At 47.3% G+C, this 144,179-nt stretch overlaps 1 protein-coding gene across 1 annotated transcript; it reads right to left on the bottom strand.

Moving 5' to 3' along the window:
* Positions 1-35,428: 35,428 nt before the first annotated feature.
* Positions 35,429-138,368, bottom strand: RAB18 (RAB18, member RAS oncogene family). Its single transcript, XM_063922012.1, has 7 exons — positions 138,152-138,368; positions 81,884-81,939; positions 77,859-77,920; positions 70,429-70,501; positions 62,023-62,141; positions 46,377-46,443; positions 35,429-36,955 (listed from the first exon to the last, which is right to left on the bottom strand). Exons 1-7 carry the CDS (start codon positions 138,217-138,219, stop codon positions 36,783-36,785), a joined length of 618 nt encoding a protein of 205 aa, XP_063778082.1. The 5' UTR covers positions 138,220-138,368; the 3' UTR covers positions 35,429-36,782.
* Positions 138,369-144,179: the final 5,811 nt, after the last annotated feature.

Raw genomic sequence — 144,179 nt, 5'->3', positions numbered from 1 at the left:
CTTCAGTGAGGTGACAGTGGTGACAGGTAGAGTAGACGACACCACTAGACGGGTGACATGGGAATCCACTAGTGGTGAATTTTCCCACTTGTTACACAACTCTGTAGGGAGAGGATAGAGAGCTACCATCATTTTAGAATGAGAGAATATAGTACCTGGAAAAGACCAGGGTTCTTGTCGAATGTCCACTATGTGATCAGAAGTAATAACGTTTTAGTTACCTTCTGACGTTTAAACCTAGCAGGTTTCTTAGACACTGTAGTGGAATCCTCGTCATCATCAGTGATTTGTAGGATCTGCTTAATAGCAACCACTAAGTTAGGGACATCAACCCGAGTAGTGGATTCCTCGTCAGAAGCAGCTGTGTCAGTGTCTGGCGGGACAGTATACCCCCCATCCTCATCAGAAGAAACTTCTGAGAGATTAGTGGATTGTGAGGAGGAAGTAGCGCACTTAGATGACCCCGTGACGCAAGAGTGACTTGTGGCAGTTTTGTCTAATCAAGGAGTGACTCCATTGCTGCAACTGGGTAGACAAATTATCCGCCCGAGGCGGATTTACCATAGGGACACTATGTGGCTGTAATTGCACAGGAGGTCCCATAGGTGTGTCACAAGCGTATTGAGTATAGTTGAGAACGCCGCCCAAGGTGACTCCTGATTGGTTACAGGAGCTGCGGACTAACTGGGAGATGTATGGCACATAGTACACAGACCGTCATACAAAACATCCCCCTCAGGCAAATCCTTGGCGCACGCACTGCAGGAGCCTCCTCAGATTTCCCACCCTTGTGTGTTACACATTATTCGTGAATGCAACCGCAGAGCGTATTAGTACGTTACAGCCAGAGTACAATACCTGCGAATAAATTCCCTAGTATGTGACTGCGTACACAGTACACAAACACCAGCGAATAAGTCCGGTATTATGCGACTGAGCCCGCAGTACACAACACCAGCGAATAAATCCGGTATTAGGTGACTGAGTACACAGTAGAGTACACTTTAAATCAGCAAATACTGTGAAGCACTATATATGGACCCTGACGCACCTAGTACTTTAGGGTACAGAATACAGTGATAGATATAGCTGGGATACACTGAAAGTGAAATCCACACAGCAGATACAGGTACACACACAGTCACAATGCAGATAATTATTTTAGTAAGACAATAAAACTGCATTGGACTAGTATATGTATACTATATATAACAATGCACGGTCTGAGACCGGATGTATAAATCAGAATACTCGTACAATATATTCTGGCACAAGTACACTTGTTCTTAACGAATGCCGTCTTAATATCTTAGAATACTTAAGTGTCTGTAAAACCACGGTGCTGATGTACAGGTGGGTTTACAAAGGAGATCTTGCCCTGCAGTCCCGGAGACCAGTCGCATCAGAAAATGGCGCCCAGCGTCTAAGTCAGGGAGTGAGGGAGAGTGTGAGGCACCTCCTGTGCGGGGACACCAGCAGTAGATGGCACCTTGGGCCAGGGGAGAGGCTACAGGTCAAGTGCCAGATCCCTCTATGCTGGACTTCACCACCTGGTACTATGGAGTCTTTTTAAAATGGATATCAGTATAGCCGACCTGTACTCCAATGCTCTGGTGGATATAGTGGGGTCCTTGCTCGGTTACAGTGTCCACGCCAGCGTCGCAGTCCGTCTCCCTAGACGCGACATGAACGCGATATAAAGGCAGGTCCCACCTGGGGGACCCTCTTACCTCCTCCCCGTAGCAGCCACACGAACCAGGAGAGTGTCTGCAACCATGTGCCTAGAGCCGAAGCGTCTCCACCGCAAGTACCCAGGAACAGGTCGCGGGAGTATGGAATGCCACTTGGGAGGTGATGGAGCTGCAGCCCTGAAGTGTCACCATGACATACAGCGCTGACAGCCCAGTTTTGAAGACATTCTCTGTCAGAAAAAGCTTTTTCAGGGCTGCCGAGTCCAGCCCTTCTGTTAGTGACTGCTTCTACAGGCACCAACTCAAAACTGAGCTCACAGTGCCTGGAGGCGGGGTTATAGAGGAGGCCCCACAAGGCATCCTGGGACAGCCTAAAGCTTTAGCCTGTTGGTGCCTCTCTGGATCAAGATCCACTCTACACCCGATGTTTCCCTGTGGAAACCAATGTACCCTGCTGCAGAAAATGGATTTAAACCAGGCAACCCTGAAAACCCATTTGTAGTTTGCCTGTAAGCATAGATATCGTACAACAAATGCATGAGCCCTATTAGTCTGTAGGAAAGTAATAGTGGAAAAGCGTATTCTTAACAGCCATAAAGAACATTCTAGTAGATCCTTAGAAGAGTCACACTTGGAGCCTATGGGGGCAATTCAGAGATGGACGCATTCAAGTAACAGCAGAAGACTTGTGTAAATGGTATACTGCCTGTATGCAATTGTTATTGGCTACCACGTCCAAAGATGCAGCATCAGATCACTTGCATGAACATTGGCCATGAGATACAAAACAAAGGAAAAGAAAGAAGACTCTTGGTTGGTGAACTCTTAGGAAAACAGACATATGTCAATACATGTGTGTGAGACTAGATAAAATGTAACTTTTATTAGTACAATTAGAATATAGTCCCTCAATAAAAAAACATGATTAATAAAATAGGATTTTAATACCTACCGGTAAATCCTTTTCTCCTAGTCCGTAGAGGATGCTGGGGACTCCAATAGGACCATGGGGTATAGACGGGATCTGCAGGAGACATGGGCACACTAAAAAGACTTTTACTGGGTGTGAACTGGCTCCTCCCTCTATGCCCCTCCCCCAGACCTCAGTTATAGGAACTGTGCCCAGGAGAGACGGACATTTCGAGGAAAGGATTTTTGTTAAACTAAGGGCGAGAAACATACCAGCCCACACCACAAACATACCGTACAACTGGAGCAGCAGGAAACCAGATAACAGTATGAACTAACAGCAGCAACAAGCGGAATACAACTGATACAAAAACCTTGTGTAACCGAAAATAACCAGTATCAATACAACTGCAAGGAACTAGGACTAGGAGATAAGGATTTACCGGTAGGTATTAAAATCCTATTTTCTCTTACATCGTAGAGGATGCTGGGGACTCCAAAAGGACCATGGGGTCTATACCAAAGCTTCAGACCAGGCGGGAGAGTGCGGACGACTCTGCAACACTGATTGAGCAAACATAAGGTCCTCATCAGCCAGGGTATCAAACTTGTAGAATCTAGCAAAAGTGTTTGAACCCGACCATGTAGCTGCTCGGCAAAGTTGAAGTACCGAGACCCCTCGGGCAGCCGCCCAAGATGAGCCCACCTTCCTGGTAGAATTGGCCTTTACGGACTTCGGCAACAGTAGCCCAGCCGAAGAATGAGCGTGCTGAATCGTATTACAAATCCAGCGTGCAATAATCTGCTTAGAAGCAGGATTTCCAATCTTGTTGGAAGCATACAGGAAAAACAGAGCCTCTGTTTTTCTAGTAAGAGCCGTTCTGGCGACATAAATTTTCAACGCTCTTACAACAACAAGAGATTTTGGGACTGCCACAGCATCCGTAGCCACAGGTACCACAATAGGTTGATTTATGTGAAACGAAGAAACCACCTTCGGCAAAAATTGTTGACGAGTCCTCAATTCCGCTCTATCCACATGAAAAATCAAATATGGGCTATTGTGAGACAAAGCTGCCAATTCGGACACTCATCTGGCAGACGCCAAAGCCAAAAGCATGACCACCTTCCAAGTGAGAAACTTTAACTCAACCTTACGCAAAGGTTCAAACCAGTGAGACATAAGAAATTGCAACACCCACTTCAAGATCCCACGGTGCCACGGGTGGCACAAATGGAGGATGGATATGCAGCACTCCCTTCACGAAAGTCTGAACCTCAGGAAGGACGGACAATTCTTTTTGAAAGAAGATAAAGCCGAAATCACTTTGATGGAACCCAATTTCAGGCTTGCATCCACGCCTGCCTGTATAAAATGGAGGAAACGACCCAAGTTAAACTCCTCCGCAGGAGCTGCTTTGGTTTCACACCACGACACATACCTTCTCCAAATACGGTGATGTTTCGCTGTGACCTCCTTCCTAGCCTTAAGGAGAGTGGGTATGACCTCCCCGGGAATACCCTTCTGGGCTAGGATCTGGCGTTCAACTTCCACACCGTCAAACGCAGCCGCGTTAAGTCCAGGAACACGCAGGGCCGCTGCAGTAACAGGTCCTCTCTTAGAGGAAGCGGCCAGGGATCTTCCACTAGTAATTCCTGAAGATTCGGATACCAGGCCCTCCGAGGCCAATCTGGAGCGACGAGTATAGCCTGAACCCTTGTTCGCCTTATGATCCTCAACACCTTTAGAATGACAGGAAGCGGAGGGAACACATACACCGACTGAAACACCAATGGAGTTACCAGGGCGTCCACTGCACAGGCTTGGGGGTCCCTCGACCTGGAACAATACTTCGGAAGCTTCTTGTTGAGGCGAGACGCCATTATGTCTGTCTATCAGAGGAATTCCCCAACGTCTTGTCACTTCTGCAAATGCCTCTTGATGAAGAGCCCACTCTCCTGGATGGAGATCGTGTCTGCTGAGGAAGCCTGCTTCCCAGTTGTCCACGCCCGGGAGAAAGACAGCTGACAGAGCGCTCACGTGCTGTTCCGCCCAGCGGAGAATTCTTGTGGCTTCCGCCATTGCCGCCCTGCTCTTTGTTCCGCCTTGGCGGTTTACGTACGCCACCGCTGTTATGTTGTCTGACTGGATCAGGACAGGGAAACCCTGAAGAAGGTTCTTCGCTTGCAGGAGGCCGTTGTAAATGGCTCTTAACTCAAGAACATTTATGTGGAGACAAGATTCCTGGCTTGACCATTTTCCCTGGAAACTTCTTCCTTACATGACTGCGCCCCAGCCTCGGAGACTTGCATCTGTGGTCAGCAGGACCCAGTCCTGGATTCCGAATCGGCGTCCCTCTAGAGGGTGAGAGCCTTGCAGCCACCACAGGAGAGAAATCCTGGCCATGGAAGATAGACTTATTTTCCAGTGCATGTGCAGGTGAGACCCGGACCATTTGTTCAGCAAATCCCACTGAAACACCAGAGCATGAAACCTGCCAAACGGAATGGCTTCGTAAGCCGCAACCATCTTCCCTAGCACTCGAGTGCATTGATGAATCAAAACTCTTGCTGGTCTCAGAAGCTCCTTGACCATGGTCTGTATTTCCAGAGCGTTGTCCTCCGGAAGGAACACTCTCTGTAGCTCCGTGTTTAGGATCATGCCCAGGAAGGGCAGCCGAGTTGTCGGGATCAACTGAGACTTTGGCAAATTTAGAATCCAACCGTGATTTCGCAGCACCGACAGGGAGAGTTCCACATTTCTTAGCAACTGTTCTCTTGATCTTGCCTTTATCAGGAGATCGTCCAAGTACGGGATAATTGTGACCCCTTGCTTGCGAAGGAGTTCCATCATTTCCGCCATAACCTTGGTGAAAACCCTCTGGGCTATGGAAAGCACAAACGGCAACGTCTGAAATTGGTAATGACAATCCTGTACCGCAAATCTCAGGAAGGCCTGATGAGGAGGATATATCAGTACGTGTAAGTAGGCATCCTTTATGTCGACTGACACCATAAAATCCCCCCCTTCTAAGCTGGAGATCACAGCTCGAAGAGATTCCATCTTGAACTTGAAAGTTTTCAAGTATGGATTGAGGGATTTTAGGTTCAGAATCGGTCTGACCGAGCCGTCAGGCTTCAGCACAACAAAGAGGCTCAAATAGAACCCTTCCCCCCTTTGGGACGGGGGAACCGGCACAACAAACCTCTGCTGACACAGCTTTTGTATCGCAGCATTTACTACTACTCTTTTTGGAAGAGAAACTGGAAGGGCCGACTTGAAAAAGCGGCGGGGGGGGGGGGGCATATCCTGAAACTCCAGTTTGTACCCTTGGGACACTATGTCTAAAACCCAAGGATTCAGGGCTGATTGAAACCAGACCTGACTGAAGAATTGGAGACGGCCCCCCACCGGCACGGACTCCCGCAGGGGTGCCCCAGCGTCATGCGGTGGACTTGGTAGAGGCGGGGGAGGACTTTTGGTCCTGGGCGCCTGACACTGCAGGCTACCTCTTTCCCTTCCTATACCCTTTGAAGCGAGGAAGGACGAACCCCTTCCTCTTTTGTATTTATTAGGCCGAAAGGACTGCATCTGCTGATGGGGCACCTTTTTCTGTTGTGTGGGAACATAAGGAAGAAAAGATGACTTACCCGCAGTAGCGGTAGACACCAGGTCAGCAAGGCCGTCGCCAAACAAGACACTACCTTTAAAGGGGAGAGCTTCCATATTTTTCTTGGAGTCGGCATCGGCATTCCATTGATGAGTCCACAGCGCCCTCCTGGCCGAGACCGCCATGGCATTGGCTCTTGATCCCAAGAGACCAACATCCCTCGCAGCATCCTTTAGGTAATCTGCAGCGTCCTTGATATAACCAAGAGTCAAAAGAATGTTATCCTTATCAAGGATATCCATATCACAAGCCAAATTATCAACCCACTTAGCAATAGCACTACTCACCCATACCGACGCCACAGCAGGTCTGAGCAATGCACCAGTATTAACAAAATGGCCTTCAATGTAGTCTCCAGCTTGCGATCCGCCGGATCCTTAAGAGCAACCGTGTCAGGGGACGGAAGCGCCACCTTCTTGGACAATTGGGATAGAGCCTTGTCGACATTGGGAGATGACTCCCATTTCTCCCTGTCATCAGAGGGGAAAGGATATGCCATAAAAATTCTCTTGGGAATCTGCCACCTCTTGTCCGGCGACTCCCAAGCTTTTTCACAAAGAGCGTTCATTTCATGAGAGGGGGGAAACTTCACCTCAGGCTTTTTCCCTTTAAATAAGCAAACCCTTGTGTCTGGAACAGCATGTTCCTCAGAGATATGTAAAAATAAGATTTTACTTACCGGTAAATCTATTTCTCGAAGTCCGTAGAGGATGCTGGGGACTCCGTAAGGACCATGGGGAGAGACGGGCTCCGCAGGAGACATGGGCACTTTAAGAAAGAATTTAGTTCCTGGTGTGCACTGGCTCCTCCCTCTCTGCCCCTCCTCCAGACCTCAGTTAGAGAACTGTGCCCAGAGGAGATGGACAGTACGAGGAAAGGATTTTTGTTAATCCAAGGGCAAGATTCATACCAGCCACACCGTATAACTTGTGATAACAATCCAGTAAACAGTATGACAATAACATAGCATCAGTTCACGCCCGATGCAACAATAACGTAACCCTTATTGAAGCAATAACTATATACAAGTATTGCAGAAGAAGTCCGCACTTGGGACGGGCGCCCAGCATCCTCTACGGACTACGAGAAATAGATTTACCGGTAAGTAAAATCTAATTTTCTCTAACGTCCTAGAGGATGCTGGGGACTCCGTAAGGACCATGGGGATTATACCAAAGCTCTCAAATGGGCGGGAGAGTGCGGATGACTCTGCAGCACCGATTGAGCAAACATGAGGTCCTCCTCAGCCAGGGTATCAAACTTATAGAATTTTGCAAAGGTGTTTGTACCCAACCAAGTAGCAGCTCGACACAGCTGTAGTGCCGAGACCCCTCGGGCAGCCGCCCAAGAAGAGCCCACTTTCCTAGTGGAATGGGCCTTGATCGATTTAGGTAACGGCAATCCTGCCGTAGAATGCGCCTGCTGAATCGTGTTACAGATCCAGCGAGCAAGAGTCTGCTTTGAAGCAGGGCCGCCAAGCTTGTTGGCTGCATACAGAACAAACAGTGCTTCTGTTTTTCGGACTCTAGCCATCCTGGCTACATAAATTTTCAAAGCCCTGACCACATCAAGGGACTCGGAATCCTCTAAGTCCCGTGTAGCCACAGGCACCACAATAGGTTGGTTCATATGAAAGGATGAAACCACTTTTGGCAGGAACTGAGGACGTGTCCGCAATTCCGCTCTATCCATATGGAAAACCAGATAGGGGCTTTTATGTGATAAATCCGCTAATTCCGACACTCGCCTAGCCGAAGCAAGGGTTAATAACATGACCACCTTCCAAGTGAGATATTTTAACTCCACCGTTTTCAGTGGTTCAAACCAGTGTGACTTTAGGAAGCCCAAGACCACATTAAGGTCCCAAGGCGCCACCGGAGGCACAAACGTAGGCTGAATATGCAGTACTCCCTTAACAACAGTCTGAACTTCTGGGAGAGAAGCCAATTCTTTTTGAAAGAAAATGTATGGGGCCAAAATCTGGACCTTAATGGAGCCTAATCTAAGGCCCAAATCCACTCCAGTTTGTAGGAAGTGAAGGAAACGGCCCAGATGGAATTCTTCCGTAGGAGCATTCCTGGCCTCACACCAAGAAACATATCTTCACCATATATGGTGATAATGTTTTGCTGTTACTTCCTTCCTAGCCTTTATCAGCGTAGGGATAACCTCCACCGGAATACCTTTTTCCACTAGGATCCGGCGTTCAACCGCCATGCCGTCAAACGCAGCCGCGGTAAGTCTTGGAACAGACAGGGACCCTGTTGCAACAGGTCCTGCCTTAGAGGAAGAGGCCACGGATCTTCCGTGAGCATTTCCTGCAGATCTGGATACCAGGTCCGTCGTGCCCAATCTGGAACAACGAGGATTGTTCCCACTCCTTTTCTTCTTACTATTCTCAACACCTTTGGTATGAGAGGAAGAGGAGGAAATACATAGACGGACCGCAACACCCACGGTGTCACGAGGGCGTCTACCGCTACGGGTCTCTTGACCTGGAGCAATACCTCTGCAGCTTTTTGTTGAGGCGGGACGCCATCATGTCTATCTGTGGCAGTTCCCACCGACTCACAATCTGTGCGAAGACTTCTGGATGAAGTCCCAACTCTCCCGGGTGTAGGGTGTGTCTGCTGAGGAAGTCTGCTTCCGAGTTGTCCACTCCCGGAATAACACTGCTGACAGTGCACTTACATGATTCTCCGCCCAGCGAAGAATCCTGGTGGCTTCCGCCATTGCCGCTCTGCTCCTTGTGCCGCCTTGGCGGTTTACATGAGCCACTGCGGTGATGTTGTCTGACTGGATCAGAACTGGTTGGTCGCGAAGTAAGGTCTCCGCTTGACGTAGGGCGTTGTATATGACCCTTAGTTCCAGGATGTTGATGTGCAGACAAGTCTCTTGACTTGACCAAAGACCCTGGAAATTTCATTCCTGTGTGACTGCTGCCCAACCGCGGAGGCTTGCATCCGTGGTCACCAGGATCCAATCCTGAATGCCGAATCTGCGGCCCTCGAGAAGGTGAGCACTCTGCAGCCACCACAGGAGTGACACCCTGGCCCTGGGGGACAGGGTGATCAACCGATGCATCTGTAGATGTGATCCGGCCCACTTGTCCAACAGATCCCATTGGAAAGTCCTCGCATGGAACCTGCCAAAAGGGAATGGCCTCGTATGAGGCTACCATCTTTCCCAGGACTCGAGTGCAATGATGCACGGACACCTGTCTTGTTTTCAAAAGGTTCCTGACCAGAGTCATAAGTTCCTGGGCTTTTTCTATCGGAAGATAAACCCTTTTCTGGGTCGTGTCCAGAATCATGCCCAAGAAGGGCAGATGAGTCGTAGGAACCAACTGCGACTTTGGGATATTGAGAATCCAGCCGTGTTGTTGTAACACTTTCAGTGAAAGAGATACGCTGTTCAGCAACTGCTCTCTTGATCTCGCTTTTATGAGGTGATCGTCCAAGTACGGGATAATTGTGACACCCTGCTTGCGCAGGAGCACCATCATTTCCGCCATTACCTTGGTGAAAATCCTCGGAGCCGTTGAGAGACCAAACGGCAACGTCTGAAATTGGTAATGACAGTCCTGTACCGCAAATCTTAGGTACGCCTGATGAGGTGGATAAATGGGGACATGAAGGTACGCATCCTTTATGTCCAGTGACACCATAAAATCCCCCCCTTCCAGGCTGGCGATGACCGCTCTTAGCGATTCCATCTTGAACTTGAACCTCTTCAAGTATAGGTTCAGAGATTTTAAATTCAATATGGGTCTTACCGAACCGTCCGGTTTCGGAACCACAAACATGGTCGAATATCACTCCCTTCCCTGTTGAAGGAGGGGAACCTCGACCACCACCTGCTGAAGATACAATTTTTGTATTGCATTTAACACTATCTCCCTCTCTAGGGGGGAAGACGGTAGGGCCGAGTTGAAAAACCGGCGAGGAGGCACCTCTTCGAATTCCAGCTTGTAACCCTGAGACACAATTTCTATTGCCAGGGATCCACCTGGGAGTGAACCCACATGTGGCTGAAATTCCGAAGACGCGCCCCCACTGGCCCCGACTCCGCCAGTGGAGCCCCAGCGTCATGCGGTGGATTTTGCAGAGGCCGGGGAGGACTTCTGTTCCTGGAAACTAGCTGTATTGTGCAGCTTTTTTCCTCTGCCCCTCCCTCTGGCAAGAAAGGACGCACCTCGGACTTTGTTTCTTTGTGAACGAAAGGACTGCATTTGATAATGCGGTGCTCTCTTAGGCTGTGAGGGAACATAAGGCAAAAAATTTGACTTTCCAGCCGTAGCTGTGGAGACCAGGTCCGATAGACCTTCACCGAACAATTCCTCACCCCTGTAAGGTAAAACCTCCATATGCCGTTTTGAGTCGGCATCACCTGTCCATTGCCGAGTCCACAGGACCCTTCTGGCAGAAATCGACATAGCGTTTATTCTAGAACCCAGCAGACTAATGTCTCTTTGAGCATCTCTCATATAAAGGACAGCGTCTTTAATATGCCCCAGGGTCAATAAAACAGTATCCCTATCTAGGGTATCAAACTCCTCTGATAAGGCATCAGTCCATGCCGCTACTGCACTACAGACCCAGGCCGACGCGATTGCCGGTCTGAGCAAGGTACCTGAATGTGTATAAATGGACTTCAGGGTACCCTCCTGTTTGCGATCAGCAGCATCCTTGAGGGTAGCCGTATCCTGGGACGGCAGGGCTACCTTTTTGGATAAGCGAGTTAAAGCTTTGTCCACCCTAGGGGAGGATTCCCATCATAACCTGTCCGTTGGCGGGATAGGATACGCCATAAGAATCAGTTTGGAAATCTGCAGTTTATCTGGAGATTCCCAAGCTTTTTCACATAACTCATTCAGTTCGTGTGAGGGGGGAAAAGTTACCTCAGGTTTCTTTCCCTTATACATATAAACCCTTGTGTCAGGGACAGGGGTTTCCTCTGTGATGTGCAAAACCTCCTTAATTGCTATAATCATATATTGGAGTGATTTAGCCAACTTTGGCTGTAACTTTGCATCATCGTAATCGACACTGGAGTCAGAATCCATGTCGGTATCTGTGTCAACAATTTGGGATAGTGGGCGCTTATGAGACCCCGACGGTCCCTGCGACATAGGATCAGACACGGGTTGAGACCCTGACTGTCCCAATGCATCAGCCTTGTCTAATCTTTTATGCAAAGAATTAACATTATCATTTAAAACCTTCCACATATCCATCCAATCAGGTGTCGGCGCCGTCTGCAGAGACACCACATTTATTTGCTCCCGCTCCTCTCCCACATAGCCTTCCACATCAGACATGTCGACACAAGCGTACCGACACACCACACACACAGGGAATGTCCTTTCTGAAGACAGTTCCCCCACGAGGCCCTTTGGAGAGACAGAGAGAGAGTATGCCAGCACACACCCCAGCGCTATATAACCCAGGAATAACACAGTAATTTAATGTTAACCCAGTAGCTGCTGTTAATATACTTTTTTGCGCCTAATTATGTGTCCCCCCTCTCTTTTCAACCCTCTTCTACCGTGTATCAGCAGGGGAGAGCCTGGGGAAGTTCCTCTCAGCGTGCTGTGGAGTAAAAATGGCGCTGGTGAGTGCTGAGGGAGAAGTCCCGCCCCCTCGGCGTCGGGCTTCTGTCCCGCTTAAATTTTATTTGGTGGAGGCTCCTACATATATACAGTGCCCAGCTGTATATATGTGTTTATTTGCCAGAATGAGGTCCCAAATGCTGCCCAGGGCGCCCCCCCCCCCTGCGCCCTGCACCCTAACAGTGACCGGAGTATGTGTAGGTGTGTGGAGCAATGGCGCACAGCTGCAGTGCTGTGCGTTACCTCCAGTGAAGATCACGAAGTCTTCTGCCGCCTGTGAAGTCTTCTTGCTTCTCATACTCACCCGGCTTCAGTCTTCCGGCTCTGCGAGGGGGATGGCAGCGCGGCTCTGGGACGGACGGCGAGGGTGAGATCCTGCGTACCGATCCCTCTGGAGCTAATGGTGTCCAGTAGCCTAAGAAGCAGGACCTAGCTTCAGAGAGTAGGGCTGCTTCTCTCCCCTCAGTCCCACGATGCAGGGAGTCTGTTGCCAGCAGAGCTCCCTGAAAATAAAAAACCTAACAAAAAACTTTCTATCAGCAAACTCAGAAGAGCTCACTGAAAAGCACCCAGCTCCCCTGGGCACAAAATCAAACTGAGGTCTGGAGGAGGGGCAGAGAGGGAGGAGCCATTGCACACCAGGAACTAAATTCTTTCTTAAAGTGCCCATGTCTCCTGCGGAGCCCGTCTCTCCCCATGGTCCTTACGGAGTCCCCAGCATCCTCTAGGACGTTCGAGAAACATCTTTAATAGCCACAATCATGTACTGAATACTCCTAACTACCCTTGGGTGTAAAGTAGCCTCATTGAAATCGACATCGGAATCAGAGTCTGTGTCGGTATCTGTATCTACCATCTGGGTAAATGAACGTTTCTGTGACCCTGAGGGGGTCTGTACCTGAGACAAAGAGTCCTCCATGGATTTCCTCCATGTTTGTGTCTGAGAATCAGCTTTATCCAGCCTCTTAGACAATAAAGCCACATTTGCATTCAGTGTACTCAACATATTCACCCAATCAGCAGTCGGCTGTGCCTACAGACTCATTCCCAAATCCTTTTCTGCGCCCCCAGTAACTTCCTCCGGGGAGGAAACCTCAGCCATGTCGACACGTAGTACCGACACACCCACACTCATACCGGCCAAAACAAAGGGACAGACCCACAGGGAAGCCTGCAGAGAGAAACACAGAGGGAGTATGCCAGCTCAAACCCCAGCGCCCATATACTACAAAGCAATAATATATGAGATTAGCGCTGCCATATAACAATAAAAAAGCACCAAATTAAATGTGCCCCCCCGTTTTGCTCCCTTGTTACTTGGAAGGAGCTTGGAGGTCCGGGCCAGCGTCTCTGCAGCGGCTGTGGAGAGAAAATGGCGCTGGTGAGCTGTGCGGCTAAGCCCCGCCCCTTCCCGGCGCGCTGTAGTCCCGCTAAAATTTGAAATTTTTATACTGGCGGGGGTATTGTGTACGGTGCCCGGGGCACCGAATATGCCTTCTGCCAGGTAATAAGACCCTCAGTAACTGCTGCCCAGGGCGCTCCCCCCCTAGCACCCTGCGAGTGCCGTTGGTGATGTGTGTGGGAGCACGGAGCGCAGCGCTACCGCTGCGCTGTACAATTACTCATGTCTTCTAGCGTCTGATGTCTTCTGTTCTTCTAATACTCACCCGGCTTCTTTCTTCTGGCTTCTGTGAGGGGGGTGACAGCGCGTTTCCGCAAACAAGCAGCTAGGCGAACCAAGTGATCGAACCCTCTGGAGCTAATGGTGTCCAGTAGCCTAAGAAGCAGAGCCCTTAACTAAGAAGAAGTAGGTCTGACTTCTCTCCCCTCAGTCCCACGATGCAAGGAGCCTGTAGCCAGCAGGTCTCCCTGAAAATAAGCCTAACATAAGTCTTTTCCAGAGAAACTCAGGAGAGCTCCCCTAGTGTGTGTCCAGTCACTCTTGGGCACAGAGTCTAACTGAGGTCTGGGAGAGGGCCATAGAGGGAGGAGCCAGTTCACACCCAGTAAAAAAGTCTTTTTAGTGTGCCCATGTCTCCTGCGGATCCAGTCTATACCCCATAGTCCTTTTGGAGTCCCCAGCATCCTCTAGGACATAAGAGAAACAATTATACTGATGATATTCATCAGTATAATTATTTGTGGTTTTGTATCTCTAAGATGCTACTGACTTTTGGTGCACCACCAGCAATCTGAATGTATTAGCAATCCAGCATATAATTTGTGAACGCTGGTTAAGTTTATCACTTGTACTCAAACCCAGACTGGTGCGGAGTCATCCCCCTTTTCCTTATGAACATTGGCCGTGCAAGGGAACCGATGCTGCAACTTCAGACATGTAAACCATCGGGTTTACATACATTTCTGAATCAGGCCCTATGGTAACACCTTGATGACTTTTACTGCATAGTTCTCTATTGGATGCATTGATTCCATGCAGCATCTCGATGTTAGTATTAGAAAGCAATTGCAATCTACTGTAAACAGACTGCAATCTGCTTCAATATTCATTTGGTGCAGTTTGGCAATGTTCTATTAAATAAACACATATGCGAGGGCGTGGCCACGGCAGCTAAGGAGTAAGCAGCAAGTCTCTGGAGCTCCCCGGCTACATTACTCCTGTAAATCATCCTGACCCCCTCTGGTGTGCTTACCCGGCCTGATTCCTTCCCCATACTGCTGGGCACCGGCGGGCACCCTCCTCCACTATCTCCGCGGTCCGTGGAGCTGCGGCGGCTGACTTCCGGCCCTGCGGCCTGTGCCTCCTCCGGATCCCCGGCCTCAATTTCGGCGCCCTCGGTCGTTGTGCTGCACTAATATCTCACAGTGTACTACACACCAATATCCTACCTTTGCCTCCTGGAATTTGCTGCAGGATACTCTCTCCTCAATATTACCTTTATTATTTTTACTTTTACACAAAGCCTGTGCTTCCTATCCATTGATATATTGACCTAAAGATCGGGCACGGTTGCTTCCCGCCACTGAATACATACAACCTTGCTGCTGCCGCCTTCTATTTGCACTTCTATATTGCAACTCTACCCGGGGGTGTGTGTGACTGCTCCTTGTTCAATATGGTTAGGAACGGCCAGAGTGCGGTCGCGGCCAAACTAGAGAGATTTGTTAGGCAACCCAACCACAGGGTGTCATCGGCTCCTCCTCAGGGAGCCTCTCCAACTCACTCAAGCTCCCCCTCTGCGTCTACTGCCAACTCCCCAGCGGCAGCAGAGGCGCCGTCTATTCAGCAGGTGCTGGAGGCTATAGCTGGCAGTGAACAGCGTCTCTCCGATAAGATTGAAAAGGTGCAGTGCGACCTCTCCTTACTCCGACAAGATGTTCAGCGTATCCGCGAGAGAGTGGGTGAGGCGGAGACACGGGTCTCCAACTTGGAAGATATGTGTGGCCCCCTCAAGCAATCCGTGTCCACGTTGACCCAGCAGGTTTCCTCCCTCCAAACCAAGCTTCTAGACATGGAGGGTCGGCTGCGCAGAAACAATGTAAGATTTGTGGGCCTGCCTGAGAGAGAAGAGGGCTCGCAGCCGGAGGACTTCCTCAAATCTTGGCTTAAAGAGATGTATGGCGCTGAGTCCTTTACGGCCCAATTCACGGTGGAGCGTGCACATAGGATACCATCTCGGCCGCTACCTCCTGGTGCCCCTCCTCGCACCTTCATCGCCAAATTCCTGCATTATAAGGATCGTGACTCGGTTCTCCGCCTCGGTCGTACGAAGGGCCCGTTGGTCCGTAATGGAGTCAGGGTGTCGGCCTTCCCGGACTTTGCCGCAGACGTCCAGAAGGACCGAGCCCAGTTTATGCCTATTAAAAGACGTCTGCGGGACCTCAACCTCTCATACTCCATGCTGTTTCCCTCTCGGCTCCGGGTTGTGGCAGATGGGGAGACCAAGTTCTTTAATTCTCCTAGAGAGGCGGCCCAATGGCTGGACAGATTTGCGCCGGGTGCTCGTCAGCTGGCTCCGGACTGACTCCCTGCGTTGAAGATGCTGAGATCTTGACTACCGGAGGGGACGACCATAGTTCGGGGAGCCCCCCCCTTGCATTGGTGGCTCAAGACTTTTCACGTTCAAGTGGTACTGGTTAAAGAGGTTTAGCTGAGAATCTAGGCCTTCTTAGCATTTGGTAGTTGGGGTTGGTTGTTTGGGATATAAGTATGCCGGTGTTCGGGGTGGTGTACGGGGAGGGGAAGAATGGTTGGGGAGCTGCCAGTTGCGGCTCCTCTTGCTGTTTTCGGTTTTCTTTCTTTAGTTTGTTATTTTTCATATCTATGTATTTTCTGAAACAAGGATGTTTAATATACCGGGTGTTATGGCTTACAACGCAGGGCTTGTATAGGATATATGTTGCTGTTGCTAATAGTGTTGATTCTCAGATATATTTTGGGAGATGTCTATCCGTGTGGCACATAGAGTTTACCTGGGGTCATGATTAACCTGAAATTTCTGGCATGGAATGTCCGAGGTTTGAATAACAAAATCAAACGCTCTTTGGTTCTAAATATGATTAGGAAATATGACCCGGATATTGCATGCCTCAGCGAGACCCACTTAGAGGGAAATAGGTTGTTATCTCTACGACGGGCTTGGGTGGGATGGGCTTACCATGCCTCTCATTCCTCCTTCTCCAGGGGTGTGTCGGTTCTGATTAAATATCGGTGCAATTTGAGTTAATATCGATCAAAACTGACCCGTATGGAAGATTTGTATTCCTGGAATGCAAACTGAGTTCCCAGCCCTATTACATTTTAGCGGTGTATGTCCCCCCTCCTTTTTCATATGCTGTGTTGCAGCAAGCTGCCTCTTTTATAGCTTCCTCTCCTACCACCCCGGTGATATGTCTGGGCGATTTTAATAATATATTAGATTTGTCTTTGGATAGATGGCATTCCCCGAATGCTGCGGTGGTGGGTAGTGGTTCTACCAAGTTTGCTGATTTCTTGGATAGCTTGCAGTGGGTAGATGTGTGGAGGCTTCGTCACCCTGAGGCCCGTCAGTTCTCCTGTTTCTCCAGCACATATGGCTCCTGTTCCAGAATCGACCTGATACTGGTGTCCCCCGCCCTCGTCCCTGTGATCACTGACGTCCACTACGAGGCCCGAGGGGTCTCTGACCACTCCCCTTTGTTGATGACTCTTGCTGTGGAAAGTCAGAGGGGGCACTCTTATTGGAAGATGCACCCTTCTTGGCTGACTCAGCTGGGTGACTCCAGTGACCTGGAGACTCAGTGGGGGGGTTACTTTAACGACAATACAGGGTCTGCCCCGGGGACGATGGTTTGGGATTCATTCAAGGCGTTTTTGAGGGGTTCATATATTGGACACATAGCAGCTCATAAAATATCCTCTAGGGAGAGGGAACAGGCCCTTGAAAGTGACGCCAGAGATCTAGAATCCCAATATTTGCTGGATGGTACCCCCACGACGAAAGCACGCTGGCTGGTGGCTCAGTCGGCTTGGTTGGCCCACCTGTCTGATAAAAACTCACGGTCCCTCCTCTTTAGGGCTAATATTTATATGCAGGCTGATAGGACGGGTGGCCTCCTGGCCCGTCTGATACATCATGATCGTCCTGGGTCTACGATCACCCAAATGTCCGACAGTGATGGCTCCTTTGTTGACACCACGCCGGACATTGCGCAGTTATTCCGATCTTATTACTCTAAGGTTTATAGCTCACAGTTGACATGCTCTACTCTGGATCTCTCATATTATCTGGGGGGTATTCCGCTGCCCGCACTCTCCTCTGAGGCCCGTGAGGTACTGGAGGCGCCTCTGACGCTCGCAGAGGTGACTGCGGCTATTGGTGTGTCCCCTAATGGCAAGGCTCCGGGGTGTGACGGAATTCCCTCCGAAGTATACAAAACTCATATTGATTTTTTCGGGCCCAGGCTCCATGCCTTATACTTGGATATATTTGCCAATAACGAACTTCCCCCCTCTATGTCAGAGGCAGTTATAATAAGAATTTACTTACCGATAATTCTATTTCTCGGAGTCCGTAGTGGATGCTGGGGTTCCTGAAAGGACCATGGGGAATAGCGGCTCCGCAGGAGACAGGGCACAAAAAAGTAAAGCTTTACTAGGTCAGGTGGTGTGCACTGGCTCCTCCCCCTATGACCCTCCTCCAGACTCCAGTTAGGTACTGTGCCCGGACGAGCATACACAATAAGGGAGGCATTTTGAATCCCGGGTAAGACTCATACCAGCCACACCAATCACACCGTACAACTTGTGATCTAAACCCAGTTAACAGTATGACAACAGAAAGGGCCTCTTAAAGATGGCTCCTTAACAATAACCCGAATTAGTTAACAATAACTATGTACAAGTATTGCAGATAATCCGCACTTGGGATGGGCGCCCAGCATCCACTACGGACTCCGAGAAATAGAATTATCGGTAAGTAAATTCTTATTTTCTCTATCGTCCTAAGTGGATGCTGGGGTTCCTGAAAGGACCATGGGGATTATACCAAAGCTCCCAAACGGGCGGGAGAGTGCGGATGACTCTGCAGCACCGAATGAGAGAACTCCAGGTCCTCCTTTGCCAGGGTATCAAATTTGTAAAATTTTACAAACGTGTTCTCCCCCGACCACGTAGCTGCTCGGCAGAGTTGTAATGCCGAGACCCCTCGGGCAGCCGCCCAAGATGAGCCCACCTTCCTTGTGGAGTGGGCTTTTACAGTTTTAGGCTGTGGCAGGCCTGCCACAGAATGTGCAAGTTGAATTGTGTTACAAATCCAACGAGCAATCGACTGCTTAGAAGCAGGTGCGCCCAACTTGTTGGGTGCATACAATATAAACAGCGAGTCAGATTTTCTGACTCCAGCCGTCCTTGCAATGTATATTTTTAAGGCTCTGACAACGTCCAACAACTTGGAGTCCTCCAAGTCGCTAGTGGCCGCAGGCACCACAATAGGTTGGTTCAGATGAAATGCTGATACCACTTTAGGGAGAAAATGCGGACGAGTCCGCAGTTCTGCCCTATCCGAATGGAAGATTAGATAAGGACTTTTATAAGATAAAGCCGCCAATTCAGATATTCTCCTGGCAGAGGCCAGGGCTAGTAACATAGTCACTTTCAATGTGAGATATTTCAAATCCACCTTTTTCAATGGTTCAAACCAATGGGATTTGAGGAAATCTAAAACTACATTTAGATCCCACGGTGCCACCGGAGGCACCACAGGAGGCTGTATATGCAGTACTCCCTTGACAAAAGTCTGGACCTCAGGGACAGAGGCCAATTCTTTTTGGAAGAATATTGACAGGGCCGAAATTTGAACCTTAATGGATCCCAATTTGAGACCCATAGATAATCCTGATTGCAGGAAATGTAGGAAACGACCCAGTTGGAATTCCTCCGTCGGAACCTTCCGATCCTCGCACCACGCTACATATTTTCGCCAAATGCGGTGATAATGTTTCACGGTGACTTCCTTCCGTGCCTTAATCAAGGTAGGAATGACTTCTTCTGGAATGCCTTTCCCTTTTAGGATCTGGCGTTCAACCGCCATGCCGTCAAACGCAGCCGCGGTAAGTCTTGAAAAAGACAGGGACCCTGCTGTAGCAGGTCCCTTCTCAGAGGTAGAGGCCACGGTTCGTCCGTGAGCATCTCTTGAAGTTCCGGATACCAAGTCCTTCTCGGCCAATCCGGAACCACTAGTATTGTTCTTACTCTTCTTTGCCGTATGATCTTCAATACCTTTGGTATGAGCGGCAGAGGAGGAAACACATACACTGACTGGTACACCCAAGAAGTTACCAGTGCGTCCACAGCTATTGCCTGTGGATCTCTTGACCTGGCGCAATATTTGTCCAGTTTCTTGTTGAGGCGAGACGCCATCATGTCTACAATTGGTCTTTCCCAACGGTCTATTAACATGTTGAAGACTTCTGGATGTAGACCCCACTCTCCCGGATGAAGATCGTGTCTGCTGAGGAAGTCTGCTTCCCAGTTGTCCACGCCCGGGATGAACACTGCTGACAGTGCTATCACGTGATTCTCCGCCCAGCGAAGAATCTTGGCAGCTTCTGCCATTGCACTCCTGCTTCTTGTGCCGCCCTGCCTGTTTACATGGGCGACCGCCGTGATGTTGTCCGACTGAATCAACACCGGCTTTCCTTGCAGGAGAAGTTCCGCCTGGCTTAGAGCATTGTAGATTGCTCTTAGTTCCAGAATGTTTATGTGAAGAGACTTTTCCAGACTCGTCCATACTCCCTGGAAGTTTCTTCCTTGTGTGACTGCTCCCCAGCCTCTCAGGCTGGCGTCCGTGGTCACCAGGATCCAATCCTGAATGCCGAATCTGCGGCCTTCTAATAGGTGAGCCTTCTGCAACCACCACAGAAGTGACACCCTTGTCTTTGGTGACAGGGTTATTCGCAGGTGCATCTGCAGATGCGACCCTGACCATTTGTCCAACAGATCCCTTTGGAATATTCTTGCATGGAATCTGCCGAATGGAATTGCTTCGTAAGAAGCCACCATTTTTCCCAGGACTCTTGTGCATTGATGTACTGACACTTTTCCTGGTTTTAGGAGGTTCCTGACCAGATCGGATAACTCCTTGGCTTTTTCCTCTGGAAGGAAAACCTTTTTCTGAACCGTGTCCAGAATCATTCCTAGGAACAGCAGACGAGTTGTCGGGATTAAATGGGATTTTGGAATATTCAGAATCCACCCGTGTTGTCTTAGCACCTCTTGAGATAGTGCTAAAGCTGTCTCCAGCTGTTCTCTGGACCTTGCCCTTATTAGGAGATCGTCCAAGTATGGGATAACTAATACGCCTTTTCTTCGAAGAAGAATCATCATCTCGGCCATTACCTTGGTAAAGACCCGAGGCGCCGTGGACAATCCGAACGGCAGCGTCTGAAACTGATAGTGACAGTTTTGAACAATGAACCTGAGGTACCCCTGGTGTGCGGGGTAAATCGGAACGTGTAGATACGCATCCTTGATGTCCAAGGATACCATAAAGTCCCCTTCTTCCAGGTTCGCTATCACTGCTCTGAGTGACTTCATCTTGAACTTGAACTTTTTTATGTAGAGGTTCAAGGACTTCAGATTTAGAATAGGCCTTACCGAGCCATCCGGCTTCGGTACCACAAATAGAGTGGAATAATACCCCTTTCCTTGTTGTAATAGGGGTACTTTGACTATCACCTGCTGAGCGTACAGCTTGTGAATGGCTTCCAACACCCTCTCCCTTTCGGAAGAGACGGTTGGTAAGGCAGACTTCAGGAAACGATGAGGAGGATCCGTCTCTAATTCCAACCTGTACCCCTGAGATATTATCTGCAGGATCCAGGGGTCTACCTGCGAGTGAGCCCACTGCGCGCTGTAATTTTTGAGACGGCCCCCCACTGTCCCCGAGTCCGCTTGAGAGGCCCCAGCGTCATGCTGAGGTTTTTGCAGGAGCCGGGGAGGGCTTCTGTTCCTGGGAAGGAGCTGCCTGTTGGTGTCTCTTCCCTCTTCCTCTGCCTCGTGGCAGGTACGACAAGCCCTTTGCTCTCTTATTTTTGTAGGAGCGAAAAGGCTGCGGTTGAAAGGTCGGTGCCTTTCTCTGTTGGGGAGTGACTTGAGGTAAAAAAGTGGATTTCCCGGCAGTAGCCGTGGCCACCAAGTCTGATAGACCAACTCCAAATAACTCCTCCCCTTTATACGGCAAAACCTCCATGTGACGTTTTGAATCCGCATCGCCTGTCCACTGTCGTGTCCATAAGGCTCTTCTGGCTGAAAAGGACATAGCACTCACCCGAGATGCCAGTGTGCAAATATCCCTCTGTGCATCACGCATATAGATAAATGCATCCTTTATTTGTTCTAACGACAGTAAAACATTGTCCCTATCTAGGGTATCAATATTTTCAATCAGGGATTCTGACCAAACTACTCCAGCACTGCACATCCAGGCAGTTGCTATAGCTGGTCGTAGTATAACACCTGCATGTGTGTATATATTCTTTTGAATAACTTCCATCTTTCTATCTGATGGATCCTTAAGTGCGGCCGTCTCAGGAGAGGGTAACGCCACTTGTTTGGATAAGCGTGTGAGCGCCTTGTCCACCTTAGGGGGTGTTTCCCAGCGCGCCCTAACCTCTGGCGGGAAAGGGTATAATGCCAATAACTTTTTTGAAATTATCAACTTTTTATCAGGAGCAACCCACGCTTCATCACACACGTCATTTAATTCTTCTGATTCAGGAAAAACTGTTTGTAGTTTTTTCACACCATACATAATACCCTGTTTTACGGTATCTGTAGTATCAGCTAAATGTAACGTCTCCTTCATTGCCAAAATCATATAACGTGTGGCCCTACTGGAAAATACGTTTGAATTTCTACCGTCGTCACTGGAATCAGTGCCCGTGTCTGGGTCTGTGTCGACCGACTGAGGCAAAGGGCGTTTTACAGCCCCTGACGGTGTTTGAGGCGCCTGGACAGGCATTAATTGATTGTCCGGCCGCCTCATGTCCTCAACTGACTGTTTAAGGGAAGATAAACCATCACGTAATTCCACAAATAAAGGCATCCATTCTGGTGTCGACCCCCTGGGGGGTGACATCTGCATATTTGGCAATTGCTCCGCCTCCACACCAATATCGTCCTCATACATGTCGACACCACGTACCGACACACACCGCAAACTCACAGGGAATGCTCTAATGAAGACAGGACCCACTAGCCCTTTTGGGGAGACAGAGGGAGAGTCTGCCAGCACACACCACAAAGCGCTATATATACAAGGGATATCCTTATATTAAGTGCTCCCTTATAGCTGCTTTAATATATATATATATAGCCATTAATGTGCCCCCCCTCTCTGTTTTACCCTGTTTCTGTAGTGCAGTGCAGGGGAGAGACCTGGGAGCCGTTCTGACCAGCGGAGCTGTGACAGAAAATGGCGCCGTGTGCTGAGGAGATAGGCCCCGCCCCTTTTTCGGCGGGTTCTTCTCCCGCTATTTTTCCAGTCAGGCAGGGGTTAAATATCTCCATATAGCCCCTATGGGCTATATGTGAGGTATTTTTAGCCTTGTATAAGGTTTATATTTGCCTCTCAGAGCGCCCCCCCCCAGCGCTCTGCACCCTCAGTGACTGCCCAGTGAAGTGTGCTGAGAGGAAAATGGCGCACAGCTGCAGTGCTGTGCGCTACCTTATGAAGACTGAGGAGTCTTCAGCCGCCGGTTTCCGGACCTCTTCACGCTTCAGCATCTGCAAGGGGGTCGGCGGCGCGGCTCCGGGACCGGACTCCACGGCTGGGCCTGTGTTCGATCCCTCTGGAGCTAATGGTGTCCAGTAGCCAAGCAGCAAATCCACTCTGCATGCAGGTGAGTTTACTACTTTCCCCCTAAGTCCCACGTTGCAGTGATCCTGTTGCCAGCAGGACTCACTGTAAAGAAAAAAACCTAAACTAAACTTTCTCTAAGCAGCTCTTTAGGAGAGCCACCTAGATTGCACCCTTCTCGTTCGGGCACAAAATCTAACTGGAGTCTGGAGGAGGGTCATAGGGGGAGGAGCCAGTGCACACCACCTGACCTAGTAAAGCTTTACTTTTTTGTGCCCTGTCTCCTGCGGAGCCGCTATTCCCCATGGTCCTTTCAGGAACCCCAGCATCCACTTAGGACGATAGAGAAAATAGTGATTCCAAAGCCCGGTAGGGACCCTAGGTCTCCAGACTCCTATAGGCCGATATCTCTGATTCCCACCGATGCTAAGATCCTGGCAAAGATATTGGCAGTACGGCTTAACACAGTGATCACCTCCCTCATTCACCCGGACCAGACTGGCTTCATGCCAGGGAAGTCCACGTCTATTGACCTACCTAGACTGTATACCATTTTACAACTCCCACATGACTCCCCTTCTGACTCGGCTGTGGTCTCGCTGGACGCGGCCAAGGCCTTTGACAGCATTGAATGGGCTTATTTATGGGAGGTGATGGCTTGTATGGGCTTTGGGCCCAACTTTATCAGATGGACTAAATTACTGTATCAACATCCGAGTGCCAGGATCTTGGTGAATGGCTATGTATCCCCCTCCTTTCAATTGTCCCGTGGTACTAGGCAGGGCTGCCCCCTATCCCCCACACTGTTTGCCTTGGCCATCGAGCCCTTGGCCTGTTTGGTAAGATCGCACCCAGATATTGTGGGAATCTGTACGGGCCCACGTGAGGATAGAATAGCTCTCTACGCCGACGACATGTTGTTGTTTTTGCAAGATTACACCAAGTCAATGCCCATTCTGCTGCGTGTGATTGAGAGCTTTGGTGCTCATTCGGGTCTTCAAATCAACTGGTCTAAATCATACATTATGCCAGTCATAGGCCCCCCTCCTACTGTTCCCAAAATCTCCCTGCCATTATGTTGGACAATACAATTTAAATACCTCGGAATCCAAATAACTAACGACCCTTCTGACTTTATCCCTCTGAACCTGGACCCGACCATGCGGCAGGTCATGTGCAAATCCAAAACTTGGTGTAAGCTTCCACTGACTGTGTCTGGCAGGGTTAATCTCATTAAAATGATCATACTGCCCAAACTTTTATATATTATTCTCCAGTCCCCTGTATATATCTATCTATTATTCTTTAGGAAATTGAATAGTGTTTTATCCTCACTGATTTGGGCTAACAAACGACCTAGGATACAGTTAAATACCCTCACCAGGCAGCGCTCTGATGGTGGCCTGGCTATGCCTAACTTTCAGATGTATTACTACGCTGCTCAGCTGACTCATATTAGTGTATGGGCGCAGGATTCTGGCGCTGATTCTTTACATTGTGAGTTTATTCGCTGCTATTTTCCTCACCTCTCTCCTACGCAGGTGCTGCTGAGTGGGAGCATAGCTCGGTTTCTTCCCCCTATTATTTTCCAGGCCTTAAAGATATGGCGGGTCCTGAGGGACCTCTTGGGGTACGACGACCTGGACCCAGATACCCCCCTTTGGTACTCTGACTGGCTTCCTGAATTGCATGCGCTTGAGGGACGGGAGGTGTGGGCCCCTAGATCTGTGGTTTCTATTTCCCAACTTTACCTAGTGTACTCAAATCCTTTCAGCAACTGAAAGATGAGTTTGATTTACCCAACTCCTACTTTTTCAGATACCTTCAACTTCGTCATGCCCTCCTGTCCCAATTTGCTGAGTCCCCCCCACGAATCCTCCCATTTCCCATCAAGACCTTTGTGACTACATTGGGTCGAGCCAAGATGGTCTCCCTTGCGTATGGATATCTTCTTACCAAACTCCATACGGACCCTTTGACACATCTCCGTGGAAAATGGGAGGATATGGGTCTAATAACTGAGGAGGACTGGGCCCTTGCTCTGGAATATCCTGCTACAGTTACCAAGTCTCTCAGGTATCAACAAATTCAATTCTTCATTCTACATAGAACATATATGACTCCAGCTAGACTGGCCACTTTTGGGACTGGCGGATCTAGCCTCTGCCCTAAGTGCAGGGTGGAGGTGGGAACATTGGCATGTAGTGTGGGACTGCCCGAGGCTGCAGGTGTTCTGGTCGGGGGTCAGGTTGATTCTGGAGAGTACAGGAGTGACTGGCGGATTGCTTACCCCACAATTCTGTATTTTGGGGATGGGATGCTCTACTTCTGTTTCCGTTCCGGTGGGTCTATATGCTCGCAATGTATGTGCCTTGGCTAAGGTTTGCATTGTAAGGCTCTGGATGGCCCCTAGTGGCCCTTTAGTTTCTGCGCTCAAGACCCTAGTTAACTATACAATATCCAAGGAAAGATATATCTATATATGAAACAAAACGCATCAGCCAAATGTGAAAGAGTCTGGTCTCCATGGCTGGAATCTCCCCATTCCCACCTGGTCCCTCAATCATAGTGGGCACTGAAGTGCTATTGTGTCACTGACTTAATGTTTAATGATGTACGTTTAGATGTTTGGCTGTTGAGCTCTGCATGTTCGCCTAATTACATGCATGACTGATGAGGTCCTGAATTACATGATTCCTCCTTATTGTGCTTCTTTCTATGTGTTTTTTTTGGGGGGTTAGTTTAAGGGCAAAAAACAAAAAGGTTAATGGGGATTTATATATTAGTTGCAGATCTTGCAAGTCCAAATGTTCCGAACAATTGTATGTCTTTGCTCATTTCCTCATGGACAGAGCCTGTTACTCCACTGCTGTAAACTTCTCATAAATGAGGATGATTTGTTTGATATATGTGATATGCCGTTGATATGCAATTTCTGTAACTTAATCTCCATTCTATTGAATAAAAATTACTTTAATAAAAAAAATAAACACATATGCAGTCACCTAGTAACTTTGTGGGGTCCTTTATGATCGAGTAGTATTAGAGTACCGTGTCACCATTCACATGTTTTCGGATCATAGAGAAGCAGCTCCAAAAAAGCAGCAATGGCTCCCAACATCCTGGTGTCCTATCTGGCTTTGGGGTAGCAGTAGAAACTGGTGACAAAGTCCTGGAAGTTTGGGCAGGAGGATTAAGGATGAAATCTCCTTGCCCAGAATAAACATTGCTGATGTGATGTCCATACCAGGTGGCTCTGCAGGGACTGACACTGTCCACCACTAGAGTTAACAGTAAAATGTAAACACGAACCTATAAATAAGTTGAACTATAGCGGCTGTTTATCTGTATGCAGTTAGCACGCTCTTCTAGAATTGAGCTAATAATTGTAATTTACAATACAGCCAACTTGTTCCATTTATCGAACCCAATCCTTGAACAAGTGTCTTGTAGTGAACAAAAATAGGATATTAATACCTACTGGTAAATCCTTTTGTCATAGTCCGTAGAGGATGCTTCAAGAACCATGGGGTATAGACGGGATCCGCAGGAGACATGGGCACTTTAAGACTTTAAAAGGGGTGTGAACTGGCTCCTCCCTCTATGCCCCTCCTCCAGACTCCAGTTATAGGAACTGTGCCCAGGGAGACTGACATTTCGAGGAAAAAGGATTTATTTAAATTATTTTTAAAACTAAGGTGAGATACATACCAGCTCACACCTCAAACACGCCGTACAACATGGCATTCAACAACAAAGCATGCAACAGCATGACCAACATCAGCCACAGACTGACTGTACTTAACTCAACATGAGCGTAACCATAACCAAACTGCAGATACAGCTCGCACTGGGATGGGCGCCCAGCATCCTCTACGGACTAAGAGAAAAGGATTTACCAGGAGGTATTAAAAATCCTATTTTATCATACAGTACGTACTAGAGGATGCTGGGGATGCTTCAAGAACCATGGGGTTTATACCAAAGCTCTAGAACGGGCAGGAGAGTGCGGATGACTCTGCAGCACCGATTGACCAAACAAGAGGTCCTCCTCAATCAAGGTATCAAACTTGTAAAACTTCGCAAATGTGTTTGAACCCGACCAAGTAGCAGCTCAGCAAAGTTGTAATGCCGAGACCCCTCGGGCAGCCGCCCAGGAAGAGCCCACTTTTCTGGTAGAATCGGCTTTTTTCACCGATTTCGGTAACGGCAATCCTGCCGTAGAATGAGCCTGCTGAATCGTATTACAGATCCAGCGCGCAATAGTCTGCTTGGAAGCAGGAGCCCCAATCTTGTTGGGAGCCCACAGGACAAACAGAGCCTCTGTTTTCCTAACCTGCGCTGTCCTGGCGACATAGATTTTCAAAGCTCTGACCACATCGCGAGACTTCGATTCCACCAAGGCGTCAGTAGCCACTGGCACCACAATAGGCTGGTTTACGTGAAATGATGACACTACTTTTGGCAGAAATTGCTGACGAGTTCTCAACTCCGCCCTATCAGCATGGAAGATTAAATAGGGGCTTTTGTGATACAAAGCCGCCAACTCAGATACCCACCTTCAGGATGCCAAGGCCAACAACATGACTACTTTCCAAGTAAGGAATTTTAACTCAACTTTACGTAAAAGGTTCAAACCAATGAGACTGCAGAAACTGCAATACCACATTAAGATCCCACGGGGCCACAGGAGGCACAAATGGAGGTTGGATGTGCAGCACGCCTTTCACGAAGGTCTGAACTTCTGGAAGGGAGGCCAATTCTTTCTGAAAGAAGATTGATAAGGCCGAAATTTGTACTTTAATAGAGCCCAACTTTAGGCCCGCATCCACACATGCTTGCAAAAAATGGAGCAAACGCCCCAGCTGAAATTCTTCCGTAGGAGCCTTCTTCGATTCACACCAAGACACATATTTCCTCCAAATATGGTGGTAATGCTTCGCTGTTACTTCTTTTCTAGCCTGAAGAAGTGTGGGAATGACTTCACTGGGAATACTCTTTTGGGCTAGGATTTAGCGTTCAACCGCCATGCCGTCAAACGCAGCCGCGGTAAGTCTTGATAGACGCACGGTCCTTGTTGTAACAGGTCCTCCCGAAGCGGAAGAGAACAGGGATCTTCTATGAGCAACTCCTGAAGATCTGGATACCAGGACCTCCTTGGCCAGTCTGGAACAATGAGTATCGCCTGAACCCTTGTTCTTCTTATAATCTTTAATCACCTTTGGAATGAGTGGAAGTGGAGGGAACACACAGACCGACGGAAACACCCACGGTGTCACTAGGGCGTCCACCGGTATTGCTTGAGGGTCCCTCGACTTGGAACAATATCTCTGAAGTTTCTTGTTGAGGCGGGACGCCATCATGTCTATTTGAGGAATTCCCCAACGACTTGTCACTTCTGCAAAGACCTCTTGATGAAGACCCCACTCTCCGTGATGGAGATCGTGTCTGCTAAGGTAGTCTGCTTCCCAGTTGTCCACTCCTGGAATTTAGACTGCTGACAGAGCGCTTGCCTGTCTCTCCGCCCAGTGAAAAACTTTTGTGGCCTCGGCCATCGCCGCTCTGCTCCTTGTTCCGCCCTGGCGGTTTATGTACGCCACTGCTGTTATGTTGTCTGACTAAATCAAGACGGGCAAACCACGAAGAAGATGTTCCGCTTGCAGAATGCCGTTGTAAATGGACCTTAATTCCAGAATGTTTATGTGCAGACAAGCTTCCTGGTTTGACCATTTTCCCTGAAAATTTCTCCAGTGTGACTGCTCCCCAGCCTTGGAGACTTGCATCTGTGGTCTCCAGGATCCAATCCTGAATCCCGAACCTGCGTCCCTCCAGAAGGTGAGAACTGTGCAGCCACCACAGGAGGGAGATCCTGGTCCTGGAGGATAGGATTATTTTCCGGTGCATGTCCAGGTGAGACCTGGGCCACTTGTCCAACAGGTCCACTGAAACACCCTGGCATGGAACCTGCCATACTGAATGGCCTCGTAGGCCGCCACCATCTTCCCCAGCAACCAAGTGCATTGAAGAATCGACACTCTTGCCGGTTTCAGAATCTGTTTTACCATGTTCTGTATTTCCAGAGCCTTTTCCACTGGAATAAAAACTCTCTGTAATTCTGTATCCAGAATCATACCCAGGAACGACAGCCGTGTCGTCGGAACAAACTGTGATTTTGGCAAGTTTAGGAGCCAACCATGTTGTTGCAGAATCGTCAGCGATAGCGCAACATTTTTCAGCAATTGCTCCTTGGATCTCGCCTTTATGAGATCGTCCAAGTACAGGATAATTGTGATTCCATGCTTGCGCAGGAGAACCATCATTTCCGCCATAACTTTGGTGAAAATCGTTGGAGCCGTGGACAGACCAAACGGCAACGTCTGAAATTGGTAATGACAATCCTGAACAGCAAACCTCAGGAATGCCTGATGTGGAGGATATATGGGGACATGTAAGTAGGCATTCTTTATGTTGAGCGACACCATAAAATCCCCCTCCCCCAGACTGAAGAAGATCACTGCTCGAAGAGATTCCATCTTGAATTTGAATTTTTTTTTAGAAAGAAATTGAGTGATTTTAGGTTCAGAATCGGTCTGACTGCGCCGTCCGGCTTCGGGACCACGAACAGACTCTAACAAAAACCCTCCCCCTGTTGTGACAGGGGTACCGTGACAATGACTTGATTTTGACAAAGCTTTAGTATTGCAGCGCATACTACCTCCCTTTCTGGAAGAAAAGCTGGCAAGGCCGATTTGAAAAATCAGTGAGGGGGCACGTCTTAAAACTCTAATTTGTACCCTTGAGTTACTATTTCTAATATCCAAGGATCCAGATCCGAGTGAACCCAGACCTGACTGAAGAGTTTGAGATGAGCCCCCACCGATGCGGACTCCCGCAGAGGAGCCCCAGCGTCATGCGGTGGATTTGGTAGAAGCCGGAGAGGACTTCTGCTCTTGGGAACTTGCCACAGCCTGTGACCTTTTTCCCTTTCCTCTTCCTCTCGCAGCAAGGAAGGAGGACCCTCGTCCTTTTTTGTATTTATTGAGCCGAAAGGACGGCATCTGATAGTGGGGCGTTTTCTTTTGTTGTGTAAGGTAAAAATTATGACTTACCCGCAGTAGCTGTAGATACCAGGTCAGTGAGGCCGTCACCAAAAAAGACACTACCGTTAAACGGTAGAGACTCCATAGTCTTCTTAGAGTCAGCATCAGCATTCCATTGATGAATCCACAATGCCCTCCTAGCTGAGACTGCCATGGCATTGGCCCTTGATCCCAAAAGGCCAATATCCCTTGCAGCGTCTTTTAAATATGCTGCAGCGTCCCTGATATGACCCAGAGTCAAAAGCACGTTAATCCTGTCCAGAGTATCTATCTCAGATGCCAAAGTTACCTGCCCATTTTTCAATAGCGCTACTCACCCATGCCGAAGCAACAGCAGGCCTGAGTAGCGAACCTGTAGTGACATAAATGGATTTTAGTGTATTTTGCTGCTTACGATCCGCAGGATCCTTTAGGGCTGCCGTGTCCGGAGACGGAAGCGCCACCTTTTTGGACAGACGCGATAGAGCTTTGTCCACCGTGGGGGGTTAACTCCCACTTTTCCCTGTCCCCAGAGGGGAACGGATATGCCACTGGAATTCTTTTGGGGACCTGCACCTTCTTGTCAGGATTTTCCCAAGCCTTTTCAAAGAGAGCCTTCAGTTCATGAGAGGGAGGAAACGTTACCTTGGGTTTCTTTCCTTTAAACATACAGACCCTTGTATCAGGAACAGCAGGGTCCTCCGTGATATGCAATACTTCTTTTATTGCCACAATCATGTACTGAATGCCCTTAGCCAGTTTAGGATTCAATCTGGCATCACTATAGTCGACACTGGAATCAGTCTCCGTGTCGGTATCTGTATCTGGGTAAATGCACGTTTCTGTGACCCCGAAGGGGTCTGAGCTTGTGAAAATGCATCCTCCATGTCTAGTTCCTAGACTCAGATTTATCTAATCTCTTAGCCAACCGAGCCACATTTGCATTCAAAACACTCAACATGTTTACCCAATCAGCCGTCGGCGGTGCCGACACGGTCGCTCCCACAGCCTTTTCTGTATCCACTCCAGCCTCCTCCTGGGAAGAGCACCCAGCCTCAGACATGTCGACACATGTGTACCGACACCCACAACCACACTGGGGCTACAGGGGACAGACCCACAGCAAAGCCTGTTAGAGAAACACACAGGGAGTTCTGCCAGCTCACAACCCAGCGCCAATCCCGGTTCTGAAGCGAGTAATATACTGCCCAGACCTGTTAGCGCCTTTATATTCAATAAAATTGCATCAAATCTCTTGTGCCCCCCCCCCCCGTTTTGCACCGTTACTTGCACAGTAGCGTGGGAGGCCAGGCTCAGCGTCTCTGCAGCTTCTGTGAAGAAAAAAATGGCGCTGGTCAGAGCTGTGAGGGCTAAGCCACGCCCCCTTAATGGCGCGCTTCAGTCCCACTTAATTTTACATATTTATACTGGCGGGGGTCTGTATGTAGTGCCCAGGCACTGTATACACTTGTGCCAGTCACTAATGAGGATTTATGCTGCCCAGGGCACCCCCCCCTGGGCCCTGCAGTGCCGTTTGTATGTGGGAGCATGGCACGCAGCGCGGCCGCTGCGCAGTACCTCAAAAGCCATCTTCTGCGGTCACTGAAGTCTTCTGATCTTCTTCTACTCAACCGGCTTCTGACTTCTGACTCTGCAAGGGGGTTGACGGCGCGGCTCCGGGAAATCTAGGTGTACCTAGCGATCAGACCCTCTGGAGCTAATGGTGTCCAGTAGCCTAATAAGCAGAGCCCTGAAACTCACAGAAGTAGGTCTGCTTCTCTCCCCTCAGTCCCACAATGCAGGTAGCCTGTTGCCAGCAGGTCTCCCCGAAAATAACAAACCTAACAAAAGTCTTTTTTCTGAGAAACTCTGGAGAGCTCCTCAGTGTGCATCCAGTCACACTGGGCACAGAATCTAACTGGAGTCTGGAGGAGGGACATAGAGGGAAGAGCCAGTTCACACCCCTTTTAAGTCTTAAAGTGCCCATGTCTCCTGCGGATCCCGTCTATACCTCATGGTTCTTGAAGCATCCCCAGCATCCTCTTGGACGTATGAGAAAGCTTAAAGCTCACAGAGCCAGATTTCCTGTGCTTGGAATAGTTGAAGCAAAACTACTGTTTGCACATGTATGTTAAGGCTATCATTATCAGAGGTGGGAAAAGTCTGCCATGCTCCATAACTGGCACATAGCTGCATGTAAAAAAAAATTTTTTTTAACACAACATACCGTGACAGTTAAGGGGCTCTGCATACTAAGGGGGGTACACACAGGAGATTTCTCCCGGAAATGTGTGCTGAGCGATCTATCATAGACCCAGCAGTGAAATGAGCGATCTCCCTAGATTGGACATGCATGCCCAATCTAGAGCATCGCTAGTGTCGGCACTCCTACACACGGAGCGATGTGTTCTTAATTTCTAAAGCCTTCTAGCACTAATTAGTAGATTTACTGCAGATGTTCTATACCTACTGTAAAATATGTTAGTAAAAGAGCATGTATGGTCATAGGCAGGAAAATACTGCCAGGTCCCAGTTTTTGTTATAAAGGTGTGTTTTATTGATATCTGTATACAATTATATAAACACACTTATCTGTAGCATGACCACCCACTTTATGTAGCATCACGATTGGAATCATTCTACCCAGCATACCTAGACATTCAAGTAAAATAGTGCCTTTGGTTATAAGATTACTTGACTCTGTATTATACACTGTTACTAACATAATGTAATGGTGATTTTTAATCTAAAGTACAAGCTACATGCACAGACCTGGAGCTAGTAGAGGCTAGCTTATGTTGTGCTCCCTAACACACAAAGTTGTTACTGAAATATTATTGGGCACCAGTCCTTATTCTGATTTATAAGGGAGTTTATTGCCTTCACTTTATACAAATGCTTTTATCACGTCTTAAAGCCAAGATGTACTCCTCGTTATCATTTTCAGAACAATGTTATTGTGAACAAATATGGTTTTAATTTCAGAACTTTTAGGATGCAGTATTTCTTTTCTTGCAGGTTATAGTGTCACTCAGAGTTATACACATAGAACTGTCCAAAAAAGCTCTCAAATGTAATCCAGCCATCAAGCCAGGGATAGCATGTGGTTCTGATAACAAGTCCATCACACCGCAGTTAGTAGTCAAGGCGGAAAAGAGAAAATGCTGAAGATGCAGCCAAGTGACACACATTGCAGGTATACTGTGTAATGTCAGCACTGGTTTTACCAAGTATTAAACCTAACCTAGCAATAAACAACCTGACACTTCAGGTGCTGCATTGGGGGTCCCCCTTAATTTCAAGATGGCTACACATTACCCTGAAGCCTTGTAATAACACTAAGGGGAGTATTCAATTAGTGCACTTTTCGCTAATTTTTATGGGATGGACAAAAATGGATTAAAAAACGGGCAAAAATGCCCGCTATTGAATACACACAGGTCGAATTAGTGCCGATTTTCCGACTGTCAGAAAAACGGCACTAATTGACTACTCCCCTAAATGTTTAACCAAAGAAAGAGACCTACCTACCTCTATCCGTTTTATTCTATTACTGTTGCTCCAATTGTAAGGCACAATGGAATTTAATGTGCTATATAAAGAAACTATTAATAAATAAGTAATAATAATAATTCTTGCGATAACATATCAGAAATTACAAGCTATAAGAAATCTGCCAATAAAATCAGGAAGCAGCCTAGGGCAGTGGCTGACTGTTCGGAGGCCCGCAGCATGCCCGTCACTAACACAACACCTGTACGTCATGAAACGAGCATGTTCTAACAGCTTCCAAGACTGACAAAAATAGGTAAACTGTAGTAAATTTACCAAGAAGGTTAAATGCAATCTAAGTATCTCCTGCATGATGGGGTTCATAGCATTAGCAAATACGCTGTAATTGCAACAGATGGAAAAATGGAGCTAGTATTCGGTTAGTTATTAAGTGTTATACACTTTTGTGCTTAGAACGTCATTTTATTAAAAAAAGATGCAGCTGACCACCTGAATGCAATATTGCCTCCATAACTTCATTAATTACCTAGGCTGTGAGAGAAAGGAAGCTGTATAATGAACAATACTAAAATCAAGAAGAAAGCATCTGAGAAACTCATCATTTGTCTTCCATATCTTAGACAATAAAACTGGAATAGTCATTTAATTCATCCTGCAAACATGCCATTCTGGAGTGTACCGGTCATCTGCAAACTATAAAGACAGCCATTTTCATAATGTACAGACTGAAGAATCAGCCCACAAAACGGCTGCCTCCAGTATTTGTAGATGACCAATCCACAGAACACAAAGTCAGTCATCTCTATCAGCAATCTTGGATTATTACTTTATTTTACAAACATTTTTTTTTTTTTAAATGTAAACAGAATAAGATGTAGTGTAAATTAAATGGCATCATGCAAATAGTTTACATGCAAAGTTTAAAATCATTGCAATAATCCACAGTGTAAAAACAGTACACTTTTTACAGCTATTGGAGGAGAAAATACATTATATGAAAATTATATTTTTTTCTATTTCAGCATGAGTTCTGTTGGTCCAATAATCATTCATTTTTTGTGTAAGCCTTACATAAAACATTGTGCTTGTTCGCCAAAGAAAGACAAAAACATGGCTGCCGATCACATTGAAATATATCCCCTAAAGACACATTTATAATGCGTGTAATTAAGAGGAGCATCTTACTTAAAGAGATTCCAAATCCTTACAGTATTTTTGGTGGCCTTCAAGTAACTCAGCAGTAACTGGTAAACACTGATGCAAGTACAGAAAGGTGGTCTTTCCTCTCACTTTGTGCTCACAGCCAGGCATAAGAACAAATGACACTTACACCTACTGTAGCGATACTTCTACATTTACAATACACAGTGCACCGGTTACTGACACTTGTAAAAAATAAAAAAAACAACAAAACAAACAAAAACCACACAACACTCCTGGGGGATATATGCACCCATTGCGTGTGGAGTGCACCTGCATTTGTATTTAAATATTAGCTTGGTTACAAAAGGCCGGTTTAATTTTTATTTACAAAAGTTAACCAGCAATGTGCTATAACCAACCTCAGAAGTCATATGTGAATAGGCTGGGTTTTCTTTTTGCAATAACTTACACCAAAGCCAGGGAAAAAAAGTGAAGCCTGCACATACAGAACTGAATGGTAAGATCAGGTTTATTTATATCTGCAGATAAGTTATAACGTGCTTTGCGTAAAGATTCTTAGCAGGCTGAAGGCAATTGTAGGTCGATTAGGAATTTTCTGCAATAAACTTTTTGGCCAGGCTGTGTGGAGTGACTGACTATTAGTATTACAGGATAACAATATAAAGAAAAAAAAAAAATCCTACTGACCTCTCTCGTCCCATTTCACTTCCCAATGGGTCCATGTCCCCACTCTCATCCTGCACAGCAGACACATACTCCCGATACTCAGAGTGATGTGCATTATGGGAATGAAAGCAAGCAATTTTTGGTTTGGAACATTTGTCCTTTTAACCAAAAAGCAGGGGAGACGGGCAAAGAGGGTCATGCAATTAATCCAACAATGCCATGAATTCTTGAGTCAATATCACCAGCAATAAGGAGATGGGTTTTATACAATATGCCTGGATTTTTAGCATTACCCATACTACAAATTATTATTGATTAAATTATTCCCACCTGCTCAACATGGTAGAGTAACAAAACTTAGAATTAGTTTTATGTATAAAGGACTATATACTTTAGAGTTACCTTCAATGTAATGGATTGCAAACCACACAGAAAGAGGAGTAGAGAAAACAGATGACCCGTCACAACATGCACTGGGAAGACATCATTCCATTCGGTGTTACAGTAACATGAAAATGCCACTAACAGTTAGGAATCGGACAGGAAACAAGTGCTGTAAACTGAAGTATGATGCCTCCAAGAACCATAAACACACAATCAGGAGACGTGTGGAGAGTTGATGAGTTGTCAGGGAAGTCGTAAGCTACTTACAAACATATACATATCTGGTGGTTATTACCTATCAGAGGAAATTGCATTTTCTTGGCAACGTGATAAAAAGACATCTGCTTGAACATACTGTTGTGAGCATCCAGAGCAAGGCAGGGGTCATTCTCTGCAATGGCCACGCTGGGATTGTGTAACACTCAAGGGTTTTAACAGACACATATGGATAGTTGTAAGCAAGGAAAGAAGTCGGGTGGGCAAATAGGACTGAGCATTCATAGTTTAGAATAGTGCTGTAATGTAAATAAGAGTTTAAAGTACATGAACAAATGACATCGTAGCCAATGCACTTGCTAATGTAGTTCTGATCACACCAGCAGTAAAAAGTCAGTTTCATGCGCTTAACTTTTCTGACTGCAAATCTGTTGGACAGTGTTTTACAAATAGAAGTCTCATGATACAAACAAATGTGTGCAAACTGGAAAGGTCCCTATGTTTACTGTAAATGATTTATATACAGAAAACTGGTATCACTATATATGATTAAATAGGCGGAGGGTACAACAACTATTTTATAGCATGGAGCAATATCCGCTGCAAGGTCCTCCTCTGCCACCTTCTTCATCAGACAACCTAACGCCTCTGCTGTGAGACTCGCTTTCCCATAGTCCAGGAGTTTGTATAATCTTTTCAACAAGTTCCTCAAAGGCACACTGAACACCGTCTCTGGTCTTCGCACTGGACTCTGAAACAGAAAATACCCATTTAGTGAAGAATTACAAAAACTACCTAAAAGACCCCAAGTGATGATATCAGTACTGTATATTCTTTACAGCAATCAGCTAATTACATGATGTTGCCGACGCCACAGAATCACCAATAAAGGATCACTATACCTATAATGCATGTTGCTTTCAAAATAAGATCTAAAATACCAGGACAAGCATGTCAAATGAATAGACCAAGAATAAGATATTTATCAATGAGATTCATTGTTTTCCTTTGCAGATCTCGACTAAGTTTAGCTTACAGTGAGCTACATAACAATATAACATACAATATTACATATGCGGCGGAAGCTGGGACAGAAGCTGCAGAGACTCTGGTAAGACTCTGCAAGAGGGGGAGAGCTCCACGGGTAGTCCTTTTTTGGGGGTCTCAAAGCCCCACTACCCAACTGTGACCGCATCTCGGCTTTCCTGGGAAGGGGAGAACGCTTGTAACAAGGCGAGCTCTTCTTCATACAGGCGCCGGTGGAGAGCGATAAGTCCGGAGTCCCCACACCCGGTTTCTCGGCATTAGTTCCCCTGCCTACAGACGTAGGGGTACCCCACACACCGTTCTAGCGCACGCTCCCCTCTTTTTGACCTCCCGGACATCTGTTTACTGTTGGATCAACGAGCTAAACACAATCTATTTACATACACATTGGGGTCGATTCAATTCACTGACAGTTGAATAGCGCCGGGAATCAGCTCCCGGCGCAATTCAATACAGCGACAAGTGACCCTCAATTGTCGGGAATTCTTCTCTCATCCCCGGTGGATGAGAGAAGAAATCCGACAAAAGTGCTGCCGCGAGGCTGATTCTGCCGGGAATCAGCATCGCGGCAGGGAGTTAAGTTGGAGAAAGCCCGTTCACCCGACAATTCAACCTGTTAAGCCCGGGAGAACGCGCCTTCGCCGACTTAACTTGAGCTGAATTGAATAGCGACGGGAGCGAACTCTCGGCGTTATTCAACTGTCGGTGAACTGAATCGACTCCATTGGAATGTTTTATGCAGAGGGATGGGACGCCATCCTCTGTTACACACAGACTAAGTTTTTATCTCAGACAAGGACTAGTACATCAGGCTGTACAAACCTCCCCACCCTCCCCCGTTCTCTTAATTAATCAATCCTCAATCACAAGATAATTCCTATTCTTTATGTATGTATGTATGTATGTATGTATGTATGTATGTATGTATGTATGTATGTATGTATGTATGTATGTATTTATGTATGTATGACAAACACCCATTTCTACTATAATCAGTGGATAAGTCATACATGTCCACTTAGTAAGATCAAATAAACACTGTCATTCTGTATTACATTGTATTAATCAGGCGCAGTTGCAAAAACCATTGGTGATTGCTATGTAACTGAGGCTTTGGGTTTAACCTCACTTGCAATTTAGCTGCCCACAACATATACCAAAAATAGTGAGCGCAAGGTAAAAACACCAGTTTTATGGGTTAGTCATGTCTTTAGCCCCTTTTGCAAACACCCTCTTACCCTACTACAAGAATGCAGCATACACAACAGTGAGATAGGTCATAGAAGAAAAAGAAAGAGTAAAAGAAAAAAGGACAAGAAGAAGAGAGAAAGGAAAGCCTCTGGGTTGGGTACCTGGGATGCGAACGTAAATAAGTCTATTCAAGTGAATTTTCATACTAAGGACAGATGTGTATTAAAAGTGTGGTTGTGAAAAACAGAAAGCCATGTGAGTGGGTGATTTAGGTCACCTGACAGTTCCTGTAAGTTAATTTAACTGGTCACAAACATGGGTCTTAATAAAGGTCAGAAAACAGGATGACCAAAATAGCTCTGTGACACATTGTCATGCTCTCCACGTCCTAATTCAACTATATAGAAAGTCTGTAATACAAAAAGCAGCATCTCATCATTTTAAACCTATTTCACATCTGACAACAATTAAAAAGAAACAAAGTATTGCCAGTAATACATGTCGTTTTTCTAAACTTTCCCCAAACTGCACTGTAAATGACGGAGCCTAAGAGAGATGTACACTCCTAGAAGCACACTAAATGATCCATTCGTAAACACACTAAAAATATTAAATTAGAAGACTTTCTGAAAAATGAGAAATTGTAGGTTGAATAAAACGAGATTTACTAAATTGCAAAAAAAAAAAAAAAATCACATGTACATTCTGAAATCACCAGTAACCGATCAGGTGTAAATCTTCAGATTTCATACATTTTACCAGGTGTCATGCTGACTTCTTACTAAATCTTTGCTTAAGTGAAAGGCAATGACAGGTTTCCGAATCCTACGGCGCTGCTTTTAATAATCAAAAGAAAACACATTAGATGATATTAAAATTTACTACTACAGTTTCTAAGGGTCAACCTTGTAATTCTTGGCACAGCATGGAACACACTTGGCACAAAGTAGAAAACCATGAAAAGTGGGTACAGGACTCAAAGCGAAGAGTCTGAACTACAGAAAAAGTATGAAAAGGTGTTTTTTTGTGGCTGGGGCAAAATTAACTCTCTGGTAAAATCAGCCATATGCTGACCACTGCTCCTACCAAGCTAAAAGAGATGGAAATGACAGCAGTAAGAACTGAACTTGCTACAAAATAGATCAGATTAGGATTACAGCCCTGCAGGGTGGAATCTGCACCCAGCTTGTGACCCTTTCTTTCCAAGTGGCTCAGCAGTATGTAGTTATCACTCAAGTCGCTGATTGGCTGGTACTCCATCACTCTCCAAAGCTTAGTACATAGCCCGTCAATACTGTAAAAATGCTATTTTAACGAGCAGTAAGACCATATCAACATTTTGGTTTAGACAGTCTGAATATCAACATTTTGAACCACACCCAGCTCATCTGCCTTACTAGGAACACTGGTGGGGACCGAAATGTCTATCAAACCTTTCCCATTCCATGGTTCAAAATTTATAGGGAGAATTCAATTAGCTGCGGTAAAATGGGTAACTGATCACCAGGGAGTAATTCAATTACGTCTGATAACTGGCAGTATCGGGGAATTTGTTTTCACCTGCCCGGAGGCAGGAGAAACAAAATCTGAGAAAAGTGTTTTTTTTTCAAAGCCTCGGTTGCGAAAACACAGGGATCGGGGAATTTTGCCTGGATCCCTATGTTTTCGCATGGAAACAGGTAAATTATCTCCCTCAAAAAACGGACCGCAGCTGAATTGCCCGATACCACCATATGCAATATAGGTCGGTGAATTGCTTTTTTTTTTTTGTGTGTGTGTGGTACCGCAGTCAATTGAATTCCCCCCATAGTGCACAGCCAGTTCTGTTACAATTCACTATATGAAATACAGGTAAAGAAAATTACCAACAAAAAAGGCTGTTCAGAGGATATGGTTAATTAATTATTTTCAACGTAAGATCCCCTGAGAGCTCAATTCAAGGTAACCTACTAGGTTATTTACATGAAATGAAATCACACCTATTGTACATATGATAAACATAAGCTTGGAGTGAGTCATCTTGCAGAACGGCCAGAACAGCTGAAGGGCAAGGGATAAAATACACTGCTCAGGAAGTGATTCTACTGCTGGAACAGGTGAGGTTACAATGCGTCAGAACCATTATTACACAAGCACTGTCCCAGAGGAGCCAGCTATTCGTTATCTATGAGCTTTTCAAAACACAATCAATACCACATTTAGTTTCCTTAAGATGTGGTCAAGCAAAGCAGGAAGGATGATCTAATAAAAAGATTCAGAACAGTGTATGAAAAAAAAAAGAAAAAAAGAAGATTTATGGTAGACTTACCATACTTAAATCTCTTTCTGCGAGGTACACTGGATTCTACAGGGAATATATCGGGGTGTAGAGTTGGATCTTGATCCGAGACACCAACAGGCTAGAGCTTTGACTGTTCCCAGGATGCAATGCACCACCTCCTCTATAACCTCGCCTCCAGGCACTGGAGCTCAGTTTCGTTAACCAGTCCAATGAAGTAGCAGGTAAAAGAGACGGTAGATGTTAGTCACATAGAACCACATTCTCACGAGGAGAAGGGACTAGTGGCTTATACCATACAAACCCAAAAAAGACAAGTGCGTCAGGGTGGGCGCCCTGTGGAATCCAGTGTACCTAGCAGAAAGATTTATCTATGGTAAGTCTACCATAAATCTCCTTTTCTGCAGCGGGGTACACTGGGATTCCACAGGGAATACATCAGGGTTGGATGTCCTAAAGCAGCTCTTCATGGGAGGGGATACACCGTAGCAGGCACAAGAACCCGGCGTCCAAAGGAAGCATCCTGGGAGGCGGAAGTATCAAAGGCATAGAACCTGATGAACGTGTTCACTGAGGACCACATAGCCACCTTGCACAATTGTTCAGCGGACTCGCCACGGCGGACCACCCAAGAAGGTCCAACAGACAGTAGAATGGGCTTTGATAGCAGCAGGAGCTGGAAGACCAGCCTGTGCATAGGCTTGTGCAGTCACCATTCTAATCCATCTGGCCAAGGTTTGCTTATTTGCAGGCCAGCCACATTTGTGAAAACCAAAATGTACCAAAAGGGTATCTGACCTCCTGAGGGAGGCAGTCCTCTCTACGTAAATACGGAGAGCCCGTACCACATCCAAAGACCGCTCTTTGGAGGACAAACCAAAAAAGAGTTAAAGGCCAAGACCACAATCTCTTGGTTAAGATGAAAAGATACCACCGTAGGTAAATAACCAGGGCAAGTTCGAACAACTGCCCGGTTACAGTGAAAAATCAGAAAGGGTGGACGACAGGACAAAGCGCCCAAGTCCGACACCCTCCTAACAGAGGCAATAGACAGTAAAAACACGACCTTAAGTGTAAGTCATTTAAGATACACAGACCCAAGAGGTTCAAATGGAGACTCTTTTAGGGCATTTAAGACAACAGACAGATCCCATGGAGTCACAGGAGGGACATAGGGAGGCTGAATCCGTAAAATGCCCTGAGTTAAAGTATGAAAATCAGGAACAGACGCAATTTCCTCTGACACAGACAAGACAGATATATGAACATTGAGGGAGGCCAGACGAAGGCCTAAATCTAGGCAGAAAAGCCAAAAGCCTAGAAGTTCTGAACGAATAGGCATCATAATTCTTAGCAGCACACCATGTGAAGTAAGAGTTCCAGACCCTGTAATAAATCCGTGCAGAAGCCTGTTTGCGGGCCTTCAGTGTAGTTTGAATAACCGCCTCAGAGAATCCCTTGGCCCTTAGGAGAGAAGCTTCAAGAGCCACGCCGTCAAAGCCAGTCTGGCCAGGTCCGCATAGACACAAGGGCCCTGAACGAGGAGGTCTGGGCGTTGAGGAAGTAGAAGAGGACGCTCTATCGATATACCCTGAGAACCAATGCCGTCTGGGCCACGCAGTAGCGACTAGTAGTAGTATTTACTCTTTCTTGCTTGAACTTCCGTAGTACCCTGGGCAGGAGTGACACTGGAGGGAACACGTATGGCAGCCAAAAGTTCTATGGAATTGCCAGTGCATCCACGAACGCTGCTTGAGAATCCCTTGTCCTTGATCCGAAGACTAACTTTTTGATTGTGTCGGGACGCCATCTGGTAGGCCCCACTTGTCCACTAGGAGTTGAAAGACTTCCGGATGAAGACTCCACTCTCCGGCGTGAACGTCCTGATGACTGAGGAAATCCGCTTCCCAGTTGAGGACTCTGGGGATGAACACTGCCGATACTGCTGGCAGATGGTGTTCCGCCCAATGCAGGATTTTTGACACTTCCAGCATTGCCATGCGGCTTCGAGTGTCGCCTTGATGATTAATGTACGCCACCATGGTGGCGTAGTCTGACCGTACTTGAACAGGCCTGTTCTTTAACAGAGGCAGGACGAGAGACAAAGCACTGAACACTGCCCGCAATTCCAGAATGTTTAATCGGGAGGAGTGATTCATCCTGGTCCACCGACCCTGGAGAGAGAGTGTTGCTCCAACACCGCACCCCAAACCCGCAGACTGGCATCCATTGTCAGGAGGACCTAGTTGGAGATCCAGAAGGGACGGTCCCTGCTCAACTGTTGGTCCTGTAAGCCACCAGCTCAGTGACGGACGAACCTCCGGAGTGAAGATCATTTGAGACCTGATCCTATGAGGCAGGCCATCCCACTTGGAAAGGATTAACCTCTGCAGAGGGCGGGAATGATATTGAGCATACTCTACCATGTCGAAAGCAGACACCATGAGGTCTAGTACTTGCATCGCCGAGTGTATCGACACTCTTAGGCGAGAGTGGAAATATCTGATCCTGTCCTGAAGATCCCCCAGGAGAAGACCCGCCCCGTCATGCAGGAGGCTTGTCTTGTTTGGAAGCAGGCTGACGGGCGGCCCAGGTTTGTTTAGATTTAGGCTTAGTGGTTTTGGAAGCACGAGCCGGTCGCGGATACGCCTGACCCTTTGCTTTCCCTGGAGGTCAAAAAGAACGAAAGGTGGTACTCTTAGCCTTCGGAGCAGAAGGCTTAGTATTTGGGAGATACGCAGTCTTGGCAGTAGTCAAGTCAGTTACGATCTTGTTCAGATCCTCCCCAAATAGGATGTCTCCCTTAAAAGGAAGCACCTCCAAGGTCTTTTTAGAGTCCAGGTTCACCTTCCAGGACCTCAAACCACATAATTCGACGAGCCAGGATAGACGTAGTAGATGCCTTGGCCGCCATTACACCTGCATCAGAGGCCACCTCCTGAATATAGTGGGAGACTGTGGTAATATAAGACAGATATTGTCTGTCAGTGTCAGAAAAATCAGCAGCTCATCCTCAATTGTATGAACCCATGCTTCAATTCCTTTCACAGCCTAGGAGGCTGCCATAGTGGGTCTATCTACCGCACCAGTAAGAGAATAAACAGACTTCAGGCATCCCTCCACACGCTTATCCGTTGGTTCCTTCAGTGAGGAGACAGTGGTGACAGGCAGAGTAGAGGACACCACAAGACGGGTGACATGAGTCCACCGGCAGTGGAGATTCCCACTTGTTACTCAACTCTTCAGGAATAGGATAGCATCTTTTTAGACGGAAAATTTCTTTCCTGGAGACCAGGATTCCTGACGTATGTCAATTAAATGGTCAGAATGTGGCAAGACTACTTTAGCAACCTTCTGAGGTTTGAACTTACCAGGTTTCTTAGATGCAGTAGTAGGCTCAATGTCATCATCTATTTGAAGAATTCACTTAATAGCCTCCACTAGGTCAGGAACATCAACCTGGTTTGTAGATTCCTCATCAGAAGCAACTGTATCAGTGTCTGACGGATCAGTGTATTCCCCATCCTCATCAGAAGAATTATCCGAAATATTAGTGGATTGTGAAGAAATGGCCCGTTTAGATGACCCCTCGGCCCCAGAGGGGCGTGGGGTAGACTTCTGTCTAATCAAGGATTCATTTAATTGTTGTAATTGTGTAGACATAGTATCCGCCCAGGGCGGATTAACTACAGGGACAATATGTGGCTGCAATGGCACTGGAGGTCCCACAGGGGGCGTAAAACATGTCACAAGTGTACTCAGCATACTTGAGAACGCTGCCCAAGGTGGGTCCTGATTGGCCATAGGTGCTGCAGGTTGACTGGGTGGTGCCAATACTGCAGGATGCAGAAGCGTCTGCAGATTTCCCACCCTGTGTGGCAGACATAAGGAATGTAGCCTTAGGGAGTAACAGTACAATATAGCCAAACACAATACCTGCAAAAAAAACCTATGCTATGTGACAGTAAACACAGGATTTAAGCGGTATGAGGTGACTGAAACACACAGTAAAGATACCCTGATGCACCTAGCCCATCAGGGTACAGAACATAGTGATAGCAATATGTGATACAGGAGAATAGAATCCCACACAACAGCTACATGCACACTCAGCCACATGTACAATGCAGAAGTTATTACATATAAACAATAAAACTGCATTGGATTAGTACATTTACATATAAATATGTACGAGTATAGATACAACAATGCACAGTAGATACTGCATGTATATCATAGAATAGTTGTACTAAATATTCAGATAGTTAAGAACAAGAGTACTGCTAACACTGCCTAAAATGACATGTAGAATACTTAAGTTCCTGTAAATGCACAGAACTGATGAGACAGGCGGCTCTACAGAGGAGACAGAGCCCTGCAGTCCCGGAGATCAGCCCAGCTAGTAGTGAAGATGGTACCAAAATCTCTGTCAGGGAGTGAGGGAGAGTGAAATGCTGCTCCAGGGTGGGAACACCAGCAGTAGATAGCGCCCAGAGCTGGGGGAGGGGTTACAGGTCAGCACCTTATCCCCTATGCTGGCCCTCAGCACCGGGTACTGTGGAGCCTATATCAAACAGATTTTGGTAAATCCGACCTGTGCTCCCTTGCCCTGGTGGATACAGTGGATGCAATAGTGCTCACGCCAGCGGCATGGTCCATCTCCTGGGACCACGATTAACCGGCGGGTCCCACCTGGGGGACCCTCTTATCTCCTCCCTGATGTGCAGCCACGTGATCATGGAGAGTGTCAGTGGTGGTGTGCCTGATGACAAGTGCGACTCCGCTGCAAGTACCTGGGAACCTGGCCATGGGAGTATGCAGCGCTGCTGGGGAGGTGATGGAGTCGCAGCACAGAATGTTAGACTGACATAAATAGTGCTGCGGCCCTTGAAGTCTTCTTAAAAAGCTCTTTTCAGGGCTGCCTAGCGCAGCCCCACCTGTTAGTGACCTGCACTGCAGACACCAACTTACAAACTGAGCTCCAGTGCCTGGAGAAGGGGTTATATAGGAGGTGGTGCAATGCATCCTGGAAACAGTGAAAGCTTTAGCCTGTTGGTGCCTCGGATCAAGATCCAACTCTACACCCCAATGTATTCCCTGTGGAGTCCCAGTGTACCCCGCTGCAGAAAAAAAGGGTGATTTAAGAAATAATGTTTTTGTCTCATACATGACTTAAAAAGAGATCTCTGGAATACAAAATAGGCAGACACAGCAGAACAATCAACACGTAAAGACAGTGTCCAAAACGCACAGGAATTTGGGGAGTCAAGGTCTGAACGTACGGGGCTATAGAAGAATTTCTGTTGATTATACATATGGAAAGTAAAGCAACACGACTGGTTTACCGGCAGTTTTGACCTCCAGTTCGTCGGATTTGCTATTCAGCAGTTTAGAGGCTATTGTAAAACCACCAGTAGTTAAAAACAGCTAAATTGTCTCAGAGAACTGCCACAAAGACAATCAGCAAATGAGGAGGTTTAATAGGAGTTAAAACTAAAGTTTTTTTTTATTTTAACAGAGCAATATTATCTATAATTTTTTTTTTATTATTTAAAAATATTGATTGCTAATGAGGCAAGACAAATTGTAATGACCAATGTAACACAATGAAAACAGTAAATTCAAATATTTCTAAAGGGTAAACAAATCTACATACCTATAAACAACATAGAATGTTTTCGTGCAAACCTGAGACCTTCATTCCTGTCCACTTCTCTGCTTTCCTGTAAGTAGACATCATTTGAAATCAATACATCTTTGTGTAAATAAATGATATATATATAGAGATATATAGAGATATATATATATATATATATATCTCTCATGTAAACGGCGGCACTCCAAGGACTTCTTAATCGTAGTAAGGATAGGTGACACCTATCCTTACTACGATTAATAAGTCCTTGGAGTGCCGCCGTTTACATGCTACACACTACTCGCTGCACGGCGTCTGAGGAGGGCACAGAGGCGAATACCACTGAGGAATACTGAGTGCCAGCTCTTCTGCAATATTATATATATATATATATATATATATATATATACACACACACACATACACACACACACACACATATATATATATACATATATATATACATATACATATATATATATATATATATATATATATATATATACACACACACACACACACACACACACACACACACACACACACACACATTTCTCTGACGTGCTAGTGGATGCTGGGTACTCCGTAAGGACCATGGGGTATAGACGGGCTCCGCAGGAGACTGGGCACTCTTAAAAGAAAGATTAGGTACTATATCTGGTGTGCACTGGCTCCTCCCTCTATGCCCCTCCTCCAGACCTCAGTTAGTATCTGTGCCCGGTCAGAGCTGGATGCACCCTAGGGGCTCTCCTGAGCTTCCTAGAAAGAAAGTATTTGTTAGTTTTTTTTATTTTCAGTGAGATCTGCTGGCAACAGATTCACTGCTACGTGGGACTGAGGGGAGAGAAGCAAACCTACCTGCTTGCAGCTAGCTTGGGCTTCTAAGGCTACTGGACACCATTAGCTCCAGAGGGATCGAACACAGGCCCAGTCCTCGGTCGTCCGGTCCCGGAGCCGCGCCGCCGCCCCCCTTGCAGAGCCAGAAGAACGAAGAGAAGTTGAAAATCGGCGGCTGAAGACTCCGGTCTTCATTAAGGTAGCGCACAGCACTGCAGCTGTGCGCCATTGCTCCCTTAGCACACCACACACTCCGGTAACTGATGGGTGCAGGGCACTGGGGGGGGGGGAAGGCGCCCTGGGCAGCAATTAGATTACCTTACTTGGCGAAAAGCACATAATACAGTCTGATAAACTGTATATGTGCATTAACCCCCGCCATTAAAGTACATAAAAGGACAGAAGCCCGCCGCTGAGGGGGCCGGGCCTTCTTCCTCAGCACACCGGCGCCATTTTCTCTTCACAGCTCAGCTGGAAAGAAGCTCCCCAGGCTCTCCCCTGCAGTATCCTGGTACACAAAGGGTAAAAAAGAGAGGGGGGGGGGGGGCACATAAATTTAGGCGCAAAACTGTGTATATAAGCTGCTATAGGGGAAAAATCACTCAGTATAGTGTACATCCCTGTATTATATAGCGCTGTGGTGTGTGCTGGCATACTCTCTCTCTCTGTCTCTCCAAAGGGCCTGGTGGGGGAACGGTCTTCAAATAGAGCATCCCCTGTGTGTGTGGTGTGTCGGTACGCGTGTGTCGACATGTCTGAGGTAAAAGGCTCCTCTAAGGAGGTGATAGAGCGGATAAGTGTGTGGGAGGGTGTCTCCGTCAACAACGCCGACACCTGTTTGGATATGTGTAAGTGCGGAGGTAAAATTATTGCACATTCTGCGGCTGGACTGCCGCATCCTAAATCAGTAAAAGCCCATTCCACGAGGAAGGTGGGCTTTTCTTGGGCGGCTGCCCGAGGGGTCTCGGCTTTACAACTTTGCCGAGCTGCTACTTGGTCGGGTTCAAACACTTTTGCAAAATTCTACAAGTTTGATACCCTGGCTGAGGAGGACCTTGAGTTTGCTCATTCGGTGCTGCAGAGTCATCCGCACTCTCCCGCCCGTTTGGGAGCTTTGGTATAATCCCCATGGTCCTTACGGAGTTCCCAGCATCCACTAGGACGTCAGAGAAAATAAGAATTTACTCACCGGTAATTCTATTTCTCGTAGTCCGTAGTGGATGCTGGGAGCCCGTCCCAAGTGCGGACTCTCTGCAATACATGTATATAAGTTAATGCTTAACTAAAGGGTTATTGTATGAGCCATCTGTTGAGAGAGGCTCAGCTATTGTTCATACTGTTAACTGGGTATAGTTATCACGAGTTGTACAGTGTGATTGGTGTGGCTGGTATGAGTCTTACCCTGGATTCCAAATCCTTTCCTAGTAATGTCAGCTCTTCCGGGCACAGTTTCCCTAACTGAGGTCTGGAGGAGGGGCATAGAGGGAGGAGCCAGTGCACACCAGATATAGTACCTAATCTTTCTTTTAAGAGTGCCCAGTCTCCTGCGGAGCCCGTCTATACCCCATGGTCCTTACGGAGTACCCAGCATCCACTACGGACTACGAGAAATAGAATTACCGGTGAGTAAATTCTTATTATATACATATACACACACATACATAATTTCCCCGCCCCGCCTTACTTTTCTTTATATAGTTTTACTTTCTATTTCCTCTTCTCAGAGAATATCCAAAATGAGCCAGTAAGATATTACTTATTACATGCCTGTTAAAATACTGAAACTGAGGTGAAGATACGGTTATGGTTCATTAGATCAACAGTAACATGGTCGACAGTCAGGTTGACACCAACTGGACGACATGCACATGGTTAAAGTCAAAAGGCTGACCGTAAGAAAAAGTTAAACATCTAAAAGGTGACTGGTACAAAAGATTAACAGGTACAAAAGGTCGACATGACAATGACCGACAAAAATGGTTGACACCCTTGTGTGTGTGGGGGTTACATTTTGATTCGATTCTCATCTGTGGCCACCATTTTTAAAAACGTATCCCCTTGCGGGCTTGCTTTGTTCGCCACGCTTTGCTCGCCCCCACAAGGGGTTACTAAAGGTTATAATTTGTGAGATGGAGTCAATGAAGGAAAAAATAAGAATTTACTTACCGATAATTCTATTTCTCATAGTCCGTAGTGGATGCTGGGGACTCCGTAAGGACCATGGGGAATAGCGGCTCCGCAGGAGACTGGGCACATCTAAAGAAAGCTTTAGGACTAACTGGTGTGCACTGGCTCCTCCCCCTATGACCCTCCTCCAAGCCTCAGTTAGGATACTGTGCCCGGACGAGCGTACACAATAAGGAAGGATTTTGAATATCATCTGGTAAGACTCATACCAGCCACACCAATCACACCGTATAACTTGTGATCTGAACCCAGTTAACAGTATGATAACAGAGGAGCCTCTGAAAAGATGGCTCCCAACAATAATAACCCGATTTTTGTAACAATAACTATGTACAAGTATTGCAGACAATCCGCACTTGGGATGGGCGCCCAGCATCCACTACGGACTATGAGAAATAGAATTATCGGTAAGTAAATTCTTATTTTCTCTAACGTCCTAAGTGGATGCTGGGGACTCCGTAAGGACCATGGGGATTATACCAAGCTCCCAAACGGGCGGGAGAGTGCGGATGACTCTGCAGCACCGAATGAGAGAACTCCAGGTCCTCCTCAGCCAGGGTATCAAATTTGTAGAATTTAGCAAACGTGTTTGCCCCTGACCAAGTAGCTGCTCGGCAAAGTTGTAAAGCCGAGACCCCTCGGGCAGCCGCCCAAGATGAGCCCACTTTCCTTGTGGAACGGGCTTTTACAGATTTTAGCTGTGGCAGGCCTGCCACAGAATGTGCAAGCTGAATTGTACTACAAATCCAACGAGCAATAGTCTGCTTAGAAGCAGGAGCACCCAGCATGTTGGGTGCATACAGGATAAACAGCGAGTCAGATTTCCTGACTCCAGCCGACCTGGAAACATATTTTCAGGGCCCTGACAACATCCAGCAACTTGGATTCCTCCAAGTCCCTAGTAGCCGCAGGCACCACAATAGGTTGGTTCAGGTGAAAACGCTGGAACTACCTTAGGGAGAAACTGAGGACGAGTCCTCAATTCCGCCCTGTCTGAATGGAAAATCAGATAAGGGCTTTTACAGGATAAAGCCGCCAATTCTGACACGCGCCTGGCCCAGGCCAGGGCCAACAGCATGACCACTTTCCATGTGAGATATTTTAACTCCACAGATTTAAGCGGTTCAAACCAATGTGACTTTTGGAACCCAAACTACATTGAGATCCCAAATTGCCACTGGAGGCACAACAGGAGGCTGTATATGCAGTACCCCTATTACAAACGTCTAAACTTCAGGGACTGAAGCTAGTTCTTTTTTTTTGGAAGAAAATTGACAGGGCCGAAATCTGAACCTTAATGGACCCCATTTTCAGGCCCATAGACACTCCTGTTTGCAGGAATGTAGGAATCGACCCAGTTGAATTTCCTCCGTCGGGCCTTACTGGCCTCGCACCACGCAACATATTTTCGCCAATTGCGGTGATAATGTTTTTGCGGTTACTTCCTTCCTGGCTTTTGATCAGGATAGGGATGACTTCATCCGGAATGCCTTTTTTTTTTTCCTTCAGGATCCGGTGTTCAACCGCCATGCCGTCAAACGCAGCCGCGGTAAGTCTTGGAACAGACAGGGTCCTTGCTGGAGCAGGTCCCTTCTTAGAGGTAGAGGCCACGGATCCTCCGTGAGCCTCTCTTGAAGTTCCGGTTACCAAGTCCTTCTTGGCCAATCCGGAGCCACGAATATAGTGCTTTCTCCTCTCCATCTTATCAATCTCAGTACCTTGAGTATGAGAGGCAGAGGAGGGAACACATACACTGACTGGTACACCCACGGTGTTACCAGAGCGTCTACAACTATTGCCTGAGGGTCTCTTGACCTGGCGCAATACCTGTCGAGTTTTTTAATCATGTGGACGACTTCTGGGTGAAGTCCCCACTCTCCCGGGTGGAGGTCGTGCTGAGGAAGTCTGCTTCCCAGTTGTCCACTCCCGGAATGAATACTGTTGACAGTGCTATCACATGATTTTCCGCCCAGCGAAGAATCCTTGCAGCTTCTGCCATTGCCCTCCTGCTTCTTGTGCCACCCTGTCTGTTTACGTGGGTGACTGCCATGATGTTGTCCGACTGGATCAACACCGGCTGACCTTGAAGCAGAGGTCTCGCTAAGCTTAAAGCATTGTAAATGGCCCTTAGCTTCAGGATATTTATGTGAAGTGATGTATCCAGGCTTGACCCTAAGCCCTGGATATTCCTTCCCTGTGTGACTGCTCCCCAGCCTCGCAGGCTGGCATCCGTGGTCATCAGGACCCAGTCCTGAATGCCGAATCTGCGACCCTCTAGAAGATGAGCACTCTGCAACCACCACAGGATGGATACCCTTGTCCTTGGTGACAGGGTTATCCGCTGATGCATCTGAAAATGCGACCCGGACCATTTGTCCAGTAGGTTCCACTGGAAAGTTCTTGCGTGGAATCTAACGAATGGGATTGCTTCGTAGGAAGCCACCATTTTTACCCAGAACCCTTGTGCATTGATGCACTGAGACTTGGTTCGGTTTTAGGAGGTTCCTGATTAGCTCGGATAACTCCCTGGCTTTCTCTTCCGGGAGAAACACCTTTTTTCTGGACTGTGTCCAGGATCATCCCTAGGAAACAGAAGACAAGTCGTCGGAACCAGCTGCGATTTTGGAATATTGAGAATCCAATCGTGCTGCCGCAACACTACCTGAGATAGTGCTACACCGACCTCCAACTGTTCCCTGGATCTTACCCTTATCAGGGAATCGTCCAAGTAAGGGATAACTAAAATTCCCTTCCTTCGAAGGGATATCATTTCGGCCATTACCTTGGTAAAGACCCGGGGTGCCGTGGACCATCCCTACGGCAGCGTCTGAACTGATAGTGACAGTTCTGTACCATAACCTGAGGTACCCTTGGTGAGAAGGGTAAATTGACATGAAGGTAAGCATCCTTGATGTCCCGAGACATCATGTAGTCCCCTTCTTCCAGGTTCGCAATCACTGCTCTGAGTGACTCAATCTTGAATTTGAACCTCTGTATGTAAGTGTTCAAAGATTTTATATTTAGAATCGGTCTCACCGAGCCGTCTGGCTTCGGTACCACAATAGTGTGGAATAATACCCCGTTCCCTGTTGCAGGAGGGGTACCTTGATTATCACCTGCTGGGAATACAGCTTGTGAATGGCTTCCAAAACTGCCTCCCTGTCAGAGGGAGACGTCGGTAAAGCAGACTTTTGGAAACGGCGAGGGGGAGACGTCTCGAATTCCAATATGTACCCCTGAGATATTACCTGAAGGATCCAGGGGTCTACTTGCGAGTGAGCCCACTGCGCACTGAAATTCATTGAGAACGGGCCCCCACCGTGCCTGAGCTTGTAAAGCCCTAGCGTCATACTGAGGGCTTGGCAGAGGCGGGAAAGGGTTTCTGTTCCTGGGAACTGGCTGATCTCTGCAGCCTTTTTCCTCTCCCTCTGTCACGAGCAGAAAAGAGGAACCTTTTGTCCGCTTGCCAACAAAGGACAGCGCCTGATAATACGGCGTCTTATTTTGAGAGGCGACCTGGGGTACAAACGTGGATTTCCCAGCTGTTGCCGTGGCCACCAGATCTAAAAGACCGACCCCAAATGTCCCCTTTCAAAGGCAATACTTCCAAATGCCGTTTGGAATCCGCATCACCTGACCATTTTATGGTTGAATTGGACAACGCACTTATACTTGATGCCAGTCGGCAATTATTCCGCTGTGCATCATGCATATATAGAAATGCATCTTTTAAATGCTCTATAGGCAATAATATAATATCCTAATATTTCCAGGCAGGGAATCCGACCATGCCCACCCAGCACTGCACCTCCAGGCTGAGGCGATAGCTGGTCGCAGTATAACACCAGTATGTGTGTAAATACCTTTTTGGATACCCTCCTGCTTTCTATCAGCAGGATCCTTAAGGGCGGCCATCTCATGAGAGGGTAGAGCCCTTGTTCTTACAAGCGTGTGAGCGCCTTATCCCCCCTAGGGGGTGTTTACCAAAGCACCCTAACCTCTGGCGGGAAAGGGTATGCAGCCAATACTTTTTAAGAAATTATCAATTGTTATCGGGGGGAAACCCACGCATCATCACACACCTCATTTTATTTCTCAGATTCAGGAAAACTACAGGTAGTTTTTCCCTCACCGAACATAATACCCCTTTTTGGTGGTACTCGTATTATCAAAAATGTATAAAAACATTTGCCATTGTCTCAATCATGTAACGTGTGGCCCTACTGGAAATCACGGTTGTCTCTTCACCGTCGACACAGGAGTCAGTATCCGTGTCGGCGTCTGTATCTGCCATCTGAGGTAACGGCCGCTTTAGAGCCCCTGACGGCCTATGAGACGTCTGGACAGGCACAAGCTGAGTAGCCGGCTGTCTCATGTCAACCACTGTTTTTTTATATAGAGCTGACACTGTCACGTAATTTTCAACAGTACATCCACTCAGGTGTCGACCCCCTAGGGGGTGACATCACTGTTACAGACACTCTGCTCCGTCTCCACATCATTTTTCTCCTCATACATGTCGACACAAACGTACCGACACACAGCACACACACAGGGAATGCTCTGATAGAGGACAGGACCCCACTAGCCCTTTGGGGAGACAGAGGGAGAGTATGCCAGCACACACCAGAGCGCTATATATATACAGGGATAACCTTATATAAGTGTTTTTCCCCTTATAGCTGCTGTATGTTTTAATACTGCGCCTAAATAGTGCCCCCCTCTCTTTTTTTAACCCTTTCTGTAGTGCAGGGAAGAGCCAGGGAGCTTCCCTCCAACTGAGCTGTGAGGGAAAATGGCGCCAGTGTGCTGAGGAGATAGGCCCCGCCCCCTTTTCGGCGGCCTTATCTCCCGGTTTTTTGTATATTCTGGCAGGGGTTAAATGCATCCATATAGCCCAGGAGCTATATGTGATGCATTTTTTGCCATGTAAGGTATTTCTGTCATGTTTTATTGCGTCTCAGGGCGCCCCCCCCCCAGCGCCCTGCACCCTCAGTGTGAAGTGTGCTGAAAGCAATGGCGCACAGCTGCAGTGCTGTGCGCTACCTTATTTGTAGACAGGAACGTCTTCTGCCGCCGCTTTCTCCGGACCTCTTCGCTCTTCTGGCTCTGTAAGGGGGCCGGCGGCGCGGCTCCGGGACCCATCCAAGCTGAACCTGTGATCGTCCCTCTGGAGCTAATGTCCAGTAGCCAAGAAGCCCAATCCACTCTGCACGCAGGTGAGTTCGCTTCTTCTCCCCTTAGTCCCTCGATGCAGTGAGCCTGTTGCCAGCAGGTCTCACTGAAAATAAGAATTTACTTACCGATAATTCTATTTCTCGTAGTCCGTAGTGGATGCTGGGGACTCCGTCAGGACCATGGGGATTAGCGGCTCCGCAGGAGACAGGGCACAAAAGTAAAAGCTTTAGGATCAGGTGGTGTGCACTGGCTCCTCCCCCTATGACCCTCCTCCAAGCCTCAGTTAGGATACTGTGCCCGGACGAGCGTACACAATAAGGAAGGATTTTGAATCCCGGGTAAGACTCATACCAGCCACACCAATCACACTGTAGAACTTGTGATCTGAACCCAGTTAACAGCATGATAACAGCGGAGACTCTGAAAAGATGGCTCACAACAATAATAACCCGATTTTTGTAACAATAACTATGTACAAGTATTGCAGACAATCCGCACTTGGGATGGGCGCCCAGCATCCACTACGGACTACGAGAAATAGAATTATCGGTAAGTAAATTCTTATTTTCTCTGACGTCCTAAGTGGATGCTGGGGACTCCGTCAGGACCATGGGGATTATACCAAAGCTCCCAAACGGGCGGGAGAGTGCGGATGACTCTGCAGCACCGAATGAGAGAACTCCAGGTCCTCCTCAGCCAGGGTGTGCCCCTGACCAAGTAGCAGCTCGGCAAAGTTGTAAAGCCGAGACCCCTCGGGCAGCCGCCCAAGATGAGCCCACCTTCCTTGTGGAATGGGCATTTACATATTTTGGCTGTGGCAGTGCTGCCACAGAATGTGCAAGCTGAATTGTACTACACATCCAACTAGCAATCGTCTGCTTAGAAGCAAGAGCACCCAGATTTTTGGGTGCCTACAGGATAACAGCAAGTCAGTTTTCCTGACTCCAGCCGTCCTGGAAGCCTATATTTCCAGGGCCCTGACAACCATCTAGCAACTTGGAGTCCTCCAAGTCCCTAGTAGTCGCAGGTACCACAATAAACTGGTGCAGGTGAAACACTGACACCACCTTAGGGAGAAACTGGGGACGAGTCCGCAACTCTGCCCCGTCCGAATGGACAATCAGATATGGGCTTTGTGAGACAAAGCCGCCAATTCTGACACTCGCCTGGCCGAGGCCAGGGCCAACAGCATGGTCACTTTTCATGTGATATATTTCAAATCCACAGATTTGAGCGGTTTAAACCAATGTGATTTGAGGAATCCCAGAACTACGTTGAGATCCCACAGTGCCACTGGAGGCACAAAAGGGGGTTGTATATGCAGTACTCCCTTGACAAACTTCTGGACTTCAGGAACTGAAGCCAATTCTTTCTGGAAGAAAATTGACAGGGCCGAAATTTGAACCTTAATGGACCCCAATTTGAGGCCCATAGACACTCCTGTTTTCAGGAAATGCAGGAATCGACCGAGTTGAAATTTCTTCGTGGGGCCTTCCTGGCCTCACACCACGCAACATATTTTCGCCACATGTGGTGATAATGTTGTGCGGTCACCTCCTTCCTGGCTTTGACCAGGGTAGGAATGACCTCTTCCGGAATGCCTTTTTCCCTTAGGATCCGGCGTTCCACCGCCACGCCGTCAAACGCAGCCGCGGTAAGTCTTGGAAACAGACATGGTACTTGCTGAAGCAAGTCCCTTCTTAGCGGCAGAGGTCATGAGTCCTCTGTGAGCATTTCTTGAAGTTCCGGGTACCAAGTCCTTCTTGGCCAATCCGGAGCCACGAGTATAGTTCTTACTCCTCTACGTCTTATAATTCTCAGTACCTTGGGTATGAGAAGCAGAGGAGGGAACCCATACACCGACTGGTACACCCACGGTGTTACCAAAAACGTCCACAGCTATTGCCTGAGGGTCTCTTGACCTGGCGCAATACCTGTCCAGTTTTTTGTTCAGGCGGGACGCCATCATGTCCACCTTTGGTCTTTCCCAACGGTTCACAATCATGTGGAAGACTTCCCGATGAAGTCCCCACTCTCCCGGGTGGAGGTCGTGCCAGCTGAGGAAGTTTGCTTCCCAGTTGTCCACTCCCGGAATGAACACTGCTGACAGTGCTATCACATGATTTTCCGCCCAGCGAAAAATCCTTGCAGTTTCTGCCATTGCCCTCCTGCTTCTTGTGCCGCCCCGTCTGTTTACGTGGGCGACTGCCGTGATGTTGTCCCACTGGATCAATACCGGCTGACCTTGAAGCAGAGGTCTTGCTAAGCTTAGAGCATTGTAAATTGTCCTTAGCTCCAGTATATTTATGTGGAGAGAAGTCTCCAGACTTGATCACACTCCCTGGAAATTTTTTTTTTTTTTTTCTTGTGTGACTGCTCCCCAGCCTCTCAGGCTGGCATCCGTGGTTACCAGGACCCAGTCCTGAATGCCGAATCTGCGGCCCTTTAGTAGATGAGCACTCTGCAGCCACCGCAGAAGAAACACCCTTGTCCTTGGAGACAGGGTTATCCGCTGATGCATCTGAAGATGCGATCCGGACCATTTTTCCAGCAGATCCCACTGAAAAGTTCTTGCGTGAAATCTGCCGAATGGAATCGCTTCGTAAGAAGCCACCATTTTTCCCAGAACCCTTGTGCAATGATGCACTGACACTTTTCCTGGTTTTAGGAGGTTCCTGACTAGCTCGGATAACTCCCTGGCTTTCTTCTCCGGGAGAAACACCCTTTTCTGGACTGTGTCCAGAATCATCCCTAGGAACAGCAGACGTGTCGTCGGAAACAGCTGCGATTTTGGAATATTTAGAATCCACCCGTGCGGTCGTAGAACTACTTGAGATAGTGCTACTCCGACCTCCAACTGTTCTCTGGACCTTGCCCTTATCAGGCGATCGTCCATTTTCTTTGAAGAAGAATCATCATTTCGGCCATTACCTTGGTAAAAACCCGGGGTGCCGTGGACAATCCAAACGGCAGCATCTGAAACTGATAGTGAGTTCTGTACCACGAACCTGAGGTACCCTTGGTGAGAAGGGCAAATTGGGACCTGGAGGTAAGCATCCCTGATGTCCAGGGACACCATATAGTCCCCTTCTTCCTGGTTCGCTATCACTGCTCTGAGTGACTCCATCTTGATTTGAACCTTTGTATGTAAGTGCTCAAATATTTCAGATTTAGAATAGGTCTCACCGAGCCGTCTGGCTTCAGTACCACAATATAGTGTGGAATAATACCCCTTTCCTTGTTGTAGGAGGGGTACTTTGATTATCACCTGCTGGGAATACAGCTTGTGAAATGTTTCCAATACTGCCTCCCTGTCGGAGGGAGACGTTGGTAAAGCAAACTTCAGGAACCTGCGAGGGGGAGACGTCTCGAATTTCCAATCTGTACCCCTGGGATACTACTTGTAGGATCCAGGGGTCCACTTGCGAGTGAGCCCACTGCGTGCTGAAACTCTTGAGACGACCCCCCACCGCACCTGTTTGTACGGCCCCAGCGTCATGCGGAGGACTTGGCAGAAGCGGTGGAAGGCTTCTGTTCCTGGGAATGGGCTGCCTGCTGCAGTCTTCTTCCCTTACCTCTATCCCTGGGCAGATATGACTGGCCTTTTGCCCGCTTGCCCTTATGGGGACGAAAGGACTGAGGCTGAAAAGACGATGTCTTTTTCTGCTGAGATGTGACTTGGGGTAAAAAAGGTGGATTTTCCAGCTGTTGCCGTGGCCACCAGGTCCGATGGACCGACCCCAAATAACTCCTCCCCTTTATACGGCAATACTTCCATGTGCCGTTTGGAATCTGCATCACCTGACCACTGTCGTGTCCATAAACATCTTCTGGCAGATATGGACATCGCACTTACTCTTGATGCCAGAGTGCAAATATCCCTCTGTGCATCTCGCATATATAGAAATGCATCCTTTAAATGCTCTATAGTCAATAAAATACTGTCCCTGTCAAGGGTATCAATATTTTCAGTCAGGGAATCCGACCAAGCCACCCCAGCGCTGCCCATCCAGGCTGAGGCGATCGCTGGTCGCAGTATAACACCAATATGTGTGTATATACTTTTTAGGATATTTTCCAGCCTCCTATCAGTTGGCTCCTTGAGGGCGGCCGTATCTGGAGACGGTAACGCCACTTGTTTTGATAAGCGTGTGAGCGCCTTATCCACCCTAAGAGGTGTTTCCCAACGCGCCATAACTTCTGGCGGGAAAGGGTATACCGCCAATAATTTTCTATCGGGGGAAACCCACGCATCATCACACACTTCATTTCATTTATCTGATTCAGGAAAAACCACAGGTAGTTTTTTCACACTCCACATAATACCCTTTTTTGTGGTACTTGTAGTATCAGAAATATGTAACACCTCCTTCATTGCCCTTAACAAGTAACGTGTGGCCCTAAAGGAAAATACGTTTGTTTCTTCACCGTCGACACTGGAGTCAGTGTCCGTGTCTGTGTCGACCGACTGAGGTAAAAGGACGTTTTAACGCCCCTGACGGTGTTTGAGACGCCTGGACAGGTACTAATTGGTTTGCCGGCCGTCTCATGTCATCAACCGACCTTGCAGCGTGTTAACATTATCACGTAATTCCTTAAATAAGCCATCCATTCCGGTGTCGACTCCCTAGAGAGTGACATCACCATTACAGGCAATTGCTCCGCCTCCTCACCAACATCGTCCTCATACATGTCGACACACACGTACCGACACAGCACACACACAGGGAATGCTCTGATAGAGGACAGGACCCCACTAGCCCTTTGGAGAGACAGAGGGAGAGTTTGCCAGCACACACCAAAACGCTATAATTATACAGGGACAACCTTTATATAAGTGTTTTTCCCTTATAGCATCTTAATATATATAATCATATCGCCAAATAAGTGCCCCCCCTCTCTGTTTTAACCCTGTTTCTGTAGTGCAGTGCAGGGGAGAGCCTGGGAGCCTTCCCACCAGCATTTCTGTGAGGGAAAATGGCGCTGTGTGCTGAGGAGAATAGGCCCCGCCCCCTTTTCGGCGGGCTTCTTCTCCCGTTTTTCTGAGACCTGGCAGGGGTTAAATACATCCATATAGCCCCAGGGGCTATATGTGATGTACCTTTTAGCCAGTATAGGTATTTCATTGCTGCCCAGGGCGCCCCCCCCAGCGCCCTGCACCCTCAGTGACCGCTGGTGTGAAGTGTGCTGACAACAATGGCGCACAGCTGCAGTGCTGTGCGCTACCTCATGAAGACTGAAAAGTCTTCTGCCGCCGGTTTCTGGACCTCTTCACTCTTCGGCATCTGCAAGGGGGTCGGCGGCGCGGCTCTGGGACCGGACTCCATGGCTGGGCCTGTGTTCGATCCCTCTGGAGCTAATGGTGTCCAGTAGCCTAAGAAGCCAATCCATCCTGCACGCAGGTGAGTTCACTTCTTCTCCCCTAAGTCCCTTGTAGCAGTGAGCCTGTTGCCAGCAGGACTCACTGAAAATAAAAAACCTAACAAAACTTTTACTCTAAGCAGCTCTTTAGGAGAGCCACCTAGATTGCACCCTTCTCGGCCGGGCACAAAAATCTAACTGAGGCTTGGAGGAGGGTCATAGGGGGAGGAGCCAGTGCACACCACCTGATCCTAAAGCTTTTACTTTTGTGCCCTGTCTCCTGCGGAGCCGCTAATCCCCATGGTCCTGACGGAGTCCCCAGCATCCACTTAGGACGTCAGAGAAAATAACAAACCTAAACTAAAACTTTCACTAAGAAGCTCAGGAGAGCCCCTAGTGTGCACCCTTCTCGTTGGGCACAGAAATCTAACTGAGGCTTGGAGGAGGGTCATAGGGGGAGGAGCCAGTGCACACCAGTTAGTCCTAAAGCTTTCTTTAGATGTGCCCAGTCTCCTGCGGAGCCGCTATTCCCCATGGTCCTTACGGAGTCCCCAGCATCCACTTAGGACGTTAGAGAAATGTAAAAAACATGAAAAAAATTCCCAAAAATATATGCTGACCATTTGTGTGCGTCTACCATGTCATATCAACCATTTGTACCTGTCGACCTTAAGCACTGTTGACCTTTTCCCCATGTTGACCTTTTGTGCCAAACAACCTAGTTCATGTCGACCTATTGACTGTCGATCTAGACACTGTAGATTTTCTATACCACACCCAATCGGACATTAGACAGAAAAAAAAAAAAAAAGCTTGTGTACCCTGCTCTACATTACGCTCAAATGATGTTAGGGTTAACAAAAACCAAAAGAAAACCAACTGGATTTCAAGCCTCTCCACAGTTCTGAAGATACAACACTTAAGCAAGAGTAAAGAGATGGAAACTGAAACCCAATCAGGCCGTGTAATCTTTTCTCTCACCACTGTGCATGTTTCGTGTTTGCCACATGAATCTGCTTTGTGCTAATAATACGGACTCACACGTTTAATAGATGTGTTGTATTATTGGTAAATTCGAGAAATTCTTGAAATTTTTTTTTCTAGAATCTATGCATCATTTCAATTCAGCCATTTAGTACACGTCCTTGTAAGTGGTAAAAAGACAGGGGAATATGGTGCTTTTATTAGACCAGGAATTTACTCCCTTGGTCATAAACCAACCTCTCATCAATCAACGCAAATAATTACAGAGCTCGAATAGAACGGCAGGTTAATGTAATACAACTAAAGGGAGAAACACCTGCATTTTGTAACCTACAACAGCAGCATAGTGCAAATCTGGGTTTCTCATTTAGCACTACTATGACTGTTTCAGCCTCTTTACTCATGCCATAAAGGGAAAGTTTTGCTCAGATGGTCTTTGGCACACAATGCAACTTGGTGACTTTCTTGGGCACAAGGCAGTAAGAGCTCTAATACTGTATGCCAGGAACACATTTAAGGGGGTCATTCTGACCTGATCGCACGCGGCCGTTCATCGCTGTGCAGCAATCAGGTCAGAAGTGCGCCTGCGCATGGCTGACAGCCGACGGCTGTCGTTGCATAGCGATCGCCTCTGCCTGATTGACAGGCAGAGGCGGTCGCTGGGCAGGCGGGGCCACCATTTTGTGGGCGTGGTCCGGCCAACACAGGCGTGGCCGGGCTACAGCTGCTGCGCGACGTCACGCGCAGCCGTTGCGACCCGGGCAGCGACGAGTAGTTCCCGGCCAGCACGCAAAAGCTGCGCTGGTCGGGAGCTACTCCTGGAGGGCAAAAGCATCGCCGCTGTGCAATGATTTTGTGCTTCTGCAAGGGACGGAGTGGGGGTTGGGGGGGGCCTGACATGCGGTGCGGACTAGCCCTGTGCTGGGCGTCCCCCCGCATGTCAGTATGCCTGATCGTAGCCCTGCAAAATTTTGCAGGGCTACGATCCGGTCTGCATTGAAAATAAGGGCACTAGGGGTGTAAAAGTACTTTTACTAGATTTCCAAATGCAAAGGAACCAAAAATCCACATCATATGTCCAGTACACAGCACAGCGGGCAGAGGGTGCCTAGTGTCTCACCTTGTCTATCTTGTTTCCAACCAGCATTTTTACAATGTCATTTCTTGTGCAATATGTCTCCAGCTCATTTAACCAGTTGTCCAGCTTAACAAATGTATCCCTGCGTGTGACATCATAAACTGAAAGGCAAAAGTGTAGAAAACGGTGAATAACTAGATAAGTCCAATAACACAAGCACATGAATAACGTAAGCAGTGTGCAAGGGTCAACTATTGTAATGCACAATTTTGTTTTTACTATAGATAAAACTAAAGGGCCATACACACTACAGGATATTTCCTGCAGATGTGAACGATATATCGTTCACATCATCTAGTGTATGGCCCTCCAATCAACGATGCGCGCACCCGAGTTCATTTATTGGAGGTCGACGGTTGGCCGTGCTACATGCTCAATGTGAGCAATGTCACTTGTGACATCGCTTATCACGGCATGTGTACGGAGCCGCGATGAGCGATGCACACAAAGTGACATCGCTCTCCTCCCTGCCAGCGGCTTCATATCTGAGCCGCTGACCGCTCAGCGTCTCCGTCCACTGCCCCACCAACGTAATAAATTGTAATGGGTTCAAAATAAATAAATAAATAAATAAATATATATATACACACACACACACACACACACACACACACACACACATCTATGTATATCCATATAGGTGTGTGTATATATATATATATATATATATATATATATATATATATATATATATATACATACACACACACACACACACACACACACACACACACACACACACACAGGTTGAGTATCCCATATCCAAATATTCCGAAATACGGAATATTCCGAAATATGGAATTTTTTGAGTGAGAGTGAGATAGTGAAATCTTTGTTTTCTGATGGCCCAATGTACACAAACTTTGTTTAATACACAAAGTTATTAAAATATTCTATTAAATGACCTTCAGGCTGTGTGTATAAGGTGTATATGAAACATAAATGAATTGTGTGAATGTACACACACTTTGTTTAATACCCAAAGTTATAAAACATATTGGGTACAATTACCTTCAAGATGTGTGTATAAGGTGTGTATGAAACATAAATGCATGCTGTGCAGAGATTTAGGTCCCATCACCATGATATCTCATTATGGTATGCAATTATTCCAAAATACGGAAAAATCCGATATCCAAAATACCTCTGGTCCCAAGCATTTTGGATAAGGGATACTCAACCTGTATATATATATATATACATATACACACATATACACATACATACATACATACTTACTATCTATATACTGATGGGTAAAGAAGGCGGCACTCAGGCAGACGTTTGTTGCAGTTAAAACTGTGGTCAGTTTAATCCGACATGTTTCGGGGTAATCACCCCGTCCGATGACCCGGAGGACGGGGTGATTACCCCGAAACATGTCGGATTAAACTGACCACAGTTTTAACTGCAACAAACGTCTGCCTGAGTGCCGCCTTCTTTACCTATCAGTATCCAGAGGTTTTCGCCTCCAGGAGGGCACCGCAGCATATGCCACCTTTTAAGAGTGAGTGCCGAGCACACAGTACAAAGCTATATTATATATATATATATTATATATATATATATATATATATATATATATATATATATATATATATTTTTATAATTTTTTTTTTTTTTTTTTTTTTCTAGGAATAAAACAATGGAAAAAACGCTCATAGTGCAGACTGTTTATTCAATTTAAAAACAGTAACAGGTCCACGGACAAATTATATAGGACTCATACCATATAGCACACACTATGGGCTGGTTACCACACGGTTTAAAGAAATTCCACTGGCACAAACTGCATACCCGCTGGTCGCCACCCGGGACCACACACCGCGCCGCCGGCTATGGTATAGCAGTGACTCGTCGGGAAACCTCTCTGGATCGGACAGTGGGAGCAGCTGCACAGGTGGACACAGTGCGTCAGACAGGCCACGCTATACCATCCGTGGACCTGTTACGGTTTTTAAATTGAATAAACAGTCTGCACTATGAGCGCCTTTTCCATTATGTTTTATTCCTAGAAATCTATCCTGCTCCAGGAGTCCAGAGCCTTCATTGGGAAAGTGCTGCGGTATTTATCCTATACCTGTGCTACAACTCAGAGGTTTATGGTGCTTGTAATTTTCTCTACTGTTGAGAGAAAAAAGGACTGCCAGCAGCCGCCCAGGAAGAACCCACCTTATGAGTAGAGTGGGCCTTAACAGATTTTGGACACGGCAATCCTGCCGTAGAATATGCATGCTGGATAGTGAACCAAATCCAGCGAGAAATAGTTTGCTTAGAAGCAGGACACCCAATTTTCTTGGGATCATACAGGATAAACAAAGAGTCCGATTTTCTGTGACGAGCAGTCCTCTTCACATAGATCTTCAAAGCCCTCACCACGTCCAAGGACTGTGATGGAATTGAGGAGTCAGTAGCCACTGGCACCACAATAGGTTGGTTGATATGAAATGCCGACACAACCTTTGGAAGGAATTGCTGACGCGTCCTGAGCTCAGCTCCATCTTCATGGAAGATTAAAAAAGGGCTTTTACAGGATAAGGTCCCCAACTCCGACACACGTCGAGCAGAAGCTAAGGCCAACAAAGTGACAACCTTCCACGTGAGAAACTTGACGTCAACCTCCAGTAGAGGCTCAAACCAATCAGAATGCAGGAACTGCAACACCACATTAAGATTCCGGGGTGCCGTCGGCGCCACAAAGGGAGGCTGGATGTGCAGAACCCCTTTCAAAAAGGTCTGAACCTCAGGGAGGGTAGCCAAAATGTTTCTGGAAAAAAAAAAAAAAGGATACGGCCGAAATCTGGACCCTTATGGATACCAAACGCAGACCCATATCCACACCTGCTTGCAGGGAGAGGAGAAACCTTCCAAGTTGAAACTCCACCGTAGGAATTTTCTTGGATTCACACCAAGACACATTTTTTCCAAATGCGATGGTAATGTTTAGACGTTACCCCTTTCCTAGTCTGTATCAGGGTAGGAATCACCTTGCTCGGAAAACCCTTAAGGGCTAAGATCTGGCGTTCAACCGCCATGCCGTCAAATGTAGCCGCGGTAAGTCCTGATAAACCAACGGCCCCTGTTGCAGAAGGTCCTCGCGAAGAGGAGGCGGCCACGGTTCTTCCAGCAGTAGATCCAGAAGATCCGCGTACCAAACTCGCCTTGGCCAGGCCAGAGCAATGAGAATTGCCTGAACCCTAGTTCTCTTCATGAGTTGCAGAATTCTTGGAATGAGTGAAAGTGGAGGGAACACATACACTGACTAGAACACCCACGGAGTTACCAGGGCATCCACCGCCACTGCTTGTGGGTCTCTTGACCTGGAACATTACCTCTGGAGTTTCTTGTTGAGACATGAGGCCATCATGTCTATTTGAAGCACGCCCCAACGACTGATCACGTCTGTGAACACTTCAGGATGAAGGCCCCATTCTCCTGGATGGAGATAGTGTCTGCTGAGGAAGTCTGCTTCCCAGTTGTCCACTCCTGGAAGGAAGATTACCGACAACGCCAATGCGTGCGTTTCTGCCCAGAGGAGGATTCTGGTTACCTCTGACATTGCAGCCCTGCTCTTTGTACCTCCCTGTCGGTTTATGTAGGCCACCGTCGTCACATTGTCCAACTGTACTTGAAGTGCCTGATCTTGTAGAAGATGAGACTCTTGGAGAAGACCGTTGTACACGGATCTTAGTTCCAGAATGTTTATTGGAAGAATGATTTGACCATCTTCCTTGGAATGTATCCCCTTGGGTGACCGCTCCCCAACCTATGAGACTTGCATTCGTGGTCAGAAGGATGCAGTTCTGGATTCCGAACCTGCAGCCCTCCAGAAGGCGAGACATTTGCAACCACCAGAGGAGAGAAATCCTTGCCTTTGGTGACAGACGAATTCTCTGGTGCATGTGGAGAGGAGATCCTGACCACTTGTAATGGAGATCCAGTTGGAAGGCCTGAGAATAGAACCTCCTGTACTGGAGAGCCTCGTAAGAGGCCACCATCTTTCCCAAAAGGCGAATGCATTGATGAACAGACCCCTGGGGTGGCTTCAGGACAGCCCGGACCATTGTTTGCATCACCAAATTCTTTTCCTGCGGAAGAAACACCCTCTGCACTTGTGTCAATGATCATCCCCAGAAAAGAAAACCTCTGGGTTGGTTCCAGATGTGAATTTGGAAGGTTCAGAATCCAGCCGTGGACCGAGTAGGTGGGTTGTGAGAACAATGGACTGCAACAGCTTCTCCTTGGACGATGCCTTTATCTGCAGATCATCCAGATATGGAATGATGTTAACCCCTTGTTTGCGGAGGAGAATCATCATCTCTGCCATCACCTTGGTTAACACCTTCGGTGCTGTTGAGAGGCCGAATGGCAGGGCCTGGAACTGGAAATGACAGTCTAGTAATGCGAAACGGAGATAAGCCTGATGCAGCAGCCAAATCGGAATGTGGAGGTACGCATCCTTGACATCCAGGGATACCAGGAATTCCCCCTCTTCCAGACCTGATATCACCGCCCTTAGAGACTCCATCATGAAACTTGAACTCCTTTAGAAAGGGGTTCAGTGATTTTAAGTTCAGAATGGGCCTGACGAACCATCCGGTTTCGGTACCATGGAAAGGTTTGAATAGTAACCTGTGGTTTGCAAATGAGGAGGCACTGGTACAATGACCTGTGCCTCCACCAACTTCTGGACAGCTTCTTGTAGGACAGTTCTGTCTGCCAGTAGAACTGACAAGCCTGATTTGAAAAATCGGTGAGAGAGATTTTGAAATACCAGCCTGTATCCCTGGGACACAATATCTATCACCCAGGGATCCAGGCCGGACAATACCCAGACATGACTGAACTGTTTGAGTCTCGCTCCCACCGGCCCCAACTCCAGGCCGCGCGCGCGGTCCACCGTCATGCCGAGGACTTTGGCATACCTGAAGCAGGTTTTTGTTCCTGGGAACCTGCCGCAGCAGGTTTTTTGGATTTAATTCGACCTCCCCTAAAGAAGGTATTGGACTGTTTGGCCTTTCTATCCTTGTTAGGCCGAAAGGACTGTGATGCTGATGAAGAGAAGGATTTCTTTGGAGCAGGTGCAGCTGAGGGAAGATACTGAGACTTACCGCTGTAGCCGTGGATTTTCATGCATCCAAAGCTTCCCCAAAGAGAGCCTGACCTGTGTAGGGTAGGGACTCCACACTTCTTCTGGATTCTGCGTCGGCCAACCACTGGCACAGCCAAAGTCCCCAACGAGCTGAAACAGATATGGAAGAGATTCCCACAGCCATGGAACCCAGGTCTTTCATGGATTCTACCATAAAACCTGCTAAATTGTGACTGTTACGCAAAACAATTCAACATCGCCCTTATCCATTGTATCCAAATCCTCAAGTAAGGTGCCTGACCACTTTACTATAGCCTTTGCAATCCATGCACTAGCAACAGTGGGACGTAATATGGCCCCCGAAGCAGTGTACATTGATTTAAGTGTATTATATATTTTACGATCAGCCGTCTCCTTTAAGGCGGTAGATCCCGGAACAGGTAAAACCACCTTTTTTGAGAGTCTGGACACATGCATCAACAATCGGCGGGTTTTCCCATTTTTTTTCTATCCTCCTCAGGGAAAGGAAATGCCACCTGGACCCTTTTAGGGATCTGGAATTTTTTCTCAGGGTTTTCCCATGCTCTCTCAAATATAGCATTTAATTCCTTTGATGCAGGAAGGTTAGCGAGGCGCTCTTATTTTCAGTGAAAAAAGCCTCCTCAACCTGCTCAGGTGTGGTATCATTAATATTCAACACATCCCTCCTAGCCTCTATCATCAAATGCACCCCCTTTGCAAGAGAGGCAGACCCAAGCAACACATACCCATTACAGTCTGTGGTGTCAGAATCAGTATCAGTGTCATCTTGCGTGACATGAACAAGTGCACGTTTGTGGGGGTATATAGCGGAGCATCCTGAGGTACTAGAATCAGGCCATACTGCCATAGAGTTCTGTAATACCTGGGTTGCAGATTCATTACTTGCAACCCTGTCTGAAATCTGAGAAATCCAAGATTTGATAGAGGAAAACCACTCAGGTTCTCTTGCTGGAATCTGTGATAAACCAGTGCTATCCTGATTCTATGGAATGGGATCATCCTGGGAGGACATATCCTCTGAAGCATATGCCACAGTGTCCCTGGACATAGTTAAAGTGGACCACCAAACACTCCCCCCACACACACACACACACACACACACACACACACACACAGGTGAGGGCAGACAGAGTCCTCCCCCCCCCCCCCCAAGAATGGCAAGAGAGACACAGATTGGAGCCAACCCACACACCGTGACCCCTTGTCAGCGCAGACTGTGCACCTTAATAGGATACACAGTCGTATTGCAGCCCCCGCCCCCCCCTCCCCCTTCTACAACCCCCTGGTACCGTTTACAGATAGCTGGAGTTGCTGTGGAGGGACCTGTTTCTCCTGGTCAGCGCTGTGCAGGCAGGAAAATGGCGCTGAACGCTGCTGGGTCCGCTTTGAGGAGAAGCTCCGCACCCAAAATGGCGCTGTCTTCCCACTCTTCAAGTGATTATACTGGCCTGAGGATTGAGTGCCGACTGGGATCCGGGGACCCCGACCGGCTTCTGAACCAGTGTAGTGTGTAGCGCTGGCTCAGGGCACCCCTCACAGCGCCGCACCATGTTAATACTGCGCTCCTACCCTGTTGCCGCCATCTTCACACCGACTCCCCCGCTTGCTAGGAGGGTCAGTGTCTCGCTCGCCACCGATTCTTCAGCTCTGCAGGGGGGGTGGCGGCATGCTGCTGGGGCAAGCGATCCCCTGTGGCGGGGAGCGATCTGACCTCTCTGGAGCTCAGTGTCCAGTCAGCGGAGACAGTGGCTCAGACCCGCAGGGCGGACACTGCTCCCCCCCTCAGTCTCTCGCTGCAGGGAGGCTGTTGCCAGCAGTCTCCCTGTAAAATAACAAACTCTAATAAAACTTTTTCTAGGAAAACTCAGGAGAGCTCCCCTAGCTGTGACAAGCTCCTCTGGGCACATTTTCTAAACTGAGTCTGGTAGGAGGGGCACTCTTAAAGTGCCAATGGCTCCTGGTGGATCAGTCTATACCCCTTGGTACTAATGTGAACCCCAGCATCCTCTAGGACGTGAGAGAAATATATTATTGAACCCATAATAATTTTTTTATTAAGTTGGTGGCACAGTGGATTTTTATTAAATTGGTGGGGCAGTGGGTAAAAAAAAAAAAAAAAAAAGCTCCATTGGTTCCCCCTTCTACAGCCCTGCCCACACATCCAGAAATGCCTTCCCAGTATTAAAATATGCTAAAAATGTGCCAATTCCAAAGATAGCAATTGTTCAAACAATTTGAAAGACGAAAGATTAGTTTGTACAATCAATTTTGTTCGTCAGGGCTCTGGGAAGTTCAAGGGAAATTGCTGATCTTCCACAATGGTCAGGTCTTCTAGTGTGTAGGGCCCTGGGGCTTAGTACTTCATGATCTACTTATTTTCCTTTAATCACTGAAGGAAGAGAGTGTAAATATATTATCTATCTACCTCTATATACACACACATATATATTATATCTATCTTACAATGGGCGGCACTCAGTTGTCTGGATGAAACACAAAGACTCCCAAAATGTAGTCAGCGTTTCAGAGTTTTTACTGAGTGCCGCCCTATGTAAAATATACATTTGTTTCATCCCCAAGGAGTGCCAGCCATCTCTACCATATATACATAGAATGGTTCCCCCCAGGAATTTGGTGGGGCAGTTAAGCGCCGGTGCTGCAGGAGAATTTCCCACGCCCTGCTGGTATCACTATCGGGCCGGCACCCTCAATGCCACTAGTGGGGGCGTGCCCAGCACCTCCGCTTCCCCCAAGCTATCCCGTGAATAGATGCCGTGTGGGTTGCATCTATTTACACAGCGGCATTGGGCAAGCTGTTTTAGCAGGACACCGCAAAAGGGGTAGGGTGCATTTTGTCCTTTAAAAATCAGGCAGGGCACGGCGCCCTGCTAAAACAGCCTAGCGTGAACACACACACACATTATATACACATACACAATATATATTAGTTCTAATCCAAGCTAGTACTTTCCCGCTTCTTGACACCTTCCAGACTTGTTTGCATATTATGCTATAGTGCTTTAGCATTGGCTTATTTTGCAATGCTTTTTGCAACACCTATTTCATCATACCTCTCATCCCCAACACCCACTAAAATTCTGTCCAGCAGCTTACCTTTCATTACATCTTTTATTTTTTTCTGTGGGTTAATTTTACATTAACTTAAACTACAGAAAGTTTATTTTTGTGTAGGAAAATACAGGGAAAACAGACGATTGAAATAACATGTATATACAATGCAATATACAGCTTACCCAATATAACACCTTGAGCACCCCTGTAATAGCTCGGCGTTAGTGTTCGGAAACGCTCCTGTCCGGCAGTGTCCTACAAATCAATTTAAAATGGGTCTATAGTTACAGTATGTTTCGCAATCTTACAAACAGCAAAAAGTTTTAAGATTCCTAAATATTCTCAAACATTACGTTGTCCTACAGCACCATCATGTGGACAAATAGTATAATAGCACATCATTTGGGTTTTGTTGGATTTTGCCTGCTTGAGCTTTTTACCCAACTTAAGAATTCATTAAAAAAATAAAATGAATCTGAATATTTATGGAACAAATGGTTCACTCATAAAATAGTAACATCACCTTTACATTTCTAAACTCGCTGGGTAGAAGTTTCACCAGAGCACATCAGGAACGTGTGTGATCTAAACACAGCAGAAATTGGCCGGGGATCTAAATGTATCATGTAAATAATTGTACCTACATTATACAAAGCACACAATCTAGACAAACCTACACAGCATATCGTACCTGCGAAACAAATATATATTTATCTCTAGTTGCCAGCAAACATCATTGTGTAACTTTTGAGCACAAGACAACTTATAAAACCGGAAAAGCTAACATTTGAAAGCATTGTGATCAGTCACCGAGTAGCAGCAACAATCACCAGATGGCTGGGTCCTGCGCCTTTGTATGCTTTCTTAATTACATTTTGAAGGGGGTATCCAATTAACCCTAAAAAGTTTTCATCTGTGAAAAACCTGCTTCGGAGCTAACTGAATAGCCCTGTCGTTTGGCATTAAGCCGCTGTAAATTACCACGACTAATATGTAACTAGACATTTAGGGCGGTATTTTAAGTATTTTCTAATTCTTTATATTGTATAATAAATATAGTGATGCAGCTTCATTTAGCTTGTATTTAATGTGTGACCAGTCTTAGTAAATTCAGAGGGAGGTATCCTATTAGCCACAGTAATTTATTGAATGGAAATAAACAAAACAAACTTTCAACAAGATTTTTGCGCAATAGTCATTATCGGACTATCCATTTATAGGGCAGTATTCAACTGAAGTCAAAACGGACGTCTAGTCGGAAACGCGGCAGTTTCTGACTTTTAGGTCGAATCATGATTCGACCTATTCAATGGTCCTGCCGTTTTTCTGACTTGTCAGCAATTCCGACTTGTCAGAAAACACGTGGATTGGCGGATTAGCCAGGTTTTACTCCCATTTTCGACAATGTCAAACAGACTTTAACAAAAAAAGTCGGATTGACATTGTCGAAAAAGGGCAAAACCTGTCAGATTTGGCCGCAAATTGAATGCTGAACTGTCTGATTCTTTCCGTCAGAAGGGATCAAACATCAATTGAATACTGCCTATAGCCTCGGTGTGCAAAATTACCTGTTTTTGCATGGAGACACATGGGAACCACAAAAAGACGTGGACCTACGCGTTTCTGTAGCCCCGATGCGCCCCCCCCCCCCAAAAAAAACAAACAAAAAAAAACGGATAGTTATCAGGGATCAGGTTACCTCTGACTGGGGCAGGTGAAACACAATCCCCGATAAGTGCTGGCATCAGAACTAATAGGACAGACCTCCACCCAGAATGTTCTATGTAATATAGTTTTAAAAAAAACCAAAAAAAAAAAAACCCCAATTCATTTAAGTGCAGTGTAGAATGTTCCATGTATTACTGCACCCTTCCCAGGGTGGGAACCGCTCACCAGAGATCAGGGGGTTCTTCCCTGCTTCTGGTTTCCAGAGCCCAGTTAGTGGTTCACCTCACAGCCCTGGTTGATACACTAGCACTGTGTGATGCTGCTGACTGCAGCTATGAGAACGAGAACCAATCAGAAGCAATCATAGAAAACGGGACTTCTAATTTGTTCACAAGCACACAATGTCCCCAGCAGCCATTTTAATGTGGTAAATGTTAAATATTTTTTGAATCAGATGGTAAAAAACTAAAAGAATGTTGGTGAAGCACACCAGTACAATATTTTTAATGGCACTATTCATTCCATTTTCAGTTAGACAGTCCCAGAGAAAAAAGGTGGCAGATTTTTTATAACAGAAAAAAACAGCGAACTGGCAATACACTCCATGCTGCAACCCAACTTTCTGTAAAAGTGTACAAGCTACAGATGCAAAGTTTGCATATTTAAAGCTTTCTGCACTTCTGGTTCATGAAGCAAATAAATAATGTCTCTACAGAAGATATTGGCCATTAGTGAATGTGAATTTTGCAAGCAAAACAAATATCACGCCCAATTTCCTTTCTAAAATGATTTCCGTTATCACGCATATTGCGCCCATAGTAATCCGGTTTAGCTGTGTAAAGGGTTGGGTAACTCGCTACTTCGGGGGTAGCAAACTGAAATAATGATACAACGTCCCTGAGGGCAGAAACAGAACGAGTGTGGAAAGGGGTGGCAAGAATTGAATCCCGCCCATTGTGTGTCTTATTTAACATATTACAATTTAATTTCAATAAAAAAAAAAAAAAAAACACTTTGTTATCTTTGCTCTGTCAGGAGAAAAAAATGCTAACAAACAGTATTTTCTGGATATTTCGCCTTTTGGGTTGTCTTGCGCTTTATTTTATAAACATCTGACTCAATTACTCCACTTAATGGAAGTAAGGGCCTAATTCAGACCTGACTGCAGCAGCAAATTTGTTGGCTAATGGGCAAAACCATGTGCACTGCAGGTGGGGCAGATATTTCATTTACAGAGAGAGTTAGATTTGGGTGGGTTATTTTGTTTCTGTGCAGGGTAAATACTGGCTGCTTTATTTTTACACTGCAATTTAGATTTCAGTGTCAACACACTCCACCCAAATCTAACTCTCTGCACATGTTATATCTGCCCCCCCCCACACACACACACACTGCACATGGTTTTGCCCATTAGCTAACAAATTTGCTGCTGCAATCAGGTCTGAATTAAGCCCTAAATCATAGCTGCTCTTCCAATCAACACTGAATGTTTGGTCAATAAAACCATGAAAAAACAAAATATTCTGTATTCTAGTTGTACTATTATGATGTAAATTATCAGCCCTTTGTCCTATAAGCCTCAATTTCTCCCAGCACACATGAATATTATTCCTATGCGTATCATTCCACAATACAATGACACTGGCCCTGAATGGTGTGCAGGACAAAAGCGTGAGAGAACTCGCTGCCGGGATTCCGCTTTCAAGATAGTGACATCCGGCATCCTATCTGCCGGTCTCCCGTATGTATCCCGTTTCCAGGATATGGCTGGAACAAATGTCTGAGAGCAGTCAAATGAGATATGCAGAACATTTCTTAAACAGTCAGTTTATCAGCAAGAACATGTACTGGACATGGCTTTGTGTAAAGTGTCTTTAACCAATCATTAAACATATGCTTTCTAAAATGCCCCTTACTGTAGTTCTAATTTCTGACAAAAAGAGTGGGACATACAAATTGCCCCCGTACCTCTGAGAGGCAATTCCCCGACCCCGCCGGAAACGCCAATAAACCAACCGTATCTGCCAACCATTGATGATCAGCAATTCGGTGGGGAAATATATCATGTTAAAAATGCTTTTAAGTCCCTTTAATATTCCCGATCACCCAAACCACCCATCGGCAGATCAGAGCACTGCCCCAATAAATCCCATATGTATGGGGGCCATTACATTTGCAGGACTCTCCTGATGCATTCCTGCAGATCGATTCCCGCATGAGATGGTTAGGATTCTAATGCAGTACTCAGGACTGCATTAGAGGTGTGCAGCAAAATCTCAGTCCTGAATCAGCTATAAAAGCTGAAAGGCGTCCAGGCGTTTCAGATCGTTTCCTCAGAATCACTGATGTACTTTGCACTGTGACGCAGTTTATAATCAAAGGCTGCTTGGCATAGGAGTCCAATCCTACAGCTACGGTAATTTGGGAAGGTACTACGCCATTCAACTTGAAACCTTGACAAAGATGTGTCTTCACAAGTCTGTTATGGGATTAGATCCATAACAATTCACTTTTATTTCACCACTGAAAGGGAATATATCTAGTTACAATTCAATCAGTAGGTCCTGCTACGGACACGAGTATTGTAGCTTTCTTATTTGAAGCAATTCTGTCTCACCATAACCTGACTTCGACCATTAGCACTGTCTATCGTTAATGGAAGGGACAGAGGGGGTGACCTGATAAGTCACCCCCTCTAGGCTGGTAAAATTGTTTTCCTGTGGGCAGATAGTCGCCGCCCAAGGGGAGTGTATATTCGCCATGCAAGTGTGCAATGTGTACACCAAGCTGCTGAAAACCCCTCAGTCAGCGATATGCTGACTGCCGGGATCACCACTGCCGGTCTCACAATCCCAACCCATATCAACTATAGGGCAACATACTACAGCAGAATCTATTATAATACTTGAAGGTGTATGAAATGTACAGTTATAACAAGAAATGGTTACTAAATTCAGCAACAACACAGTACTTACAATGAGAAAAGCAGTATTAGTATCAACAGGAAATCAAGAGCTTGCTCAAAAGCAAGTGTGGATAGGACACTTAACGTCCTTAAAGCATTAATCAACTGTGAGTGTAACTTCTTACCAAGCAGACTCACTCTAACTAGAAGTGACCGCATTAAGTGGCACAGACTGCTGAATCCCCTATGTATGCCATGTACAGAATGCAGAGAACTTTTCAGCCAACTTGACAAAAAGTTGGGTCATCCTGGTCACTTCATGTAACATACATGTTGGGGAACAATCACTCCTCTGTGATGAGGTAGAGAATTCCAGAGAAAGGGAGCAGCACGTGAAAAATCTTGGAGGTAGGAGTGGAAGTAATCAGTAGGCAGGAGAGTCGGCATGCATTAGCAGAGCGAAAAGGACAGGTGGGAGAGTAAAGGGAGATAAGGTCAGAGATGTAAATGGGAGAGGAGTGGGTGAGTGCTTTGTAGGAGAGTGAGAGAAGCTTGAATTGGATTTTGAAAGGGAAGGGAAGCCAGTGAAGGGCTTGTAGGTGAGGGGAGGTGGATGTAGTGCTTTTGGTGAGGAAGATGGGCTGCAGCATTGAGGATAGTTTGGAGTGAAGAAAGTCATTTGTCAGGGATGCCAGTCAGGAGGAGATTACAGTAGGCCAGTCTGGAGATGGCCAGTGAGTGGATAAGGGTCTTAGTAGCATCCTCCTTGAGAACGGTTCTGACCCTGGAAATAGTTTTAAGATGAAAACGGCAGGTTTGTGAGAGGTGCTGAATGTGTGGTTTTAAGGAGAGGGAGGACTCAATGATTACTCCAAGACAGGCACTTGGGGGCTACAGGAGATAGCTGTGCCATCAGTAGATAATGACATTTTGGAAGGTGAGGTTGTGCTGGAGGCTGGGAAGATCAGCTCAGTCTTAAGGTGGCCATACATTAAGCCGAGGTATCGCACACAGCCTTGCATGAGATACCTCAGCAACGCCTCACCGGCTATAATCGTATGTGGTCAATTTGCATACGATGTTTCGCATGCGATCTTATTCACTGCTCCAGGATACAATGTATCCTTGGTGCAGCAGTGGCAATCTCTGGATCCGATCTAATGCACACGGGACCGTGAATTGGATCAGAAGTAAATGACACACAATGTGAAAATTTTCACATGATTTATCGTCCCGATGTGTCGAAATCGTATAGAAAAGGGACAAATTGTACTAGTGTATGGGGGCCTTTAGACATGTTAAGTTAAAGAAAGCGCTGGGACATCCAAGAAGAGATAGCAGTGAGACAATTGAAGGTAAGAGTGAGGAGAGCCGAGGGTAGGAAAGGTAGATTTGAGTATTATCAGCATAGAGATGATATTGTAAGTCAAAAGGACGAATGAGTTCACCTAAAGGAGGACGTACAGAGAGAAAAGGATAGGACCAAGAACAGAACCTTGGGAGACACTTACAGTTAGTGAAGGGGGGGTGAAATCATGAGGAGACAGAAGGAAAAGGTCAGAGAGGTAGGAGGACAGTCAAGGGAGGGCAGTATCATGCAACCAATGGAGTGAAGGATTTGCAGAAGGAGAGGGTGGTCCACAGTGTAAAAAGCGGTCAAGAAGAATAAGCAGAGAGTAGTGGCCCTTAAATTTGTCAGCATGGAGGTCATTGCAGACTTTTGTAAGGGCAGTTTCAGTGCAGCGGAGGGGACAGAAGACTGGAATGGGTCAAGCAGTGAGTATGAGGAAAGAAAGGCAGTTAGAGACAATACGCTCAAGGAGCTTGGAGGCAAAAGGGAAGAGAGATGTGTCTGTAGTTGGAGAGGGTGTTTGGATCAAGAGTATGTTTTTTAAAAATATGGTAGAAGAGTGCATGCTTGAAGGCAGAAAGGACGGTGCCTGATGAGATGAAGTGATTGAGAAGGTGGGCAAGAAGGGAACAGGCACAAGGAGAAAGGTAGCGGAAGAGGCGAGAGGTGATAGGGTCAAGTAGGGGATGTGGTGGAGGGAGAGGAGCAGATGAGGGCCATGGCTTCCTCATCACATACATGGGAGAAAGATGTCAGAGTTGGTGAGAGGGATGGGGAGGAGTGGTAAGAGATAGGAGGTGGCTGGTTGCTGATGGACTGGTGAGATGTGATGGCCTGACGTATGGCGTCAATATTGGATGCAAAGTAAGTGGCAAGGTAAAGAGCAGAGAGTGAGGCGGGGAGACAGGTGGGGGTGGGCAGAGGGAGTTGAGGGTAGCAAAGAGGTGCCAGGGGTTGAAAGACTGGGAGTAGAGGAGATTCTTGAAGTAGGACTATTTAGCGAGGGAGAGGATGGTATCAATGAAGGAAGTCTGCCTTAGAGCGCGATTTCCTCCAGTGTCACTCGGCAGTACGCGAGTATTTTGCAAATATCTGGTGCATTTGGTGCGTCAGGGTTGAGGTGTTCATTTGCAAGGGTGTATTGTGGTCGGTGGAGCGAGAGAGTCAAGAGCAGAAATGAGGAATGCATTATACAGGAAAGTGGCTGTCAGGGCATGAGAGAGAATAAGAAAGAGAAGCGAGTTGAACAGGGAGGATAGGGATGTGGTGTCAATAGCCTCAATGTTATGCTTAGTGAAGGTAGCCTTCGGAGGTAGAGATGGCGAAGCAGAGAGACAAGTTAAAGGAGAGCAGGTGGCGGTCAGAGGGGGAAAATGGGGAGTTGGAGAAATCAGAAACATCACAACAGTGAGTGAAGACCAGATCCAGTGAGCTCCCATTCACATGGGAGGGTGAGAAGGTCCACTGGGAGAGACCAAGTGAAGATGTGAGGTTAAGGTGTTTAGAGGCAGGGGATTTTGTGGGAATATTGATAGGGATGCTGAAATTGCCTAGGATAATGGAGGGAATGTCAGAAGAGAGGAAGTGAGCGAGTCATCCCTTTAGGCCAAGTTTACAATTTTCGTAGCTCTTGAATTACGGTAGTGTATAGAACACTACTATACCAAAGCTGTTCTTTCCATACTCACCCATATAGCAAGCTTTGCTTTATTACCATCAACAGAAATCGTCTTCACCTTGAAGTCAACACCTACAAAACAAGTTATAACATTATTTATATTGAAGGAGATGAAAACAGAAAAAAAAAGGTTTTTGTTAGTCAATTTAACTTTTCTGTTCCAACCAATACAGGAACTAGTAAAACAATGACTTATTATGTGTGGACAAGTCCACTCATGCAACGCTGCAAGGTGATGTATCTACCGAAACAGAGGTAAGGTTAAGAGATAATACATTGTTTGTTGGGAGTTTTAAGTTATGCAACCCCTTTATCTTGCGTAAAAGACTATAGTGTGTTATTTGGCATCTTAAAGGACTCATGAGGAGTATCACCCCTTTGTGTAGTATCACATGTACGTACACAGATGTAATATGTATTCACAATAAAATAAACTTCATTCACAAAATGAGTTGATGATTTTAAGATCACACTCAAGAAAAACCACCAAGCTCATAAAACTGCATCAAATGTTTTAAACTACCAGACCGATTAAACATCAGGGCCATTCCACGGTCATGTTTGGGACATTTGTACAAGTTTTAACAAATAATTATTTGCTAAAACGTAACAAGTTATTTTTTTTTTCTTTTAAAAAATATGGATGTAATATCAAATTATATAGCAAAAAAAAAAATAATAATAATAATATCACTGCGCTCAGAGAAGGGCAGTTAAAAAAATATAAATATCAAATTGTGTTATCTTCCATGAATGAAATAGACTCGATGAAGCTCAATAGTATAAAATGAGTTTATATATGAATAGATAGATTCACAAACAATATCACACACATAAAATAGTAAACAAGCTTTAAGTTTGCAAACTAAGTACATTAGTATCTCATATAGGCAACTGCTATTGGGTATAGTGCTGCAGCATGTGTTATCCGGGTGTTCTTCAGGTTGCAGACTGTCGGGATCCCGGCGTACAGTATACCGGCGCCAGAATCCTGACAGCCGGCATACTGACAGTTTTTCTCTCTCGTGGGAGTCCACGACCCCCCTGGAGGGAGAATAAATAGCGTGGCGCTCGTAGCGTGCCACCATGCCCGCAAGGGGCTCATTTGCGCTCCCCACGCTGTTGGTATGCCGGCGGTCGGGCTTCCGGCGCCGGTATGCTGGTCACCGGGAACCGGCATACCATACCACACCCGTGTTACCCAGTGCTTATTAGTATAAATTGGTAAACATTAAAATTGTCTCTCCGAAGACAATTGATTACTCTCTCACTGGCGTCCCAGTGAGGTTAGTACAATAAACTCCGCTATTTGTTAAGCTCTCAAAAGTACATGCATTTGGTGGTTAGTGGGTTAAAAGCAGCTCGCAGTCATAGAAATGCATAGATATTTACCACTGTGCCGGTTCCTGTGTTGTAGCAATCCAGGGTCCTTTGCAAAATGCACTTGTGGTGATATCCTATTGGAAAAGGGTATGCTGTGCCGTTTTTAAAGGCTGAATGCTGGCTGCGCTCTCTGTGTTTGCACTTTCCGTGATTTATCCAGGTAGAGTGCAGAGCTGGATATAACAGGTAACGCCGTTCACCGCCGTATAGCCAGTGGACGCTGCTCCACACTGAGAGGCAGGAGATCAGTCAGGGGAAGTCCACATGTATGCGGCATTGATATAGCTGGAGAGCAGAGAGCGGCGAATCTGACAGCAGGAGAAGCGGACAAAATGAGTAAGCGGCAACCAGTTTCGTCTCCCAGCAACCTGGAGAATCTCTCAAGACATCTTGTCTTGAGAAAGTTTAAAGGTTGCTGGCAGACGAAACCGGTTGACACTTACTCCTTTTGTCTGCTTCTCCTGCTGTCAGATTCGCTGATCTCTGCTCTCAACAAGAGCTTAACAAATAGCTGAGTTTATTGTACTAACCTCACTGACGGCAGTGAGAGAGTAATCAATTGTCTTGGGAGAGACTGTTATTTTAATGTTTACCAATTTATACTAATAAGCACTGGATAACACATGTACTGCAGCACTATACCCAATAGCAGTTGCCTATATGAGATACTAATGTACGTAAAGTTTGCAAACTTAAAGCTTGTTTACTATTTTATATGTGTGATATTGTTGTTTGTTAATCTACCTAATCATATATAAACTCATTGTTATACATCAAGTCTATTTCATTCATGGGAGACAACACAATTTGATATTTATGTTTTTTTTTTTTTTAATTGCCCTTCTCTGATCGCAGGGATTTTTTTTCCTATATATCTATCGTTCCTATACAGCTTAGCAAACGGTGTTCATTTTGCAGCTAGAAGTATTTATTATTAAATTCAATTAAAACACCAGTGACCACGATCCCAGTCTATTTACACATTTTTTCCATTTACTTGTAATATAAAAGTGCCTAACTAGGCTTATTTTTTAGGTAAAAAAAAACAAAAAACATTTCAGTTATACCCAACACAATATCACAAAATGTAGTTCTCATGTACGGGACAAGCCACATACAATGTTTTGTAAAGGAAATCTACTTGATAATTCAGCTCATCTCTTTGTATTATGAGCATGTGTTACCATTTTAGAAATCTATGAAAAAGAGCTAACTTGTGAACCTACGTCGAAAGCTCAATAGATGCACAGAGACAGATTTTTTTTTCACAGCGTCACATATTGGACATTATTACAAATTTTCATTGTATGGCCACTTTTTTTCTTTTGCTGTTAATGTGGACTTTTCACTACCTTAAATCCAAGTTACCACCAGCACTAGAAGAAGTAATTTTACTAGAGTAGGCACTACCAATTAATTTACTTGCGTTAAACACAAAAAACTAGACTTCTCAAAACTAGAACATGCACCATTTCAGGAAAAGTAACAACACAATACAAATGAAAAGGGAAGGGAATACTAAAAACAATGTTTTTCAGAGCCAGATTGATACTCAATCCCTGTAACCCAGAGCCGTAACTAGGTGGGCGCAGAAGGTGCATTGCCCACAGCGCATTTGCCCTGTGGGCGCACCTTCTACATACACCCCGAGTGGCCGTACATTCCCCCCACTGACGTATGCTCCTCCCGCTCCTGCAGCTACTTGCCGGGCGCACGCAGCCCCAAGCTCCTTGTCTCCACCTCTTCTCCGGACAGGCACAGGGGGAGGTCAGTCACTGCACTCTAAGTACAACCTGGGACTGCCTCTAAGCATGGGCTGCGCCTCTCATCCCTGACCTCCGGCGTTCTCCACCGCGGCTGCCGCTTCCCCGCTGGATCCACCTCAGTCAGGAGCAGGAGGTAAACACTGGGGAGACACGAGTAGCTGGAGCCTGTCAGCGCTGCAGTAACTCGCAACGCGCCTCATTCTTTTTCAACAGATCCCCTCAGCGGCAGCGCTGGCTTCGCTCACACTGCCACCAATGTCTCAGAGCCTAGGGCAGCTGTAGAAGCTGCATATTATACACATGAAATGAATGTCTATTCCTATTTAGCCCCCTCCTCTCCTGGATTAGGGTAAATGGGGCTGTTAGGGGGTAATTATAACACCTGGGCACCACATCTCCTTTTCAGGAATCACCTGGACGGAAGGCAGAACGTGCCTACACACTACACTACAACATAAGAGTAGGGAGGGTGATGTAAGGAGCTCTACCTGGCTGCCGTAATGTGTAAAATGTGTCTGCCGTAATGTGTAAAAAGGGAATTCCACCTGGTGTAATGTGTAAAAAGGGCTCTACCTGGTGTAGTGGTGCTACTGTGCGGCATAATTTGAATAATGGAGATTACTGTGCAGCGTAATATGAATTGGTATTGTTTTGTGGCCACGACCCTCCCCTATGAAGCCACGCCCCATATTTTTGGGGCACGCCTATATGCCCAGTGGCCCTATTTTAAATAAGAGGAGGGGACAGCCGATGCGGTTTCTTGCACACAGCGCTGAAATGTCTAGTTACGGCACTGCTGCAATTAATGTACTGCCTTTACTGATCAATAGTATTTACACAATAATTAGTCTTCGAACAGATCAACTAAAGCACACTAATCACTTACCAATAGTAGCCGCAAGTTCTGGATCAAATGTGTCATCTGTAAACCTTAGCAGAAGGCTGGAAAACAAAATGAATACAGTATGTTATAATACACATCCTGAACAACTCCCTGAAGTAATACATCAGTGTGAGTTGACCAACAATAGAGTTAAATCTCCAGTAACTAAATTATTGCTGACTTTCTATATTAAACACAGCAACAGAGGTACTTAGAACCTGAAACGGACTGATCGAAATTCAATGGGTCATAATCAATTAACTTAATGAATAAAATAAAGTTGCACCAAACCTATCACAGACAATCAAATAAGAGACCACTGCTGGACACAAGCTAATTTACATCCAGCATTTATAAAATATTAAAAGTATGGTGTGAAAATAAGAATTTACTCACCGGTAATTCTATTTCTCGCAGTCCGTAGTGGATGCTGGGAACTCCGTAAGGACCATGGGGAATAGCGGCTCCGCAGGAGACTGGGCACAACTAAAGAAAGCTTTAGGTCACCTGGTGTGCACTGGCTCCTCCCACTATGACCCTCCTCCAAGCCTCAGTTAGGACACTGTGCCCGGACGAGCTGACATAATAAGGAAGGATTTTGAATCCCGGGTAAGACTCATACCAGCCACACCAATCACACCGTACAACTCGTGATACTATATCCAGTTTGACAGTATGAAAACAACTGAGCCTCTCAACAGATGGCTCAACAATAACCCTTTTGTTAGCAATAACTATTTACAAGTATTGCAGACAATCCGCACTTGGGATGGGCGCCCAGCATCCACTACGGACTACGAGAAATAGAATTACCGGTGAGTAAATTCTTATTTTCTCTGACGTCCTAGTGGATGCTGGGAACTCCGTAAGGACCATGGGGATTATACCAAAGCTCCCAAACGGGCGGGAGAGTGCGGATGACTCTGCAGCACCGAATGAGAGAACTCCAGGTCCTCCTCAGCCAGGGTATCAAATTTGTAGAATTTTGCAAACGTGTTTGCCCCTGACCAAGTAGCTGCTCGGCAAAGTTGTAAAGCCGAGACCCCTCGGGCAGCCGCCCAAGATGAGCCCACCTTCCTTGTGGAATGGGCATTTACAGATTTTGGCTGTGGCAGGCCAGCCACAGAATGTGCAAGCTGAATTGTACTACAAATCCAGCGAGCAATAGTCTGCTTAGAAGCAGGAGCACCCAGCTTGTTGGGTGCATACAGGATAAACAGCGAGTCAGATTTTCTGACTCCAGCTGTCCTGGAAACATATTTTCAGGGCCCTGACAACGTCTAGCAACTTGGAGTCCTCCAAATCCCTAGTAGCCGCAGGCACCACAATAGGCTGGTTCAGGTGAAACGCTGACACCACCTTAGGGAGAAACTGGGGACGAGTCCTCAATTCTGCCCTATCCATATGGAAAATCAGATAAGGGCTTTTACATGATAAAGCCGCCAATTCTGACACTCGCCTGGCTGAAGCCAAGGCCAATAACATGACCACTTTCCACGTGAGATATTTTAGATCCACGGTTTTTAGTGGCTTAAACCAATGTGATTTTAAGAAACTCAACACCACGTTGAGATCCCAAGGTGCCACAGGAGGCACAAACGGGGGCTGAATATGCAGCACTCCTTTCACAAATGTCTGAACTTCAGGTACTGAAGCTAGTTCTTTTTGAAAGAAAATCGACAGAGTTGAGATCTGTACTTTAATGGAGCCTAGTTTTAGGCCCATATTCACTCCTGCTTGCAGGAAATGCAGAAATCGACCTAGTTGAAATTCCTCTGTTGGGGCCTTTTTTGGCCTCACACCAAGCAACATATTTTCGCCATATGTGGCGATAATGTATTGCAGTTACATCTTTCCTGGCTTGAATCAGCGTAGGAATGACTTCCTCCGGAATGCCCTTTTCCTTTAGGATCCGGCGTTCAACCGCCATGCCGTCAAAACGTAGCCGCGGTAAGTCTTAGAACAGACAGGGCCCCTGCTGCCGCAGGTCCTGTCTGAGCGGCAGAGGCCATGGGTCCTCTGATATAAATTTCTTGAAGTTCTGGGTACCAAGCTCTTCTTGGCCAATCCGGAACCACGAGTATCGTTCTTACTCCTCGCCTTCCTATTATTCTCAGTACCTTTTGTATGAGAGGCAGAGGGGGGAACACATAAACCGACTGGTACACCCACGGTGTTACCAGAGCGTCCACAGCTATCGCCTGAGGGTCCTTTGACCTGGCGCAATATCTTTTATAGCTTTTTGTTGAGGCGGGACGCCATCATGTCCACCTGTGGCCTTTCCCAATGGTGTACAATCCTTTGGAAGACTTCTGGATGAAATCCCCACTCTCCCGGGTGGAGGTCGTGTCTGCTGAGAAGATCTGCTTCCCAGTCGTCCACTCCGGGAATGAACACTGCTGACAGTGTTAACACCTGATTTTCCGCCCATCGGAGAATCCTTGTGGCTTCTGCCATTGCCATCCTGCTTCTTGTGCCGCCCCGTTGGTTTACATGGGCGACTGCCGTGATGTTGTCTGATTGGATCAGTACCGGCTGGTTTTGAAGCAGAGGCCTTGCCTGACTCAGGGCATTGTAAATGGCCCTCAGTTCCAGAATATTTATGTGTAGGGAAGTCACCTGACTTGACCAAAGTCCCTGGAAGTTTCTTCCCTGTGTGACTGCCCCCCAGCCTCAAAGGCTGGCATCCATGGTCACTAGGACCTAGTCCTGTATGCCGAACCTGCGGCCCTCTTGAAGATGGGCACTCTGCAGCCACCACAGTAGAGATACCCTGGTCCTTGAAGACAGGGTTATCAGCCGATGCATCTGAAGCTGTGATCCGGACCACTTGTCCAACAGGTCCCACTGAGAAGTTCTTGCATGGAACCTGCCGAATGGGATTGCTTCGTAGGAAACTACCATTTTTCCCCAGGACTCGCGTGCAATGATGCACCGATACCTGTTTTGGCTTCAGGAGGTCTCTGACTAGAGATGACAGCTCCTTGGCTTTCTCCTCCGGGAGAAACACTTCTTTCTGTTCCATTATCTAGAACCATCCCCAGGAACAGTAGACGTGTCGTAGGAACCAGCTGTGACTTTGGACTGTTTAGAATCCAACCGTGCTGTTGTAGCACTTTCCAAAATAGTGCTACCCCGACTAGCAACTGCTCCTTGGACCTTGCCCTTATAAGGAGATTGTCCAAGTACGGGATAACTAAAACTCCCTTTTTTCGAAGGAGTATCATCATTTCGGCCATTACCTTGGTAAACACCCTCTGTGCCATGTACAGTCCAAACGGCAGTGTCTGGACTTGGTAATGGTAATCCTGTACCACAAATCTGAGGTACTCCTGGCGAGGATGGTAAATGGGGACATGCAGGTAAGCATCCTTGATGTCCCGGGATCCCATGTAATCCCCCTCATCCAGGCTTGCAATAACCGCCCTGAGCGATTCCATCTTGAACTTGAATTTTTTTATGTATGTGTTCAAGGATTTTAAATATAAAATGGGTCACACCGAACCATGCGGTTTCGGTACCCCAAACAGTGTGGAATAGTAACCCAGTCCTTGTTGAATTAGGGGCACCTTGAGTATTACCTGCTGGGAATACAGCTTATTAATTGCCTCTAGCGCAGCCTCCCTGCCTGAGGGAGTTGTCGGCAAGGCATATTTGAGGAAACGGCGGGGGGGAGACATCTCGAATTCCAGCTTGTACCCCTGAAATACTACTTGAATGAAACAGGGATCCACCTGTGAGCGAGCCCACTGATCGCTGAAATTTTTGAGACGGCCCCCCACCGTACCTGGCTACACCTGTGGAGCCCCCGCGTCATGCTGTGGACTCAGAGGAAGCGAGAGAAGAATTTTGATTCTGGGAACAGGCTGACTGGTGCAGCTTTTTCCCTCTTCCCATGTCTCTGTACAGAAAGGAAGCGCCTTTGACCCGCTTGCTTTTCTGAAGCCGAAAGGACTGTACCTGATAATACAGTGCTTTCTTAGTCTGTGAGGAAACCTGAGGTAATGGATACGAGATCCCAGAGACCATCCCCAAATAATTCCTCACCCTTATAAGGCAGAATCTCTATGCGCCTTTTAAAGTCAGCATCACCTGTCCAGTGACAGGTCTCTAATACCCTCCTGACAGAATGGACATTACATTCATTTTGGATGCCAGCCGGCAAAATATCCCTCTGTGCATCCCTCATATATAAGACGACGTCTTTAATATGTTCTCATGTTTGACAGGGTCACCGACCACGCTGCCGCAGCACTATCTGCAGGTTTCAGTCTAGTACCTGAGTGTGTAAATAGACTTCAGGATAGCCTCCTGCTTTTTATCAACAGGTACCTTCAAGGTGGCCGTTCCTAGAACGGCAGTGCCACCTTTTTTGACAACCGTGTGAGCGCCTTATCCACCCTAGGGGATATCTCCCAGCGTAACTTATCCTCTGGCGGGAAAGGGTACGCCATCAGTAACTTTTTAGAAATTACCAGTTTCTTATCGGGGGGAACCCACGCTTTTCACACACTTCATTCATTCATCTGATGGGGGAACAAAACACTGCCTGCTTTTTCTCCCCAAACATAAAACCCTTTTTTAGTGGTACTTGGGTTAATGTCAGAAATGTGTAACACATTTTTTATTGCCGGGATCAAGTCACAGATGTTCCTAGTGGATTGTGTATATGTCTCAACCTTGTCGACACTGGAGTCAGACTCCGTGTCGACATCTGTGTCTGCCATCTGAGTGAGCGGGCGTTTTTGAGCCCCTGATGGCCTTTGAGACGCCTGGGCAGGCGCGGACTGAGAAGCCGGCTGTCCCACAGCTGTTACGTCATCCACCCTTTTATGTAAGGAGTTGACACTGTCGGTTAATACCTTTCACCTAACCATCCACTCTGGTGTCGGCCCAACAGGGGGCGACATCACATTTATCGGCATCTGCTCCGTCACCATATAAGCCTCCTCATTAAACATGTCGACACAGCCGTACCGACACACCGCATACACACAGGGAATGCTCTGACTGAGGACAGGACCCCACAAAGCCCTTTGGGGAGACAGAGAGTATGCCAGCACACACCAGAGCGCTATATAATGTGGGGATTAACACTATAACTGAGTGAAATTTCCCCAATAGCTGCTTGTATATATAATATTGCGCCTAAATTTAGTGCCCCCCCTCTCTTTTTAACCATTTGAGCCTGAAAACTACAGGGGAGAGCCTGGGGAGCTTTCTTCCAGCTGAACTGTGAAGAGAAAATGGCGCCAGTGTGTCTGAGGGAGATAGCTCCGCCCCTTTTTCGCGGCCTTTTCTCCCGCTTTTTTCTGGATTCTGGCAGGGGTATTTACCACATATATAGCCTCTGGGGCTATATATTGTGGTATTTTTGCCAGCCAAGGTGTTTTTATTGCTGCTCAGGGCGCCCCCCCCAAGCGCCCTGCACCCTCAGTGACCGGAGTGTGAAGTGTGTATGAGGAACAATGGCGCACAGCTGCAGTGCTGTGCGCTACCTTGGTGAAGACTGATGTCTTCTGCCGCCGATTTTCCGGACCTCTTCTTGCTTCTGGCTCTGTAAGGGGGACGGCGGCGCGGCTCCGGGACCGAACACCAAGGCTGGGCCTGCGGTCGATCCCTCTGGAGCTAATGGTGTCCAGTAGCCTAAGAAGCCCAAGCTGGCTGCAAGCAGGCAGGTTCGCTTCTTCTCCCCTTAGTCCCTCGCTGCAGTGAGCCTGTTGCCAGCAGGTCTCACTGAAAATAAAAAACCTAATTCTATACTTTCCTTCTAGAAGCTCAGGAGAGCCCCTAGTGTGCATCCAACCTCGGCCGGGCACAAAATCTAACTGAGGCTTGGAGGAGGGTCATAGTGGGAGGAGCCAGTGCACACCAGGTGACCTAAAGCTTTCTTTAGTTGTGCCCAGTCTCCTGCGGAGCCGCTATTCCCCATGGTCCTTACGGAGTTCCCAGCATCCACTAGGACGTCAGAGAAATATAGTTCCATTTAATATATCTATAGTATGTCATTTATGTCCTAACTGGGAAATAAACAGTACATTTCAGGAGAAACCTAAGGGTGAATACTCACTACAGTAAAGGTAATGGTACTCTGGGGCAGATGTATCAACCTGAAGAAGGCATAAGGAAGTACAGGTTGAGTATCCCATATCCAAATACAGGTTGAGTATCCCATATCCAAATATTCCGAAATACGGAATATTCCGAAATACGGACTTTTTTGAGTGAGAGTGAAATAGTGAAACCTTTGTTTTTTGATGGCTCAATGTACACAAACTTTGTTTAATACACAAAGTTATTAAAAATATTGTATTAAATGACCTTCAGGCTGTGTGTATAAGGTGTATATGAAACAAATAAATTGTGTGAATGTACACACACTTTGTTTAATGCACAAAGTTATAAAAAAATATTGGCTAAAATTGACTTCAGGCTGTGTTTATAAGGTGTATATGAAACACAAATGCATTCTGTGCTTAGACTTAGGTCCCATCACCATGATATCTCATTATGGTATGCAATTATTCCAAAATACGGAAAAATCAGATATCCAAAATACCTCTGGTCCCAAGCATTTTGGATAAGGGATACTCAACCTGTATTCGGAAATACGGAATATTCCGAAATACGGACTTTTTTGAGTGAGAATGATAGTGAAACCTTTGTTTTTTGATGGCTCAATGTACACAAACTTTGTTTAATACACAAAGTTATTAAAAATATTGTATTAAATGACCTTCAGGCTGTGTGTATAAGGTGTATATGAAACATAAATGAATTGTGTGAATGTACACACACTTTGTTTAATGCACAGTTATAAAAAATATTGGCCAAAATGACCTTCAGGCTGTGTGTTTAAGGTGTATATGAAACATAAATGCATTCTGTGCTTAGATTTAGGTCCCATCACCATGATATCTCATTATGGTATGCAATTATTCCAAAATACGGAAAAATCCCATATCCAAAATACCTCTGGTCCCAAGCATTTTGGATAAGGGATACTCAACCTGTAATAAACCAGTGATAAATGCACCAGCCAATCAGCTCCTGTTAATTTACATATTGGAGCTGATTGGCTGGTGCATTTATCACCTTGCACTTATCACTGGTTTGTCACCTCCACATGCCTTCTCCAGGTTTATACATCTGCCCCTCTGTGCGCTATAGTAGATCAGTAACTGTATATTTGATGCTACAGTGCTTATAATGGAGGGTAAAACATTTATTTTCTCACTTTCCTGACTAAAATACACTTTCTTAGAGAGCTCTATTAAACAAGGCATTTTATTAAGGAGTGACATTGGGTGACAGCCCAATCACCAGTGCACCTGCCAGGAATGATTAGGATTGGTTCCCAGCAATTAGTCCTTCCAGAAACAGCAATGGCATTCATTACTACTAAATGCTATTCCTGCAGTGCCGCCCAATTCCACACAGAGCTCAAAACAACACTGGCACAGAGACTCTGGGCACACTTCTAGAAAACTACACAAAGAATGCTATAACTTGTAAGCAATTTGACCTGTGCTATTGACAGGGGGAAAGGCACAGAGATATATTCAGTGGATGGTGTACATGATAGGCCCAGACTGGGTAATAAGTGGTACAATATGTAGTACAGGATCCCAGCAGTCGAAATACCATCCCTGGAATCCCGACACTGCTCGCAATGGTGGCGCCAGCATCCAGACTGCCAGGATCCGGAATGGCTGATTGCTGGGCTATCGGAGAGGTAAGCTGCGGGGTGTGGTGGTGTTAGGTTTAGGCTGTTGGGGCCGGGTTAGGGTTAAGCTGTGGGGAGAGGGGTTATGTTTAGGTAACCCAGGTAAGGGGGGAGGGGGGGTTTCTTTTCTTTCATTTTGCTGTATATCATTTCCTGCAATCATTTGCTGGTCTTTTAAAAAAAAAAAGAGACATGTACTACAATACCTCTTAAGAAATGTGTAAGTCTTCCTTATTTTTTGTCTTGCAAAATGTCTTGCTCTTATTTCTAAGAAAGACAAGGTGATGTCCTTTGAAGAACATATCGTCCTCTCCTTTAACCCTCAGATTCTTTTGGGTCACCCACATCTATTTCTATTGGGCGCATGATGGAGCAATTCATGCTCTTTTCTGGTGCAAATATCTGCAGGAGCACACATATCTGCTTGTTGCCTCCCGAGTAGACGTGCAGAAAAGTGCGATAGGTCATCACTCTGGGCGCTCAATGCAGTACTTTATGTGTGTCATGCATGCAAACTAACTAAACCAGTTACTTCTTGGTGAGCACGTGCTCTCTAATGGGGGGTACACACGTACCGACGTATGTTGAGCGATATAGCACAGAACGCTCAGCACACATCTCTCCCCCCACTCAGCACGATGTGTGCTGAGCGAGGTAGGGGGTCAGGGGGGGGGGGGTTACACGCGTTCACCTAGGGCAACCTAGAGTCAGCGATACCCCCCTCAACTGAATTGCTCCGATGGGCGTCAATTACATTTGGATGCCCACAGAACAATTCAATTTCCCCCTATTTGCCCAGTACTGCAGACTCCTAAAAAAAAAAAAAAGCACATGCTATATTACGTATGGAACAATAAACCACTGCTGTAAGGTATAAGGATAGTACAAGAGGAGTGCTGAAACTGTGTAACTTTTCAAGCACAGAGTGACTTCCAATATCCTTTTTATCAATTAGAAGAGGGGACACTCCTAATAGGATTTTAATTACCTACCAATAAATCCTTTTCTTGTAGTCCGTAGAGGATGCTGGGGTCCACATTAGTACCATGGTGTATAGACAGGTCCACTAGGAGCCATTGGCACTTTAAGAGTTTCAGAGTGTGGGCTGGCTCCTCCCTCTATGCCCCTCATACCAGACTCAGTCTAGAAACTGTGCCCGAGGAGACGGACATCTTAGAGCAGGATTTAACACAGATAGTGGCAAGGTTCACACCAGCTCACAAACTCAGCAACCGCTGAAACATTACTTACCAAGTAACAATGCAGTACTTACCTAAAAACAAAGTTGCACTGAACCAGAAAACCACTGCAGGAAAACGAAGCACTGGGCAGGTGCCCAGCATCCTCTACGGACTACGAGAAAAGGATTTACCGGTAGGTAATTAAAATCCTATTTTCTCTTACGTCCTAGAGGATGCTGGGGTCCACATTAGTACCATGGGGATGTACCAACGCTCGCAGAACGGGAGGGAGAGTGCAGAGGCTCCTGCAGAACTGACCGACCAAACTGTAGGTCCTCAGAGGCCAAAGTATAGAACTTTGCGAACGTGTTCAACCCAGACCAAGTAGCTGCTCAGCAAAGCTGTAAAGCAGAGACACCCCGGGCAGCCGCCCAGGAAGACCCCACCTTACGAGTAGAGTGGGCCTTAACAGACGTAGGACACGGCAATCCTGCCGTAGAATGCATGCTGGATAGTGAACCTGATCCAGCGAGAGATAGTCTGCTTGGAAGCAGGACACCCAAGTTTCTTGGGATCATACAGGACGAACAGTGTCCGATTTCCTGTGACGAGCAGTCCTCTTCACATAGATCTTCAGAGCCCTTACAACATCCAAGGACTTTGAGGAAATTGAGGCGTCAGTAGCCACTGGCACCACAATAGGTTGGTTGATATGAAATGCAGTCACAACCTTTGGAAGAAACTGCTGACGTGTCCGGAGTTCAGCTCTATCTTCATGGAAGATCTAGTAGGGGCTCTTACAGGACAAAGCCCCCAACTCTGACACACGTCTAGCAGAAGCTAAGGCCAACAAAGTGACAGCATTCCACGTGAGAAACTTGACCTCAACCTCCGGCAGAGGCTCAAACCAATCCGACTGGAGAAACTGCAACACCACGTTATGATCCCAGGGTGCCATAGGCGGCACAAAGGGAGGCTGGATGTGCAGAACCCCTTTCAGAAAAGTCTGAACCTCAGGAAGAGAAGCCAACTGTTCCTGGAAGAAAATGGATAGGGCCAAAATCTGGACCTTTACGGACCCCAACCCCAGGCCCATATCCACACCTGCTTGCAGGAAAAGGAGATACCGTCCCAGTTGAAACTCCACTGTAGGGAACCTCTTAAACTCACATCAAGATACATATTTTTCCAAATACGATGGTAATGTTTAGACGTTACTCCTTTCCTAGCCTGTATCAGGGTAGGAATAACCTTCTTCGGAATGCCCTTCCAAGCCAATATCTGGCGTTCAACCTCCATGCCGTCAAACGTAGCCGCGGTAAGTCTTGATAGGCGAACGGCCCCTGCTGCAGCAGGTCCTCCCGAAGAGGAAGAGGCCTCGGCTCTTCTAGTAGTAGATCCGGGTACCAAGCCCTTCTTGGCCAGTCCGGAGCAATGAGGATTGCCTTAACTCTTGTTCTCCTTATGAGTTTTAAAACTCATGGAATGAGTGGAAGTGGAGGAAACACGTACACCGACTGGAGTCACAAGGGCGTCCACCGCCACGGCTTGCGGGTCCCACGACCTTGAACAATACCGCCAAAGCTTCTTGTTGAGATGAGAGGCCATCATGTCTATTTGAGGTACACCCCAAAGATCTGTTACCTCCCTGAACACCTCCGGATGGAGTCCCCACTCTCCTGGATGGAGATAGTGTCTGCTGAGGAAGTCCGCTTCCCAGTTGTCTACTCCCGGAATGAAGATTGCTGACAGCGCCAACGCGTGTTTTTCTGCCTAGAGGATGATTCTCGTTACCTCTGACATTGCAGCTCTACTCTTCGTCCCGCCCTGTCGGTTTATGTAAGCCACCGTCGTTACATTGTCCGACTGCACTTGAACGGCTTGATCTCGCAGAAGAGGGGCTGCTTGTAGAAGACCATTGTAGACTGCGCTTAGTTGCAGAATGTTTATTGGTAGGCCGGCTTCCAGACTTGACCACCTTCCTTGGAAGGTTTCCCCATGAGTGACTGCGCCCCAGCCTCGGAGACTTGCATCCGTGGTTAGAAGGATCCAGTCCTGAATCGCAAACCTGAGGCCCTCCAGAAGGTGAGGTAATTGTAGCCACCAGAGGAGTGAAATCCTGGCCTTTTGCGACAGACGTATTCCCTGGTGCATGTGTAGATGAGATCCCGACCACTTGTCTAGGAGATCCAGTTGGAAGGGCCGAGCATGAAACCTCCTGTACTGCAGAGCCTCGTAAGAGGCCACCATCTTCCCCAGAAGGCGAATGCACTGATGAACCAAAACCCGGGCTGGCTTCAGGACATCCCGGACCATTGCTTGTATCACCAACGCTTTCTCCTACGGAAGAAACACCCTCTGCACTTCTGTGTCGAGGATCATCCCCAGAAAAGACAACCTCCTGGTCAGCTCCAAATGTGATTTTGGAAGATTCAGGATCCAACCGTGCTCTCTAAGTAGATGAGTCGTGAAAACAATGGACTGTAACAGCTTCCTCCTTGGACGATGCCTTTATCACAGCAGATCGTCCAGATATGGAATTATGTTCACCCCCGTCTGCGGTGGAGAACCATCATTTCCGCCATCACCTTGGTGAATACCCTCGGTGCTGTGGAGAGGCCGAATGGCAGGGCCTGGAACTGAAAATTACTGTCCAACAGTACGAATCGGAGATAAGCTTGATGCGGCGGCCAAATCGGAATGTGGAGGTACGCATCCTTGGTATCTAGGGATACCAGGAATTCCCCCTCTTCCAGTCCTGATATCACCGCCCTCAGAGACTCCAGTTTGAACTTGAACTCCCTCAGAAAGGAATTTAGCGATTTTAAGTCCAAAATGGGCCTGACCGTACCATCCGGCAAAGCTGGCAAGCCTGACTTGAAGAATCAGTGAGAAGGGAGATCTTAAAACTCTAGCCTGTACCTTTGGGACACAATAACCTGTACCCAGGGGTCCAGGCTGGACGACACCCAGACGTGACTGAAATGCCCAAGTCTCACCCCCACCGGTCCCACCTCCAGGCCGCACGGTCCACCATCATCACTTTGGCGTACCTGAAGCAGGCTCCTGGGAACCCGCAGCAGCAGGTTTCTTGGATTTTGGCCGACCTCCTCTAAAGAAGGTGTTGGACGGCTTGGCCTTTCTTGTTTTAGCAGCCCGAAAGGACTGTGATGCAGCTGAAGAAAAAGGCTTCCTCGTAGCAGGTGCAGCTGAGTGAAGAAAAGGAGACTTACCTGCTGCAGCCGTGGAAATCCACGCATCCAACGCTTCCCCAAAGAGAGCCTGTGCAGGGTAGTGTCTCCATACCTCTCCTGGATTCCACGTCGGCAGACCACTGGTGCAGCCAAAGTCCCCTGCGAGCTGAGACAGACATGGAAGATATCCCTGCAGCCATGGAACCGAGGTCTTTCATGGATTTCACCATAAATCCTGCAGAATCCTGAATGTTACGTAAACACAATTCAACACCACTTTTATCCACTGTATCCAAATCCTCAAGTAACGTGCCTGACCACTTTACTAAAGCTTTGGAAATCCATGCACAGGCAATAGAAGGATGCAGTATCGCCCCTGAAGCCGTGTATATGGATGTGAGCGTAGTGTCAATTTTGCGATCAGCCGGTTCTTTTAATGCGGTAGATCCTGGAACAGTTAAAACCCCCTTTTTTGAGAGTCTGGACACAGACGCGTCAACTATGGGTGGGTTTTCCCATTTTTTCCTATCCTCCTCAGGGAAGGGGGAAAGCAACCAGAACTCTTCTTAGGATCTGGAATTTTTTCTCCGTATATTCCCACGCTCTCTCAAATATAGCATTTAATTCTTTAGACGCAGGGAAGGTTAGCAAGGCTTTCTTACTGTCAGTGAAGTAAGCCTCCTCAACCTGCTCAGGTGTTGTATCAGCAATATTCAACACATTTCTAATGGCCTCTATCATCAACTGCACCCCTTTTTCAAGAGATACCGCCCCCCTCAGCACATCCCCATCACCGTCTGCCGTGTCAGAGTCGGTATACATGTCATCTTGCATAATCTGGGCAAGAGCACGTTTGTGGGAACATACAGGTAACAGAACCGGACCAAACTGCCATAGAGTTCTGTAAAACCCGAGTTGCAGATTCATTCTGTGCAACCCTAGTAGAAATCTGAGGAATCAGTTTTAATAGAGGATAACCACTCAGGCTCCCTTGCTGGTATCTGCGCTAACACAGTGCAATCCTGATTACATGGAATGGGATCATCCTGAGAGGACATGTCCTCTGCAGCATATGACACAGAGTCCCTGGACATAGCTTAATGGAGACCACACACACACACACACACACACACACACACACACACACACACACACACAGGGAAGGGCAGACAGTTTCCCCCCTAAGAATGGCGAGAGACACAGAGATTGGAGCCAACCCACACACAGCGCTAATAGATAGGGAGACCCCTAACCAGTGCTGACTGTGCACCTTAATAGGTTACACAGTCTGTACACAGCCTCCCCCCACTTTCTACAACCCCCTGGTACCGTGACAGATAGCTGGAGTTGATTTGGAGGGACAGCTCTCACTGACCGCGCTTCCGCAGGCAGGAAAATGGTGCCGAACGCTGCTGGATCCGCTCTGTGGAGAAGCTCCGCCCCCTTACATAGCGCTGTCTTCCCGATCTTCTGAAGATTATACTGGCCTGAGGAATTGTGCTGGCAGCGATCCTGGGACCCTGACAGGCTTGGAGGTCAGTGTAGGGTGTAGGCGCTGGCTCAGGGCTCCCCTCACACCCGCACTATGTACCGCTGAGCCCCAGAGCGCAGTCAGTACTGCGCTCCATACATCTTCACACCGGCTCCCCGCTTGCTAGGGGGGCCGGTGACTAACTCACCACTGATCTTCCTGCTCTGTAAGGGGGTGGCGGCATGCTGCTGGGGTGAGCGATCCCCTGTGGCGGGGAACGTTCGATCCCCTCAGGAGCTCAGTGTCCTGTCAGTGGAGATAGTGGCTCAGACTCCGCAGGGCGGACATTACGCCCGCCCTTAGTCCCACGAAGCAGGGAGGCTGTTGCCAGCAACCCCCTGTAAAATAATAAACTCTAAAGAAAACTTTCACTAGAGAAACTCTGTAGAGCTCCCCTAGCTGTGACCGGCTCCTCCGGGCACATTTTCTAAACCGAGTCTGGTAGGAGGGGCATAGAGGGAGGAGCCAGCCCACACTCTAACTCTTAAAGTGCCAATGGCTCCTAGTGGACCAGTCTATATCCCATGGTACTAATGTGGACCCCAGCATCCTCTAGGACGTAAGAGAAAAGAGAATTACCGGTATGTTACATACATATAAATCATGTATACTGCATCACAGATGGGGTGACACCACATTACTACAGTGAAAGGATCACAAAGTTAGATCCCTTTACACATGTATCATTAACATACACTATTCATACCACTCCCTGACATAAAGCAATGGCTGAAGAGAATGAGAAGGGTTGTGTCTATGTTACCTTCGTGCTCAGGACCTGGAAGTGACAAAATGAGAGGGCAGGAGAGAACTTCCGCCCTTACAGCACCTGAATGTTTTCTTCATTCTCCGTTTGGGGTAAAAAAAATAATTCTATGCAGCATTGGACGCTCGCCACGCTTCGGGTTCTGTGTCTCTACTATTCCAAATAGATTGTGACATGGACCCAGCGGGTTATGGGAAAGGTCCTCTCCACGAAGGTAAACTAGACGCTACCAATGAGAAGGGATTGGTGCTTAATATATGGCAACACAAACAAAATGTGCAACTCCCTATATGTTGTCTTTTGTTTAAAACAATCTTTCAATGTAGAATGCCACTCTTCAGCTTTAACCAGCATAACCAGTACATGCCAATCGCTGTACAATATAACAAGTCTGTCCAGGCCACTATTATCAAAAGGACAACCATCTAAATCCACTGCAATTAGTACATTAAAATACATGAATTAATTATATACCAACCTCATTATATTACCAGTTTGGGCTGGTGGTTTAAGCCTGAGTCATTAAGGGGGAGCACTGTATAACAGTGGTTTGTTATTAGGCAGCCCCTTTCAGAATCCTCACCACTGATAATACAATCAAGTTAAAAAAAAAAAAAAAAAAAAAAAAAAAAAAAAGTACAAAAGTTATTAAATACTAAACATTTTTCATCTTAAATTAGTCTGGATATACTGTAGCAATACCTTGGTGTGACCAGAAAGGCCATTGCTGTTTATACTGAAACATGTAATAAGATATGGCTGCATGATCGTCTTGGGGCTGATTTACACGTTGCACTGCAAAGGGTGGAAGGCAAATACTCCATACAATTGCATGCTATATCTCTATATGTAATTTACAGTAGGGTTAGGAGATATCCACTTCACAACATCAGTTCGTAAATCACCCCTGCCACCACACACAACATAATATGGATTGTTGCACACGACCCCTGAAATGCAAATGTTGCACACGACCCCTGAATTTCTCCTGAACTGTAAAGCCTCCTGATGTGCACAGAGCGGTGGCTGACAGTCCCCTACTCCTCTGTTCATAGTTATGGACTGAGAGTTAATTAAAAGGATAAAAACACAGAGGTTGGCATCTTTGCCTTTATTTTTATTTATTGAAGGACCACTAAAGTTAAAGTAATATGTCTTTAGTTTAATAGTATTTGCTCACTAGACAGCCAACATACACGGTCGAGTCACATTATTATGACCACCTCCTACATTTGACCTTCGGCAGCATGTAGTCCATGAAGTACGTCACATGTCAGGCACTGGCTTGGTGGGTATTTAAGGTGTGTGATAGGTCGTCCACACACATCACTTGTTGCTGTCATGGGTAAAAGGGGCAATTTATCAGAGTTACAAAAAGGGATGATTATCTGCTTTCGGGCCAAGGGTGGCAGTATTTCAGAAACAGCGCAGTTTGTGAACTGTCCACGTGCTGCTGTGGTGAAGGTGTATCGTGGCTGGACAAACAGCACCATTGCGAATAACCATGTGCCACTGTGGGAGGTGTACATCGGCTACGAAGGTGCGTGACCAACACGACTGACACGCTACAGTGCTGCAGTCAGCATGGCTCCAGATACCTGTGCCAACATACCAGCACCTTATTAAGTCACTCCTAGCCCGTCTAGCTGCTGTCTGTGCTGCACACGGTGGTTACTCGGCTATTAGCTGGTGGTCATAACAATGTGACTTAACCGTGTATTAGATCAATATTATAACAGCTCTAACTAAAGATTATGGGACGGATACTAGATTGAAGCAAAGCAAAAAAAAAAAAGTGTTGACATCTGGAACAAACCTTGGTCTATGTAAGGCGTGTAAATAGGAATTATTTTTGCATGCTGGGTAAACACCGACTAATTTTGTATGTAATCGACAAAGCAGTGAAACATGGACTTGCTAAGTTATTTGCTTTTTTTCGTTTTGCTCCCAACCCCTTATGGGGGCAATTCAATTCAGATCTGTCGCCAAACAATGGTGCAAAGTCTGTGCACATTAGCACTCAATATGAAGGGCAAACTTAGCTCATTTTCCAATGGACCTCTATAGGGAACAACAAATGAAGATACTAGTTACAGAATGTCTGTGCCCGCTCGTTGAGGTAATCAGTGCTCATCACTACGGGTCATTTTCAGCTTATAGAACTGGGTTTATCTGAAATGGCTATTGCTGTTCTGAAGCATTGTCCTGACATTTATCTGATGAATGATACAGAACAATGGGGCCAATTCCGTAAGCCCCTCAGAAGTTTGTAAATAGCTATTTGCCGATTTCCACACTTCTGCGTATGCACAAGGTCTTAGACTGCGATCACAGTTTAAGAGATGCTGGGGGGGGGTGACGGGGCATCAACCACACCTCTGTGGGTGTCAACGCACTATTTGGGGGGCGTGGTACAGACAACGCAGACAAGTCACGCTGCCGCTACGACCCGAAAGATGGCGCCCCAAACTGCTGCATCGGCAGGGGGCTACCCTTATCATACCAGCACTTTGCTGTTTAGCGAAGCGCTCGTATGTTAGTCTGGGGGGGGGGGGGGGCAGGACCCAGCATTTGGGGCGGTCTTACCCTGGGCTGTGCAGCCCCCACATGCTAGCAAAGAGTTGTAGCTAGCATTCTATACAATGGGGTAGATTCAATGAAACGCAATGTGAATAGCGCCGGGAAGGAGGTCCCGGAGCTATTCAATTCTGCACGCTGTTATGTCGGAGACAGCCTGTACTTGCGCCTTGAACGGGAGGTTTAGTCGCAAGAACCGGCAATTCTCCAACTTAAGTGCCCAGCCACAATGCTGTCTGCGCTGCACTAAGGCACAATACAGCATTGCGACACTAGTTTTGTCTGATTTCTGCTTACACCTCAGGAGGGGTGCGAGAAGAAATCCTGTAGTCAGACTTACTGTGCTGAATTGAATCGCTCCAGAACCTCCTTCCCCCCGCTATTAACTGCGCTGAATTTAATAGACCCCAATATATTTGAAAAATGCTACATAAAATCTGATCTGCTATGGGCAACTTCTCCACTCTTTAGAAGATTTAATACACTTCTATGTTAAGAACCACAATAAAACTTATGAACACCTAAATTTATCCATGACTGGTGGTGGTAGGGGGGGGGGGGGCAGGGAAGTCAATCGTTTATTCGCACAAGTGCCCATTCTCCAGTCTACGGTGATGGGAGATCACCGTGCACAATTCAATTGCTTTTTTAATGGTGCCGTTCATGCCCAGAAGTGCCGAGTTTAGCTGTGCAAAATGGCGCCCAAATGGGTCACATTTTGCTAGCATGGGAGCCTGCAAGAAGAAATGTGTCTCCCCGCAGTTAATTGTGCCCAGAGCAACAATTGAATTGCCCTGTTGTGTGACATCTGGTGGTGGCCGCAAGGAAAAACCTATTGAATTCCCCACACAGAGTGCCAAACTTAGTCTTCAGCATGCATTTGCTTTGCTTACCGCCTAGAGCCTAAATAGATACACCCACAATCTATATTTTTAATTCTAATCAGAGTCTACTCTGTAAGTCAACCATAATGTGAACCCACCTTAGTTTTCTCTACATCTGAGCAGAGGTACATCATACCAGGTCTTTTTATGCTTTTCCCCTAAACTGTATACTAAACAAAATGTAGTTTTAATCACGTAAATTGGCAAATCAAATAAAGTGCATAACATCCATTAGTCCAGAGGAGCATCTAACAAGCTTGTGTGTAACTAAACTGGCTGTGAGTATTGTAGCCCAGGCCAAGCAGTAGAACTGTCCCATGAGCAGTTAGTGCAGGGCATACTGTTACAGTGGCACAGTGTTCTCCAAGTCCGCAGATTCCAAATACAGTTTGTTTGTTTATTTATTTAGCATTAGAAATTTGCTGTCCAAAACAAGCTAGTTTGACACCAACCTTAATATCTAGAAATTAAGAGCCCAATATTTTAAGTTAAGTTCTAAATGAACATATCTGCTCTATCATTGTGTTCAGTATGATTTACCGATGCTCGGGATACCGAATGTCATTATGCAGACATCGGCATCCCGAGCGGCGGAATGCCGGCAGGGGTGCGAGTGCAACTAAGCGCTCACCACAGGTTCTAATGCCGGCAGGTGGGGCGAGTGCAACTTCGCTCGCCACAGGTTCTATTCTCCCTCTATGGGTGTTGTGGACACCCATACAGGGGGGACTCACCTACCTCACCGGGATCCCGACTGTTTCTTATATTGAGAAAGGTAACAGACTAAGTGGGGGGTATTTAATAAGCTCTGAAAATTCTGGAGCTATCGAACTCACCCCCTTGCATATTCCATTGCGGACCATTTTCGACCATTTTAAGGCATATTCACAATGCCTTTTCCTTTTTCTTTTTTTAGCAAAAAAGGCATTGGCGAAAAAATTCACTGGCGCAGGGGTGAAAACTTTTTTTTTGCTCCTGCTGAATGTTTCGCCTATGCGCAAAAACGTCACTAACTGAACACCACCAAAAACTGCAGAGGTTAAACACAAATATTTCTTGCATCACTCCAAGCCTAACCAGTTACAGGGCAAAACATGTCATCACCACAGACAAAATTTCATACCACTGCAATGTAATCAAGGTACTGTCGCAACACAACCTTGTGAACCGGGCAATATATATACAGAATGAACTTTGGAATAATATGCCAAATATGCAATGAAAAAACACCGATTGGTCACAAATAACTCCTGCCAGTGAATAGAAATTGAAAGATGTCAAATAAAAGGACTCAGTTCTTTGAAAAGTAATGTTAAAGTTGTAAAAAGGGGATATTATACAAGCAAAGGAAGGCATTTACTATATTCACAAGTGGGAGCTTACTAAGCTTTTAGGCTCTTTGTAAGGATCCGAGTGACTCACAGAAAACACTGGAGTTGACTTGACTAATAATAGTAATTAAAATGGTCCTTTTATGGGTTACTTATTTAGTGCTGGAATTGATTTGTGTACAATTAACAGACATTGGGTAGTTATTCAAAAGCACCATTTCGGATAGGTTACCTCTGCATCAAAACGCTACTTTAAAAAAATTAAAAATAAAACATGAATACCAGAGCAGTTCACATTTTATCAGTTCAGTTACAAAAGGTATAATATGTTGGAGGAGATGCAGCAAACTTTCTAAAGATGACAAGTGGAGGGGTTGCCCACAGCAAAAGGAGTATAACTATCACTTATCTCATACATTACATTACATAGAATAGAATGTGATTAGCAAATTCAGCCCTTGTCCTTAGGTTTGATACATCTCCCACTAATCGTATTAAATAAGCCCCCAAAGTCCTGTTAGAACTGCAGCTTTCCTGAAAAAAACCTTAGGAACATTACTGCTAAACACCACAACATTTTAAGGTCACAAGTCCCTAGGGGCATGAGTGATGTGTGGTAATATTGCACAAAGATAAAAGAGAAAAGGTTGTAATGGGGAATGTATTTTCTCTGACATCCTAGTGGATGCTGGGGACTCCGTAAGGACCATGGGGAATAGCGGCTCCGCAGGAGACTGGGCACAAAAGTAAAGCTTTAGGACTACCTGGTGTGCACTGGCTCCTCCCCCTATGACCCTCCTCCAAGCCTCAGTTAGATTTTTGTGCCCGAACGAGAAGGGTGCACACTAGGTGGCTCTCCTGAGCTGCTTAGTGAAAAGTTTAGTTTTAGGTTTTTTATTTTCAGTGAGACCTGCTGGCAACAGGCTCACTGCATCGAGGGACTAAGGGGAGAAGAAGCGAACTCACCTGCGTGCAGAGTGGATTGGGCTTCTTAGGCTACTGGACACCATTAGCTCCAGAGGGATCGAACACAGGCCCAGCCATGGAGTCCGGTCCCAGAGCCGCGCCGCCGGCCCCCTTACAGAGCCAGAAGCAAGAAGAGGTCCGGAAAATCGGCGGCAGAAGACATCCTGTCTTCACCAAGGTAGCGCACAGCACTGCAGCTGTGCGCCATTGCTCCTCAGCACACTTCACACTTCGGTCACTGAGGGTGCAGGGCGCTAGGGGGGGGGGGCGCCCTGAGCAGCAATAAAAACACCTTGGCTGGCGAAAATACATCACATATAACCCCCAGGGCTATATGGATGAATTTTAACCCCTGCCAGAATCCATAAAAAAGCAGGAGAAAAGTCCGCAAAAAAAGGGGCGGAGCCTATCTCCTCAGCACACTGGCGCCATTTTCCCTCACAGCTCCGTTGGAGGGAAGCTCCCCTGGCTCTCCCCTGCAGTCACTACACTACAGAAAGGGTTAAAAAAAGAGAGGGGGGCACTAATTAGGCGCAGTATTAACAATACAGCAGCTATAAGGGGAAAAACACTTATATAAGGTTATCCCTGTATATATATAGCGCTCTGGTGTGTGCTGGCAAACTCTCCCTCTGTCTCCCCAAAGGGCTAGTGGGGTCCTGTCCTCTATCAGAGCATTCCCTGTGTGTGTGCTGTGTGTCGGTACGTTTGTGTCGACATGTATGAGGAGGAAAATGTGGAGGCGGAGCAAATTGCCTGTAATAGGGATGTCACCCCCTAGGGGGTCGACACCTGAGTGGGTGAACTGTTGGAAGGAATTAACAGTGTCAGCACTTTACAAAAGACAGTGGTTGACATGAGACAGCCGGCTACTCAGCTTGTGCCTGTCCAGGTGTCTCATAGGCCGTCAGGGGCTCTAAAGCGCCCGTTACCTCAGATGGCAGATACAGACGCCGACACGGATACTGACTCTAGTGTCGACGGTGAAGAGACAAATGTGACTTCCAGTAGGGCCACACGTTACATGATTGAGGCAATGAAAAATGTTTTACACATTTCTGATAATACGAGTACCACCAAAAGGGGTATTATGTTCGGCGAGGAAAAACTACCTGTAGTTTTCCTGAATCTGAGAAATTAAATGAGGTGTGTGATGAAGCGTGGGTTTCCCCTGATAAAAAAGTTATTGGCATTATATCCTTTCCCGCCAGAGGTTAGGGTGCGTTGGGAAACACCCCCTAGGGTGGATAAAGCGCTCACACGCTTGTCAAAACAAGGGCTCTACCCTCTCCTGAGATGGCCGCCCTTAAGGATCCTGCTGATAGAAAGCAGGAGGGTATCCTAAAATGTATTTACACACATACTGGTGTTATACTGCGACCAGCAATCGCCTCAGCCTGGATGTGCAGTGCTGGGTTGGCGTGGTCGGATTCCCTGACTGAAAATATTGATACACTAGATAGGGACAGTATATTATTGCCTATAGAACATTTAAAAGATGCATTTCTATATATGCGTGATGCACAGCGGAATATTTGCCGACTGGCATCAAGAGTAAGTGCGTTGTCCATTTCTGCCAGAAGAGGGTTATGGACACGACAGTGGTCAGGTGATGCGGATTCCAAACGGCATATGGAAGTATTGCCTTATAAAGGGGAGGAGTTATTTGGGGTCGGTCTTTCAGACCTGGTGGCCACGGCAACAGCTGGGAAATCCACGTTTTTACCCCAGGTCGCCTCTCAACATAAGAAGACGCCGTATTATCAGGCGCAGTCCTTTCGTTCCCATAAGGACAAGCGGGCAAAAGGTTCCTCATTTCTGCCCCGTGACAGAGGGAGAGGAAAAAGGCTGCAGAAATCAGCCAGTTCCCAGGAACAGAAGCCCTCTCCCGCCTCTGCCAAGCCCTCAGCATGACGCTGGGGCTTTACAAGCGGACTCAGGCACGGTGGGGGCCAGTCTCAAGAATTTCAGCGCGCAGTGGGCTCACTCGCAAGTAGACCCCTGGATCCTTCAGGTGGTATCTCAGGGGTACAAATTGGAATTCGAGACGTCTCCCCCTCGCCGTTTCCGAAAGTCGGCTTTACCGACGTCTCCCTCCGAGGTCCACGGCACCCCGGGTCTTTACCAAGGTAATGGCCGAAATGATGATACTCCTTCGAAGGAAGGGAGTTTTAGTTATCCCTTACTTGGACGATCTCCTGATAAGGGTAAGATCCAGAGAACAGTTGGAGGTCGGTGTAGCACTATCTCAGGTAGTGTTGCGGCAGCACGGTTGGATTCTCAATATTCCAAAATCGCAGCTGGTTCCGACGACTCGTCTTCTGTTCCTAGGGATGATCCTGGACACAGTCCAGAAAAAGGTGTTTCTCCCGGAGGAGAAAGCCAGGGAGTTATCCGAGCTAGTCAGGAACCTCCTAAAACCGAGCCAAGTCTCAGTGCATCAATGCACAAGGGTTCTGGGAAAAATGGTGGCTTCCTACGAAGCAATCCCATTCGGCAGATTCCACGCAAGAACTTTCCAGTGGGACCTGCTGGACAAATGGTCCGGGTCGCATCTTCAGATGCATCAGCGGATAACCCTGTCACCAAGGACAAGGGTGTCCCTCCTGTGGTGGTTGCAGAGTGCTCATCTTCTAGAGGGCCGCAGATTCGGCATTCAGGACTGGGTCCTGGTGACCACGGATGCCAGCCTGCGAGGCTGGGGAGCAGTCACACAGGGAAGGAATTTCCAGGGCTTATGGTCAAGCCTGGAGACATCACTTCACATAAATATCCTGAAGCTAAGGGCCATTTACAGTGCTCTAAGCTTAGCAAGACCTCTGCTTCAAGGTCAGCCGGTGTTGATCCAGTCGGACAACATCACGGCAGTCACCCACGTAAACAGACAGGGTGGCACAAGAAGCAGGAGGGCAATGGCAGAAGCTGCAAGGATTCTTCGCTGGGCGGAAAATCATGTGATAGCACTGTCAGCAATATTCATTCCGGGAGTGGACAACTGGGAAGCAGACTTCCTCAGCAGACACGACCTCCACCCGGGAGAGTGGGGACTTCACCCAGAAGTCTTCCACATGATTATAAACCGTTGGGAAAAACTCGACAGGTATTGCGCCAGGTCAAGGGACCCTCAGGCAATAGCTGTAGATGCTCTGGTAACACCGTGGGTGTACCAGTCAGTGTATGTGTTCCCTCCTCTGCCTCTCATACCCAAGGTACTGAGAATTATAAGATGGAGAGGAGTAAGCACTATATTCGTGGCTCCGGTTTGGCCAAGAAGGACTTGGTAACCGGAACTTCAAGAGATGCTCACGGAGGATCCGTGGCCTCTACCTCTAAGAAGGGACCTGCTCCAGCAAGGACCCTGTCTGTTCCAAGACTTACCGCGGCTGCGTTTGACGGCATGGCGGTTAAACGCCGGATCCTGAAGGAAAAAGGCATTCCGGATGAAGTCATCCCTATCCTGATCAAAGCCAGGAAGGATGTAACCGCAAAACATTATCACCGCATTTGGCGAAAATATGTTGCGTGGTGCGAGGCCAGTAAGGCCCGACGGAGGAAATTCAACTGGGTCGATTCCTACATTTCCTGCAAACAGGAGTGTCTATGGGCCTGAAATTGGGGTCCATTAAGGTTCAAATTTCGGCCCTGTCAATTTTCTTCCAAAAAGAACTAGCTTCAGTCCCTGAAGTTCAGACGTTTGTAAAAGGGGTACTGCATATACAGCCTCCTTTTGTGCCTCCAGTGGCACCTTGGGATCTCAATGTAGTTTTTGGGTTCCAAAAGTCACATTGGTTTGAACCACTTAAATCTGTGGAGTTAAAATATCTCACATGGAAAGTGGTCATGCTGTTGGCCCTGGCCTGGGCCAGGCGCGTGTCAGAATTGGCGGCTTTATCCTGTAAAAGCCCTTATCTGATTTTCCATTCGGACAGGGCGGAATTGAGGACTCGTCCTCAGTTTCTCCCTAAGGTGGTTTCAGCGTTTCACCTGAAACAACCTATTGTGGTGCCTCCGGCTACTAGGGACTTGGAGGACTCCAAGTTGCTAGACGTTGTCAGGGCCCTGAAAATATATGTTTCCAGGACGGCTGGAGTCAGAAAATCTGACTCGCTGTTTATCCTGTATGCACCCAACAAGCTGGGTGCTCCTGCTTCTAAGCAGACTATTGCTCGTTGGATTTGTAGTACAATTCAGCTTGCACATTCTGTGGCAGGCCTGCCACAGCCAAAAATCTGTAAATGCCCACTCCACAAGGAAGGTGGGCTCATCTTGGGCGGCTGCCCGAGGGGTCTCGGCTTTACAACTTTGCCGAGCAGCTACTTGGTCAGGAGCAAATACGTTTGTAAAATTCTACAAATTTGATACCCTGGCTGAGGAGGACCTGGAGTTCTCTCATTTGGTGCTGCAGAGTCATCCGCACTCTCCCGCCCGTTTGGGAGCTTTGGTATAATCCCCGTGGTCCTTACGGAGTCCCCAGCATCCACTAGGACGTCAGAGAAAATAAGAATTTACTTACCGATAATTCTATTTCTCGTAGTCCGTAGTGGATGCTGGGCGCCCATCCCAAGTGCGGATTGTCTGCAATACTTGTACATAGTTATTGTTACCAAAAATCGGGTTATTGCTGTAGTGAGCCATCTTTTCTAGAGGCTCCTCTGTTATCATGCTGTTAACTGGGTTTAGATCACAAGTTATACGGTGTGATTGGTGTGGCTGGTATGAGTCTTACCCGGGATTCAAAATCCTTCCTTATTGTGTACGCTCGTCCGGGCACAGTATCCTAACTGAGGCTTGGAGGAGGGTCATAGGGGGAGGAGCCAGTGCACACCAGGTAGTCCTAAAGCTTTACTTTTGTGCCCAGTCTCCTGCGGAGCCGCTATTCCCCATGGTCCTTACGGAGTCCCCAGCATCCACTACGGACTACGAGAAATAGAATTATCGGTAAGTAAATTCTTATTTTTAAGAACTGGTACAATTAAAAAAATAAAATTAAAAAAACGCTCACAACTGGTATAAACCCTACATGAATCCACTGATTACCACAATCCACTAAAGTACAATACTGACCAAGAAAAAAACAAGTTGCCAAGCTGTGTGTTCATAGGGAATTAATGTGCTCCTAAGCTATAACGATTTATGCAATAACTGTAGCAGCAATTGGGCCGATTCAGACCCTGACGCTGATGTGCAAAAATCGCTATGATGCGATTTCTGCACATCTACACATGCGCATACGCTGGATCCGGCATGTGGGGCGGACTTGCCCTGTGCTGGACGTCACCCCGCATGTCAAAGAAATTGATAGTAGATGTGCGTTTTCTCGCACATCTATGATCAAGTCTGAATTAGGCCCAATGTCTAGTACAACTAGAGAGGTGTATTAGGCCTAATGCAGAGCTGGGAATATATTGCTCAAATAGAAAGGAAAAAATATATATATATGAGTACATTCGCCCACACGCTGGGTTGTACACATCATGAGATGTACTCTACAGGTCACAAACAACAGCGCAAACTTGCAGGCTCCAATACTAGGTACAAACAAAATATATATATATATATATATATATATATATATATATATATATATATATATATATATATATATATATCTTTAAATAGGTTTATTTTCGCTTATATGCACGTCTGCATTTGCTGAACACGTCCCCGCTGAACTATGCCTACATGAGAACACCTGTCACAACCCAGTTTCACCTCTTTAAATGGGGTCGATTCTATTCGGCAACTTAAGAATAGCGCCGGGAATTAGCTCCCGACGCTATTCAATTCAGCTCCAGTTAAGTCGGCGATGTCCCGTTCTCGCCGACTTAACAGGTAGTTTTGTCGGGAGAACGGGTATTCTCCGACTTAACTACCCGCGGCGATGCTGATTCCCGACAGAATCAGCCTCGCTCCGGCCGCGAGGCAGCACTTTTGTCGGGTTTCTTCTCTCATCCCCCGGGGATGAGAGAAGAATTCCCGACAATTGCGGGTCACTAGCAGCTGAATTGAATAGCGTCGGGAGCTAATTCCCGGCGCTATTCTTAAGTTGCCGAATAGAATCGACCCCTATGTAAGCATAGATGCAATGGAAAGGCAGAAGACTCTTCAGTGTCAGTATTTACAAGCGCCCTTTTATAAGCGTGTGCAGTGCAAATTCATACAAGATACGTTATGCAAACAGGCATATGTGTAACTGTGCAGCATTAGAACCATGCTAATGGTAACTGCAGAGCACTCATTTACAGTGACTGGGTTCACATCAGCGGGTGAGCCATACCCACGTTAAGTAAATAAGGTGGCCAGAAAGGACGTTCTGTAACATAGGATTCACTCTTTTCCACAACACAGTTTGCTTTCTAGCACTGCCACATCAGCAGAGTACAAACGCCTATCTGTCATGTACACATTGGGGTATAGTCAATAAGTGTCGGAAGCTGCCGTCTTGTCGGAAAAACTGCAGCTTCCGACAGATTTAGGTCGGAAGGAGTTCCGACCTATTCAATAGGGGGCTGTTTTTTTTTCTGTCAAGTCGGGAATCCCTGACTTGTCGGAAAGCTGTTGGAATACACGTGGATCGGCGGCTTCAGCCGCGTGTATTGTCGGAAGTGCAGCCAAACACGACAGGTTTTAGCCCCATTTCTGACAACGTCAGACTTTTAAAAAAAGTCGGATTTGCAGTGTCGGAACGGCCCAAACCTGACGGATTTGCCAGCGGCACTGAATACAGACCTGTCGGACCCTTTCCATCGGAAAGGATCCGACAGGTATTGAATATACTCATTTGTATACATAAGGGGTAGGCAATGCGTGGATCTATACATCCCAGCATGCCCACAGTTTTGCTGTTAGGGCATGCTGGGCAGTGCAGTTCCACAGCAGTTTGAGTGCCACAGGGTGCCTATGCCTAACATACTAGAGAACAAAGTGCCAAAATATCTACAAAGGCAGAACAGCAGAAATGTAAAAACACATTAATTGGACAGAAAACAAGCAATGTCTTGTAGGGCAAATAATCACTGATTCAGTTATTTCAAATGCAACAGAAAATAGAAGGAATAAAAAGTAATCTCACTATGGGGGAGAATTCATTCAGATTACTATGGGGGAAATGGGCTATAGCCTTGGGTTTTTACACCCAGGCTATTCAGCTACAGCTGCTTTTTCTCGCTCAGTAAAATTAGCACGCTAATGTGCATTAACCCGTAGAATACGGGATAAATTCCCAGACCTACAGTATGGGTTAACACGTTCACAGCACTCGCAATCTGGCCATTTAATGCAGATTTCTTTTCAAGTCTGATCCGGACTGAAAAGAAATCCTTGTTAACTGCAGACTGAGACATCCACATGAATTCCCCCTATTCAAAAGGGGGGAATTCAACTGTTTTTGGGTAACAGACGGGAGCTATTCAATTGTTTTGCCGATGGGCTTGAGTGAAACTGGTGCTCATTATTTCTGTTCGCACCCTCCTGAGTTGGCGAGCAGAAATCTGCCCTTTCGGCAGTGCGCCCAATAATACATACGGGTTCAACCACTTTACACAGGTAACCCTGAAGTATTTGGACACGACAAACACTTTAAGTAGTGGGTGTCTGCTGCATTTGTGCCGATCTTCAAAACAATTGAATATCGGCCATTGGGTTCCCATTACTTACATAGGCCCAAAAATAACGGAATCACCACCAAAGAAAAATCTCAAAAACGAGATTCTGGAATTTTGGTTGTGGGATTTAAAAGCAGTTTTTTTTTTCCTATTACCTACAACTCTTGTGCACCAACTACATCTGCACCTGCTCTCTGGGCTCTCTACCCCTTGTACCGCTCACTCTTCGCACCTCTTTCAGTAATTCTGGACCTGCTTGTCAAACCACATTATTGTGCACAGCTTTCAGCTTGCGTCAATTACTCCCACTACACCCGGTTACCCATTCAGACTATTAATAGCGGTGTTGAGAATTGTGTTACTTGTAATGTTTTTGATTACTGTATTTTTTATGTTTTACAATGTACTGACTTGTTTGCCCTCTGTACAACGCTGCGGGCCACATGCGGAGTTATATAAATAAAAGCTAACAATAATAAATAAAACTTGTTATAAAGTATATTTTAAACCTAATGTCTCTGCACAAAAGATGTCAGATGTACTCCTCTCTTGGGAGATGAACATGTACTTTGGTTTCTTTAACTCATGATTAGGTTCTCCTTACATAGAGCAAACTTGCTTCACTTATTTTTGCAGTACAGTTCTTATGCCCATGGGTAAAAATAAGATTTACTTACCGGTAAATCTATTTCTCGTAGTCCGTAGTTGATGCTGGGGACTCCGTAAGGACCATGGGGAATAGACGGGCTCCGCAGGAGACATGGGCACTTTAAGAAGGAATTTAGATTCTGGTGTGCTCTGGCTCCTCCCTCTATGTTCCTCCTCCAGACCTCAGTTAGAGAAACTGTGCACGGAAGAGCTGACAGTACAAGGAAAGGATTTTGGAAATCCAGGGCAAGACTCATACCAGCCACACCAATCACACCGTATAACTTGTGATAAACTTACCCAGTCAACAGTATGAACAACAACAGAGCATCAGTTCAACCCTGATGCAACAATAACATAGCCCTTATTGCAGCAATAACTATATACAAGTATTGCAGAAAAAGTCCGCACTTGGGACGGGCGCCCAGCATCCACTACGGACTACGAGAAATAGATTTACCAGTAAGTAAAATCTTATTTTCTCTAACGTCCTAGTGGATGCTGGGGACTCCGTAAGGACCATGGGGATTATACCAAAGCTCCCAAACGGGCGGGAGAGTGCGGATGACTCTGCAGCACAGATTGAGCAAACAATAGGTCCTCCTCAGCCAGGGTATCAACTTGTAGAACTTCGCAAAAGTGTTTGAACCTGACCAAGTAGCAGCTCGGCATAGTTGTAATGGCAGCCGCCCAAGAAGAGCCCACCTTCCTTGTGGAATGGGCTTTAACTGATTTTGGCAGCGGCAATCCAGCCGCAGAATGAGCCTGCTGAATTGTGTTACAGATCCAGCGAGCAATAGTTTGCTTTGAAGCAGGAGCACCCAGCTTGTTGGATGCATACAGGATAAACAGTGACTCCGTTTTTCTGACTCTAGCCGTTCTGGCTACATAAACCTTCAAAGCCCTGACCACATCCAGTAACTCGGAATCCTCCAAGTCACGAGTAGCCACAGGCACCACAATAGGTTGGTTCATATGAAAAGATGACACCACTTTTGACAGAAATTGTGGACGGGTCCGCAATTCTGCTCTATCCATATGGAAAACCAGATAGGGGCTTTTATGTGACAAAGCCGCTAATTCTGACACACGCCTAGCCGAAGCCAAGGCTAATAGCATGACCACTTTCCACGTGAGATATTTGAACTCCACCGTTTTAAGTGGTTCAAACCAGTGTGATTTCAGGAAACTTAACCCACGTTAAGATCCCAAGGTGCCACTGGAGGCTGAATATGCAGCACTCCCTTACAAACGTCTGAACTTCTGGTAGAGAAGTCAACTCTTTTCGAAAGAAAATGGATAGGGACGAAATCTGGACCTTAATGGAACCCAATTTTAGGCCCAAATTCACTCCTGACTGTAGGAAGTGAAGGAAACGGCCCAGCTGGAATTCCTCTGTAGGAGCATTCCTGGCCTCACACCAAGAAACATTTTCACCATATACGGTGATAATGTTTAGCGGTCACGTCCTTCCTAGCCTTTATCCGCGTAGGAATGACCTCGTCCGGAATGCCCTTTTCTGCTAGGATCCGGCGTTCAACCGCCATGCCGTCAAACGCAGCCGCGGTAACTCTTGGAACAGACAGGGCCCCTGTTGCAACAGGTTCTGTCTTAGAGGAAGAGGCCAAGGGTCCTCTGTGAGCATTTCTTGCAGATCTGGATACCAGGTCCTTCGTGGCCAATCTGGAACAATGAGGATTGTTCTCACTCCTCTTTTTCTTATTATCCTCAGCACCTTGGGTATGAGAGGAAGAGGAGGAAATAAATAGACTGACTGGAACACCCACGGTGTCACCAGTGCATCCACAGCTATCGCCTGAGGGTCTCATGACCTGGCGCAATACCTCTGTAGCTTTTTGTTGAGGCGTGATGCCATCATATCCACCTGTGGCAATTCCCACCGACTTGCAAACTGCATGAAGGATTCTTCTAGACAAATGCCTTTTGTATCTATCTATCTATCTCTATATCTTAAGACAGCATCTTTAATATATATATATATATATATATATATATATATATATATATATATATATATATATATATATATATATATATATATATATACACACACACACACGCACATATACACATACATACATACATACTAGGGTCCACGCTGCTACAGCGCTATAAACCCATGCCGACACAATCACCGGTCTGAGTAGTGTACCTGAATGTGCACGCTATCTGCAGGATCCCTGAGGATAGCTGTTAAGTCAGGGCTACCTTTTGGGCAAACGTGACACCCTAGGGGAAGATTCCCATCGTATCCTGGCCCTAGTAGGGGAAGGATACTCCCTGAGAATTCCTTGTGGGAAACTGCAGTCTCTTGTCTGGAGATTCCCGCTCTTTTTCTTCATGAGATGAGGGAAATTTAGCTCGGCTCTCTTCCCCTTAAACATGTGTACCCTTGTGTCAGGGACAGATGAATCATCAGTGATATGCAAATCATCTTTTATTACAATAATCATATATTGAATACTTTCCTGCCATTTTGGCTGTAACTTTGCATTATCGTAGTCGACACTGGAGTCAGACTCCGTGTCGATATCAGTGTCTATTATTTTGGATAGTGAGCATTGAGAGACTCTGAAGGTCTCTGCGGCATAGGGACAGACATGGGTAGATTCCCTGTCTGTTCTCTAATCTTTTGTGCAATAAATTCACCTTCGCACTTAATTACACATATCCAAACAGGTGTCGGCGTTGTCGACAGACGCCCCTTACACACATATTTGCTCCATCTCCTCCTTAGGGGAGCCTTTTACCTCAGACATGTCGACACACACGTACCAACACCACACACTCAGGGAATGCTCATCTGAAGACAATTCCCCCACAAGGCCCTTTGGAGAGACAGAGAGAGAGTATGCCAGCACACACCCCAGCGCTATTAACCCAGGAATAACACAGTAACTTAATGTTAACCCAATAGCTGCTGTTTATAATAAGAATTTACTTACCGATAATTCTATTTCTCGGAGTCCGTAGTGGATGCTGGGGTTCCTGAAAGGACCATGGGGAATAGCGGCTCCGCAGGAGACAGGGCACAAAAGTAAAGCTTTTACAGGTCAGGTGGTGTGTACTGGCTCCTCCCCCCATGACCCCCCTCCAGACTCCAGTTAGGTACTGTGCCCGGACGAGCGTACACAATAAGGGAGGATTTTGAATCCCGGGTAAGACTCATACCAGCCACACCAATCACACCGTACAACTTGTGATCTAAACCCAGTTAACAGTATGATAACAGAGGAGCCTCTGAAAGATGGCTTCCTAAACAATAACCCGAATTAGTTAACAATAACTATGTACAAGTATTGCAGATAATCCGCACTTGGGATGGGCGCCCAGCATCCACTACGGACTCCGAGAAATAGAATTATCGGTAAGTAAATTCTTATTTTCTCTATCGTCCTAAGTGGATGCTGGGGTTCCTGAAAGGACCATGGGGATTATACCAAAGCTCCCAAACGGGCGGGAGAGTGCGGATGACTCTGCAGCACTGAATGAGAGAACTCCAGGTCCTCCTTTGCCAGGGTATCAAATTTGTAAAAATTTACAAACGTGTTCTCCCCTGACCACGTAGCTGCTCGGCAGAGTTGTAATGCCGAGACCCCTCGGGCAGCCGCCCAAGATGAGCCCACCTTCCTTGCGGAATGGGCCTTAACAGATTTAGGCTGTGGCAGGCCTGCCACAGAATGTACAAGTTGAATTTTGTTACAAATCCAACAAGCAATCGACTGCTTAGAAGCAGGTGCACCCAACTTGTTGGGTGCATACAGTATAAACAGCGAGTCAGATTTTCTGACTCCAGCCGTCCTTTAAATGTATATTTTTAAGGCTCTGACAACGTCCAACAACTTGGAGTCCTTCAAGTCGTCTGTAGCCGCAGGCACTACAATAGGCTGGTTCAGGTGAAACGCTGATACCACCTTAGGGAGAAAATGCGGACGCGTCCGCAGCTCTGCCCTATGTCGAATGGAAATTTAAATAAGGGCTTTTATAAAACAAAGCCGCCAGTTCAGATACTCTCCCGGCCGAAGCCAGGGCCAGTAACATAGTCACTTTCCATGTGAGATATTTCAAATCCACATTCTTTAGTGGTTCAAACCAATTGGATTTGAGGAAATCTAAAACTACATTTAGATCCCACGGTGCCACCTTAGGCACCACAGGAGGCTGTATATGCAGTACTCCTTTGATAAAAATCTGGACCTCAGGGACTGAGGCCAATTCTTTTTGGAAGAATATTGATAGGGCCGAAATTTGAACCTTAATAGATCCCAATTTGAGACCCATAGACAATCCTGATTGCAGGAAATGTAGGAAAACGACCCAGTTGAAATTCCTCCATCGGAGCACTCCGCTGCTCGCACCACGCAACATATTTTCGCCAAATACGGCGATAATGCTTCGCGGTGACTTCCTTCCTTGCCTTTATCAAAGTAGGAATGACTTCTTCTGGAATGCCTTTTCCTTTTAGGATCTGGCATTCAAACGCCATGCCGTCAAACGCAGCCGCGGTAAGTCTTGAAAAAAACAAGGACCCTGCTGAAGCAGGTCCCTTCTCAGAAGTAGAGGCCACGGATCGTCCGTGACCATCTCTTGAAGTTCCGGGTACCAAGTCCTTCTTGGCCAATCCGGAGCCACTAGTCTTACTCCTCTTTGCCGTATAATCCTCAATACCTTTGGTATGAGAGGCAGAGGAGGAAACACATATACCGACTGGTACACCCAAGGTGTTACCAGCGCGTCCACAGCTATTGCCTGCGGATCTCTTGACCTGGCGCAATACCTGTCCAGTGTTTTGTTGAGGCGAGACGCCATCATGTCCACCATTGGTTTTACCCAACGGTTTAATAGCATGTGGAAAACTTCTGGATGAAGTCCCCACTCTCCCGGGTGAAGGTCGTGTCTGCTGAGGAAGTCTGCTTCCCAGTTGTCCACGCCCGGGATGAATACTGCTGACAGTGCTATCACGTGATTCTCCGCCCAGCGAAGGATCCTGGCAGCTTCTGCCATTGCCCTCCTGCTTCTTGTGCCGCCCTGTCTGTTTACATGGGCGACTGCCGTGATGTTGTCCGACTGGATCAACACCGGTCTTCCTTGAAGCAGAGGTTCCGCCTGGCTTAGAGCATTGTAGATTGCTCTTAGTTCCAGAATGCTTATGTGAAGAGACTTTTTCAGGCTCGACCACACTCCCTGGAAATTTCTTCCCTGTGTGACTGCTCCCCAGCCTCTCAGGCTGGCATCCGTGGTCACCAGGATCCAATCCTGCATGCCGAATCTGCGGCCCTCCAATAGATGAGCCTCCTGCAACCACCACAGAAGGGATACCCTTGTCCTCGGCGACAGGGTTATCCGCAGGTGCATCTGAAGATGCGACCCTGACCATTTGTCCAACAGATCCCTTTGCATGGAATCTGCCGAAAGGGATTGCTTCGTAAGAAGCTACCATTTTTTCCCAGGACTCTTGTGCATTGATGTACAGACACCTTTCCTGGTTTTAGGAGGTTCCTGACCAGGTCAGATAACTCCTTGGCTTTTTCTTCGGGAAGAAAAACCTTTTTCTGAACTGTGTCCAGAATCATCCCCAGGAACAGCAGACGAGTTGTCGGCATTAATTGGGATTTTGGAATATTCAGAATCCATCCGTGCTGCTTTAGCACCTCTTGAGATAGTGCTAAACCCATCTCTAGCTGTTCTCTGGACCTTGCCCTTATTAGGAGATCGTCCAAGTATGGGATAATTAATACGCCTTTTCTTCGAAGAAGAAATATTATCTCGGCCATTACCTTTGTAAAGACCCGAGGTGCCGTGGACAAACCAAACGGCAGCGTCTGAAACTGATAGTGACAGTTTTGTACAACGAACCTGAGGTACCCCTGGTGTGAGGGGTAATTGGAACGTGGAGATACGCATCCTTGATGTCCAAGGATACCATAAAGTCCCCTTCTTCCAGGTTCGCTATCACTGCTCTGAGTGACTCCATCTTGAACTTGAACTTCTTTATGTACAGGTTCAAGGACTTCAGATTTAGAATAGGCCTTACCGAGCCATCCGGCTTCGGTACCACAAAAAGAGTGGAATAATACCCCTTCCCTTGTTGTAGAAGAGGTACCTTGACTATCACCTGCTGAGAATACAGCTTGTGAATGGCTTCCAAAACCGTCTCCCTTTCTGAGGGGGACGTTGGTAAAGCAGACTTCAGGAAACAGCGAGGTGGCTCTGTCTCTAATTTCAACCTGTACCCCTGAGATATTATCTGCAGGATCCAGGGATTTACCTGCGAGTGAGCCCACTGCGCGCTGTAATTCTTGAGACGACCGCCTACCGCCCCCGAGTCCGCTTGCGAAGCCCCAGCGTCATGCTGAGGCTTTTGTAGAAGCCGGGGAGGGCTTCTGTTCCTGGGAAGGAGCTGCCTGTTGCTGTCTCTTCCCTCGTCCTCTGCCTCGTGGCAGATATGAATAGCCTTTTGCTCTCTTATTTTTAAAGGAACGAAAGGGCTGCGGTTGAAAGGTCGGTGCCTTTTTCTGTTGGGGAGTGACTTGAGGTAGAAAGGTGGATTTCCCGGCCGTAGCCGTGGCCACCAAATCCGATAGACCGACCCCAAATAACTCCTCTACGCATCGCCTGTCCACTGTCGTGTCCATAAAGCTCTTCTGGCCGAAATGGACATAGCACTTACCCGTGATGCCAGTGTGCAGATATCTCTCTGTGCATCACGCATATAAAGAAATGCATCCTTTATTTGTTCTAACGACAGTAAAATATTGTCCCTGTCCAGGGTATCAATATTTTCGATCAGGGACTCTGACCAAACTACCCCAGCACTGCACATCCAGGCAGTCGCAATAGCTGGTCGTAGTATAACACCTGCATGTGTGTATATACCTTTTTGGATATTTTCCATCCTCCTATCTGATGGATCTTTAAGTGCGGCCGTCTCAGGAGAGGGTAACGCCACTTGTTTTGATAAGCGTGTTAGCGCTTTGTCCACCCTAGGAGGTGTTTCCCAGCGCTCCCTAACCTCTGGCGGGAAAGGGTATAAAGCCAATAACTTCTTTGAAATTAGCAGTTTTTTATCGGGGCACCCCACGCTTCATCACACACGTCATTTAATTCTTCTGATTCGGTAAAAACTACTGGTAGTTTTTTCACACCCCACATAATACCCTGTTTAGTGGTACCTGTAGTATCAGCTAAATGTAACATCTCCTTTATTGCCAAAATCATATAACGTGTGGCCCTACTGGAAAATACGGTTGATTCGTCACCTTCACCACCGGAATCAGTGCCTGTGTCTGGGTCTGTGTCGACCGACTGAGGCAAGGGGCGTTTTACAGCCCCTGACGGTGTTTGAGGCGCCTGGACAGGCACTAATTGAGTGTCCGGCCGCCTCATGTCGGCAAACGACTGCTTAAGCGAGTTGACGCTATCCCGTAATTCCACAAATAAAGGCATCCATTCTGGTGTCGACCCCCTAGGAGGTGACATCCTCATATTTGGCAATTGCTCCGCCTCCACACCAATAACGTCCTCATACATGTCGACACACACGTACCGACACACAGCAGACACACAGGGAATGCTCTATACGAAGACAGGACCCACTAGCCCTTTGGGGAGACAGAGGGAGAGTCTGCCAGCACACACCAAAAAGCGCTATATATGACAGGGATAGCCTTATGATTAAGTGTTCCCTTATAGCTGCTTTTATATTAATATATTGCCATTTATTTTGCCCCCCCTCTCTGTTATACCCTGTTTCTGTAGTGCAGTGCAGGGGAGAGACCTGGGAGCCTTCCTGACCAGCGGAGCTGTGACAGAAAATGGCGCCGTGTGCTGAGGAGATAGGCCCCGCCCCTTTTTCGGCGGGCTCGTCTCCCGCTATTTAGTACATTTAGGCAGGGGTAAATATCTCCATATAGCCTCTGGGGCTATATGTGAGGTATTTTTAGCCTTTTTAAAGGTTTTCATTTGCCTCCCAGGGCGCCCCCCCCCCCCCAGCGCCCTGCACCCTCAGTGACTGCCGTGTGAAGTGTGCTGAGAGGAAAATGGCGCACAGCTGCAGTGCTGTGCGCTACCTTAAGAAGACTGCAGGAGTCTTCAGCCGCCGATTCTGGACCTCTTCTTGCTTCAGCATCTGTGAGGGGGCCGGCGGCGTGGCTCCGGTGACCATCCAGGCTGTACCTGTGATCGTCCCTCTGGAGCTTCATGTCCAGTAGCCAAGAAGCCAATCCATCCTGCACGCAGGTGAGTTCACTTCTTCTCCCCTCTGTCCCTCGTTGCAGTGATCCTGTTGCCAGCAGGAATCACTGTAAAATAAAAAACCTAAGCTAAACTCTCTAAGCAGCTCTTTATGAGAGCCACCTAGAATTGCACCCTTCTCGGCCGGGCACAAAAATCTAACTGGAGTCTGGAGGGGGGTCATGGGGGGAGGAGCCAGTACACACCACCTGACCTGTAAAAGCTTTACTTTTGTGCCCTGTCTCCTGCGGAGCCGCTATTTCCCATGGTCCTTTCAGGAACCCCAGCATCCACTTAGGACGATAGAGAAAATGATTTTTGCACCTAATTATGTGCCCCCCCCCTCTCTTTTTACCCTCTTCTACCGTGTATCTGCAGGGGAGAGGCTGGGGAGCTTCCTCTCAGCGGTGCTGTGGAGAAAAACATGGCGCTGGTGAGTGATGAGGAAGAAGCCCTGCCCCCTCGACGGCAGGCTTCTGTCCCGCTTAAATATACATTTTCTTGGCGGGGGCTCATACATATATACAGTGCCCAACTGTATATATGCTAAACTTTTGCCAAAGAGGTCCCAATTGCTGCCCAGGGCGCCCCCCCCTGCGCCCTTACAGTGACCGGAGTATGTGAGGTGTGTGTGGGAGCAATGGCGCACAGCTGCAGTTCTGTGCGCTACCTCAGTGAAGACTGGAGTCTTCTGCCGCCGATTTCGAAGTCTTCTTGCTTCTTATGCTCACCCGGCTTCTGTCTTCCGGCTCTGCGAGGGGGACGGCGCGGCTCTGGGATCGGACGACGAGGGCGAGATCCTGTGTACAATCGTTCTGGAGCTAATGGTGTCCAGTAGCCTAAGAAGCAGGACCTATCTTCAGAGAGTAGGGCTGCTTCTCTCTCCTCTGTCCCACGATGCAGGGAGTCTGTTGCCAGCAGAGCTCCCTGAAATTAAAAAACCTAACAAAATACTTTCTTACAGCAAGCTCAGGAGAGCTCACTTTACAGCACCCAGCTCGTCCGGGCACAGATTCAAACTGAGGTCTGGAGGAGGGACATAGAGGGAGGAGCCAGAGCACACCAGAATCTAAATTATTTCTTAAAGTGCCCATGTCTCCTGCAGAGCCCATCTATTCCCCATGGTCCTTACGGAGTCCCCAGCATCCACTAGGACGTTAGAGAAAAGGGATTTGACCTACCACATTATTATGGGTGTAGTCACTGATAAATAAAGGGCATAACCTGCATCCAAAGGATACAATCTTTTCTATTTTTAAATATTTAGTAGGTACACATATACCTGTATACAATTACTAGTTTTCATTTTTTATTCCCTCCAGATCTTGCAATATGCAATGTCAGCTGCGAGCTCCTGCGTACAAAAACATGGCGTCTGCTGCTGCATCTAGTCTGCGTAGCCATAGACCTACTCAAGTATGTGTGTACGCAAATTGCGAAAGTTGCATTCACTCACATGGGCGTCCATTTTCATTTTAGGAAAGCAACTTCACTTGCTAAAATCAGCAGTTGAGCAGTGTACAAAATCACAATTGCATTAGTGTACATCTCTAAATCAGCCCTTAGGCCTCATACCCACTAGAAGCTGTCTTACATTAACAAAAAATAAATAAAATAAAAAAAAAACACACACACACACACACACACACACACACACACACACACCAACATACAAAAGTGAAAACAAGTCAAATCAGGATTTTGGTACTTACCGATAAATCCCTTTCTCCGATTCCACAGGGGCCACTGGAGCGTAGTTACAATGGGGAAATAGTAGGCAGTAATTGGGAGCTGGCACTTTAAAATTCTAACACTGTGGCTAGCTCCTCCCCTACTATCTCCCCTCCAAGCCAGTCTACGTAAAACTGTGCCCGAGGAGAGCTGGAATAAACAAACCTTAAAAGGTAGGTTAATGACGCCCTGTAAACCAGGATAACACAAACTAAACCTGGAACAGAACCTAACAAAAAACAGGTTAACCTGAACTCAAGCAGCAGGCACCTAGTGATCTGCAAACATTTAAGCAAAAAACAAGGAGGAAACAGCAATGGGCGGGCGTCCAGTGGCCCCTGTGGAATCGGAGAAAGGTATTTATCGGTAAGTACCAAAATCCTGATTTCTCCTTCATCCACTAGGGGCCACTGGAGCGTAGTTACAATGGGGACGTCCCAGAGCTCCCAAAACTGGTGGGAGAGCGCTGAGAGTCTTGTAAAACCGCTCGGCCAAACTGTGATGCAGAGGCCGCAAAAGTGTCAAACTTATAGAAGTTGACAAACGTATGTCGGCCCGACCAAGTAGCCGCCCGACATAAAGTAGTCATGGAGACTCCACGGGCAGCCGCCCACGAAGGTCCCACAACGCGCATAGAGTGCGCTGAAATGGAAAACGGAGGCTCCCGAGCAACCGCCAATAAGACTGTCTGATGGTCAGATGTATCCAACAGCCCAGCTTATGCTGGGACCCCGGCTATTTAGTACGGGAGCATCGTACAGAACAAAGAAGAAAACACTTCGTCGAATAGCCGAAGACCTCTGTAGAGAGAGTTGGTGAGCCCTGACAACATTCAAAGAGGGCCGAAAACACCAGTGTCAGGTTTATATGAAAAACAGACATCCCCCTGGAAGAAACGACCGCTGAGTGTGAAGCTCAGCCGTTACCCCAGTCGAAAAGGGGGAGTTGCCAATAGAGTACTCCCTGAAAGAGAGCCCGAACTTACGGCCACCAGGCTAATTTCTTTTGGAAGAAAACCGAAAGAGCAGAGACCTAAAATTCAGGTCAACGTAGTTTGAAGTGCAGCCGAGTAAACTTCCCAGAGAAAACCAAAGATGACAGCTGAATGGTAAATCAAAAAGGGGAAAACCCCTGTTATCCACACTATGCCCCTTAAAGTTTCCCAAAGTGGCAAAAGCGAGAAGAGGTAACAGACTTCCGAAATCGGGGCCCAGTAGGCATAACCGAACTAGGGAACTTCTCCCTTCTGAGGTCTCGTGAACGAAACCAGTGTAAGATTGAACAAAGAAAAAGGACCCTGTTGAAGTAGACAGTCCTGCAGAGGTAGGAGCCAAGGCTCCTCTGACAACAGGTGCAGGCTGGATCTTTAAGTCGTGCGCGGCCAAACCGGAGCCACCAGGAGGACTAGCGCGCCTTCTCCCCTCCTGTGTTACCGAAAGTGAGGTAGAAATAGAAAAAAAAAAAGGAAAAAAAGGCAAGATAGACTAACCAGAAACTCCAAGGAGCCCTGAGGGCATCCTCGGCTATTGCCGCCAGAGCTCACGTCCGAGAGTAGTAAAGGGTTAAAGAGTCAGTCAGAACGGCCCGAGGTCGATCCGGAGTCTCCGCCAACAGCGGACCAGCTGACAAAACTCCGGGAAATGTCCCCTCACCCGGGAGTCTGACCTGGCGGCTTGACCTGGAAAGAAGATTGTTGTCCTCCGCTCAGAGGGGAATGTAGGCAACCACTCATCGCGTCGCAACTTGACTGAAGAAAGAGTACCTGGTCCCGAGGAAGAAAAAAAATCCTCTGACGGACCGAGTTGAGAACCGTTTACGAGGAGCATAAAGTGGACCTGTGTCGAACCAGAAGCTCTTGTATCCTCCGGATATTCAGAAGCAACCTAATTTGCAGAGTGGGATTCCAGCAGTAGATTGTCCAATTAGGGAACAAACATCACTCCCTGCCTTTGAAAAAGAGCTATTCTGTGATCTTCCTAAACCCTGTGGGAGTGGAAGAGCGACCGAATGGAAAGGACTGACCGTGAAAAGGAGTATCCTGTAATGCGAATCTGAGAAAAGTCCGATGAGGAAACCCAACGGAGTTCAGTAAACAGGCATCCTTGAAGACAAGGGACGCTTAAAACCCCCTTTCTTCGTCAAACTAGCAATCACAGACTGAAAGGATTCTAAGGCCAGAATAGGCCTGGCCGAGCCATCTGGCTTTGGCACGGGAAAAGATAACAAAGGCCTGAAAAAAATAAGAATTTACTCACCGGTAATTCTATTTCTCGTAGTCTGTAGTGGATGCTGGGGACTCCGTAAGGACCATGGGGAATAGACGGGCTCCGCAGGAGACTGGGCACTCTATAGAAAGATTTAGGACTATCTGGTGTGCACTGGCTCCTCCCCCTATGACCCTCCTCCAAGCCTCAGTTAGGAACTGTGCCCGGAAGAGCTGACACAATAAGGAAGGATTTTTGAATCCCGGGTAAGACTCATACCAGCCACACCAATCACACCATATAACACGTGATAGGAACCCCGGTTAACAGTATGATAACAAATGGAGCCTCTGAAGAGATGGCTCACAACAAAACCCGATTTTTGTAACAATAACTATGTACAGGTATTGCAGACAATCCGCACTTGGGATGGGCGCCCAGCATCCACTACGGACTACGAGAAATAGAATTACCGGCGAGTAAATTCTTATTTTCTCTGACGTCCTAGTGGATGCTGGGGACTCCGTAAAGACCATGGGGATTATACCAAAGCTCCCAAACGGGCGGGAGAGTGCGGATGACTGCAGCACCGAATGAGAGAATTCCAGGTCCTCCTCAGCCAGGGTATCAAATTTGTAGAATTTTGCAAACGTGTTTGCCCCCGACCAAGTAGCTGCTCGGCAAAGTTGTAAAGCCGAGACCCCTCGGGCAGCAGCCCAAGACGAGCCCACCTTCCGTGTGGAATGGGCTTTTACAGATTTAGGCTGCGGTAAGCCTACCGCAGAATGCGCCAGCTGAATAGTGCTACAAATCCAGCGCGCAATAGACTGCTTAGAAGCAGGAGCACCCAGCTTGGTGGGTGCATACAGGATAAACAGCGAGTCAGATTTTCTGACTCCAGCCGTCCTGGAAATATACATTTTCAGGGCCCTGACTACGTCCAGCAACTTGGAATCCTCCAAATCCCCAGTAGCCGCAGGCACCACAATAGGTTGGTTCAAGTGAAAAGCTGAGACCACCTTTGGGAGAAACTGAGGACGAGTCCTCAATTCTGCCCTATCCATATGGAAAATCATATAAGGGCTTTTACAAGACAAAGCCGCCAATTCTGAAACCCTCCTGGCCGACGCCAGGGCCAAAAGCATGACCACTTTCCACGTGAGATATTTTAAATCCACAGTCTTAAGTGGTTCGAACCAATGTGATTTCAGGAATGCCAAAACCACATTGAGATCCCAAGGTGCCACTGGGGGCACAAAAGGAGGCTGAATATGCAGTACTTCTTTGACAAAAGTCTGAACTTCAGGCAGTGAAGCCAGTTCTTTTTGGAAGAAAATCGATAGAGCCGAAATCTGGACCTTTATGGACCCCAATTTGAGGCCCAACGTCACCCCTGCTTGCAGGAAGTGCAGGAATCGACCCAGTTGAGATTCCTCCGTCGGGGCCTTCATGGCCTCACACCAAGCAACATATTTTCGCCAAATGCGGTGATAATGTATTGCGGTGACATCCTTCCTGGCTTTGATCAGGGTAGGGATGACTTCCTCCGGAATACCCTTTTCCTTCAGGATCCGGTGTTCAACCGCCATGCAGTCAAACGCAGCCGCGGTAAGTCTTGGAACAGACAGGGTCCCTGCTGCAGCAGGTCTTGTCTGAGCGGCAGAGGCCAAGGGTCCTCTGTAAGCATCTCTTGAAGTTCCGGGTACCAAGCTCTTCTTGGCCAATCCGGAACCACGAGTATGGTTTTCACTCGTCGCCTTCTTATTATTCTCAGTACCTTGGGTATGAGAGGTAGAGGAGGAAACACATAAACCGACTGATACACCCATGGTGTCACTAGAGCGTCCACCGCTATCGCCTGAGGGTCTCTTGACCGGGCGCAATATCTTGTCAACTTCTTGTTGAGGCGGGACGCCATCATGTCTACCTGTGGTTTTTCCCACCGGTTGACCAGCATTTGGAAGACTTCTGGATGAAGTCCCTATTCTCCCGGGTGGAGGTCGTGCCTGCTGAGGAAGTCTGCTTCCCAGTTGTCCACTCCCGGAATGAACACTGCCGTCAGTGCTAACACATGATTCTCTGCCCATCTGAGAATCCTTGTGGCTTCTGCCATCGCCATCCTGCTTCTTGTGCCGCCCTGTCTGTTTACATGGGCGACCGCCGTGATGTCTGACTGGATCAGTACCGGCTGGTTTTGAAGCAGGGGTCTTGCCTGGCTTAGGGCATTGTAAATGGCCCTTAGCTCCAGGGTATTTATGTGAAGAGAAATCTCCTGATCTGACCACAGTCCTTGGAAATTTCTTCCCTTTGTGACTGCCCCCCAGCCCCGAAGGCTGGCATCCGTGGTCACCAGGACCCAGTCCTGTATTCCGAATCTGCGGCCCTCTAGTAGATGAGCCCTCTGCAGCCACCACAGCAGCGACACCCTGGTTCTGGCCGATAGGGTTATCCGCTGTTGCATCTGGAGATGGGACCCGGACCATTTGTCCAAGAGGTCCCACTGGAACGTCCTTGCGTGGAACCTTCCGAATGGAATTGCTTCGTACGAAGCTACCATTTTTCCCAGGACTCGTGTGCATTGATGTACCGACACTTTTCCTAGTTTTAGGATGTCTCTGACCAGAGATGACAATTCCTCGGCTTTTTCCAGTGGAAGAAACACTTTTTTCTGGTCTGTGTCCAGAATCATTCCCAGGAACAGAAGACGTGTCGTCGGGACCAGCTGTGACTTTGGAATGTTTAGAATCCAGCCGTGCTGTTGTAGCACTTCCTGAGAAAGTGCCAACCCCACTATCAACTGTTCTTTGGACCTCGCCTTTATCAGGAGATCGTCCAAGTACGGGATAATTAAAACTCCCTTCTTGCGAAGGAGTATCATCATTTCGGCCATTACCTTGGTAAAGACCCTCGGTGCCGTGGATAACCCAAACGGCAGCGTCTGGAACCGATAGTGACAGTCCTGTACCACAAATCTGAGGTACTCCTGGTGCGGAAAGTAAATGGGGACATGCAGGTACGCATCCTTGATGTCCAGGGATACCATGTAATAACCCTCCTCCAGGCTCGCAATAACCGCCCTGAGCGATTCCATCTTGAACTTGAACCTTTTGATATAAGTGTTCAAGGCTTTTAAATTTAAAATGGGTCTCACCGAACCGTCCGGTTTCGGTACCACAAACATTGTGGAGTAGTAACCCTTTCCTTGCTGAAGAAGGGGTACCTTGACAATCACTTTCTGTGAATACAGTTTTTGAATAGCCACCAACACTGCCTCCCTGGCAGAGGGAGTTGCCGGCAAGGCAGATTTTAGGAAACGGCGGGGGGGAGACGTCTCGAATTCCAGCCTGTACCCCTGAGATACCACTTGAAGGACCCAGGGATCCACTTGTGAGAGAGCCCACTGTGTGCTGAAAAACCTGAGACGTGCCCCCACCGTTCCCGATTCCGCCTGAGCAGCCCCAGCGTCATGCTGTGGACTTACCGGACGCAGGGGAGGACTTCTGCTCCTGGGAACTAGCTGTGTGCTGCAGCTTTTTCCCCCTTCCTCTGCCCCTCGGCAGAAAGGATGAGTCTCTAGCCCGCTTATTTTTCTGGGGCCGAAAGGACTGTACCTGATAATACGGTGCTTTCTTTTGCTGTGGGGTAGCTTGTGGCAAAAAAGTCGATTTCCCAGCAGTAGCTGTGGAAACGAGGTCTGAAAGACCTTCCCCAAAAAGTTCCACCCCTTTATAGGGTAAAACTTCCATGTGCCGCTTGGAGTCGGCATCACCTGACCATTGCCTAGTCCATAACCCCCGTCTGGCGGCAATGGACATAGCGCTTATTTTTTATGCCAGCCGGCAAATATCCCTCTGTGCATCACGCATGTATAAGACCGCGTCTTTTATATGGTCAATCGTTAGCAAAATATTGTCCCTATCCATGGTATTAATGTTTTCCGACAGGGAGTCGGACCACGCAGCAGCAGCACTGCACATCCAAGCTGATGCAATAGCGGGTCTCAATATAATGCCAGTGTGTGTGTATATAGCTTTTAGGGTACTTTCCTGCTTTCTATCAGCAGGTTCTTTTAGGGCGGCCGTATCCGGAGACGGTAGTGCCACCTTCTTTGATAAGCGTGTCAGCGCTTTATCTACCCTAGGGGGTGTTTCCCAGCGTGACCTATCCTCTGGCGGGAAAGGGTACGCAGCCATTAACCGTTTAGAAATGATCAATTTCTTATCTGGGGAAGTCCACGCTTCCTCACACACCTCATTTAATTCGTCAGATGCAGGAAAAACTACTGGTAGTTTTTTCTCACCAAACATAATACCCTTTTTTGTGGTACCTGGGGTATCATCAGAAATGTGTAATACATTTTTCATAGCCTCAATCATATAACGGGTGGATCTATTGGAGGGTACACTCGTCTCATCATCGTCGACACTGGAGTCGGTATCCGTGTCGACATCTGTATCTGTCATCTGAGGTAGCGGGCGTTTTATAGCCCCTGATGACATTTGAGACGCTTGGACAGGCACAAGCTGAGTAGCCGGCTGTCCTATGTCGTCAAACCTTTTATGTAAGGAGCCGACACTGTCACGTAATTCCTTCCATAAGTCAATCCACACTGGTGTCGACCCCGCAGGGGGTGACATCACATTAACAGGCATTTGCTCCACCTCATTATCCTCATCATACATGTCGACACAGCAGTACCGACACACAGGGAATGCTCTTACAGAGGACAGGACCCCACAAAGCCCTTTGGGGAGACAGAGGGAGAGTATGCCAGCACACACCAGGGCGCTATATAACATAGGGATATCACTATACAGAGTGTTTTCCCCTATAGCTGCCTATAATATATATAGGCGAAGCTGTGAGGGAATAATGGCGCCAGTGTGCTGAGGGAGTTGGCTCCGCCCCTTTTTCGGCGGGCTTTCTCCCGCTATTTTATCATTTCTGGCAGGGGTTAATATACACCTATATAGCCTCTGGGGCTATATATGGTGTTAGTTTTGCCAGCCAAGGTGTTACTATTGCTGCTCAGGGCGCCCCCCCCCCCCCCCCAGCGCCCTGCACCCATCAGTGACCGCAGTGTGTGGTCTGCATGAGGAGCAATGGCGCACAGCTGCAGTGCTGTGCGCTACCTTGGAGAAGACAGAAGTCTTCAGCCGCCGATTTTCCGGACCACCTTCTTGTTTCTGGCTCTGTAAGGGGGACGGCGGCGCGGCTCCGGGAACGGACGACGAGGTCGGGTCCTGTGTTCGATCCCTCTGGAGCTAATGGTGTCCAGTAGCCTAAGAAGCCCAAGCTACCACCACTTAGGTAGGTTCGCTTCTTCTCCCCTTAGTCCCTCGTTGCAGTGAGCCTGTTGCCAGCAGGTCTCACTGAAAATAAGAATTTACTTACCGATAATTCTATTTCTCGGAGTCCGTAGTGGATGCTGGGGTTCCTGAAAGGACCATGGGGAATAGCGGCTCCGCAGGAGACAGGGCACAAAAAGTAAAGCTTTACGATCAGGTGGTGTGTACTGGCTCCTCCCCCTATGACCCTCCTCCAAGCCTCAGTTAGGTACTGTGCCCGGACGAGCGTACACAATAAGGAAGGATTTTGAATCCCGGGTAAGACTCATACCAGCCACACCAATCACACTGTACAACCTGTGATCTGAACCCAGTTAACAGTATGATAACAGCGGAGCCTCTGAAAAGATGGCTCACAACAATAATAACCCGATTTTTGTAACTATGTACAAGTATTGCAGACAATCCGCACTTGGAATGGGCGCCCAGCATCCACTACGGACTCCGAGAAATAGAATTATCGGTAAGTAAATTCTTATTTTCTCTATCGTCCTAGTGGATGCTGGGGTTCCTGAAAGGACCATGGGGATAATACCAAAGCTCCCAAACGGGCGGGAGAGTGCGGATGACTCTGCAGCACCGAATGAGAGAACTCCAGGTCCTCCTTAGCCAGGGTATCAAATTTGTAGGATTTTACAAACGTGTTTGCCCCTGACTAAATAACCGCTCGGCAAAGTTGTAAAGCCGAGACCCCTCGGGCAGCCGCCCAAGATGAGCCCACCTTCCTTGTGGAATGGGCATTTACATATTTTGGCTGTGGCAGGCCTGCCACAGAATGTGCAAGCTGAATTGTATTACACATCCAACTAGCAATAGTCTGCTTAGAAGCAAGAGCACCCAGTTTGTTGGGTGCATACAGGATAACAGCAAGTCAGTTTTCCTGACTCCAGCCGTCCTGGAACATATTTTCAGGGCCCTGACAACATCTAGCAACTTGGAGTCCTCCAAGTCCCTAGTAGGTGCAAGGCACCACAATAAGCTGGTTCAGGTGAAACACTGACACCACCTTAGGGAGAGAACTGGGGACGAGTCCGCAGCTCTGCCCTGTCCGAATGGACAAACAGATATGGGCTTTTTTGAGAAAAAACCACCAATTTGACACTCGCCTGGTCCAGGCCAGGGCCAAGAGCATGGTCACTTTTCATGCGAGATGCTTCAAATCCACAGATTTGACTGGTTTTAAACCAATGTGATTTGAGGAATCCCAGAACTACGTTGAGATCCCACAGTGCCACTGGAGGCACAAAAGGGGGTTGTATATGCAATACTCCCTTGACAAACTTCTGGACTTCAGGAACTGAAGCCAATTCTTTCTGGAAGAAAATCGACAGGGCCGAAATTTGAACCTTAATGGACCCCAATTTGCGGCCCATAGACACTCCTGTTTGCAGGAAATGCAGGAAACGACCGAGTTGAAATTTCTTTGTGGGGCCATCCTGGCCTCACACCACGCAACATATTTTCGCCACATGTGGTGATAATGTTGTGCGGTCACCTCCTTTCTGGCTTTGACCAGGGTAGGAATGACCTCTTCCGGAATGCCTTTTTCCCTTAGGATCCGGCGTTCCACCGCCATGCCGACAAACGCAGCTGCGGTAAGTCTTGGAACAGACATGGTACTTGCTGAAGCAAATCCCTTCTTAGCAGCAGAGGCCATAAGACCTCTGTAAGCATCTCTTGAAGTTCCGGGTACCAAGTCCTTCTTGGCCAATCCGGAGCCATGAGTATAGTTCTTACTCCTCTACGTCTTCTAATTCTCAGCACCTTAGGTATGAGAAGCAGAGGAGGGAACACATACACCGACTGGTACACCCACGGTGTTACCAGAACGTCCACAGCTATTGCCTGAGGGTCTCTTGACCTGGCGCAATACCTGTCCCGTTTTTTGTTCAGACGGGACGCCATCATGTCCACCTTTGGTATTTCCCAACGGTTTACAATCATGTGGAAAAAACTTCCCGATGAAGTTTCCACTCTCCCGGGTGGAGGTCGTGCCTGCTGAGGAAGTCTGCTTCCCAGTTTCCATTCCCGGGATGAAACACTGCTGACAGTGCTATCACATGATTTTCCGCCCAGCGAAAAGTCCTTGCAGTTTTTGCCATTGCCCTCCTGCTTCTTGTGTCGCCCTGTCTGTTTACGTGGGCGACTGCCGTGATGTTTTTCCCACTGGATCAATACCGGCTGACCTTGAAGCAGAGGTCTTGCTAAGCTTAGAGCATTATAAATTTACCCTTAGCTCCAGTATATTTATGTGGAGAAAAGTCTCCAGACTTGATCACACTCCCTGGAAATTTTTTCCTTGTGTGACTGCTCCCCAGCCTCTCGGGCTGGGCTCCGTGGTCACCAGCATCCAATCCTGAATGCCGAATCTGCGGCCCTCTAGAAGATGAGCACTCTATAACCACCACAGGAGAGACACCCTTGTCCTTGGATATAGGGTTATCCGCTGATGCATCTGAAGATGCGATCCGGACCATTTGTCCAGCAGATCCCACTGAAAAGTTCTTGCGTGAAATCTGCCGAATGGAATTGCTTCGTAGGAAGCCACCATTTTTACCAGGACCCTTGTGCAATGATGCACTGTTTTTAGGAGGTTCCTGACTAGCTCGGATAACTCCCTGGCTTTCTCTTCCGGGAGAAACACCTTTTTCTGGACTGTGTCCAGAATCATCCCTAGGCACAGCAGACGTGTCGTCGGGATCAGCTGCGATTTTGGAATATTTAGAATCCACCCGTGCTGTTGTAGCAGTATCCGAGATAGTGCTACTCCGACCTCCAACTGTTCCCTGGACTATGCCCTCATCAGGAGATCGTCCAAGTAAGGGATAATTAAGACGCCTTTTCTTCGAAGAAGAATCATCATTTCGGCCATTACCTTGGTAAAGACCCGGGGTGCCGTGGACAATCCAAACGGCAGCGTCTGAAACTGATAGTGACAGTTCTGCACCACGAACCTGAGGTACCCTTAGTGAGAAGGGCAAATTTGGGACATAGAGGTAAGCATCCCTGATGTCCCGGGACACTATATAGTCCCCTTCTTCCTGGTTCGTTATCACTGCTCTGAGTGACTCCATCTTGATTTGAACCTTTTTAAGTGTTCAAAAATTTTTTAGAATAAGTCTCACCTAGCCTTCTGGCTTCAGTACCACAATATAGTGTGGAATAATACCCCTTTTCTTGTAGTAGGAGAGGTAATTTAATTATCACCTGCTGGGAATACAGCTTGTGAATTTTTTCCCATACTGCCTCCTTGTCGGAGGGAGACCTTGGTAAAGCAGACTTCAGGAGCCTGCGAAGGGGAAACGTCTCGACATTCCAATCTGTACCCCTGGGATACTACTTGTAGGATCCAGGGGTCCTGTACGGTCTCAGCGCCATGCTGAGAACTTGTCAGAAGCGGTGGAACGCTTCTGTTCCTGGGAATGGGCTGCCTGCTGCAGTCTTCTTCCCTTTCCTCTATCCCTGGGCAGATATGATCTTATAGGGACGAAAGGACTGAGGCTGAAAAGACGGTGTCTTTTTCTGCAGAGATGTGACTTAGGGTAAAAACGGTGGATTTTCCAGCAGTTGCCGTGGCCACCAGGTCCGATGGACCGACCCCAAATAACTCCTCTTCCTTTATACGGCAATACACCTTTGTGCCGTTTGGAATCTGCATCACCTGACCACTGTCGTGTCCATAACATCTTCTGGCAGATATGGACATCGCATTTACTCTTGATGCCAGAGTGCAATATCCCTCTGTGCATCTCGCATATATAGAAATGCATCCTTTAAATGCTCTATAGTCAATAAAATACTGTCCCTGTCAAGGGTATCAATATTTTTAGTCAGGGAATCTGACCAAGCCACCCCAGCTCTGCACATCCAGGCTGAGGCGATCGCTGGTCGCAGTATAACACCAGTATGTGTGTATATACTTTTTATGATATTTTCCAGCCTCCTGTCAGCTGGTCCTTGAGGACGGCCCTATCTATAGACGGTACCGCCACTTGTTTTGATAAGCGTGTGAGCGCCTTAGCCACCCTAAGGGGTGTTTCCCAACGCGCCCTAACTTCTGGCGGGAAAGGGTATACCGCCCCTAATTTTCTATCGGGGGGAACCCACGCATCATCACACACTTTATTTAATTTATCTGATTCAGGAAAAACTACGGTAGTTTTTTCACATCCCACATAATACCCTCTTTTGTGGTACTTGTAGTATCAGAAATATGTAACACCTCCTTCATTGCCTTTAACGTGTGGCCCTAATAAGGAATACGTTTGTTTATTCACCGTCGACACTGGATTCAGTGTCCCTGTCTGTGTCGACCGACTAAAGTAAACGGGCGTTTTAAAACCCCTGACGGTGTTTTTGAGACGTCTGGACCGGTACTAATTGTTTGTCGGCCGTCTCATGTCGTCAACCGACCTTGCAGCGTGTTGACATTATCACATAATTCCCTAAATAAGCCATCCATTCCGGTGTCGACTCCCTAGAGAGTGACATCACCATTACAGGCAATTGCTCCGCCTCCTCACCAACATCGTCCTCATACATGTCGACACACACGTACCGACACACAACACACACAGGGAATGCTCTGATAGAGGACAGGACCCACTAGCCCTTTGGAGAGACAGAGGGAGAGTTTGCCAGCACACACCAAAAACGCTATAATTATATAGGGACAACCTTATATAAGTGTTTTCCCTTATAGCATCTTTATTATATATTTCTAACGCCAAATTAGTGCCCCCCCTCTCTGTTTTAACCCTGTTTCTGTAGTGCAGTGCAGGGGAGAGCCTGGGAGCCTTCCCTCCAGCCTTTCTGTGAGGGAAAATGGCGCTGTGTGCTGAGGAGATAGGCCCCGCCCCTTTTTCGGCGGCCTCGTCTCCCGCTCTTAACGGATTCTGGCAGGGGTTAAATATCTCCATATAGCCTCCGGAGGCTATATGTGAGGTATTTTTAGCCAAAATAGGTTTTCATTTGCCTCCCAGGGCGCCCCCCTCCCAGCGCCCTGCACCCTCAGTGACTGCCGTGTGAAGTGTGCTGAGAGGAAAATGGCGCACAGCTGCAGTGCTGTGCGCTACCTTTAGAAGACTGAGGAGTCTTCTGCCGCCGATTCTGGACCTCTTCTTACTTCAGCATCTGCAAGGGGGCCGGCGGCAAGGCTCCGGTGACCATCCAGGCTGTACCTGTGATCGTCCCTCTGGAGCTGATGTCCAGTAGCCAAGAAGCCAATCCATCCTGCACGCAGGTGAGTTCACTTCTTCTCCCCTAAGTCCCTCGTTGCAGTGATCCTGTTGCCAGCAGGACTCACTGTAAAATAAAAAACCTAAGCTAAACTTTTCTAAGCAGCTCTTTAGGAGAGCCACCTAGATTGCACCCTTCTCGGCCGGGCACAAAAATCTAACTGAGGCTTGGAGGAGGGTCATAGGGGGAGGAGCCAGTACACACCACCTGATCGTAAAGCTTTACTTTTTGTGCCCTGTCTCCTGCGGAGCCGCTATTCCCCATGGTCCTTTCAGGAACCCCAGCATCCACTAGGACGATAGAGAAAATAAAAAACCTAAACTATACTTTCTTCTAGGAGCTCAGGAGAGCCCCTAGTGTGCATCCAGCTCAGCCGGGCACAGAAATCTAACTGAGGCTTGGAGGAGGGTCATAGGGGGAGGAGCCAGTGCACACCAGATAGTCCTAAATCTTTCTATAGAGTGCCCAGTCTCCTGCGGAGCCCGTCTATTCCCCATGGTCCTTACGGAGTCCCCAGCATCCACTAGGACGTCAGAGAAATGCCCCGATTCAAATGATATGTGAAAACAGGGATCAACACCCTTTGCGGTTAGAAGCATCTGGAGCGCCGCCTGCAGTATGACTGTCTTGTCATCGTAAACCGGCCGAGCCATGCCGAGGGACCCCTGAGACGGTTGGACTCCCAAATCGAGTCTGTAACCGCCCAAGCCTTCCCAGTCCTCCCAGTAGGACCACCGACAGGCGCCTACCCTGGGACCCCCCCGGTGGTAGGAAGGTCTGACCTGCGGTGGGTGTGTTGGATGACCTAAAAACCGACTGGACTGAGGATGCTGAACCTCTGCTTCAGCTTGCTACCATGAGATCCCTTGGCGACGGAGATACCGCCCCTGACCTGGAGTCGAAAGCCTGAAAGGGCACGGAAAGATCTAAAGGAAAGACCGGTAAAGGTCCGTCTTGGAGCTAGGGCAGCAGTAGGGGAAAGAAAAATGGACTTCCCCCCCAAAGGTTCGAGAAATCATGCAGGAAGTTCTTTCCCCTGAACCAGTTGCCCCTTAGGATTCCATGTTCACCTGTCACTGGCGCAGCCCCAGAGGTCGTCGGGTTAAGACAGCCCAAGCGAAAATGCAGGTTCCGAGTATACAGAGGTGGAGACCTCAAAAGAATATAAAGCAGAATCGTGATTCTGATCTGTCCCAAAGCATCAGTTGATCCTGATGCAAATTATCCAGTAACCTAGAGGACAATTGTTCCACAACCTACCTGCTCCGGATAAGGTCGAACCCCTGCTGTCGCATATGTCTCTCAGATGGATCCCTCAGCAAGGCTGCCCCAGGAAAAACGGCAGCCTGTTGGACCGACGATACATTGAGGGGTATACCCTGGAGAGGTCTGATATCGTTTCCTGCTATCTGCGGGAAAAGGATAGGCAAACAAACATTGTTCGATACCTGAAATTGTGAATTCGGATGTCTCCCGGCCGCCTACCGGAGCATGCCCAGCTCATTCGAAACTGTACAAGTCGCTGTCATTTCTTCCTTGGCGTCAACCCCCCGAGAGACCTGAAGTGTCCGACCTCTTTACCTGCAGCACCAGACGAACTGCTGTACAATACGCCTCAATATCCTGAAATACTGTGAAAACGTGCAGTCGGATGTCTCCAGGACCCAGAGACACTGGTTCGGACTCCACCGAAAACAGATATCGTCAGTATCCCGGACATCCATTGCCTCCTTCCATAGAGGTCTGTCATCCGCAGCGTAGTGTAACACTGAGGTTAGCAACCTCCTTTTAGAAACCTGGGGAGAAAAAATGACGGACGGGGTCTCTGGTAACTGTGACCTTACCTGCATAAGCTGAGCTGTTCAAACAGGAACGTCCTGCAGCTGCATTGAGGGCTAATTAGATGGCTCCACCGCACAATCTACACATAACAGGGAATTCTCTGTCCTGTGTGTTACGTTTAGTTAAACGAAAAGAGAAAAGACAGGTTAAAGAAGTGTAACCCTCTATAAACTCTGCACTATAACGTGCAGTGATAGGCACCCTTAAAGTTGGTGTTTGATGGAATTCAATCTGTGTTCAGATGTCCCCGCTATAAGCGTACCGAGCCACCGCGGCTATTTGGCTGATACCACACACATTCCCCCAAATTACACACAGTATTATTACCAAGTGAAACAAAAGAGTAATAAAGGGGTGACAACACCCGCCCTGTATGTAGTGTACTGCTATTTTAGTAAGCTCCGCTGGTTGCCCAAAATGGCGGCCAGCCTGTGAGTAAAGCCGGGGGAAAAAATCAATGTGGCAGGGTGAAGATATGTGGTAAGTGTACCCAGGTCTGTGTTATTATAATAAATGTCGGTGGAGCTTGTAGTTCTATCTTATTGTAAATATTCAGTGAGCCTAACTGTGCCCTGATATAGAGCAGTAGTGAGCCGACTCCATATTCCATAAACAGGGGACTCCGTGTTGAATTAACAGCCATAGCCCCCCTGACAAAGGGGCACTGACCTGAGAGTTAGGTTTAAGCCCCCCCTCCCGCTATGGCGCCTAACTTTAAAATCAACGGCGCTAGTTGATTATATTTGCATATATATAATCCAATATAATATTATATATAAAACAAATTATATAAAATATAATATACATACAAAAGAGATTATATATATATATATATATATATATATATATATATATATATATATATATATATATATATATATACATACATACATACATACACACATACACACACATATATATATGCCACAGGTAGAACACATTAAGAAAAACTACTCACTGCAGTGATCAGAAGATCCTGACACTCACAGCAAGCAGTGGAGTCCGTGCAGAGAGGAAATGGCCGCCAGCACCAACAGAGCCGCAGGTGGCAGCCGGGAGCCGAGGTCCAAGACGGGAGGAAGCCCCGCCCCCCGTTATGGCGCCCAAATTTAAAAACTCTAGCCTTCCAGCACTAAGTCAGCGGGGAGCGTCCTGCCTCCCCCGCCGATCACACGAGCCGCTGCCGGGGAGCTGAGCCCGCCGAGCAGAGCGGGAGAAAGCTCCGACCCCTGTGTTGCATGTACCAAGCTCCCGCGCAAACTTAGCAGGGAGCACCCTGCATCCCCTGACGGCCCTGTGAGCCGCGGCCGCTTAGCCCGCCGGGTCAAGCGGGATTGAGCTTCGCCCCCCTAGTAATGGCGCCTAAATATAAAAGTATAAAAGGTGCCATCTAAAATATATATTTATTTTTTTTGGCATGCATTACACAGCCCATATATGAGTGGAGGGGGGTTAGACCAGGGACCCTGAGCGTGGCCCCCATGTATGGGAGCAGGGAGTGAATAAAAGACACAGCACACATCATCACAGTTTCAGATTGGTGTCTATACTCACCGCTGTTGCAGGATTCCTGATGGAGTGGCCCCGACACGCAGCGGTGTACGGCCACTGATACTCACTGCTGCCATGCTGCTGGAATCTTCTGCTGGTGGAGCGGCCCCGACACGCAGCGGTGTCCAGCCAGCTCAGGAGAGCTCAGTGTCTCCCTCAGCCGGGGCCCATCCCGAGCCGCACGCAGCTGCGATGGGACCCCGCCGGCAGCTCCCGCGGTGCAGACTGGCAGTGGCAGAGCTGCCAGTCTGTGTGTGTAAGAAAGAAAAAGAAAAATAATAAAGAAAAAAGAAAAAATTCTTCAGCTAAAACCCAAGTGAACCAGCTCCCTCGGGCACTAACTAAGACTGGCTTGGAGGGGAGATAGTAGGGGAGGAGCTAGCCACAGTATTAGAATTTTAAAGTGCCAACTCCCAATTACTGCCTACTATTTCCCCATTGTAACTACGCTCCAGTGGCCCCTAGTGGATGAAGGAAAAAAAGTAAATGTGAGGTTGAGGGGGTATATTTATTGAAGCTTCTAAAAACAAAAAATAGTGGTGATGTTGCCCATTGCAACCAGTTTCTTTCTATCATTCCTCTATTGCATCCTGGAAAATGATAGACAGATTCTGATTGGTTTGCTATGTGCAACATCACCACTTTTCAATTTTGGAAGCTTTGGTAAATATACCCATGAGTGTTTTTAGTCACTTTAGTTAGGTCAGTTGGTTTACTTATGGAACACACAACACAATGGAGCAGACATTGTTAAAATGCAATTATCCCTAACAGGAGTGGAAATAGGGTAACGGGAAAACAAGATTTGCATTATCAGACCTGAAATGAATTGACACCATAGAATGTGACGGCAGATAAAACCCACTTGGCCCATCTAGTCTACCCATGTTCACACACAGGCTTTTTTTTTTTAAATCGGGAGCCAATTAGCCTACCAGTATATTTTTGGAATGTGGAAGGAAACCTAGGCAAGCACGAGGAGAATATACAAACTCCACACAGTTACGGCCATGGCAGGAGTGGAACCCATTACTTCAGTGCCATGAAGCAGTAATGCTAACCATTACACCAGCCGTACTGCCCTTGTCATCGATGGGTGGTGATGTAATACAAAGACAGATGGAAAACCCAACAGTCGTGACCTGCGCAGGCTAGCGGGACGTCATGTGCTGCACGGTACCACAGGTATTTTGTGAGCTGTGCAGGACATTGTCTGGAACAGAAGTGACAGATCAGAAAAGTGCATTAGCATTCCATGAATTTACCAGCTGTTGCCAAACTACAAGTTCTAGTATTGATTGCCAGGTCCTGATTATGAAGGCATGCTGGGATTTGTAGTTACACGACAGCTGGAAAGTGTCCCCAGCCCCTAGTAGGAAATATGTCAGCACCTAACAATAGTGTTAGATGTGTCAGGGATCAGGGTAGATCACAGGTTCTCAAACTCGGTCCTCAGGACCCCATACGGTTCATGTTTTGCAGGTCACCTGTAGATTTTTTTTAAATGTGACAGTGATACACAGTGCAGCTGCTGGATGACATGGAAAACATGAACCGTGTGGGATCCGGAGGACCGAGTTTGAGAACCACTGGGGTAGATGATAGCGATGGCAATAACTAGGCCCAGGTCATCTGATGGGCACCGTGACCAGTCCCCAAGCTCTGGCAGCCGGGACTGTCTGTTTTCTCCCCTTACCTGGACTTGCCCACTCCGCTCTCCCCGATGATTAGGATCTTAAGGGTAGTCAGAATATCTTCCTCCATCCTGCGGCCGAAGCTCCGGCTCTGCGCAGCACAACACTGCGCGTCTCCGCCGCTGCTTCCAGCCTAAGCGCGCTCCCGCGTCCAAGCTGTCTGGAGTCAAAATGCGGCTGCAGATAAGGAAGTCGCGCCCCCGCCAGACGCTCTTCCGGATATGCTGTTATTCTCCACCTCCTCCATGCGTGCGCACTCCCGCGGGCGGACGCGTTGTTGATGCGTCACGGTCACGTTACTGCCTGCAGGCTGAGGTCATCAGTTTCCGGTGACTGACAGAATGCAGTTCTCTTTCCATTCGCTAGATGACGATAACTGTCAGTTATATTAGTTACTTATAGCATCGTATTAAAAATATTTATTTATAGTGTTTCCATATATCTGTGGTTCCGAAACGTGGATCTCAAAGCTGCCCAACAGGCCAGGTTTTAGGAATATCCCTGTTTGCGTAGAAGATACGAGGCTGAAGTTAGCTTCTTATTCGGCCAGCTTCTTATTCACTTCTTATTCAAGCTCCAGCTTCTTATTCACTTCTTATTCGAACTCCAGCTTCTTATTCAGATCATTCAGTTTCGCAAGGGTTAATGAGTCTTCTGTCACAAATTTGACACCTGAAATCGGGATCAGTACTAAATGCCGCTGGTCGGAATCCCGGCGGTCGAAATACCGACGCCGGAATCCCGACCACACAATGCCGACAGGGGTGGCGAGCGGAACGCAGCCCCTTGCGGGCTCGCTTCGCTCGCCACGCTGCGGGCACGGTGCCTCGCTACGCTCAGCACACTATTATATTCTCCCTCTATGGGTGTCGTGGACACCCACGGAGGGAGAATATGTCGGGATTGTGGCGGTCGGGATTCCGGCGTCGGTATTTCGACCGCCGGGATTCCGTCCGGCGGCATCTTGACCGGATCCCCTGAAATCAACAGAGTAGGGTCCCTTGCATATGACACACTTGTATTTTGCCTGGCCCAACACTGTTTTGGGCATGAAATACACTGGCAAAGTGGGCACACACACCATATTTTCCATTTTGAATAAGTAGCTGTAGTTTTGCAAGGGTTAACCAGTCTTGGGCCACAAATTTGACACCTGAAATCAACAGAGGGTGGTCAGTTACATATGACCCACTTGTATTTTGTTTGGCCCAACACTGTTTTGGGCATGAAATACACTGGCAAAGTGGGCACACACACCATATTTTCCATTTTGAATAAGTAGCTGTAGTTTTGCAAGGGTTAACCAGTCTTGGGCCACAAATTTGACACCTGAAATCAACAGAGGGTGGTCACTTACATATGACCCACTTGTATTTTGCTTGGCCCAAAGCTGTTTTGGGCATGAAATACACTGGCAAAGTGGGCACAGACACCATTTTATAAATTGCCATTTTGAATAAGTAGCTGTAGTTTTGCAAGGGTTAACTAGTCTTGGGCTACAAATTTGACCCCTGAAATCAACAGAGAGTGGTCACTTGCATGTGACCCACTTGTATTTTGCCTGGCCCAACGCTGTTTTGGGCATGAAATACACTGGCAAAGTGGGCACAAACACCATGTTTTGCTATTTTGAATAAGTAGCTGTAGTTTTGCAAGGGTTAACTAGTCTTGGGCTACAAATTTGACCCCTGAAATCAACAGAGAGTGGTCACTTGCATGTGACCCACTTGTATTTTGCCTGGCCCAACGCTGTTTTGGGCATGAAATACACTGGCAAAGTGGGCACAAACACCATGTTTTGCTATTTTGAATAAGTAGCTGTAGTTTTGCAAGGGTTAACTAGTCTTGGGCCACAAATTTGACCCCTGAAATCAACAGAGAGTGGTCACTTGCATGTGACCCACTTGTTTTTTGCCTGGCCCAACGCTGTTTTGGGCATGAAATACACTGGCAAAGTGGGCACAAACACCATATTTTGCCATTTTGAATAAGTAGCTGTAGTTTTGCAAGGGTTAACCAGTCTTGGGCCACAAATTTGACACCTGAAATCAACAGAGGGTGGTCACTTACATATGACCCACTTGTATTTTGCTTGGCCCAACGCTGTTTTGGGCATGAAATACACTGGCAAAGTGGGCAGACACCATTTTATAAATTGCCATTTTGAATAAGTAGCTGTAGTTTTGCAAGGGTTAACTAGTCTTGGGCCACAAATTTGACCCCTGAAATCAACAGAGGGTGGTCACTTACATATGACCCACTTGTATTTTGCTTGGCCCAACGCTGTTTTGGGCATGAAATACACTGGCAAAGTGGGCACAAACACCATTTTATAAATTGCCATTTTGAATAAGTAGCTGTAGTTTTGCAAGGGTTAACTAGTCTTGGGCCACAAATTTGACCCCTGAAATCAACAGAGAGTGGTCACTTGCATGTGACCCACTTGTATTTTGCCTGGCCCAACGCTGTTTTGGGCATGAAATACACTGGCAAAGTGGGCACACACACCATATTTTGCCATTTTGAATAAGTAGCTGTAGTTTTGCAAGGGTTAACCAGTCTTGGGCCACAAATTTGACACCTGAAATCAACAGAGGGTGGTCAGTTACATATGACCCACTTGTATTTTGCTTGGCCCAACGCTGTTTTGGGCATGAAATACACTGGCAAAGTGGGCACATACACCATATTTTACCATTTTGAATAAGTAGCTGTAGTTTTGCAAGTGTTAACCAGTCTTGGGCCACAAATTTGACACCTGAGACTGGAGGAGGCTGCACAGGAGAGAGCTCTTAGGCCCTGGTCCTTTTCTGAAGCCTGCAGTGTTTCCCCTGGGAGCCTCCCAGGGGAGGATGGATCCTCCTGGGGAGGACGATGATGGCGAGTCCCGGGCTGCTGGGCCCGAAGGAGGCCCCGGGATTTCTGGCCTGCATACAGCCATGGAAGTTCCAGCATTGGGAGATTCGGTCAGTGTGGCAGCCCCAGTGATTGTGGACCCTGTGAAGAAACAGGATCCCCAACTGGTGACCCCCAAACCACGGGATGCTGGCTCTCCAGGTGAGGAAACCCAGGGGGGTGATATGGCGAAGGTATCTGCCTGTGGTGAAGCGGGGGATGCTGTGGTCTCTGATAGCAGCTCAGAATCCTCTATGGATAAATATGTGAATATGAGCCTGGAAGAGTTAAAAACGGAGCAGTCTCGTTTAACCTCTCGTCTTTCCCTCAAGAGAAGGAAACGAAATACTTGTAGCAGTCGTGAGAGAGCTCTCCTAAAGGATGAGATTTGGGAGCTAAATACTAGCCTGGCTGCAGTAAAGGAAAGAATTAAAGTGTTATGTGATCTGGCACTTTCTCAGGAGAAAGAATTGTTGATAAAGTCCTTACCTGAGCAGGATTGTGGGGGCAGTAGCAGCTCGGTCCCAGCAGTTTCTGTATCTGCATCAGCATTGTGTAGTCAGGTACAGTCTCAGGGGAAACAGGAGTTGCAGGAATCTCTGCCTGAACAGGATGGCGGTGGCGGCCTGGTCCTGGCAAGTTCAGTAGCAGCATCAGAGCCTCCAGTGGAGTGTATGGAGGTGGGAGTCCAGCCTATGGAGAAGGAAGTGGCTGTCAGGAGCTGTGATGGAAGTGATGTTTCTAAGATCGTGCATGATGCTGCAGATATCGTGGAAAGACCAATGATGGCAGTATCTGGTGGCTTCCAAATGGGGGAGGCGTCTCTCCTGGAGGGAGTGCTGGGTGGTGACGGTGCAGGGGGCGTGGTGGTTGCTGGGGTAATGGCAGATGCTGGCACTCTTGTGACTGTCACTGCTCCCTGTGGACTTGTCCCCGAAACGCTCGCCTCTAAAGTTGCAAGTGTGGGTGCGGCGCGGGCCGTGGTTGATGCTGAGGCTGGCCATCCCTGTAAGCCTGCGGTGGCTGGCTCTGGCTTAGTCGCTGTGGTGGCTGAGGGAGGCGGGGCCAAAGACGCATCGGGTATGACATCGCAGGTGACATCATTACCCACATCGATGGGTGTTTCAAAGTACGAAGCCGTGCCGAAAGAGGGGCAGAGATTGGCTCAAGGACTGCCAGCTGTAGATAAGAGCAAATTAACCCCTGAAGAAGTTATGTTGGTAGAAACTGTATATGGTAACATGGATATGCCGGTGAGGGCTCTAGCAGCTGTGAATTTGTTTCAGGCGAACCAGGCCAGGATGACCGGTGGGGTGGGGAGTGTGGGAATAGGGGCTGGTAGTGGTCTGGCACCTGAAGGGCACCCTGTAACTCCCTCTGAGGTTAGGCCGGGTGCTGGTTCATATGCTAATTCTTTGGCGGCTCCTGGTCGGCCGAGTGCTGGTCCTCAGTTCGGGGTGAGTGGGGGTCAGCTCATAAAAAGAAGAAATGTGGTGCAGTTCAGATGGGTAGGGGATGGGGAGGCTCCTTCGAAGTCGGAGTTCTTAGGTATGATCTTCTCGCTGGGGTTTGAGGCTGCAGATCTTTTCGCATGCATTCACCCAGTGAGAACTCCAGATTTTGACCTGAGCTTCCTCTCCCTGAATGGCCTGCAGGCCTTTGGCTCCCGTTGGGAGAAAAACAAGATGAAGGAACCATATTGTTTTTTCAAAGCCCATACCATCACGAGGCAGGACAGGGTTAAGATCACTGTGTTGGTGCGTAACGAATCACTGCCCCCTGCTGATATTATATATTGGTTGTCTAGGTCTTGTACAGTACTCTCTCCTTTGGTAAAGTTTGATCATACTAGGGGGGTCTGGGGTGGTGCCTATTCGGCCTTTGTGAGGTTACACCAGGTAGGGGCTGAGACTAGACACATACCTTCCGCTGCTTACATTGGCCGTGATCGGCTCCAGTGTTTTTATCCTGGGTAACCCAGAACCTGTCATAAGTGTGGTGACTTTCGTCACCTCAGTAGCGATTGTGGGGTGATTAAATGTGCTTTGTGTGGCCAGTTGGGGCATGGGTCCCGGGAATGCAGCAAGGTCAGGTGTAATCTTTGCGGTACAGTTGGTCATCCCTACAGTCGATGCCCTAAGGCTTCGCATAATTATAGTGCAGGGGTGGAAGAAGTGGTGCCGGAGGTTGGTCCTGGTCACGAAAGTAGCGTACCGGTTACTGTGCAGCATCAGGACATCTCGAAGAGAAGAGAAGATGGTGGGAAAGAGAAGGTTCAGCCTGAAAAGGGGGAGGCATCCTTTCAGATCGTGAATAAAGGGAGGAGGAGGAAGCCTAAAAAAAAGGAGGCAGATTTTATTTGCTCAAATAGGTTTGATGTCCTGTCTTCTTCTGATGATGAAGAAGAGGGGGAGGTGGTCATGGTTGGGGGAAAAGAATTAGTTTTTGTCCCAAATGTTTCAAAAAATAGAAAGCCAAAGCAGGCCTCTAATCTGTCAGTTGCTGGGAAGGAGGTTGTGGCTAAGGATAAACAGGGAAAAACGGGACAAGGTAAAGCCCAAAGCAAAACTAAGCACTTGGAAAGAAATGGTTCTCAGGGGGAGCTGGAGTGGGACCCTGTGGGGATACAGTTGAGCCAGGCTGTAGGATCCCTGTTAGACGTGGTTGAAGTAGCTCAGTGTCCAGAAGGGGAAGTCCCTCATTCTTCAGATGAGGTGTTGGTGGTTGATGAAACTCCTGGGTCCCCTGGTGGGGGTGGTCCCGGAGGCGGCTCCTTTGTTAGTACCCCAAGGGCTCCTGATCCGGATCCTCCCCCGGACGAGGTGGTAAAGGTGGAGGGGTGTGTTGCTGGGGAGGGGATTGGTAGGAAGGGGTCCGAGAGTCTACTTAGTGAGACTGTGGTCCCTGTTGCTGATAGTGTGAGTGAGGAGGATGGGGAGGAGGAAGAGATCTCCCTGTCTGATGAGGATGCTATCCCTTTTGGGGTGGCATGTAAAAGAGTTGGATCCTCGAATGAGGACTCTAAAAGACAAGCAAAGAAAAAGTGAATGGGATCCTACTTCTATAATCCAAGAAACATGGATCCCCAACCTATACGATGTGCCACCATTAATGTGGCTTCCGTGTTTTCCGAAC

The sequence above is a fragment of the Pseudophryne corroboree genome, chromosome 5 (assembly GCF_028390025.1).
Source record: "Pseudophryne corroboree isolate aPseCor3 chromosome 5, aPseCor3.hap2, whole genome shotgun sequence".
NCBI lineage: Eukaryota > Metazoa > Chordata > Amphibia > Anura > Myobatrachidae > Pseudophryne > Pseudophryne corroboree.
This window is presented reverse-complemented; position numbering and strand designations above follow the sequence as displayed.

Excerpts from the sequence above, each read along its gene's own strand:
- RAB18 (XM_063922012.1), bottom strand. The coding sequence starts at position 138,219 with ATGGAGGAAGATATTCTGACTACCCTTAAGATCCTAATCATCGGGGAG. Across the intron at positions 81,940-138,151 it reads AGCGGAGTGGGCAAGTCCAG|CCTTCTGCTAAGGTTTACAG; the intron begins GTAAGGGGAGAA and ends TTTGTTTTCCAG. Across the intron at positions 36,956-46,376 it reads ACATTCTATGTTGTTTATAG|AGTCCAGTGCGAAGACCAGA; the intron begins GTATGTAGATTT and ends TTTCTGTTTCAG.